The 144179-nt window shown below is 38.2% G+C and overlaps 1 protein-coding gene and 1 pseudogene across 1 annotated transcript; both read right to left on the bottom strand.

Annotated features, from left to right (window-relative positions):
- Window positions 1-24144: 24144 nt before the first annotated feature.
- Window positions 24145-26091, bottom strand: LOC138384313 (follitropin subunit beta). Its single transcript, XM_069469752.1, has 2 exons — window positions 25933-26091; window positions 24145-24375 (listed from the first exon to the last, which is right to left on the bottom strand). Exons 1-2 carry the CDS (start codon window positions 26089-26091, stop codon window positions 24145-24147), a joined length of 390 nt encoding a protein of 129 aa, XP_069325853.1.
- Window positions 26092-69100: 43009 nt separating this feature from the next.
- On the bottom strand, window positions 69101-133572 carry LOC138384914 (follitropin subunit beta-like; annotated as a pseudogene).
- Between the last annotated feature and the right edge of the window lie 10607 nt (window positions 133573-144179).

The raw sequence follows: 144179 nt of genomic DNA, 5'->3' as shown, positions 1-144179 counted from the left end.
CCCTGAAAAGGGAAATAAATCAGGTGAATCCTAAAATCACTTTGGTTTTCTGCCAGAGGAACAGGGGTGGGGATCCCAGGGTGAGCAAAATGATCCCAGTGATTTGAGGAGACAGAGATCACAGGGTGAAGAAGAGATGAGGCAGCTGGAATTTGCAGGGCAGAGTACAGGAGAGGAGAAAGTTATGGAGAGCAAGAACTACAGAGGTTCATGTATGGATTCCCTTGGACCTGATGCTGAATACAAATCCACACATTTGTACAGTAGAAACCAATGAGACTGGGGAAAGATAAATGGGTAGTTATTAGCTGAAAAATTCCTATTGTTCACATAGGACTGAAAGATGTTGAAATTCTGATCAGCCAGAGTAGAGAGTCCTCATTTAACATGTGGGGCATTTCTGTAGACACTCCAGAGAGGTCATGCTTGAGAGGTATGGCTAAACTAACTCTAACATAAAGGCTACTCTAGACCTTCCAAGCTGAAAAAGAAGCTTAGAAAAGATTCAAATTATTGTCAAGTAAATTAACTGCCTATCAGAACAATGTTCAACACTATTTATTTAAAGGGTGAAACAAAATCCAACACTCAAGAATGTACAGTTAACAATGCCTAACATCTAGTAAAAGACACTGAACCAGTAAAGAACTTTAAAACAGCTATTATTAATAATGCTTAAAGATATAATGGGAGACAGTAAAATAATGACAGAATTATAAACTATAAAAAAACTCAGCAGAAACATACAATGTCTATGCTACTAACTATATTAAAAATGAGGGCAAAATAATTTTTAATAGACAAACTGAGAAAATTGGTCAGTTAACAGTATAAAATATAAACAATGTTGAAGAAAAATGTTACCAGATGAAAATCTGTATATTTATAAAAGGAATGAAAAGTGTCAGAAGTGGTAAATAGGAGGGTAGAGATAAAAAATTGTTTAAAGTGCATTAAAAAAGAATTGACAGTTAAAGGCAAAATTATAACAATATATTGTGCTTATGATATATGTAAAAGTAAAATGTATAAAAACAAGGATAGCAGGGTGATATGGAAGTATATTATTGTAAGATTCTTATAAATAAAATAATATTATTTGAAAGTAGACTGTGATAAATTCAAGACGTATATTATAAACTCTAGCACAATCTCTAAAACACAAAGAGGTCTAGCCAGTAAATCCAATAATGGACATAAAATGAAAATCAAAATATATTCAGTAAATTCAGAAGAATGTCAATAGAGGGGAGTAAAAAACCCAGAAAAAAAATTAAAAGAGTAATCAGAAAATAATAGGAATGGAATAAACAAGAAAACACAACATATTGAAATTTGTGAAATGCAGCTAAAGTTGTGATCAGAGGGAAATTTTTAGCTTTTTATTAGAAAAGCAAGATGGTTTAAATTGATAATCTAAATTTCTACCTTAAAAAGTTAGAAAAAGAGCAAATTAAATCCAAAGTAAGTAGAAGGAATGAAATAATAAAAATAAGAATAGAAAACAATAAAATATAAAATGGAAAAACAATAGAGAAAAATCAATGGTACCAAAACTTAGGATTTTTTGGGAGGTGTGTATGGAAATAATAACAAAATTTATGGTCATCTGGTTATACTGATCAGGAAAAAGAAAGCTAGAAGACACAAACTGCAAATTACCAAATCTTCAAATATTGAAAGAACGAGATAATATCATGAGCAACTTTGAGCTCATAAAAATTAATAAATAGATATATTTTATATAAGTTATACCTCAGTAAAATTGATTTTAAAAAAAGAAAAAATGAGCAAGTAATTTTAATTGTTGTGTTTCTTGAGGTGTTTCTTTTTTTTTTTTTTTTTTTTTTTTTTTTTTGAGACAGAGTCTCACTCTGTTGCCCAGGCTAGAGTGAGTGCCGTGGCGTCAGCCTAGCTCACAGCAACCTCAAACTCCTGAGCTCAAGCGATCCTCCTGTCTCAGCCTCCCGAGTAGCTGGGACTACAGGCATGCACCACCATGCCCGGCTAATTTTTTCTATATATATTTTTAGCTGTCCATATAATTTCTTTCTATTTTTAGAGGTGGGGTCTCGCTCTTGCTCAGAGCTGGTCTCGAACTCCTGAGCTCAAACGATCCGCCCACCTCGGCCTCCCAGAGAGCTAGGATTACAGGCGTGAGCCACCGCGCCCGGCCTTGAGGTGTTTCTTATTTGAGTACTTATCACAGACCATGTCATTGTCATTTAATCTCATAATAAAATAGTGATATAACTTAGTAGTTTGGAGTGTATACACCAAGACTTCCTGTCTTTGAATTATTGTTCTGCCCATTAGAAAGTGCATGACTAGGGTAGTTACTAGGTTGGTGCAAAAGTAATTGTGGTTTTGGACCATGAATTTTATTTCATTATAACTAGACTCAAACATATCTTTACTAATCAAAATAGGAACCATTACAATCAACACATTTTTGCCTACAAGAAATAAATTTGTTTATCATGCAACATAAAAATCCATGCTTTGGGATGCGATGAACTGTTGGAAAGCATTTTCTGCATTCTGCTGGTTGGGTAAGTGTTTTCCCTGCAAAAAGTTGTCGAGATGCTTGAAGTGGTAGTAGGTTGGCAAGAGGTCAGGTGAGTATGGCTGATGAGGCAAAACTTCGTAGCCCAATGCATTCAACTTTTGAAGCGTTGGTCGTTTGTGTGAAGTGGTAGGGCATTGTCATGGAGAAGAATGGGGCCCTTTCTGTTGACCAATGCTGGCTGCATGTGTTACAGTTTTCAATGCATCTCACTGATTTGCTGAGCATACTTCTCAGATGGAATGGTTTCACTGGGATTCAGAAAGCTGTAGTGGATCAGACTAGCAGCAGACCACCAAGCAGTGACCATGACCTTTTTTTGGTGCAAGTTTGGCCTTGGGAAATGCTTCAGAGCTTCTTCTCAGTCCAACCACTGAGCTAGTCATCGCTGGTTGTCTTATAAAATCTACTTTTCCTCGAACATCACAATCTGATTGAGAAATCATTCGTTGTTGTTGCATACGAGAAGAGATTATACTTCAAAATGATGATTTGTTTTGATTTTTGTTCAGCTCACAAGGCATCCACTTATTGAGCTTTTTCACCTTTCCGATTTGCTTCAAATGTCAAATGATGTCAAACTTGAGTTCTTCAGCCACTTCTTGTGTAGTTGTGAGAGGATCAGCTTCCATGATTGCTCTCAATTTGTTGTTGTCAACTTCCGATGGTCAGCCACTGTGCTCCTCATCTTCAAGGCTTTGCAAAATGTCTTGAACCACCACTGCACTGTATGTTCATTAGCAGTTCCTGGGCCAAATGCATTGTTGATGTTGCAAGTTGTTGCCACTGCTTTATGACTCATTTTGAATTCGAATAAGAAAATTGCTGGAATTTGCTTTTGTCTAGCATAATTTCCATAGTCTAAAATAAATATAAAATAAACAGCAAGTAATAAGTCATTAGCAAAAATTAAAGTGAGAAATGCACATTAAAATGATGTATGAGATAACTATTTATTTAAGAATGTATTCCAATATCAAATGGCAAATTTCAACAATGCTAAAACCACAATTACTTTTTCAGCAACCTAATATTTAACCACTAGAGTGTAAACTGCATGTGGGCAGGGAATTTCTATTTTGTTTACCTAGTAGAGTTCCTGGAACATGGTAGGCATCCAGTAAGTATTTGTTGTTAAACTCCAGTTGAGAGATGGAGAAATTGTGGCAAAGAAGAGATTTAATGACTTTCAAAGATTGTCAGGAAGAAAGAAACTCAAGATTGAACCCAGGTTGGTCAGATTCCAAAACTATTGTCTTTCTCCTATTGATATGGCAGGCAAGTGAGACTCTTTAATAGGAGTAAACAAGCCTAAGAGATAACTATATATTCTCCCTTTAATTTCCTCATAAGAAATGAAAATTATGTATACTTCTTTTGATTATCAAATTAATCCTTGGAAATGTTGCCCCTCTCACTTTAAATAGAACTGTTATTGCAGAATGAAAAGAAAGCAAGGGTCCCTTTTCTTTTTTTCAATACTTCCATTAGATGCTGCTGCTGAAATTGTTCAGCGAGAGTTCAGAATGTAAGTACTCAGTGCATTGTGGTTTTTGCAAGACAAATAAAACCCAAGTTAAGAGTTTTGATTTTTTGAAATCATGGTGTTTTGACCCATATTAGATTAGACTCATCCAATGTAGGCTATCAAAACTGTAAGAGATTAAATGCTATTCAAATCAATTTTAAAATGTGAAACACATGCCCAATAGCTGGCTAGACATTTGTTTAAGGGATGAAATTGAAGAAATGAGATTAACCTCTATGTGCCAGACATTTTACTACAATTTATAATTTTAATCTTTACAACTGTGAAAACTTTAAACTTCACAAGTCCAAATCCCTTTCTAACCAAATAGTTGTATAATGTAATCGTGTAGAATTACTAGCCTACTAAATAATACATCTAGGATTTTATTTTTAAAATTATAAAACATAATCATTGATGTGTCTGGTGTGTTTAGATTTTTTCTTCTTTCTAATCAGGCAACTCAGTTGAAGCTTGACTCACCAGCAATAAATTGAAACACAAAAATATTCTTGAAAATATTTCTTCAGCTTTTAGTTTCTTCATGTTGGACATGTTTTCTTAAACCTCATTATGGAAAATTTCAGATATACAAAAATGAGAGCTAGTACAACAAATCCCTATGCAGCCACCAGTCAGCCCCAGTAAGCTTCAACTTGTGGTCAACATTGTTTCCTGTTATACCCGTGCATGTTCTCTCATACTCCCCAGTACTCATTTCATCTTTAAGAATTTTAGTATATATTTCTAAAAGATATGAAAACAATTTTTTAAAAAAATCAAATTCCCAATACCATTGTCAAACCTAGACAAAAATTATTAAATTAATATACATTTATATATGTAGACTATATCACACACTATATATGAAAATTCATTGAGATGGATGATAGACATAAATATTAAAATCATAAAAATTTTGGAAGAAACTATAGGAGAAAATGTTTGTAATCTTGAGCAAGATAACAATTTCTTAGGAAGGGCACAAAAAATACAAACCATGAAAGAAAAAAAATGATAACCCGGTCTTCGTAAACATTAAAAACAAACTTATTTTTCAAAAGACACTGTTAAGTATAGAAAGAGAGTGCCATAGTCAGGGAGAAAAAAAATTTGCAAAATTTATATCTGATAAAGGAATTACATCCGAATACAGAAAGAACTTTTACAACTCTATAATAAAACAACTCAATGAAGGAAACTGGGGTAAGATTTCAATAGACATTTCACCAAAGAAATTATACAAATGGCTAACAAGTATGCGAAAAACAGGCTGAACATCGTCAGTCATTGGGGCAATGCAATAAGATGCTACTACACACTGAGTAGAATGACAACAATTAAAAAGGCTGTAATAACAAGGGTTGGAGAGGATGAGAAACAACTGGAAGCATCATACCTTACTGCTTGTTAGGAATGCAAAATAGTATAGCTATTTTAGAAAACAGTTAAGCAGTTTCTTATCAATTTAATCACACTTCCCAGCAATTCTTCTCCTACATATTTATCCGCCCATATAAACTAATTTTAACTTAATCACCCTCTTTAAAGTTCCTATAGCCACTTACAGTCATATTCTGAGATAGTGGGGTATAAGGGCTTTAACACATAAATTTACAGAGGGCAGCACTATTCAGCCCATCCATATAGTTTTGTGCTTTTCCAGGGCCCTCTGCTATGCAGCTGCTGAGTATCTAAAGTACTACTTAAGTCCCTGAGAAATGAATCACAGAAGTAGTTTGGGAAAAATTTCATAAACTTAACGTTATTTAGAACATCGCAAGGACAATGAACAGGGATGAGAACGATGCACCAGTCTCTGTTCTCAAAACCTAACTTGAAGAGTCCCCTTCTGTACTTCTGTAGGTCTCATGCTCTCTGTACTGTGGGATTCCATGTGATAGTGGAATCCTTTCTGTTGTCTTCAAGCAGGAGATAGTCACAGCAGGGAATCTCTGAAGGTTTATCTTGATTTTCACCTGTTATTAAAAAGCTTCTGCACAGCCAAAGAAACAGTCACGAGAGTAAACAGACAACCTACAGAATGGGAAAAAATTTTCGCATACTACACATCAGATAAAGGACTGATAACAAGAATCTATTTAGAACTCAGGAAAATCAGTAAGAAAAAATCGAACAACACTATCAAAAAGTGGGCAAAGGACATGAATAGAAATTTTTCAAAAGAAGATATAAAAATGGCTAACAAACATACGAAAAAGTGTTCAACATCTCTAATCATCAGGGAAATGCAAATCAAAACCACAACGAGATATCACTTAACTCCAGTGAGAATGGCCTTTATCAAAAAGTTCCAAAACAATACATGTTGGCGTGGATGCGGAGAGACAGGAACACTCATACACTGCTGGTGGGACTGTAAACTAGTGCAACCCCTGCGGAAAGCAATGTGGAGATACCTTAAACAGATTCAAGTAGACCTACCATTCGATCCAGCAATCCCATTATTGGGCATCTACCCAGAGGAACAAAAGTCATTCTATAAAAAAGACACCTGTTATTTCTCTTCTTATAAGTAACACTTAGTATCTTAAGACGTGTGAGTTCTGGGTAGCCCTAAAAGAATTGTGGGGCCCCTGCATGCTGGGTGTCTAGCCCAACACTAAGTTGATTTTGGTACCTTTCATAGTACCAAGCTTAGTATTATGTCTGTGGTAGAGACTAAGCCATCTGCTTAATAAATATTTCAGAGACGAAGTTGAGCCTTTCAAAGATGTGAAGTACATGTCCCAGAACCCTCCTCACTACATGGTGCTCAGTGAGCATCTGTGCAGGTGGAGGACAAGGAGAAGCTCTAGAGGCAGTAGCAGGCAGGTGTGTGAGTAGACCTGATGTTCAAGCTGCTTCTGCATGAGCTTCCTAAGAATTGGGACATTGATTCTACAGACTGAGCTGGTTGGTGGAAGCTTCGATCCACATTGGTGCTTTAGGCTGGGATAGTTGGTAGCAACTTTCCTGACTTTTGCATTCCAACTGTTCCAAATTTGGTAGAGCTCTAATTCTCATGCTAAAACCCTTTGTATCTGGAATACAATGAGTGGCTTCAGCTTTCCCCTCTGAAGCCTGGTTGGTATATAAAGTCACACAACTGAGCAGAGTTAGAAACTGCACCAGAATTGCAGTCAGAGAAGGCTAGAGTTAGAAAACTCAGAGAGCTCTGTCTAAATTTCCTATTTTACAAATGAGAAAATAGTCTCGAAGTAATTTAGTGATTTGCATGCACTATTTCTGGCAGAATATTTTCTATAAAGCCTGGATGCCTGACTGAGTGGCAGTTTTTAAAAGTTCTGTCATACAGTCAGAGAAGTGCATGAGTTCCTTCTTCCTGTGCGATGTGTAGCAAATGAGGATGGAAGGCCATTTTATTAAGTGATCTGGAATAAGCTCTTAAGTATTTTTTCTTCTTTAAATCAAATTTGAAAATTTAACAAATACCATAGGAAATCTTTCAGGTCCTTAGCATGTTCACATAAAACCATATGTGGTAAAACAATCCCTATCTTGGAAGAAAACATCCTGCTTATTTTCACAAACTCCCTTTTAACTCCACAAATATTCATGACCACTGTTGCGGTATCTCTTTAGAGAATTACTCAAACATCTTTTTGTGGATTAATAAACATCTGGGGATGGTATTTGATTTTGATTCATTTTGTAGAAATGCTCAAAGGGTGGAACCAGTGCCTCTCAATTCTTATACTATGTGGCTTGTTGTCATCTGAATTTTCCAAATATTAAGGATTCTTCAATGTGACTCATTTGAGTCAAGTGCTTTTTTTTTTTTCCTTTGAATGATGGGATGCTGATTCAGGTCTATAATATATAATAAAATTAGAAATGCCATTATTTCATGTAGCCTACTTTTAAAAACCTGTTCTTTGACTTTTGGCTTATTAATCTACAAACTAATTTGATAATTAGACTTGATACAGAACTTTTATTTATATTTTAATTTTATTCTTATGAACAAAATAGCCTGAAGCACACTGATAAAAATAGCACGCTGGCTATCTAGGTCATAGCATTGCCTCTCTCGTTAACTGCCTAGGTAGCACGTGCTATATAACCCCTCTGGCTCTTGGTTTTAATCATTGTAATACGAGAGTTGTTGGACTATGTATTAGTCAGGTTAGTCTATGCCGTAGTAATGAAGATTCCCCATATTTCCAGACTTGAAACAATCAAAATTTATATTTTGCTTATACTATAAAACCCTCATGGGTCAACTGGGGTTTCTGTTCCCAAGTTATCATCATCCTCGCTCTGGGACACAGTCTAACAGAGAAGCCACTACCTGAAACACTGGTGGTTGCTGTAGCATAGGGGAAAAGAGCAGATGCCAAAGCCTTCATTGATTCTTAAAGCTTCTGCCCAGAAGTGATGCTTGTCACTTCCTTATATATTCTATTTATCAAAGTTAGTCTTATGGCCAAGTCTGACTTCAAGTAAAGGAAGCCAGATATTGGCAAAACTTAAATATGATCTACCCTGTAGATACTATCTACTTTGTAGATAACCTACAAAGGCTTTTTGATGTCTAGGAGTTTATGCTTCTCAAATGCATTGAGAGTCGTTATGACAAACATTTGCCTAGAGAGCAAACATGCACTCTGTAGCCAAGACTGATGATATCTTTTGGGAGATTTTTATTTAGATGATTGTAGATTCACATGCAGGTGTGGGGAATAATACAGAGAGATCTTGTGGAAACTTTGCCTCATTTCCCTAAATAGCATTTTGTAAAACTGTAGTGTAGTGATATCACAACCAGGATATTGACACTGATGCAATCCACCTATCTTATTCAGATTTCCACAGTTTCATTTGTGCTCATTTATATTTGTGTATGTGTGTTTAGTCCTATGCAATTTTATCAGATGTTTAGGTTCATGTAACCTCCACCACTGTTAAGGTACTGATCAGTCCTAACATCACAAGGACCCTTTGTGTCGCTCTTATATAACAGTACTCACCTCCCTCCTACTACTGTTACCCTTATGACTAATATGCTCTCAATTTCAAAAAATTTTGTCATTTTGAAAAATTCTATTTAAATATAATCATACAGTATATAATTATAGGGGATTGGCCTTTTTCACTCAGCACATTTTTCTTGAAATTCATCATGTTATTGAATATATCAATATTGTGTTCCTTTTTATTGCTATGTGACATTCATGGTATCTATGTCCTCAGTTTGTTTAATAATTGCCTGTTGAAGGACATCTGGGTTGTTTCTAGTTTTTGGCTACTGTGAATAAAGCAGCTATGAACATTTGTGTACAGGCTTTTGTGTAAAAATAAGTTTTCATTTCTCTGGGATAAATGCCCATGAGTACAATTGCTGGGTAATATGGTAACTGCAAGTTTAGTTTTATAAGAAACTGCCAAACTGTTTTCTAGAGTGACTCTACCATTTTATATTCCCACCAGCAATGTATGTATGATCTACCAAATGCCTACCGTGGCACCATTATTTTAAGAATCATTTGATTCATCAGCTCAGAGCCTAAAATGGTTCTGGCAGACACATCTATGTTTAGGCCCAGTAAACTGGTTATTTCCAAGAAGTTGCTACTAGGGCCTTTGAAATAACCATCATTTTAGGAATCATTTGTTTGAGCTGAATTTTGTAAGAGGTGAATTGTGTGGATTTTTGTGAGAGGTGAAAAATGCGGATCCTGTTTTAGTCTTCTATGAAGACTGAATTTAAAAATTATTTCACCATTGTTTCACCATTATTGTAAGAATGTAGTACATTTCACCATTTTTTTAAGAATCATTTGTTTCATCAGCTGAGAGCCTAAAATGATTTTGGAAGAGAAATCTATGCTTAGGCCCAGCTGACTGCATATTTCCAAGAAGTAGGTACCAGAACCTTTGAAATAACCATTATTTAGGAATTATTAGTTTGAGTTGATTTTTGTTAGAGGTGAGAAGTGGAGATTGTTGTGAGAGGTGAAAAGTGCGGATCCTGTTTCAGTCTTCTAGTGGTGCCATTGCAAGTAAATAAAGATTGGATTGTTACTTTCAGTTTGGTTTGCTGTCCTAATTGAAGACAATCAACACCTAATTGCTTGAATTTTTTTAAAGTTTTATACTATTACTATTCACATTTAATTTTATGGTTCACTTTGAGTTAAGTTTTGTATAACTATAAGGTTTACATGAAGATTCATTTATTTTTTCCTATGATTGTTTCACTACTCCAGTACCATTGGTTGAAAAGGCTCTTCCTCTGTTAAATTGCTTTTGCATCTTTGTGAAAAATTGGTTGAACATATTTGGTGGGTATGTTTCTGGGTTTTCAATTTTGTTCCATTGGTCTGTGTGCACATCCCTCTGCCAATAGCACACTGTCTTGAATACTGTAGCTGTATAGTAAATCTTAATATCAGGTAGAGTGATTCCATTCACTTTGTTCTTCTTTGTCAAGATTATTTTAGCTATTCTAAGGACTATACCTTTCCATATAAAATTTTAGAATAAGTTTGGCTCTGTCTACAAAAAATCTTGCTGGGATTTTGATAGGAATTGCATTAAACATATAGATCACTTTGATGGAGAATTGATAGCTTTACTATGTTAAATCTTCCAATCCATGAATAAAATATGTTTCTCCATCTGCTTAGGTTTTCTTTGATTTCTTTCATAAGCATTTTGTAACTTTTTTGCACACAAATGTGTGTGTGTGTGTGTGTGTGTGTTTTGTTAACCATATACCTAAATATTTCATTTTCTTTGGAGTGATTGTAAATTGTATTGTTTTAAAATTTTATATTCCACATGTTCATTGTTAGTGTTTAGAAATGCTGTTAGTTTTTGCGTGATCTTGTATCATCCATCCTCAATTGTCCTAGAGGTTTTTTTGTTGATTTCTTGAGATTTTTCTATGTAGAAAATTATGTCATCTGAGAACAGAGAATGTTTTATTTCTTTATTTCTAATCTGTATGTCTTTTTCTTTTTCTTGTCTCATTGCACTGGTTGGAACTTCTAATACTATGTTGAAAGAAGGTGGTGAGAGTGAATATCCTTGCCTTATTTTCTGGTCTTAGGGAAAAAGATTCAGATTTTACCATTAAATATGACATTAGCTATAGGTTTTTATAGATGGTTTTATTGAATTAAGGTAATTTCCCTCTATTCCTAAATTACTGAGTTTTATTTTTTTAGCACAAATAATTGTTATATTTTATCAAATGCTTTTTTCCTGCATCAATTGATATGATCATATTATTTTTATTTTCTAGTCTGTTAATATAATGGATTACATTGGTTTTGAATGTTGAGCCAACTTTGCTTGCCTGAATCCCACTTGGTCATGATACATAAATATTTTTATACATTGTTTGGAATTGATTTATTAATATTTATTAAAGATTTTTACTTCTAAGTTGATGAAAACTATTGGTCCATAGTTTTCTTTTTTCTTTCCTTTTTCTTTCTTTCTTTTTTTTTTTTAAATATCTTTGTCTGATTTTGTATATTAGCTTAGTAAAATGAGTTAGTGTGTGTTGCCTCTTATTCTTTTTTTTTTTTATTTCAGCATATTATGGGAGTACAAATGTTTGGGTTACATATATTTCCTTTGCCACACCCTAGTCAGAGCTTCAAGCGTGTCCATCCCCCAAATGGTACACGCTGCACCCATTAAGTGCAAATATACCCATCCCCTCAACTCCCCCACCTGTTTGACACCTGATTAATGTTACTACTATATGTATTCTAGAATAGATTGTATAAAATTGGTGTCAATTCTTCTCTAGATGTTTTGTAGAATTCTCCAGTGAAAGCATCTGTGCCTAAAGATTAATTTTTTGGGAGGTTTTAAGTTACAAATTCAATTTCTTTAATGGTTATATTAATATTACATATTTCTATTCATATTATATATTTCATCTTGACTGAGTTTTGGTAGTTTGTGGCTTTCAGGGAATTGGTCAATTTTTCTTATGTTATTGAATGTATGACCATAAACTTGTTTGTTGTGTTTCCTTATCTTTTTAATGTTTGCTTTGTCTGTAGTGATAACTTCTCCATAATTCTTAATATCAGTTATTTGTATCTTCTCTCTTTATTTTTTAAACCTTGTTAAAGATTATCAATTTATCATTTTTTTCAAGAATGAACTTTTTATTTCATTGATTTTTCTCTGTTATTTTCCTATGTTTAGCCTGATTATGTTGTTGAATTGAAAGTGATTTCTCGTAAATAGCATATAGTTGGGTCATTTTGAATTGTACTCTTGTGTGGAATGAAAGGGGGTAGTAGAGGAGTGGGGAGAACTCTTTTCCTGGCCACTTTTTGTTAATCATAAAACAACAAAAGGAGTTCCCAATCAACCTGGTGGTGTTGGGAGGAATTTTATTTTGTATGTTAAATTACCAGATTATAAATTCACTGAAGTTAAGGTCTGCCTTATACTTCTCTCAGTGTCTTTTACAGTCCATGATGCAGTTCTAATATATTGTAGTTTTTCAATAACTATTTGTAATTTTAAGGGGAAATGTTTATAATTGTGAATATTTTGTTATTTCTAGACCCAATAAGTATGGGTTTAAATGTCAATTTGTAATTGTCTTTGTACTTAATAGCAATCTTTATTATTATTAAATGGATGCTTCTATGTCATTTTGGCAAACTTTAAAATAGTTATCACCATCATTGCAGCATTGCTTATCCCACATTTTTTTCAGGGTGTCTATATGTTGGTTATAGTACCTTAAACTTGAGGATTTTTCAAATAACTTATAGAGTCTGTAAGTAAAGATCATACATTTTTAATGTGAAAAAGGGATCCTATTAAAACTAAATTTGACGTTCTGAAAGTAGATGAAACATTTATTTAAAAGACAGAAGATAGAAAAGAATCTAGAGATTTTGAAAGCAGAGCATAAGAGATTGGTTTTAAAAACATTGTTTTCAGCTACAAGTGGATTAGCTTGGTTTAACATCATTGAGTTCACTTCACTTGATTCCTGCTGGATTTGAGACATACTGGTTTGCTCTTCTGGCCTTACCTCACAAATTATATCTTGTCATATATAATTCCTTTCCCATAACAGTTTCAATTGTTCATTTGCTTGTCATGTTTCACAGAACTCTAAATCTTTCTTAATGTAGTTTTTAAGTTAGCCAAAATGCTCATCTCCCACCCTACCCTGGCAGCTATTCTATAATAAAATACTTGCTTATTATGATCAGTGGCTACATATTCCAGTTACTATGTTTCTTTCACAAATACATTTCCTTTGAATGATTTAGCTTTTGAATCTGCTGAAGTCATTTTTTAAGTTGGCCCTGTTCCTGGTAAATGGGATGAACACAGTCCATTCTCATGGGTTGTCATTGGAAAAAGGGAGAATAAGGGTCAGGTTATTATTGTTTAATAAGGAGCCCAGTTACTGAGCTGGCTAGAATGCTCAGATGAATAGCTGGGGAAAAAGAAAATGTATAATATTGCTGGGAACTCAAATAGAAGTTAACATCAAATATTTGAGGTGGATAGATATTTCTTTTTTTCCCTGTAGCTTTTATTATCTACATTACAAACCTAACATTTGGTTGTATTTTGTTTTCTACTATTTATTTCCTCTGGTTAAGCATTATTTTATTCACAATTATACATAAGCTTCTTTTGGGTCAGAAGGAAGTCTCATACTTTATCTGCTCTCTCTCCCATTCCTTCAGCTCTTCCATTTGATAAAATGATCTTATATTCCAGACTTTCTGGCAATTCTAATTTTAAATGTTTTACCATGTTGTCCCACAAACCATCAACATGTCCCACAATTTCAACACTGTAGTGCATAAACTAGATCCAAAGAACTGAATCTCATAATCGAAGTAATACTGCAATTCTTTAGTAAGATGAAATGTCTTAATATTTGCAAGGAATGTGATTTCTGTTATCATTTTAGAGTAAGGAATAGATATTTATACTGATATTAAAGGCAATGGTTAAAGCAATGTATTTCAGTTAAACTTTTGGTTCAGAAAATACATTCATCATACCCAGAGTGAATAGTAAATTACCCGGTTATATTATAGGATGTTAGAGGATAGAACATCTGTATTATATTTGGCACAGTTTCTACTGCTGCTAAAGCCTATGGGAGAGGCAAGAAGAAAGATAGTTTCACACATGGAATATTCAAATTTATATTATAATGCTCCATCTTACAAAATAATTTTCTATGTCTGCTAACTTTAAGTGTGGGAAATGAATCTATTAGAGTGGATATGACAAATTCTATTTTGTTGGTGCATTTTTGGAGAGATCTTTCAGATATGTAGGTGGAAACACATTTTAATGGTGTTTTTCTTGGGTGAGCGAGTGATGCTCTCTTAAGAAACAGTAAGCTATTAGAATGAAATGAAATCATCAAGATTATCTAGTATATTAATCTGTTTTTTTTAACTTTAGTAATGAAACCATTATTCAAACAAGGGAGAAGATGCTGAGGACCTAATGCGAGAAGTATTTTGGATTTAGGAATGCTTGAAGCTGATACCATGCTGGCTCTTCTTAATTATGTATACCACAAATTTCCTTATTTTCTTGGTTTTCTAGCTCTTGTAAATTGGAAAAAAAAAAATCCCTGAAAAATAAAGTAGCTTTATTTACAATAAAATAAAGTTGAAAGTGAAAAATCATTCAGTACCTTAGGGCTTATCTTGTCAAATTGCAATCAGAGTCTGTGATAGTTATTTTAATATTAAGCAAGTGTTTCTTGAGCATCTACTCTATGCAAGCACTGAAGTCTTAGGTTCTGAAGATGGAAATGCAAACAAGAAGTAGTTTCTATCCTCAAGAAGTGCTTATAGTCCAGAGGACTTAGCATCAGGAACAGCCATTAAGTTACCTGCTGAAAGCATCCTGAGATTTTAGTTTTTACTTCCACAAGTCTTTGTTTTGTAAGCTAGACAGCCCACAAACTGTCCTGATTCAGGCCCCATGTATCACGAGTCTAAGCAGTGGTGCCAGGGTATAGCTGGAGGCATAGTCCATGGAAAGCAGAGATTTGAGCTACAGATCTTGACTAGAAGAGCTAGGCCCACTTTTTTGGAAAGAGGATGAAAATTTCAACAGGTGGAATAGTTTTCTACTATTGCTATTATAAGTTATTTCAAACTTGGTGGTTTAAAACAAACTTAAATTTATTATCTTACCATTCTGTATCAGTCCCATACAGGTCTCACTGGGATAAAATCAAAGTATCAACTGGTTGTGTTTCTTCCTGGAAGCTTTAGAGGAGAATCAATTTCCTTTCCTCTTCCAACTTCTAGAGGTCACCCACATTTCTTGTTTCATGGCCCCCTTCCTCCATCTTCAAAGCCAGTAATGATGGGTCAAGCTCTTCTTACATTGCATCCCTTTCACCTCCTTCCATAGTCACATTTCCCTGTGATAAAACTCTTCTGCCTCCCTCATGCACTTTTAAGGACCCTTATAATAATGTTGGAGCCACTTGGATAATTCACGATAATCTCCCCATCTCAAGTCCTTGGCATTAATCACATCTATAAAGTCCGTTTTGCCATGTAAGGTTACGAATTCACAGATTTCAGGGTTCAGAGTATGGCTATCTTTAGGAATCATTATTCTGCCTACCATACAGCAGGTTACATGAGCTTAAAGGACCCCGATATTACCTGTGATTCATCAGAAGAAATGAAGTACCGTGGAGCCTTCACATTTAGCCATTCCAGCTATCGAGGCTGCTAATCTTATCACAACATGGAGGAAAATAATGTTACACTGGCAGTGATACGATCATTCCTGTTATAGACTGAATATTTGTGTCTTTCAAAACTCCTATCTTGAAGCTAGCTACAACACCCAATGTTGGAGAAAAGGCCTTTGTAGAAGTAATTAAGCTTAAATGAGGTCATAAGGATGAGGCCCTAAGCTGATAGTATTAATATCCTTATAAGAAGAGACTGGCGAGGCTTGCTCCACCCCTCCCTACCCCGCACTATCTCCCTGCCATGTGAGGACACCAACAGAAGGTGGCAAGCCAGGAAAAGATGCCTCATCAGGGACCAAGTCCACCTTCACCTTGATCTGGGGCTTCTACCCTTCAGAACAATGAAAAAATAAATTTCTAGTGTTTAAACCAACCAGCTTATGGCATTTTGTTATGAATGCCTGAGCTGAATAAGATAGTTCCCCAAATTGCTTTGTCTCTCTCTTCCTTTTTCACTCACTGGCCCATGTGCCTCCTTGAAGCTTCTGGCTATTTATCTTTGTCCCAACTTTTATTTAAGAAAATAAAAAGGACATAAAACATGCACAAGGCTAGATGAGAATGTAACATTTTGCCCAGAGGAAAATTAAATTCTAAGACAGCATTCTGAAGGTGCATATTAAATGAATTGGTGGGGAAAAATGTAATTTAGGAGAGGGTGAAATTGCATTTGAGCTGAGATGCAGTCATCTCACAGTGCTGTGTCTGTCCAGAGATCATCCCCGTTTTAGTTTCCTGCATGTGTCGTGTACTAGCATTCCCCACTACATTTCTTTTGGGACCATCAAGAATAGATAACTCAATGATCTGCAGGTCAGTGTATGAGTAGGGGAATCTTCCTACATTGGACTAAAGATAGGGTAAAAAATAAAAATCTTGAGTATAATGTTTCTTTTCAGTTTTGATCAATTGATTTCTCACAATGTATTAGGCAGTATAAGAAGATGTTAAAATGGAAATTTCATGATATCAAGTTGCAATGCATTTTAGATATCAAAGTGAATCTTGAGACAGATCATCATTTCGGAATTCTAGAGTAGGTGGCCAAAGAATACTTGGAGAACCTCACCTTCATTAAGGGATTAAAAAATGTGGGTGTTTGGAAGAAGATTTTTTGAAGAGGAATACTTTGGAGAAGCTTGTATAAAATTTCCACTGTATATCTTGTTGCTAAGGAGGCAGGGTAGAGAGGCATGTGCTCCTCATTTCAAGTTCAAGGGAGGGAGGCTTCTGTGGGACCAATCAGAGAGCTGCATAAACAGTCCTTGGAGTGGTTGGATGCAATGAAAGATATCCGACTCATACCTGAGAAAGCTAAAAGTCAAGAAGCCAGCTAAAGCTTCCTGTGATTTCAAAGTAGACAAGTGGATCTGGAAAGCAACTGTTCTCCCCTCCAATATTGGGCCAATGTTGCAAAAATTCTGGGGACTGAATGGGAAATCCACTTTAGGAATGTTCCTGACAGAGGCCTGAGGTATAGTGTTGGATAAAGAAGTTAAGGGCACCAGGAGAAGCCTGCCTACAGAGATGTACTGCCATGACAATGGAATTATGGTTGGAGGGTCCCAGCACAGGTGCCTCTGAAGAAAAGAGTCAGCTTCAAACAGTTACCATCATACAATCATCTTTTATACTCTTCCCCTTTTCTCACTCTGTATTCCAATCCAGAGGGGCCAGTGACCTAGGGACACAGAATAGAAATCCCAGATGGGAAGAGAGAGTCAAAGAATCATGCCCCCACTCCTGCAAAGGTGAAAAGCATTTAATATTAATTAGAGTTTGAAATTTTTGTTATTAGCTGTGACTGGAGGTTTTTGGTTACTGTAGTATTTGTGAAGTGATAATAAAAATTTTATTACCGAAGAGTAATTGATGCTATGTAGGCTGATAAATTTCCATCCCGTGGCAGGGGAAGGACAGTCACCTCTGAGCAAATTCAGAGGGACAGTGGGAGAACAAAATAGAGTTGCTTTTAGAGCTATACTCTCTGGGTTCTGTTCTGCTTGTTCAGCATGCTGATGACGGTAGCATATAATATTCATATGTTGGGGCCAATGTCCACAAATGGACTGAATTTAGATCAATGTACTCATCTTCAAAAGGATGAATCACTTTTTTTTTTTTTTTTTTTTTTTTAACAAATGCAGAACAACTACTTAGAGAGCTTTTCAAGGCCATTAAAATTGTTGGGTCCAGCCGGGCGTGGTGGCTCACGCCTGTAATCCTAGCACTCTGGGAGGCTAAGGCGGGTGGATCACTCGAGGTCAGGAGTTCAAGACTAGCCTGAGCAAGAGTGAGACCCCGTCTCTACTAAAAATAGAAAGAAATTATCTGGCCAACTAAAATATATATAGAAAAAATTAGCTGGGCATGATGGCGCATGCCTGTAGTCCCAGCCACCTGGGAGGCTGAGGCAGTAGGATCGCTTAAGCCCAGGAGTTTGAGGTTGCTGTGAGCTAGGCTGATGCCACGGCACTCACTCTAGCCCAGGCAACAAAGCGAGACTCTGTCTCAAAAAAAAAAAAAAAAAAAAAAATTGTTGGGTCTGACTTCAGATATTTATTTGATATGTGGCAATCAATCTGCTTGCCATATTCAACTTCTCTTTCTAGATTAAACCTTCTGTTGGTAGAACTTGGTGACATAATCAAACCTTTGTACAAGTGAGGTGGGCAAATGTAGACTAGTTAGGTCCCCAGGAAAAATAGAGAAAGGGTTTCGTGCACAGATAGAAATCTTTGTCACAGTCTAACCATCTGAGAACAAATATCAGTTTCATCTTTCTCCCTCCCTTAAAACCACATCCTACCTTCCCTTAGTCCAGTTCCAGGCCCTTGATTTTCGGATGATACACAATTTTCTCCACAATGTCTGGATATGCTCCTCATGGGCTGGCAACCTATGAACTAAAAAGACACCTTATTTTTCTTGTCCCTCTTCACCCAGTATTCTGGTGAAGTAAGAACACTTCCTCACAATAACACTGTTCATGATAACACTTCCATTCATAAAATGAAAGAATGGGAGACCGCTCACTAGATGAAGCAATGAGGAAACTTGGCTAGGCAAGCTTCATGAAAATCCTTTTTCCTCACCAGTGGAGGAAGTTTCTTAATTAGATGCTAATTCTTCTTTCTGGAAGAAACATTCTTCCCTTGTCCATTGTGCTTCCTGGCTCCTGGCTGTATCATCTGGAAGGTTCTTCTTTATTCATTATCCTCCATGACCACATTTGAATTAGGTATTAGAGAGTTGCCCTCCTTGGCATTGTACAGGTTAGTAGTCTACTTCTTGCTTGTCAATTTTGGAGGCCCAAAGGTTGTTTGAACAATCAAAGACATTTTAGTCTGGTCTTCTAATTTCTTTGGCAATCAGCTCCCTCAAATACTTCCATTCAGTTCCAAGTGTCTATAAACATGTCCAAAGTTTTTCCCTAAACATAATTATCAATCCTGATTTATTTTTTGCTTCCTTACACCTTCATGGTTCTACCATGATGCTATCTAAGATAAAAGGCTTGGGAGAGAAGACTACATCCTAAATCTGTTTTTGCCTCAGGACTGAGTTTTAATGAACTTTTGTTCTCCCAATTCATCTTATCTCTTACTATTTGGGATCAAGAAGCAATAGACTATACTATCAAGGCATCAACTTTCTCTGTTCCCTTTTATATCTGTTTGTAAACAAACCAGCTCTAAAATCTAGAAAGTAAAAGCCAACCCCATTAACATTGTGACTCTATAAACTGTTTCCTTAGAGCAAGGGCTGGCAAACTTTTTCTGTAAAGTTCCAGATTATAAATATTTTATTTATGTTGTGGACCATATAGTCTTTGTCACAACTACTGAATTCTGCTGTTATAGTGCAAAAGCAGACATAGGAAATATGTAAACAAATGAGAGTGATTATGTTCTAGCAGGCTTTGTTTAGATTTGGCCTTCAGTCCGTAATTTGCTGACCTCTGATTTGAAGCTAAAGACTCAATGGACATGTGATCAGCCATTACGTTTTCTCAGGTGAAAGTTAAACTCTGATGATCACTTTCTTTTCTCCTGTTGTGCAACTGTGAAGCTAATGTGATATATTATATTAATATATTAAGGTTTTTGTTAATGCAGCACTCCATTTCTAGTACCAGTATAGTGCTAGTTAAATAATGAGATTTTTTTAAGACAAACTCACAAATGTCAGTGACTTAACCCACTAGAAGTTTACTTTGTTGATGTATAAAGTCCACACAGTCTGCTATAAGGGGTTGGTGAGGTTGGGGCACACTGCTCCACACAGACATTCAGGGATCCAGGCTGACAATGGCTCTATGATCATCAACACAAAGCTTTTGAAGTCACCCTTGATGTTGACATCCAGCTGATGGAGGAAGATGGGTGATCACTTATCAGAGGATTTTATGGAAGGGGTGCAGATATGTACAGTACTTCTCACATTCCGTTGGCTGGGACATAGATACACCTGATTGCAGGGAAAGCTGGGAAATGTAGTCCAGCTTTATAGTCAGGAAGTCATACTCAACATATCTTGGTGAACAGACTGAATTCTCTGCCTCAATCACTAAATGCATATTAATGACTGAGGCTTTGCACACTAGCTGTGTGATTTTAGGCTAAACTCAGGGGCCATTTCACTTTTCTTACACTAGGCATACAATCAGGATTAAATGTACACTGCATAAAAAGATGCTTTGTCAGTTGTCAACTATCAAGCACTTAACATGCCTATGAGGATATAATAAACACCTGTATAGCCTTCTACTAGTTTTATGTATGTTACCATTATATATTTATGACTCAGGCTCTCTGCTTACTTTTCCCCAATTCCATTACTCTATCTTCTTGCTCACTATCATGAACTCAGTGTTCATCATTTTTAGGAACCAGCCTCACTTTTTTAGAATTCAAGAGCTGCTGACTTACTAAACCAATTTCCAATCACAGTCAGCCAAATCTCTGGTGGGGTCAATGGCATGGTATTCTGGTTAAAGCATTTTAGGAATGGAAAGCCCTCCCCAAATCCTTCCTCAACCCTCATAACTAGTCCCAAGGTTCAGTGACCTCCTGGGGATAGGGGAAGAGGTAAATTAAAGAGGTAATCATCAGTCAGACCTCAAAAAGCCTCATGTAGCAGCTAAGCATTGGGATTTTATTCTGAAAACAATGGGGAATCCCATTTATTAATAGTCATGGTCAAAGTTGTGGTTTAGAAGGATAATTCTTGTAGAGCTCTGAGGACTGCACAGAGCGAGGAGAGACCGTTGCCATAGTGCTGCGAAGAGATAATATGAACTTCAACTAAAACAGTAGCCCTTGAGGATGGCCCTTTTCATGGCATACACCTGGAAGGCTTACAAATTTTAATTCTTTCTATTTCAGAAAGGATTGCACTGCAGTTTGGCATGGGGGTGTCTTAAGCAGAGAATTCTGCTCTTTCCTAGAATTTTGACCTTGACCTTTTTAGCTAAGTGGAAAAGGGGGTCTCTCTCCATCAGGATTATAGTTCTGTTGGACTCCTAAACAGTTTACATGCATTATCTCTTTTAATCTTCATGGCCACCCTGTGGAATAGTTACCATTTTCACTTCATTTTAGAAATGAGGAAAATGAGGCCCAGAGTAGTTAAGTAGCTTGTCCAAGATTACTAGAAAGAGTCAGAGCTGGGTTGTTTTTAACTTAAGTCTGACTTTACCATCTTGCCACATTGTCTTTCTGGGGATAATGGAAAGGGATTATCTTATATTATTATTAAATATTATATATAATATTAAAGGATATTATTATATCCTTTCAAGGGATAATGGAAAACTAATATTGATTGAGAAATTATTATGTGACAAGTACTGTTCTAAGCCCTTTACATGTGTCATTCCATTTAATCATCAATACAACTCTCTGAAGTAGGAAATATTATTGTCTCCATTTTACTTTTGAGGAAATCAAAGTCCGGAGAATTTAAGTAACTTGTTCAAGATGACATGTTCAAGATGATTGAGACAACATAACTCTAAAGCCATTGCCCTGTACCATCTCTACTTGGAAGGCTTATTATTTTGATATCCAAAACTGTAGGAAGAAGGAAGAGGCTATGTTATAACTTAAAGAATACTATTAAACTTTTAAAATATAGCCCTAATTTCAATGTGTCAAGATATTATAGAGAACATAGCTATAAGCCACACCCAATTACCAGATTTGAATGGACACAGCTGATTATCAGTATTTATAGTTTTGTTTCAGTCCTTGCCAAAATGACTTCTTAGTATGGCAGAATAGTCAAAGGAGAGCTGGGCTAAGAGCTAGGAGGCCAAGGTTCTAATCTTGCTTCTTCTATGAACAACTTTTGTGAGTGCTATGGTGTGAATATTTATGTCCCTCCAAAATTCATGTTGAACCCTAATTGCATTGTGCTGGTATCAAGAAGTGGGGCCTTTAGGAAGTGATTAGGTCATGAAGATGAAGCCCTCATGAATGGGATTAGTGCCCTTATAAAAGAGGCTTCTCCTATTTCTACCATGTGAGGATGCAGTGAGAAAGCACCATTGCTGAAGCGAAGAGTAGGCTCTCACTAGATGCCAAATCTGCTGGTGCCTGATCTTGGACTTCCCAGCTCCAGAACTGTGAGCAATGAATTTCTGTTGTTTATAAATTACCCAGTCTAAGGTATTCTGTCATAGCAGCTAAAAAGAACGAAGAAAGTGATCTTGGGTGGATCATTTAACATCATTGGGCTTTAATTTTTCTATCTCAAAAATTCAAGAAATGAGCTATAGAACCTCCAATATCCCCACCCACTCTGGGATCTTCTCTGTGCTTCCGCCACCCCCCTTGCTATATCAGAAAGTGATTTCAAAAAAATGATAAGAAATTTACATGACAGAATACTTTTAGAAATGCAACAAGATTATTTTTAATATTTCCAAAGATGAGAATAGGCAATATTTGCAGAAACACTAGGAATTATATTTTAAGATTTTTTTTCTTCTAACATTATAAACATACATATAGGATATCTATTTAATTCAAATCTAAGATTCTGGTGGCTAGCATCTTTATTAAAAAATAAGATTTAAATAAATTAGTTAAACAATGTAAGTGTGAAATACGTGCATAACTAAGAGAGTTAACATCTTAATAAGAAATCAACTTATGAAATAGTTTTAACATATGCCATCTAGAAAGAAATCACAGGTTTAGGAGAACATAGATAGAACAAAGAGAAGACTGATATAGAGAAGATCCTAGAAAACAGCAGTTGTTTCCCCCCTCATGGCTAATTTTTTATAAAAGAGCTATTTCTTTATACACATGTATTTGTAGATGTTAAAAATATTTATGAAGGTATTGAAATTGCTTTCAAACCTACTTCCAAATGCCCACTCTCTCCAAAGGAGTGGATCCTTAGGGAAGGCAGGGTGAGATAGTTTCTTTCTTGATCCCCAAAAAGAATTTTGCAGGAACCTAATAGCATTTGATTGGTTTGTTTAAGTAGTGTATAGATTGGGGACAATTTCTACAGTCCCAAATTAAAATTTCTTACTTCTGCCCTTAATGGAAGGTCTTGGTAGTAATAGCTTGGAAATCCTGAGCTCCATTCCCTCCCATCTGCACCAAGCATTTCAGAGGGATACACCCTGTCTAAATACTCCATGTGCTGGAGGAGAGGTGAGGTGGGACTGATGCCACCACCTTCAAGGACTGGCGTTGCTGGGGGAAGCCTCATCTGCCAGCCTCAAACATACTTTTTCAGCATTTATTTTCTGATCTTATTTTCCTTAAAGGAAGTCATTGTCAACCTTCTCACTAAGTTTCAGAGTGCTAGGCATTGAGGCTACAATCATGAAGAAGATGCTGACCTTGCTCTGGAGGGCCCAAGGGTCTAGCAGAAGACTATGCTACATTTAGTTGTTTCACCCACTCCCATCATTATTCCTCCCTTTGCACTTACTTATCTCTCTCTCTAAGAGGAAGGAATTGCTCCAGAGGATTTCTAAGATTATGAAAGAAGATATCACCCACGAGTCTGTGAGTGAAGACTGAATAAAACTTAAGAAGCCAGACCTAAGAATAGGACTGAGTGGTGAGGGGGTCCTGGCTCCAGCACTCTCAATTCCCGGAGCTCCCCCTCTGCCAGTAGAGCAGGGATGAGTGGGGTCTGATGACCCCCTGGCCCAGTGGTTTGCACCCTGGGCACATTGCACACACACAGACTTTTTGGATATCTTTGTCCTTAGGGCAAGGGTAGGTGGCCTGAAATGTCCATTGTTCTTTATTTTTTTATTTCACTGAAGGAGCAGTAGCTGGGCCCCAGACCTCGCACGGTGCAGTCAGTGCTATCGCTGTCACACTTGCCACAGTGACATGCGGTGGCCACTGGGTATGTGTACAGGGAGTCTGTGTGGTGAGCACAGCCGGGCAGTCTCACTGTCTCGTATACCAGCTCCTTGAAGGTACATACTTTCTGGATGTTGGGCCTGGCTGGGTCCTTATACACCAGATCCTGAGAAGTTTAGGAAGGAGACAGTTAGGTTACAATATTCTAGAAGTTTCTATTTAGCTTAGTCAAAATGAGGCAGGAATTTAAAACTGCTTGATCTAACATTTACCCATTAAAACCCACATGAGCTCATAAATGACCGATCACACATTTCTTAATTGTTCTGGAAATCTTACAGAAAATGTAAGTCACTCTTTTTCCTACTCTCTAAAGCTATATCAAAATATTATTTTTCAAAATATAAAGGAACTTTGAATTTTGATGTAGAAAAATGATGAAAAGGGAACTATAATTCAGAATTTTAAGTTGAATTTTTGTGCTTAATTGGAAGCTGTGTTAATGACAACTTAAACCATAAACATGGAAGTTTAATTTCTCAGAAAAACTATTTCCAAATACATTTTCCTGGTGTATTTATAAAAAGTCAAAAATATGTAATCTTAAATGTCAATACTTAATTTAATATGTTTACAAAGATATTAAATTACATGTAAACAATATGTTTTTACAAAGGCTCATGTAAGATTTTAAATATTCCAATGCCTTTTAGGCAATTTCATCCCTTAAAAGCTGTATACTGTGCAGGATTCTTAGTTTCAAAGGATACGTAGTTTGCATATAGGAACTTTTAATCCAGGCAGAAATTATTTGTTCTAGTACTTTCCAGTGGAAAAATTATTTGCACTGAGGGGAGACATTGGGATTGTTGTTTAATTTATTTTAATATCATCCTACTGAGTCTATATCTCAATAAATTGTACAATAAGTGGAGTCTGATCAAACCCATTTACCATCAAATTAAGTATATTTCATTTAAAAAGTTGCTATTTTCAATTTTAGTTTATAGAATGGAATTCTGCATAGATACCTAGGTGCTATAGGGGAAAAAGAAAACAAAGTGAAAACTGCCTCTTCACTTGGATTAATGCAAAGAAGCTGTGCAAATGCAGACTAGCAACTTGCCTCTGTGTCTTGGTTTTCTCAGTGCTATAATGAAGGGAGTGGGTTTGCTGATTCATTTTCGTTCTAACAGTCTGCAAGAACTGATTGTGTTCTCAGCCTGTTTGCTGGCATTTGAATGCAGTCAAGCCAAGAAGACAATTTTAATAACGTGTTTTTGTGTTTCTGTGTGACTTGGAAACATATTTTGGTACTATCTCTGTGGCAAAGATATGGCCTCAATTACAGAAATTGCCTTTTTGAGAATATTGTTAATTCCTTGATGATTAAATATATGTATGTTTCCATGTTTATCTCTCTACATGTAAAAATATAACATAAAAATACGTTTTTGAGGAGGAGGGGGGAATGCAGAGTTGGCATATTACCAAATTGGCCAGATTAAATCTGAGACTTTCCTAAATTTACCCAAATCAAATCCAAGCCCATACGTCTAACTGATATCACAGTCATTAACACCAATCGTACTATAGACTACATTAGCTAAGGGACTCATGGCTGTTACTTAGGAAACATAAAATATTGATAAAGTGGAAATTAATGAAGCTTGCCTCATACAGACCCTCAACATCATCCCTTCTAGTGAAGGACAGAACTTACCCTGGTATAGCAGTAGCCCGCACACCAGGTGGTGTTGATGCTTAGGCAGAAACGGCACTCCTCTTTCTCCACTGCGATGGTGATGTTGGCCAGCTCACAGCTATTGCAGTAGATTACTTTCCAGCAACAGAAAAGGAAGCAAAACTGGACTGACTTCATCTTGGTCTAGGAAGCAAACAATTACGTCCATTTTAGAAACCAAGAAACCAAAAATTATGATCATTATGTAAGTTGACCAAACCAAACATAATTGGTCTACTCAATCTCCCTAATCACATTTTGCTTCAACAACTTTTTTCCTTCCTTTTTTGGTTACTTCTTTGTTTCTTAAGACAATATGCCTCTTCCTCCTTCTTCATTATTTTTTTTGTTAAAGTAGAAATACATTATAGATCAAAACTCCAATATAACGATTTAAGTAGAACAGTAAAGAGAGTATTACTGCTATCATAAAGTGATTACTCTGAAGCAAGTAATTATGATAATCATATTTGTTCTTTTATTATTTTTAAAGACTATTTTTGTTTAAAAAGAAAAAAATTCTATGCTACAAAATTATTGCTTCATTTTTAGCATCTCATAAGTATTGTTATTTGCTTTTGCCCATATTTGTTTAAAGTAAGACTATTTCAGAAGCCAGTCATATTGGTCTATAAAGTCAGTTACTTGCTAACAGTGATTATGATGTATTAACCATATTTAAGAAGCCAGATTGACAAAGATAATTTTCCTACACAACAGTAGTGCAAACCTCTAGATTTGTTCTCCAGGACCTGAAAAATCTGTAATTTCAAAAGTAGCTGTCACCACTTGGTAACTATAGATGACAAGACTCACCTGTGGTCGGCTGTCTTGCCTGGGGAAAGCTGTAGACTGAGTCAAGTCTCAGTTCACCTTTTATACAAAATCATGTGCAACTAACACCTAGTGGATTTGTCGAGTATTAATATGACCAATGCTAGCCTGAAGCTTGCTGTGAGTGAATCAGTGTTTAGATAGACGGGGAGATCAAGCCTTTCTAAAGTAGTCTAAACGCAGTAGATCAGAAAAAAATAATGTTACCAGAGATGATGATTTTGTACAAATTAAATTTGATATAGGAGTACACCCACTCCTTTACCTTGTCAAATTAAATATGACTCTAGATTTTTCTTTTGTATCTTCAACTCGGGAAATTCAGAATCCTTTCCAAGTATTGCTTTGGCCCTGCTGAGACGGTGCATCAAAAAGATATGGTTAATAAATTGCTCCAAGAGCATACTGAAAGCTGTGGGGGAAGGAAAAGAAAGGAGAGAATGCATTTTATGATCTGACTCTTATTTGAAGTATGAACTGTATCTGTCTTTACCTCCCACGTCCAGTTCTCCTAATGTCTATCCTTATTTTTTGATACTTTAGCAAGAACTTTCTACTTTACTTGTAATTCCCTAAATATGCTGCTGATTAATTATTCAGATTTTTGCATGTAATGTTCTTCCTGCCTGAAATGTCCTTGCCTGCTCCTTGTCTCCCCTAACATGACCCTGACCGCTGTTAAATTCCCCAACCTTCAACACTCAGGGTGTTTTACCTGTCAGAGTTTAGGATGGGAGGTGAGGGAGAAATTTAATCACTACCTTCTGTGATAATTTATATACCTCTGTTTTCTCTAGTAGACTATGAGCTCATTGGAGACTGGGATTGATTTGTTTTACAAATATTGATTAATTAAGCTGTGGTACTGGAACAAAAGGACAACGGCAGCAATATTTGGATATGATGTCAGAGATGTAACAGGAGTCAAATCACATAGGCACTTTTAGGCCAATGTAAGGCTTTGGTTTGTACTTTATGAGTGATGGGGCCCATTGCAGGATTTCGAGTGGAGCAGTGACATGATCTGATTTAGGTCTAAAAGGATCCCTCTGACTGCTGTGTTGCTAATGTAGGGGAACAAAGGTAGAAACAGGAGGACCTATTAGAATGCTACTGCAATAACCTGGGTGAGAAATGATGTTTGTCCAGACTCGTGTGGTAGCACTGGTGGTAATGAGACATGATCTGATTCTGGATGTACTTTGAAAGTAGAATCAATAAAACTTTCTGATGGACAGACGTTGAGTGTAGGAGAAAGAAGAGTCAAGGATGGCTCTAAAGATTCTGGTCTGAGTAACTGGAAGGATAAACTTGCTATCAACTGAAATGGGGTGGCTGTAGATGCAGTATATTTGGGAAAAAGATAAGGAGTTCATTTGAGCTTGAGGTGTCTATGATGCATTGAAGATATCATGAAGACTTCTCTTTTCCTTTTTCCAAAGAAGACTGAGAAGGGCCATTGAGGAAGGTAGGGAATGGAGAGGGGAATGTGGTATCCTGGATGCCAAGTAAAAAGAGTGTATCGGGGAGGGGCGAGTGATGACTTGGCCAAATGCTATTGACAGGTTAAGTAAGACGAGGACCAAAAATTGCACAAAACATATGGCAATGTAAAGATCACTAGTGTCCTTGGCTAGGGAAGTTCCTTTGGAAGAAAAACCTGATGGTGGGTGGGGAGGGGTGGTGGGTGCAGTTCTAGTGGGTGGGAGGGATTGTACATACAGGTGGTGGGTGCAGTTCTGGTGGGTGGGGAGGGGTGTTAGTAAAGGAATACGTGAGACTGGGTAGTTTATAAAGAAAGGAAGCTTATTTGGCTCACGGTTCTGCAGGCTGTACAAGAAGCATAGCACCAGGATGTGCTTCTGGTGAGGGCTTCGGGGAGTTTTCTATCAAGGTGGAAAATTAAGTGGTAGCAGGTGTGTCACATGGTGAGAGAAGGAGCAAGAGAGGGAGGAGGGAGCACTCATGCTCTTTTAAACAACCAGCTGTTACGTGAACTAATAGAGTGAGAACTCACTCATTACCATGGGGAGGGCACCAAGCCGTTCCAGAGGGATCTGCCCCTATGACCCAAATACCTAGTACTAGGCCCCACCTCCAACACTGGAAATCAAATTTTATTAATGACATGAGATTTGTAGGGGACAAATATCCAAACCATATCAGGAGGGCTAGTGGGTGCAGATACTGGTGGGGAGAAGTGGTGGGTGTAGATGCTGGTGCCTGGGCAGGGGTAGTGGGTGGGGAGGGGTGGTAATAAGCTCTGTAGCTGGCCTCTGATTAATTTCATTTTCCCAGTGAAGTAGGAAGTAAGGGCATCATCTAAGGATGAGGAAGGAGTTACTGAGGGTTTATGAAGAGAGGAAAAGATTTGCAACAGTTGTCTGAGACTGGGGAGGCTCAGTTAACAGTGAAGGGCCCACTTGAGGTTTATGGTACAAAAATTTAACATGAGCCCACTTAGCATGGATGTGCACTTTTCTTTTGCCTTATTTAAGAGCAGGGGTTTAGGCACATGGGTGACAAAAAGTTGGATTTATCTAAGATTTTCATTTTATCAAATATATTTGACAAAGACAAAACTTAGTATAGTACTAGACACTGTAAGTACTAAATCATAATATGGGACATTGTAAATACTAATTCAATATTTATGTAAGTGAATATCATAAATGTAGAAATATTCTGAAATCTGTCAGTAATTGGTAAGCAAGCATACTTTCCAAATTATAGAATTAAAAACCAAATTTTTTATGCATATTAAATGAAGGATACTAATGATTCCTGGAAAATTATAAATCATTTTAATTGTTATAACTATTGGTAATGCCTTGTATTATGAAACAAACTCTTTTCATGTTACCTGTGTGTATTCACAAAGTTTATTTGTGTGAATGTAAATGAATTTTGTTTTAATTAATATGTATGCAGTTGTATGAGTTTCTTACATATTAACTTTATTTATTTATTTTTTTGGTATTTATTTTTTATTTATTTTTTATTTCAGCTTATTATGGGGGTACAAAAGTTCAGGTTATATATATTGCCCATGCATCCCCCATCCCCCCAAGTCAGAGCTTCAAGCATGTCCATTCCCCAGACCGTGCGCATTGCACTCATTGTGTAGGTATACACCCATCCCCGCCCCCCGCCCCCCGCCCCCCACCTCTGTCCGATACCCAATTGGTGTTATTCCCAAATGGGCACTTATGATTTAACTAAACAAATTAAATGTATGTTCACAGATAATATTTTACAATAGCCTTTTAAAGGAGTTATATTTTTCCCCTTTGAAAGATGGAAAAAATGAGGATGAGTGCAACATGTAAGTAGCAATACTGACGTTCATACTCAGGTCTGTTTGGCTCCAAAGCCAGAGGGCTACTCATTGAGCCATGTGATCTCAGTGGTCTACAGTTCTCTTGAATCCCATTAATTGGAGGGGGGCCAAGACAGAAACTATCCCAAATTTGGGCAGATATTCTAAATGCTCATATTTATACTTCTATCGCACTTAGGTCAGAGATTTCCCCCAAATAGCAATATTCTCCTTGGCCTGTCAAGAGGCCCCAGACCTTTCTCTCAATTCCAGTCCTCTAATAGCTAGTTCATCTCTTTAGTGTATTTCCTAATTAATGACATTGCTCTCATTGGGGTTTTTAATACATTTTATTGATAAAAATTTAGAGATCTTTTTTATTCACCTTTGTATCCCCAACAGAAATAGAATTTCTAATACACGATAGACAGATGTACTTTTGTTGAACCCACTGAAAAAAAAAAAATCTCTCATTGTTTCTCACTATGCCGTGCTGGTCCATCGCCTGTTTGCTGTCAAATGCATTCCTTGTTCTTGCTGTGTTCTGCTCTCTGTTTTGTGGGGGAAAGGACCTCTGCAGGCCACCTTTCCCACTCTATTACATTAGCAGGCTCTTGCCTTTGTGAAGGGAGGTTAGAAAGTGAATGGAAGGAAGCGGTAGGATTATTTCTTTCCTTTACATTCTGCTTTCTTTCCTGTCAGTGACTTCATTTTCTCCCTGGCTGCAGGTCCCATAAGACAGCTCCTCTCTCTGTGGTCCCAGCTTTTGTGCCATAACTGCAGTTGTGGCTTGTGCTGGGTGTCTCATCTTCTGACCTCTGGAAACTATGTCCCTATGTCCCTGAAATGCTGTGGGTAAATGGGGCTTCCCCCTACTGTTACTGACTCTGATCGCCTTGTTTCCCCTGTCTGGCTTCTTGGCAATTGCAACCTTGAGTAACCAATTCCCTGGATTTTCTCTGTTTTAGGGGTGGTTTCTGCTTTCCTGAAACAAAACCCTCTTGTGTTTTAGTACAATAATATTAACTCAATATTTAACAACAAACTATTGAGCATTTTTCAGGGAAACCCTATGTCAAACTCACTTTTACTGGTTTAAAATACCTTCCAGTTCCCACAGTCACATGTATTTTTTGTCTTCCTCCTTCAAGGAAACAAGGTTCTATTCCCTCTTCCTGATATATATTTCTAATCTCCTTTTCCTCTAAGCTACTCCTAAAAGCATTTCAGGACTCTGTTTAGACATAACTTCTTCTAGGAGGCATTCACCCACTCTGCCTTACAGAGTCTCTCAGTCTGGTAGTTTCTGTTTTATGCTTCCTTGGTTCCTTCCCAGTACCTACTTCAGTGGTAACACTCATCAAATTCTATTTCAAATGCACAGTAGACTCTTGAGAATTCTGGTGGACCAATGTCCTCAACTGTTAGAGAATCCCTAGAATTTCTGTACATATACTCAAAGACTTATGTTGTTCTTTCATTTATAAAGAAATTTTTCCCAAAATTATTCTTTTATATGTGGATTTAAAAGAGTAAATTAAGCACCTGTGCTCATATTGTGACAAGCTACCTGCTCCTTCCATGGTCTGGTATCCTTTCCCTCCTTTTCTTTTGCTCATGCGGTATATGTTTTATAATGTAAAAATGTTGAGTATATTTTATTTTCTTTCTAATAGTTTTATTTATTCTTGTTTATTTTAATTATAAAATAATTAAATTAAAATGGACTTATCTACTTTAGTTAAATTATAAAGTAATAAATAATATGTATGATGTAATAGTTCCATAGAAAGTAACAAAATTTTATTAAGTTTTTACCCTATCAAATAACCCAACAATGACAGTACAGAGCTTCACTGTCCAGTAGAGTAGCCACCAACCACATGTAGCTATAACACTTGGAATCCAGCTAGTCCAAATTAAGATGTACTATAAGTGTAAAGTATACACTGGAATTCAAAGACAAAGTAAGAAAGCGTGTAAAATATCTCAATAATTTTTGTTTTGATTGTATTCGAAATGACAGTATTTTAGATATATTAGACTAAGTTAAATTTGTTATTAAGTTAAAATATCACCTATTCCTTTTTACTTTGGCCTTGCTTTAAAATGTGGTTACTAGGAAATTTGAAATCACATAAATGGCTCACAGTATATTTCTACTGGACAGCACTGGTAAGGAACTTGCCCGCTAATGAGTAAATTTGCAAATGTCACAAGACCTGCATACTGGTCTAATGTCTGGCCTGTGTGCATTATACATTGCCAGGCTAGGTCAACTTATATAGCTGTGAAAACTAATAAAATAAAAAGCCACTGGTTGCCAGTGCTTATTAATACGAAGACACAACAATGCATTTTATATTTTTCAGTGAAGGGGTGAGAGGGTCAGTCTTCATATCAGCAGGTAAACTTCTTGTTCTCATCCATTGAGGCAGTCAGATGGAACTGTATTTCATCTGATGAGCCACTGGAAAAACAAAACAAAATCAAATACTCATCTCTCCTGCATTTTCTTTTCCCAGAGCAAGATGAAGCAAAATGGCATAGAGTTCTCCTGATAGGAGCTCTTTTAAAAGCAGTAATGGCACTCAGAATATTCCATGATGGTGTTCCAGTAATAAGCCAGTACATTTGGTATCAGTCAACTGATAATGCATGAAGCTAAAAATATTTCCTAGGCTTTATAGCAATCGGATCTTTCATAGAGTAAGCATTCAGTAAATACTTATGGATTTGATTTTGTTTTGATGCCGGTTGGCAGGTTTCTAGAAACTAAGGCATAAAGCACTAAGAATAATATATACATCCAAGTACCTAACAATATATTGATGCTTTATGTAGGCTATTCCAAAAGGATAGTAATCTACTGATGGGCCAGCAGTTATACCCAGCACAAAATGCAGATGTGAGTTGTTTTACATCTTTTTGTTTTAGGAAAGTGCATCTTATATGTATGTACACACCAACATACTTATAGACACATATATAAAATACTGGGATAACAGTTTATGGTGCTTTCATCTTCTTTAAGTTCATGCATACCCTTTCAGGAAAGTATTATTGTCCTCATTTTAAAAACCCCAAGCATTTATTGAGCACTTGCTCGATACTAGTCATTGTGCTAAATATTTATAGGCATTATACCATTGAATGTTCTCAGCAGCCTTATGAAGTACATGTTATCATTATCTGTACATTACAAATGAAGAAATGAAGGTCAGAGAAGTGTATGAAGGTGACTCATGTCATAGTAAGTAGCAGAGATTCAACTCCAGACCTTGCAAGGGGACTCCAGTGTTCATGGTATTACTTCAGTCACATACTATTTGCTAGACACACTGACCCAGTGGATGAGAAGCACCCAGAAACTGAGAGCTGAAGGCATCATCACTATTCAACATCAACATGGTGTTTTTTTTCTTTTCTTTTTCTTTTTTTAAGATAGGGTCTCACTCTGTTCCCTAGCTTAGAGTTCAGTAGCATCATTATTGCTCACTGCAACCTCAGACTCCTGGGCTCACATGAGCCTCCTGCCTAAGTCTCCCAAGTAGCTGGCACTACAGGTGCATGCCACCATGCCTGGCTAATATTTTTATTTTTATTTTTATTTTTGTAGAGACAGGGTCTTGCTATTGCCCAGGCTGGTCTCAAACTCCTGCCTCAAACCATACTCCTGCTTTGGCCTCCCAAAGTGCTTGGATTACAGGCATGAACCATTGTGTCTGGCCAACATGGTGTTCTTTTTAAAAAATTTTTGTGTAAGTCCTATTTGATTCTTTCACCAGGAAAGAATGAACAACTGGGAAGATTGAAGAAACAGAATCTTAGGAAGAAGATGGAAGAAAAAGATAATGAAATTGTATAATGAATTATTAATCCAAGGAGGCATATTAGAAAGCTAGACACTAAAGAATGATTTCACTTTTATTGAATACATAAGCATTTTAAATGTGCCATTTAAATTCATTTATTCCTTGCACTCCTAAAATAAATACTATAATCATGTCCATTTTAGAGATGAGAAAACTGTGAGACAGACAGTTCAAGTGTCTTTAGTGAGGCCACATAGCTAGTAAATGGGGGATCTGAAGTTCAAACCCGAGCTGTCTGGTTCTAGCACCTGCACTTTTATCACTATGCCATTCTAGCACCCACTCTCATCAAAACTCAGCTCATTTTAGAATACATATATACACCCCCCATGTCGTCTATGGTGAATCTTAATTTCTTCACTCTGTGTGCATGTGTGTGTGCGTGCATCTGTGTGCAGAGGGAATTGTGCTAGATCTGTCTTCCCTTCTAGAAAAGAAAGGTCCTCAAACTAAAACCTGTCATTGTCAGCAAGCACATTATTTTGCTAATTCAGCCGTCACTCTAGCATATACTCTAGCAAATCACCAAATATTCCGTATACTCACCCACATTATCTGGCTTCCTTGTATTTAGATTGGGGTCATGTGACTACTTCTGGCCACTGGGCTATGAGCAGAAGCAAAATGTTTTATTTGTAGGCTGAGGCAGTAAAAACCTCTTGTAAGATCCTCCAGTGTTCTTATTCATTTCTGTGAGTATTGTAGGCATTTCATTTTCCAGGCAGTGCAGCTAAAAGTTGGTAGAGAGTCTGGCAGCATGTGTCCTTGAGAGATTGTGTAGAGCACAGTCTACTTTGACTCTTGTTAGATATGTAGCATGGGAAAGAAATTAACCTTTATTGTATTAAGTCATTGAGAATTTGAGGTTCTTTTGTTACTGTACCAGAACCCAACCTATTCTGAATAATAAGTCTTTAATAGATTACCTGGAGGGCATCTCAACAATGTGCTTGACTTTGAAAGTGGCTGGACTATATATATAGAGAGAGGAGATAAATACAGTGTACATGTATATGAATCCACAGGGAAGATATATATATCTTCAAAATCTAGAATCTGTCTGTCATGACAATTTTCCAAATTGTCCTTTGTTTTTCTAAGGCTTTTAGTCCCCACCACACCTTTGTCCGCTCTGTGCTCCGTCTGTTCCTCCAGCAGAGCAGGAACAAAACTGTAGCATCTGTACAAGCTGTCTTTAATGCGACTCTCTTTGCCTGGATTTATTATATTTCCTTCTTTGAACAGTTTAGAATTACTACATGTTTTCTAGATATTCCATCTTTCCACTGCTTTTCAACAAACAACTACAGAAGCAACAATAATGACAGCAAAATTAAACACTCCAGAAAATTATTTTTAAAAAGCAGCTAATTTATAGTGCTTTGCTCACCTTAAATGGCCATGGTAGCTTTCTTTGCAAAACAGGATTGCTAGAATCTAGAATTTTGCCCAAGGAGAAATAACTTCTGTTAAAAAGATCTAATTTTCTGCCTACTAATAGGAATTAAATTTAAAAAGAAGTTTGAGACACCACATTGATTGTATGAGCCTTCATAAATATTGGCAATTTCAATGGAATTTCCTTTTCTCTCTCTGATAGACCAATAACCCTCTCTGAATCACCTAATATTAGATCATATATTTTTGTTTCTGATTCCTTGCTCTCTTGACACATTTCATTAAGAAATCCAAAAGGAGAATGGAAATAATTTTGAATGAGAGACATAGATGTTTAAAGAAGACAAAAAATAATTTATAGCTTTAATTCTACTTTGGTTTGAGAGTTATTTATATCACATTTCAAAAATTGCTTTCACATTTATTATCTGAGTTTATTTTTGCTTGATCCTCAGAGCAGTCTTTTAAGATGGCAGGGCAGACATTACTCTCACAATAAGGCAGAGAACTAAACCACTCACTGAAGTGGCTATGGTTACATTGAGTCACAGAATTTTGACTCATAGCTCAACTTTTTATAAAAACGTACACTGTGCACCAACTGGGTGATGGGGCACTCTTATAACTTTGACTCAAACAGTACAAAAGCAATCCATGTAACCAAAATATTTGTACCCCTGTAATATTCTGAAATTAAAAAAAAAAACATGTACTTTAAAGCATTCTATTTTAGGTAGCTTCAGAATCTGTTTTTAGCAAAAAAAAAAAAAAAAAAGCAATTTTAGGAATACAATGTGACAGACTGCTAGTTGTCCTCTGATATTCATTCTTCCTCTGGGCCATAGGAATAGGATTTTTAGCTGGGCATATGACTTAACCGAACAAAGAGCAAATGCCCACTATCCTTGTAACCAGGAATGGCCATGCTTTGAGCAAAAAGATGTGAGTAGAATGCTGTGTGGCAGCTTTCAGGAACTTTAGAAGACAGGTAGTAAGCAATTTTTGCTCCCCCCCACCCCCCGCCCATCCTACTCCTTATAATGTGGCTATATCATTTTGGGTTAAGAGGGTGAGTTGGTAGGGCAATGACCTGGAAGGTACCTGAGTTTTCCTTGACTTTTCAGAGCTACCAGTCCAGCCTCAGACTGTATAACTTTAGAATTTTACATGAGAGGGAAAACAATCTCTATTTTGTTTAGGTCACTATTATTTTGGGTCTCTATTACTTTTAGCTGAATGAATCTAACTGATATATGTGGTCAAAGCCATTATCTCAGGACAGAGCTCTCATTCTTAAGTCAAATGTGTATGATAACTAGCCTTGATAGAGACTATGGATGGGCAGAAGATGCCTATGGTCCCTTGAGATGAACCTGAGATTGAATCCTGGAGACCTGTCTTGGAAACATCAAAACTGGGGAAACTGCCATTTTTTTAAACTTCAGATTTTCATTTTCTAAAATATGGAGATTTTAATTCATCTTTGGTGTAGAACTTTTTAGTTAGATGAACCTACCTACATGTGACATGAAGGATTTTCTGTCTCCGTTTCCTTCATTCTTTTTCCTTCCCGGCAGTGGTTGAAAAGTGGTCTTTGAGCACAGGACGTTGATGTGTGCTATTAGAGACAAGAAAGGAATATCTGGTGTGTAGATGCTCAGCTGTGAAGAATTTGGAAAACCCAAACTACAGCTATGGAGGAACCAGGAAGAAGGATATATACGGCTTTGATTTGGGAGAGAGCAGGGAAATTAGCAGGCCAGGAGTAGAAGCGTAGAACAGGGAAGCTGGAGAGAGATCAGGGAGAGAGAGGATATTCCAGTGCTCCTCTGAGGCTGACTCTGTGGATTAAAAGTGATCAGAAAAAGTGAAGAGATAATTCAGATGACTTTCTGTGAGTGCTGCTGAGAGCCTGACAAGATGCATGTTCCCAATACTGTATGGTATCCATCTAGTCTTATGTTTACCCAGTACTGAAGACCATAGGAAGGGGACTGCATAGAGCAAAACCTTTCTCATAGGATGGACATGTTTGTGGAGGTATGACTGGAGCATTGCTTAGAAAGAAAATAGCCTGTTGGTAAAATGAGAATTTTGGGGAAAATGTTTTTAAATACCTTGATTTAGACTATGCTGAGGAGGAAGAACTATTGCTTATTGTTGGAGAAAGATGTGTGTATTCTTGTTTGGGGTCTTGTGCCAGGAGATGAATGAATGGCTTTCTTTGGGGCTCAAGAGACACAGCATGGCACAGAGTTCAAGGAAGAGGGACATTCTTCCACCTCAGCAGGGAAGCCAACATCCTTCTCTTTCCCATCTGAGCAGTTTCAGCACCAGCATCCTTGGCAAGAACCTTGGCATTCATACAACCAGTACCACCTGCAGTGGGGACTGCTCTTGAGTAGCTCCACAAGTCCTGGAGAGTGAGAGCCAGAGCACAAGTAGAAAACATGACAGACACTTGGTAAAAAATGAAACTGGACAACTGGTTTATGAGTATGTGAGGCACCATTTGGTGGATCTCCCAAAGAGTTGGGGATATTTTGGACAGGGGGATTAGGATTCTTACTGAGACAGTGGGTAAGGGAAGGGGCTAAGGGTCATCAAAATCTGGGTGTAGGGTGAGTCATAGGTAACAGAATGAGGGTTCATCAAAACAGTGGACTTAAGGTTTTTCAGGTAAAGGGACGAGTCTGTGCCAAGGCCTAGAGAAAAGTGGGAGCACAGTGCCTTCTGAGAGCTTATAGTGTGAGGAGCTCTCTAGGGGCATGTGGGGATCGGCATGTTGACAACTGTGCAGCAGACACTGTGACTTTATATAGAAACCAACAAAAATGCCAGCTGGCCAACTTAATGGCTTACCTCTAAGCTTCTTTTTAGGGATCAGAATTCTGGGGAGAATTTGAAAGAGTTTTCATTTTTAAAATCAAAGAGAACCAGGCCTAAGTCGATAAAGAATCTTCTTATTTAGATTTTTAAAATATGAGATGGGGTTTTTATAGCCAAAGAATTAAAATTCTCCCTTTTGGCACCACAGTATTTTTATTCCGTTATCAGTCCTTTTTTCATTCTCAAATCAGCAAATTTCCTCTAATATACTAATAAAAGCAGTTTCAGTTAAGTACTTCTACTTCTGAACCATTTCTTTTGATACGACATTTCTGTAGACGCAACTATTTCACAAAGGGCAAACCTGAAAGAATGCATATTTTTTTTAAAAAAAAAAACATCACTTTTGTGTGAGCTGGTACATTTAAGAATAAAAAAAAATGGGTCATAGGGCTTTTGAAGTAGGTGGAAAGAGCATATATTATAGTCTTGTGTACCATTTTGGAAAATGACACGCAGCTTAATTTTAATACACTAAGTTGACCCTAGAAAGATTAAAGACATAAAAGCCCATTTTGATTTGTAACTTGAGTAGATAGGTCGTGAGGTAATTAAGAGTGTGGGCAGCATCAGAAACTGCCTGGTTTTTGTTCCTGCAACCCTCTGCCTGCCTCAGAAGCCTTCCAGATGTACAAAACAACCCCAACTTTTGCACAAATAGGTCTTTGAAAATTCTAATTGATTCCTGAGAATCTTTCCAATTCTATATATGGAGTGACTTGGATTTGATAAAAAATGGCTCTCACTAGAGACATAATAGTAATAGTAATCACTATCTCAAAGAGATGTCTGCACCCTCCATGTTCATTGCAGCATTATTCAAAATAGCCAAGATATGAGAACAACCTCAATGTTCATCACAGGATGAATGGGCAAAAAAAAAAAAAAATATGGCATGTGTATATAAAGGAATATTATGCAGCATTCAAAATAAAGGAAATTCTGCCATTGGCAACAACACGGGTGAAACCAGAAGACATTATATTAGGCAAAATGAACCAGACACAGAAAGACAAATACTGCATGATCTCACTTGTATGTGGAATCTTAAAAAAAGTCTAGGTCATAGAAAGAGAGAGTAAAAGGGTTACCAGAGGCCTTGGGGTGGGGGGATGTGTGGAAAATGGGGAGATGTTGGTGAAGGGGTGAAAACTTTCAGTTAGAAGGTGAGTTAGTTTCAAAAACCTAATGTTACAGCATGGTGACTATAGTTCATAATAATGTATGCTTGAAAATTGCTAAGAGAGTAGATTTTAAGTATTCTCACCACAAACAACAAAAGATAACTATGTGATGTGATGAATATGTCTAATCATTTCACAATGTATATTCACATTGTATGCCTTAAATTTAAAAATACAATTTTTATTTGTTAATTATGCCTCAATAAAGCAGGGATGATATGAAAATACTAAATAAAAAATAGTAATAGCAAATACTAGTTCTCTTGATAATTTTTACCTTTTCCTGGATTTTTCCATTTAACACTTTATGATGGGCTTTCATCCATGTCATTAAATGTTCTTAATAAAACTTGTTTTCAATTGTTGGATGAACTTTAGCTGATCTAACCACTTTCTTATGATTAGACAAGTTGTTTCCATTTATTTTCTTTCCACTATTACAAGGAATACTGCAAACATACATAATTCTTCATCAGTATCTCTGATTTTTTCCTTAGGTCAGGTTATTAGAGGCAGGATCACAGGATGATATCTATATCTATATTTATGTTCATATCTACATCTGCTATAGGGAGAGATATATACATATACATACATATATATACACACATACAAATTCTTTCAAGATTTTCAATGTAAATTGCCAGTAGTATATAGAAGGATTCTTGTTATCACAATTGCATTGAGTGCATATATGTATGTGTGCATGTGTGTATTTGCCAGTTTGCCAGTTAAAAAATTGTAATTTGTATTTTTTTACTTAACTACCAATGAACATTTTCTCATTTGCTTATCTGCATTTCTTTGGTGCATTGTTGGTTCACCTAATCTGCTCATTTTTAAAAATATGAATGAAAGAATTACATCTTTATTTTAATAAAGAATCTATAAATTTTAATGTAGCCCAATATAAGGAATTTTCTTCGTGATTTTCTTTTAATACTTCAATGCAAATGAGTTAAAATTCAATTCAACTAGACTACCATGTGCTAGGTTAAGATAAGTTAATACTTGGTACCTGCCCTTAGGAATCTTACAGTCTGTCAAGGTAGAGAAATACATGGATAATGAGCAATGATGCAGCATGATATGAGCTGTAGTATGTGCCTCTGCTATAAAATCACAGAGAAAGGAGCAACCCATTCCTAAGATCAGAACAGCCTTCTCAGAAGATGTTCACAGGTATTTTCTGATAGGTACATGGAAATATATGTTAAGGGAAGAAATCAAGAACATCTTAGAATAAGAGGAATATAAAAAAATGAAGCTGGAGGGTCTTCAAAGCCCAATTTCTTGATATCAAAATTTTGCCCAAGGTCAACCATGTGTTTCTTTAGAAAATGCTTAAAAGCTATGACTGTACTTTTTATTTCTCCTGGCACTTGACTATGCAAAGAACTCCATCAAGTAAATTAGAGAAGACAGACTCCACCTGTTCAGCCTGTAGTGCTCAGGTGCTCTCCGACCAGCTGCTGAGATGAGTCACTGAGCATTCCCTGGTGTTTTGTTGCCTGGAAATGGGAAAGGCGGCCATGGCTGTGGCATTTTGGAAGAATCCAATTAGCAGTTTAGTTGGAACCATCCCAAGGCTCACCTCCAGGTCATTTACATTCTTGACCTTTAAAGTACGTTGCAGTCTAAATTTCCAAGGTGAGGTGAGGGATGGGAAGCCCAATCCAAAGGACCTGATGGGTGACTCTGTTTTGATGGAGGTAGGTTGTTATCAAAGCTGCTGAGAACAGGAATCAAGGGCAGGTGTCCTAAAGGGCTCGTGACACAGTGAGATGTTGATGATGGTTTAGATGGGTGGGGGTGGTGACTAAGGGTGGGAAGAGGCAGGTTACACCCATGATTTGGAATCATTGAGAGGACATTAGGACCAACATAGAATGTATGAGGGGTGTTGGCATTAAATGTGATAAATCTACTTATGGACTTCAAGGATGGAGGATAGTTATTCCCTGTTATTTATTGAACAGTCAGAAAGCATGTACAGACCTAAGAAACCAGCTCCATTCATGCACTGTTTACGACCACCAGAGTTAAGCTTTATGAAGAAATCGTCTTAAAAATGTAAACTGATGCTTGAAATCAGAAATTCAAGTATCAACATCAAAGGCTGTTTTATTTCCTTTGTGCACTTGGAGTTTTGAGGTTTAAGACTTTAAAATTACAATTAAGACTTTTAGTTTCTTCCTAGGAGACTTACCTCACTGCAGGTGGCTGCCACCAGGTGAGAGATGGAACTAGATTTTGCCATCAGCTGCTCAGCCTTTCTGCTCTCTGACAGGTGCAGCTGAACACACAGCCGCTGCAGCCTAGATCCTCACTGTGCTTACCCATAAACGAAATACGATGGACAGCAAAAATGAGCCCTATTACTAAATCACAGATTCCTACTGCTGAGAGCACAGTTGCAAAACAAGAAAACCTCTAAGTGCTAAATGATCCATTACCTGTTCGAGATGATAACTCTGATTTTGTTCCCTGATAGCATTTTACTCTTGATTCAAAGTCTCTTTTCTGCAGAAACTTTCCCCACATTTGTACTATCTATATTTTGTTAGTTTCCCCTCACTTGTGTGCCATTAACTTAAATAAAGGTCCTTATTAAAAGAATTATCCTAGTTACACTGTTTTGAAGATTCTATAATTCCACTTTGGAATAAAGTGTGGTGTAAGTAATTAACGGTGCTCTCTCTAAATCAAGCTCTCACTCTTCCAGGCCTGGACTGACACTCTGCACATGAGAAACTCTGGTCCTTGGAAGAGGTCATGGGAAGAACACGCATAGCCAAGGCCGAGGGTGGGGACTTGAGCAATATTCTATGATTCTGGAAATCTGGAGCTTCTGGGCAGTGGACAGCTCCCCTCCCTCTCAGAAGAACATGGTTCATATGCTACTGTGCTTAGGAAGCAGCAGAGTCTAGGTTTAGGGCCCTCCTGACAGCCTTGAGGTCTGAGAGAAACTGTTGAAGGAGGAATAAAGAATTGAGCTTGTCAAAGGTAGAGGAGCCTTTTGAGACAATCTCTTCCAGGAGGACAAGTTCCTGGCAGGTGGGCCTCTCCTTGTTCAAGACCCATGGCTGATGTCTTAATTGATCATTGTCTTTGCCTGCCCTCATCCTCTGAGTCTCAGTACTTCCTCAGAGTCCTTCTGAGCCAGCATCCCAGACAATGACTCCTGTGGAACTCAGGTCCCCCTTTGGAAAAGGAATTGCTACCCAGCTGTTGAGATTATGGTTGCTAACAGCCTCCAGCTGTTAGATCCTTCAGGGTCTGTCTCAGCTTTTTCTGTGGACGGACCCTTTCTGATGCCTGAGCAGGGCTACAGTGTTAAAACACAGCCATTTCTGCTCAAAGCAGGTCACCTCTAAAGGACAATCTGTTCTCCAGATCTCCTAGATGAGCTAGTAGGGATAGCTTACTCTGCAAACTCCCATTTTCTTTCTTCATTTCCCTTTACAGGTATTACTCCTTAATAAACCTTTTGCATCCCTAACTCTGTATCATGTCTGCACTTAAAGAACCTCAACCAGCATAACTACTAATCACCTTAGCAGGAAAGTCACACCAACATTTATTGAACACTTACGTGCCAGGAATTATTCTAAGTAACCAATATGTGTTCTCTTTTCAAATTCTTGCACAACCATATGTGCCGGGTACTGTTCTTATCTTTATTTTAAAAGTGGAGAAACTGAGACACAGAGGACATAAATGACTTGTTCAAGGTCAAACAGTTAGGTGGAATCAAGATTTGAGTGTCAACGGTCTGACTTCAGGGCTCCTAATTGCTTTGCTGGGCTAGCTTCTTTGCTATTCCTAGGAAAGCTAAACCACTTTCCTCATCTCTTGCTATTACCATTTAAGCAGGGAGATTTGCCCCAGTGGTAAACTGTTAGTATATACGTGGGCGAAGATGAGTCCCTTCATTCTTTTTCTGGCATTTCTAGTCTGTAGTGTGTTGCCTGGCACATATTAGGAGCCAAAGAATGTTTTGTGGATGAATGAACAAAGGAGAATTGAACATCCTACCATCCAACTGAGATAAAGGAACATGGTAGAAAACTGATGGTTTACTGTATGTGGGGTGACGACTGTGTATGGGTAGGTGTGACATGGAAAGAAGGAATCTGTAGACTATAAAAATTATTTGTGACTTTTATAATGTTGAGCTCACTCTAGTTTCGATGTAGCATCAGTCCCCATTAGTCTGGCTGGTGTGCTGATGTAGGAGAGATTACAAAGCAATTAATTCTAATATGCCTGATCCTATGACCCAGTTGTATGAATCTATGTTCTTCTCTTACCAAATCAGAACAGTGTCCTTTAAAATTCAACTGGGATATTGAAAGTTAACACATATCTCTGAGACAAAAGTTGATTTTGTGTTTTAAAATGTAGTTTGTAGTCATAAAATTACCTTCTTTCTCATTCTTCTCATCCTTATTCTGAAATCCATGCCAGGTCAGCAACTCTAGAGGTACTTACTGGTTAAGATTCAGAAGTGCCTCTAGAGATCAACCCTAGTTGTCTGCTTAGGAAAGGGATTGCTAAGGTCCTGTTAGAGACATTAAGCCATGATGTACTCATAGTTTTCAAGCTTATAGATCTATGTGGTGTCATAAATGTGTCTTTGAAAATGCAACCCCTTTTGAGACCTGTAATGAGAGAGCAGGTATGAGTTACAGACCCTTTTCTGTGCTTCCTTGTTTTGCTTTCTCCACGGCTGTCTTAACACATTTTTTTGTCTCTCTTTTAGGGCTATAAATGCCCAGAGAGTAGGAACTATATCTTATTCACCATTGTTTCTCTAGCTGATTCCTAATCAACTTAAAATAAGGCACTCCTGTAAACTTTTGTTGAATAAATGAAAAAGAACAGCCTGAGGTAGCTGAAAGGGCTTGGGCTCTGGGAATTAAATCCACTTTTGTGTTTCATTAGCTATATGACCACAGGCAACTCCCTTCTCTGAGTCTCTAGACCATTTTAGGTTGATATGAAATAACATTCTTTTGTTATAAGGTTATATAAAGAGAGTTGATAGGGTAGATGTATTATGTGGCTTAGAATAGGAAATTAATATTCCTCCCATAGATCTTTGATAGAAATATTGTTTTAAAGCTTTAGCTTTCCTGTAATTGTATTCTTAATAGCTGAAGAAATGGTCTTCCCTTTTTAAGAGCATACAGGAGATCCATTCCGTCTGTGGCTTTCTGTTTTTCTTTCCATTGGTTTGTCAATTTCCATCACTGACATTGAAGCTTTTTGTGTTAAAGATTTTCTCCCTACAATGCAAATAACGGGAAATGCTGCAATCAAATCCAGTGGGAGCTTAACCAAAAAGGAGACTTTCTAATTTGAGATTTGACACCCATTTCAGTTGAGAGTAACGTTTGGTAAATATTTAAATGGATTACACTTCTTGAAAAGACTTCTATTGAATTTTAAGAGGAAAGATCAAAGCCCTCAAGTTTAAGTTTGATTCTACATATTTCCTACTTATAGTGGAATCCTCTGAATCTTTTTTACCTACAGGAAAGTTTTAATAAATCCTTGGTGAACCATTTCCACTAGAGAATTTGTCTTTATTACAGTGAGGAGACCGGATATTTGAATTCTCATGGTGGAATTCCAATTTCAGGACATCTAAATAATCTGTTTTCTAGAGCATGAATGATCAATTGTTTTTTATAAATAAAATGGTGATAATAACATTCGACTATTTCAATGCATTTGTCACCTGAGTTGATGGGCATGGGAAGATTTTGAAAAGCATCGTATAGAAGGTGTTACAGGAAAGAATGCTTTAACACACTTTACAATAAGATTTCACTTTGACTTTGATATAAGTCTTGAAGGAAGCAGTACCCTACCTTATATGTATACATAATTACACCACTGTAGAAAAAATACATTGTACAAATACATTGTACAAATTAAACATTGCAGAAAACATTTTGTATACAAGCCTACAATCTAACATATACATCATCCCCAATATTCAGAGACTAACATGTTATGAAAAATGTTGACATGTTGAGAAGATGAAAATATTAATAATTTAATCATTGCAAATGAATGTATTTAGAAACTATTTATCATGTCAAAATCAAACAAGTCATTCCTAAAGCTTCAAAACCACTGTGTAGCGGGTCTAATCCTTCTGTTAAATGATTAGACTGAACACGAATAGGGAGTAAGGATGGTTACATTTCTATTGACCCTGAAATGAATATCAAAGGACAGAGCAATATTAAATTCCAGACATAATAATCCACTGTAAAAAAATACCTGAATCCTGAGTAACTGTTTCTCCTTGTAATAAGCGATCACATTAAAGAGAATACGATGTGTCTGACAGATGTGAAAGCCACTAAGTCATCAAAGAAAACTCATCCCTTCCTCCAAACAGGTGAGTCAGTAGCATCAACATTTTCAAATGTCAGCTGCTGGATTCTTATTTAATTCTGTTTGGCACAAAAAGCATTAGTTCATTCATTCAAAGTGCCTTTTTTGAGTGCCTGCTGTATACTAGGAACCATGGCAGGCTTCAAGGGATGCCAAAGATAAATAACAGACGGGATTTTCCCTAAAGAGTCCACAGCCTAGTATAGCAGATGGATACACACTGAAATTAACTTCATATAGAAAAATTGCTAAGGGTGGTGTTGTGCTGGAAAGATGTGCAGAATGACTGGGATGGCATTCCTGTATGAGAGGGTGTCATGCGCAAAAGGAAGAGGCCACAGAGCTTTGGGCCAGCATATGGGCACAATGCTGAGTTACTAATGCTGAGGGACTTTGAAGGGCACTAAAGGGACATAAAGTTTAAAAGAGGTTAGAATCATATTATAGAGGTCTGAGCTTACTTTTTGTTTTATTGCCAATGGGAGCCATGCTAGGGGCTTGAGCCAAGGCTGGAAGTTCAATCTGAGAGGGGCCTTAGAAGGATTCTCTGTAGGGTACATTTTTAGGGCCTGAAGTTTGACACTGTTGACGACTCTCCTTCCTGAAACTTCCATGTCCTCATTCTCTTCTATTCTTCCTACTGCTTGGACCACACCTTCTCTATCTCTTTCTCAGACTTTTGCCCTCTGTCTCCCTCTGTCATTGGCTTATCTTATGCTACAAGCTCTCCTAGGGAGAGCTCATGCATGCGTATAAATGAAAGACTCTCCAATATTTAATTCCCAGCAAGCAGGCTATAACTGAACTGCAGAGAGGAATTCATATTTCCAAAAGCCTCTGAAAATCTCCCCCAGATGGATACGGCTGTGGGCTAAATTGCACCCCCCCTTATTCGTATGTTGAAATCCTAATCCCTACTGCCTCAGAATATGACTTCATTTGTAGAGAGATTCTTTAAAGAGGTAATTAAGTTAAAATGAGTTCATTAGGTGGCCCTAATCCAATATGACTGGTGTTATAAGAAGAGATTAGGACACGGACACACAAATAGAGAAGACCATGAGAAGACACAGGGAGAAGATGGCTAGCAACAGCCAAGCAGAGAGGCCTCAGAAAATCACTTTGGTCTTGGACTTCGAGCTTGCAGGATTGTGAAAAAATTAATTTATGTTGTTTAAGCTTCTCAGTCTGTGGCAGTTTGTTATGGCAGCCCTAGCAAACTAATGCAGATATTTCACCCTTAACATCTCTAAAATGAAACCCTACCATCACCTTCTTCCAAGGCACTGAAAATTAGGCACTTATAGAGGATAAAGTCCAAAGTTAGAGTACGAGGGCCAGTAGAACTTTCTCTAAAACATTCATCAGAACAGCCAGATGTGGAAAGGGTATTTTGATTCATCAGAAATAGTACTGGTTTGGAAGTCAGGAATAACGCCTGGTCAATGAATGAAAAGAATATATGGATAAGTATCTAGAAAAGAGAGTAAAGTTACCAAAATCCCATCACATTCATTTAAGTCTTTCCCAACTTTCTGCTATATAAACAATGTGTATTTTTTTCCTGGCAAACATGGAAAGTTACTATCTCGCTGTTCTTTAACCTGCTTTTTTTCACTTGTCAGTATGCTGTGAATATATTGCTTTTTCAGTATATACATTAAACTTATGAGCTTTGTTTCCAAGTCAGCATCATCTCTTGCTTGCATTACTACAGTAGCCTATTATCAAGTGTGCCTGTTTTTTTTTTTTACTTTCCTGCATAGCCTGTTCAGCAATCAGAGTACTATTAAAAAATGATGATAATATAGTAATATACTAGATCATCTTATTCCTTGCCTTAACCCCCCTTGCTCTACCTTCCCTCCATTGGCTGCTCATTGCATTTTGAACAAAGTTTATACTCCTTGCCATGACTGCAAAGCCCTCATGCCTGCCTCTCTGACCGCATCTCTCACCACCTTGCTTGCGATTCCCTAGTACCACTGGGCTGCTCTCGGTTCAGGTGATGTTGTAAGGCCTCAGGGACTTCGCATTTTCTGATTGCTCTTCATGAAGTACTCTTCTTATTCTTTGAATGTTGATTTTTATTATTCATGTCTCAGATCAAATGTGACCTCCTCCATGATGTTCCTCTTCCTTTTCACTTTATAAAAAACAACAGTTTCTGAGTCACTCTTCATTATATTCCTCTGTTTTATTCCTTCAGAGCATTTAACACTTACTGAAATGAACTTGTTTGATTTTTGTCTGCCTTGACTAGAATGTGTTCTCCATTAGGGCAGTGGCTTTGTAGGTCTTTAGCTTCTAGAAGAGTGCCTCGCCCTTAGCCGGTACTAACACTGCATCTTAATGAATAAATAAAACCCACTCTTCATTGTGGAGTTACTGATTACCTTTCTCATTTTTTCTATTTCTTAATAGGGAGATATTTCAAGTATGTAGAGAAGAAATGAGCATACTATAAAAAGTGCCTTCCTTCGTACCCATCAACTGACTTTATATTTCTTAATATTGTGTCATTTTTGTTTTTTATTCAGATCTTTTATTTTTCCTAAAGATTAAACATTATAGTTTTAGTTGACAGTCCCTATAAACCTCTTTTGATCCCATTTCCTCTCCTTCCTTCTCAGAGATAATCACTATCATGTAATAACTCTTTGATGCCAGGTGTACTTGTCAGGGTTCTCCAGAGAAACAGAACCCATAGGATAGATATGGATAAAGATATAGATACGTAAGAGGAGATTGACCGTGGGAATTGGGTCGCAGGATCATGGAAGCCGAGAAGTCTCACGATATGCCGTCTGCAAGCTGGAGAACCAGGAAGCTGGTGGCGTCATTCAGCCTGAGTTCAAAGGACCTGAGAACCAGGGGAGCTGCTGGTGTACAGCCCTGGAGTCTGAAGCCCTGGAATCCAGAGGTCTGATGATCAAGGGCAGAAGACGTTGGATGCCCCAGCTCAAGAAAAGAGGAGTGAATTCACACTTCCTCTGACTTTTGTTTTATTTGGGCCCTCAGAAGATTGGATGATGCCTGCCCACATCAGTGAGGGCACATCTTCAGTCTACTGATTCAAATGCTAATCTCTTCTGAAAACACCCTGGAAGACATACCCAGAAGTAAGGTTTTACCATCTATCTGGGCACCACTTAACCCAGTAAAGTTGACACATAAAGTTAACCATCACACCAGGGAAAGGGAATGTTTTTTTTTTAATAATTAACAATATAAGTAGCCTTCAACTCCTGAAGAGTTTGCAATTATGTGAAGCTTAAAACTTGTAGCAGAAGAGGAATTATATGCTGATTTAAGAGTTTCAGAGGTAAGTAGGCAAAAGTCTAAGCCTCTTTCCATGTCCCCCTTCTTCATTCCTTAGAACTGGCCTCATTCATAGTAATATCAGCTGGGTTGCCCTCCTTCAGATGCTCTCCAAGATAGAGTTGGGAAGTTACAAACTACTAGCATCCAACTAGCACTGACCACCTCACTTACTACAGCCAGGGGAAAGCAGAATGGGAGTCTAGACTTGTACGTTTGCTCCCTAGGTAGATTTGGGCACAGCATTTAACCTCTCTCAGCCTAGAAGATATTTTCCTTATCTCTTAAATGATAATGGTGAGTTTTGCCCTTTACATCTATTTAAAGTATTAATGCTTACAGGTGGTTCATTGCACGCTAACCTCCTTCCTTTATAGGTTGTGTACCTCTAATTGGATGCAACTGGGTATGAGTGCCCTATTTGGATTCTTAGAGCTTATAGAAGTGAATAATTGTCCCAACACCCTTGTGACTTATAAACTGCTCAGACAGGTTAATGCTAGACCATGCCTTTGCCAATGGTTATTTAACTCTTCATCTCCTTTCATTCTTTCCTGTTTGTTTCAGGGCAGCAATATACCCAGCTGCAAGCAAGGAATTATGGTTGGGTTGATCCAGTCTTGACAATGCTATTACTCTTTACCAGATACTAGATTTCCCTAGATTTTCCACCTTCCCTTGCAGCTAGGTCTAGCTCTATAATCTAGCTAGTTTGGACCAGTAAGACACAAAGTCTGATTGGCAAAGGTGTAAAGAAGCTTCTGAGAATGGGAAACCTGAGTCCTTCATGACCTCACTGAACAACAGAACCACCTTGCCACTGCTGACTCTAAACTTCTTCTTAAAAACTATAAGCCCATATTTATTGAAGCCAACTGTCTTTTTTTCTACTTGCAGCCAAAAGCATTCCTGCTTGAAATAAAGGCTTACAGATTGTTCTCCAGAGTGTCTATATTTTCTATTGATGCTTTAACAAAGTACCACAAACTTAGTGGCTCAAGCAACTCAAGCTTATTATCTTACAGTTCCAGAACTCTACAATTGGTCTCACAGGGCTAAAATCAAGGTTTTGGTAGGGCCGTATACTTTCTGTAGTCTCTAGAAGAATGTTTTCTTGCTTTTTCCTGCTTTCAGAGGCAACCCACATCCCTTGACTTGTGGCCCCTTCCTCCAGCTTCAAAGCCAGCAACATTACATCTCTCTGTGCCTTTCTTTTGTGGTCGCATCTTCCTCTGTCTGACTGACTGACTTTGGCCTTGCTCATCCACTTTTAAGGACTCTTGTGATTACATTTGTGCCATCTAGATGATCCAGGATAATCTCCCCATTTCAAGGCCGTCTGGTTAATAACCTAATTCCAACTGCAACCTTGATTCTCCTTTGCCATTGTAACATAACACAATCTCAGATTCCAAAGATAAAGATGTGGGCATCCTAGGGGTGCGGAGAAGCACTCTTCTGCCTGCCACAGTGCCCAGCATGACACTCTGCTAGGAAACAACCACTGCCGCAGGAACCATGGAACTGCTTCCTTGTGTGGTATTTGCAGTGTAGTGAAGGTAAAGAGGATCTGGTGTCCTAAGGCTTTAGTCTTGTTCTTGGCTCTGCCAGTAAATTGGGCCATCTATTTTCTAGCTGAGTTTCATTTTCTTCATCTCTTAAAGAACAAAACCGCCCTATACCACAAATTTTCAAATGTTTTTAGTAGCAAATCCCCTTCATTTAAATCTTTATTTTGAGATGGAGTCCTGCTCTGTCACCCAGGCTCGCATACAGTGAAGTGATCATAGCTCACTGCAGCTTTAAACTTCTGGGCTCAAGTGATCCTCCTGGCTCACCCTCCCAAGTAGCTGGGGCTATAGGTGCATGACATCACACCTGGCTAATTTTTCTATTTTTTGTAGAGACAGGATCTCGCTATGTTGGTCAGGCAGATCTCAAACCCCTGGTTTCAAGCAATCCTCCCACCTTGGCCTCCCAAAATGCTAGGATTAAAGCATGAGCCAGTGCATCTGGCTGTAAATTTCCTTCAACTAAAATAGAAAAATATTAAAGCCTTCATAGCTGACATGATAGTGTGGTTTATGTAAGAAGGGCCCAGTTCTTCATTCTTCCTCGTATCCATACCCTTTACCATTGTACTGGGTTGAATAGGGTACCCCCCAAATTCATGTCTATCTGGAACTTCCAAATGTAACCTTATTTGGAAATAGGGTTTGCAGATGCAGTTAGTTAAGATGAGGTCATAGTGGATTAACATGGGCTCTAATCCAATGACTGGTGTCCTTATAAGAAGAGAAAACAGAGATGTAGACACACAAGGAGAACAACAGGTGACAATAGAGGCAGGGATTGGAGTAATGGAACTCACTCCAGTTGCCTGGTTTGTGGTACTTATTACGGTAGTCCTAGGAAGCTAATTCAGCTATAAAACCCTGCAGTGCCTTTCCACTCTGATTCTGGACTCAGCCATGTGACTTTTCTTTGGCCAGTCGGGTATTGCAGAGGCTTGAAAAAAGTGCTGTGTGGTTGGCCTTGCCTTTGCTTTTGTGCCTTTTCTTTTCATTAAAAACATGCCCAGGCTAGCCTAGGGGAAGATAAGAGAACTAAGAGCAGAGCCAAGTTGTCTAGTCTTTCTCATCTAGGCCATTTTAGATAAGCCAACAACCATTCCTCTCTCAAACACATGGATGAGCCCAGGCAGGTCAACAGAATGACCTAGCCCAAAGCCAGTTGATTTCAGACCTGTGCTCAACAAATACCTATTTTTGTGTGTGCCACTGGGGCTTTGTGATCATTTGTTACTCAGCATCATTGTGGTATTAAGTCATTGATTGATACAGAGAGTAATGATAGGAGTGAAGTGACCAGGACCATGAGGCACCTCTATGGAACCCAGATTGCAAACCCCTGCACTAAATGGGTTTTGAGCTCTCCCCAGTCTTGACCTTTTTTCACTACCCAGGGTACTGTAATGTAGTTTGTATGATATACTCTTTCAAAGATCATAATTTTAGGAGTCCAGTTTTTTGGAGCCAGACTACTTAGACTAGAATCATGACTCCACCATTTACTACTGACTATAAACTGTGTACAAGTGATTCAGCCTCATTCAGCCTCAATTTACTCATCTCTAAAATGGGGGAAAATAATATTAAGTGACAGACCTATTGTGGCAACTAAAGAAGATGGTGAATCAGTTCTTAGCCTGGTTCCTTTCTACCCACGCCCCATGCCGAAGACTGAAGGGCACAGAGTTCTCTTAGCACAGTGATACATTGAAAGTGGCTTTTTAAAAAAATGTTCTTGACACATCATAGACATGCTGCAAAGCTCCATTTACTGACTGTAAAAGTTAAACATTTTGTAATGTATGTTAAATATATACATATTTATAATCATATGTGTGTGTATATTTACTTGTGTATGTGCATATATATTTACCAATTTTACAACAACCCTGTAATAAATAATATTTCCCAAGTTTTAAATAAAGAAATAGAGCTTCTGAGAAATACAGTGATTTGCTCAGAACCACACACTTTAAAATGCAAATCCAGCTCTGGGCAGGAGCTTTCCTCTACATGGTTTGCCTCTTGATCTTTAAATGAAGGATAATCTTGAGGTGGTAGCCCATGGATATCTTTGAAATAAAGCTGAAGATAATTTACCTTTTCTTTCTTGACCTGGGAATTCCACTCCCTTAAAGCCTGAGCAGTCAGGACTGCTGGAAAAAAGTTGAGGAAGAAGAGTGAGCTTTGGGAAGGCTGCCACTAGGTGGCAGTGACGCACACCCACAGCCGAGGTAATCGTGCTGGGAACCAGCCCCTGGGCTCGCGGTGGAGGGTAACCTTGGGCACCACCCTGCCTCCTATAAGCACCAAATCACACTGAAAGAGCAAGGCTCTCGTGTTTTGATGCAGAACGCTAATAACATAAGTGGATGAGAAACCTGAGAACTGAAAGTGCCACCTTAGCCTCAAGTCCCAAGCGTGAGACCGACTCACCGATTCCAAGGCTACTATTGCCCATCAACAACCAAGATTAACTGTTCTGGGACATCTGGGGAATCACTTTCCTGTGCTGACTTGTGAATCCTTTTTAATTTGAAATAAAAATGAGCCATGCAGAAAAGCAGGGGTTTTCACCATTTGGAAGTGTATTCTCCCTTTGAGAAGGTGTCCCCTGTTTCTCCTTCCTTCCCTTCCGTGAATGCCTTCAGACCTGTCATTCTTTGCCATGTTCCTGCTAGTACAGGAGTAGCTGAAGTCTGCACACTTTATGCAGAAATATGCACATATGGCATCTTGTCAAATGCCTTACCTTTCTCCTCTCCTTACCTCAAAGGTGCAGCTTTCATGTAATAACAGCTGAGGGAAGGCACAGGATGCTGGCTGAACCTTTCCAGCCACAGCCTGACTGCCTTATGCTTCACGTTTAAGGCAGACCCTCCTAAGTACAGGGCCTTAGCAACAAAATAGTTGGCCAACATTTGAGATTGTTTGGTTTGGTGAGTTTAAGTCAATGTAGCCCAGCGCTTCAGATTGTTATATGAACAGTAGTTTCTTTGGGGATGTTTTGTGTGTTACGGCAAAAGGAGTCCATTTCGAATACATTTAAGAAATGCTACGTTGACAGTAGCAGGTATTTTGTGTTGTTGCTTCTGGACTTCTCAAAACCGTCAACTTGTTCTTATGCCATGTCAATCTTTAAGAAGGAGATATAGTATGAGTGACCACAGAATTACTACCCCCGCATCCCCAGCTTTATGTTTTTCTCAGAATACTTAGTGGTACCTCCCAGGACACCAGAGTTTCCCTGAGAGTCATGTAGGAAATGATGGCCTAACTTATTGCTTGTCATATCCTTTTTCTATTGCTGTATAATGAACCACCCCAAACTTAGTGGCATAAAAGAATAACCATTATACTCAAGATTCTGTGTGTCAGGCATTGGAAAAGGGCACAGCAGGGACAAGTTGTCTCTGTTTCATGATGTCTGGATGCTCAGCTGGACATTCTGAGTGACTTGCTGGCAGGAATTGTCTGAAGCCTCTTTGACTCATATGTCTGGAAGGGCTGGGACCTCAGCTGGGGCTGCTGGCAGAACACTTGCACATGGTGGCTCCACGTGGCTGTTGGGTGGCTATTGGGTGTCTACAGCATCTGAGAGACCCAGGTAGAAGTTGTATCAGCTTTTATGATCTTGTCTTGGAGGTCACCTGGTGAACTTCTTCTGTAGTCACAAGCCCATCGAGATTCAAGGGGAAAGAACGTAAGTCTCACCTCTCAATGGCAAATTGTCAAGGTCACCTTGCGAGAAGTCCATGTGGGATGAAAGATGTAGCAATTTTTGGAAAATACAATCTGGCACACTTATCAACACTTTATCTTCAGAAAGCCACTGATGAGCAACTGGTAGGATGGCTGGGATGCATATTCTATAAATCAAGTATTCGCCTATATGTGGTTACGTTTTAAAGGATAGAATATGAGAGAATGTTAGTGCTAGAAGGAAGGTTATGGAGTCCGACTGTCCATAAAGTATAAACTTTCATTTATGAAAGGAGGCTGTTCAACCATGCCCTGAGGATATCAAAATATATAAAGTTTTTAAACTCATTTTTAAGGAGCTCACAGTCTATCAGGGGAGGCTGATTTATAAAGAAAATAAATATAAATGCAGAGCTAGCACTTTGGAGTTAGGCGAAGAACGTTTCAAAGACATGGTGAAGTATGAATTGGGATTTGAAGGATGAAAGTAGCTCAAGAGACAGCATAGAGCAGGGAAAGGCATTCCACTCTGCGGAGACCTGCGTGAGAGTGCGGGGGTGGGGGAATGAAACAGCACACTGTATTTTAGGAAATCCAAGTGATTTATGAATAAAGTGCAAGGTGGAGAGTCAAAAAAATGTGAACTGAAGATGGTTTGTTCATCATCATACTATGGAATTTGAATTTTATCCCGTAGCCTATAGAAAATCATGTAAGGATTTTGAACAGAGATGTGACAAGATCAGGTTTTAGTTTTATAATAGCAAGGTCCTCTACTCCAATGTGGAGGATAGACCACTGATTGGGGCGGTCAGAACAAGAGACAATGATTAGGAGATGAATGTCATAGTTCAGTGGAAAAATGACGAGCCCTTGAATTAGAAAGTTGGCAGTAGGGATGGAGTGGAGGGAAAGGATTTGAATGATATTTAAGATGATACATGAACTAATGTATGTAAAGCATTCAGAATGAGGCCTGGCACACAGAAACACTCAAAAAGCATAGCTACTGCTGTTGTTATTATTACCAGTTGTTTTTGTAGCAGTTGGGTTTTCTAAGTCCCTGGTTGTGTGGATGAGGAAAAGAGAGTGTCTAAGATGATGCCACATCTCTGATTTGGTAATTAGGAGCAGTGGGTACCACTTCCATCACAGATGATAAAGGAGAAGCTGGGTTGAAGAATCTATAATGAGTTCGGTTTTGGACATGTGGATTTTTAGGAGTCTCTGTAATCCCACAGAAATAAATTTTAGTAGTTTGTTGGAAATATGGGTCTGGAGCACAGGAGAAATGTCAGCGCTTGACCTAGGATTTGGTAATCGTTATTGAATGCCAGTGGCAGATGTAAGAAAGTACATTTCATTAACCAAATGTTTCGGGACATTTGTCTGATCCCTCATCTCTCCTTGCCGCAGAGGCACTTCATTTTCACAACATTCTTTTCAAAATATACTTTTTAACATACCTCTTAAAATATGCTAATATTATTTAGAAGGGATCTAGGCATAATTTTTAACCTTAATACACTTGAATGTGAAAAACCATAAACTGTTTTAATAGAATTCCCTTGCTCTTGTAACAGAGAAAAAAAACCCTAGGTTTTCTGTTTTATATTTTCATGATTTGTTTTGATTCCAGGTTCGGATGACTCTGGTTACATTACTTTGGGTTTAGAAAATTTTATTAAACTATTGCTTTTGCTTTGTCGATATAAATTGTGCTTTGCTAAAGAAATTCTATCCTAACTAATCAATGCAGCGTCGCTGGGACTGAGGCTAGGCATGGGTAGATTAGGTGGCAGCAAGCCTGAAAGCTTCCAAATTTCTCTTTGACCCAGGATGTCTGCAAGGCCTGCCACTGGGCCAGGCAGAAGAAAGAGAATTAATCTCTGCTTTGGGGTAAGGTCATGAGGCAGAATTGGCAAATATGTGACCTATATATTGCAGCTCCTCCCTTTCCTGTCTATGGCAGATACCACAGCTCCCAGAGGTGGTCTCCAGTGGCCTCCAGTGGCCACTCCAGTGGCCACCAATTGATTAGCAGGCATTTGTAATAAAACCAATATTCCTTTGGTGTATTGTATCAAAGGTAATATTTTCATAAGATTCCTATCAAATACTTGGAGGAATATTTTATTTTAATATTTATCCCTACTAACACATTAGTGAGACTTGTTTTTAAGGTTGTTAGATATCACCGATACAGACAATGAGAAAACAATCCAGAGCAGCACTTGCCCTCTCCTTCAGCCTATTCTCCCTGATTACGTTTGCCAGATGCTTGGAGGAAGACAAAATAAAATCAAGCAAATAAATTTTTCAGCAGACAAACCTGGAATGAACACTTCATCATAAGATTTTCCCAGAATCTTATAAGCTAGCTAAAAGACTAAAGCTAACAAGATAAGATAAAACTGATTAGAAAAAAATGTAAAGTTCTGCCAAAACTTTCGACAAACCAATAATACAAGCACAAGATAGAGATGGGGAGGGAGGCTCAACAGATGTTTCTGAGGGGAAGTACAGCTGATGGCTCAATTTCACAAACTGATGTCTTTAAAGACGCTGTGCAAATGGGGGCTACGTTGCCCAGTCTGTTGTAAATGAAAAATGTCCATACCAAACATTCTAGAAAATTCTTAGTTCAGTAAAATCCAACAGGTCTTTATTGTAGGACCTCTTAGAACCCTAAATATATTAATAACAATATATGCAGTGCAACGCTAGAAGAGGACCATTTTCCAAACTTACTTAATCATAACCCATTCTCCCTTCAGAGAAAATGTGTCACTCATACAGCAAACCCTTGGAAATGCTGATCTAGGTATTTTAGTTGACTCAAGTTTAATTTTAGCTAATGGTATGGTAGATTGGTATGGAAGACTGTGCTTGCTGCTCTCTCATCTCACCAAAAGTTTAATGTACAGATAAAGGAAGAAGGTAGTCCCACTATGTTTTACACTAATTAGGCTATTTATTTATCAAATACTGACATGATGCTTACACTATACCAGGCATACAACAACAGTGCTGTTAAGTAGCCCATTTTGTAATAGGACAAAAGTCACACAGCTAGCAAGTGGCAGAACCAGGATCCAAACCTGGACGGTTGGTCCTCAGAATCTGCACCTCTCCTGCCATAGTTAGAAAAGTGCTTACCATGTTAGGAGCCACCCTAGTGAAACCAAAGTGGTAACAAAATCACATATGATATAGCAGGAAATGCTAAGCAGAGAATGAGGACATGCCAATGGCAAACTATGTCTGTGGTTAGCCTAAAGTTTAATATCAAGTTGTCAGTGGGAATGATTTCAAACATCCCTAAGAGAACAACTGATTCTCACTGTGTTTAAAGGAACCCTAGAAATATTACTGGGGTGTGAATAAAAAAGAACAGCAGCTTCTGAGAGGTATGCTAGTGTGATTGCAATCTGCAAACGCCCAGGAATTCTTAGCATATTAACTAACAGCTAGCAGTTTGGCCTTTTTGTTTTTCAAACAGCTTTCTGTAGGGAAGCAAAGTCAACCTGAATTATATTCCATTTCTTTTAGCCAAGGAGGACAGGATGTGTTTTTCACACCAGATTTATTTTTTTTAACTGGCAATATCTTGTAGAAGTTTAAAAGTGTGTGTGCTCTTTGACTCTGTAAATCATTCTAAGAATTTAAGACAATTATAAAGATGTTCAAGAATATTCAGTGTATTTTTGACTGTAAAAAACATTTGGGGAAAAAAAGCCATTGTTCAACATTTGATTACAGAAATTATAGTACATTGATACAGAAAAATACTTTGTAGCCACCAAAAGTGATATGATAGAGGGATGGATGTGTGAGATGTCTATGACAAATGAAGAAAACTATGAGGTTACAAACAATATGAACATTTGGTCCTATTTTTCTTATATATATTGTATATAACATATATAAGGATATATATATAGATAATATAATTTAATATGGAAAAACATATTATAGAAAATTATATTTTACCAAAATTAAAAATATTTGCTTTTCAAAGTCTTCCATTAAGAAAATAAAAAAGGCAAGTCACAGACTGAGAGAAAATATTTGCAAAACATATATTTGAAAAAGGACATGTATTTAGAACATATAAGGAACTCTTACAACTTAATAAAAAGTGGGCAATGAATTTGAATATTTTTCCAAAGAATCACATTATAGCAAATAAAGGATCTTCATTATTAGTCAACAGAGCAATGCAATTTAAAATCACAATGAAAAACCACAGAATACCTACTTGGAATGGCTAAAGTTAAAAAGAAGACAAAGCTAAGTGTTGATAAGAAGGTGGCAAAACTGGAACACATCACTGATGGTAGGAATAAAAAATGGTACAGCCACTTTGGAAAACAGTTTGACAGTTTCTTAAAAAGTTAAGTATACATTTATATAAGCATCCACTTACCTATATATTTACCCAGGAGAAATGAAAGCATATGTCCACAAATATTCATAGCAGAATTATTCATAATAGCCCCAAACTGGAAACATCCCAGATGCTCATTCACCAGGGAATGGATGAACAAAATGTGGTATGTGTCTGTGTGTGTATGTATATACATATATTTATATAAAATGTGGCATATACAATGTGATAAACAAAGTGCCCCATACACACAAAAGCACACACACAATAGAATACTACCCAGCCATAAAAAGAATTAACTAGTGATGCACACAACATGGATGAATCTCAAGAACATCATGCTAAATGAAGGAATCCAGACAGAAAATACTACGTTTTGTATAATTCCATTTATATGAAGTTTCTAGGAAAGGCAAAGCTATGTTATAGAAAGTAGTAACTAGTTACTTTTATAGAAAGCAATAGTTATAGTGGTTGATTTGGCCAGATGGGAAAGGGGTCTGACTCAAAAGAGACAAAAGAGAACATTTTAGGGAGATGCAAGTGTGCTAAAAGTCTATTGTGGTGATGACTACATGCCTATATACATTTACCAGTATTCATGGAATTGTTCATTTGAAGTAGATGGATATCATGCTGTCTTCAGTAATTCTGTTTTGTTTTTGCTTTTGTATTTTTTTAAGGCTACTATCAGCTTTGGTGTCCCCTTTTCACGATGCCAGGACTGGTTTCCCCAATTGTACTCTTGCAGTACTCTAACCTATTCTCTATACAGTAACCAGAGAGGTATTTTTAAAACATAAATCAGTTTGTATCATTCTTTGCTTAAAAACTTCCAATGATTTTCCGTTGGCTTAAAAGAAAATCCAAACACTTTACTGTGACTTACAGCCCCTCCCTCTCTCTCTCTGACTCAGCTTCTCTTATCATACTGCTGTGATATCAGGCTACTAATTGTTTCTCAAGCACACCCAGATTATTTCTGCCTTAGGGCCTTTGCACTTGCTATTTCTTTTGCCCAAATTCTCTGACACCAGAGAGTCTTATATGTAGTCTTCTTTTCACTTACTTCGAACACCACCTTCTCATAAGACCTTCGATCAACAAACGACCCTGACTAACGATCTAAATAATCTTCACCCACAAAATCTGTCTCTGTTTTAGGTGTCTATTTCTGAATAACCAACCACCCCCCTCAATGAAGTGGCCTAAAATAATTTATTATTGTGGGTTTACTGGGCTCAGCTGGCTTATTCTTCTCCTCTTCATTGTGTAGGTAGCTGAATTCAGCTAGAGCTTCTTGGAGTAGGAATGTCCAAGATGGCCTCTTGTTTAGCAGGGCCTCTCTCCACGTGGCCTCTCTCATGCAGGAGTTTGGCTTGAGCTTCTTCACAGCATGGCAGCTGGATTCCAAGAGAGAGAAGGTTCTCCTAGGTCCTGATTGGGAAATCCTAGAATGTTACTTCTGCTATATTCTGTCGGTCAAAGTAAGTTACAATGCCTGCTCAGATTCAAGGAGAAGAAAATAACACTGCTTATTCAGAGGAGCTAGATGCATGTACAGGGATGTGAGAAATTATTTGCTGCCATATTTTCAAGCAATCTAGCATGGTCTCTATCACATTTTTCCCTGGCATTCATCACTAGATGATATTATGTTGTCCATTTTTGTGTTTAATGTTTGATTATCATCTTCTTTCACTAGATTGTAAACTCCATGAGAACTTAGTCTTTGTCTAACTTGTTCATCATTATATCCCTAGCACCCAAAACAATACTGGTACATATTTGGTGCTAATGGAGGATTACTCATTTCCCTTGAGTTTTGGATTGTCCTCCCCTAGAATAACTCCTTTGCTTTTCTCTACTTCTCATTTACTTCTCCCCATGAGAAATGAAATTTCTGATTGGTGTTATGCTAAAAAAAACTGATAATGTGCATCTCAGACCCTTCCTCTCCCCATCTCAGAGCTGGCATGTCTGCATTCCAGTCTGTCTTCTGCCATGTAGTAAATGGTCTCTGACCTTGTGGGTAAGACCTGGGGCTGACCAGCTGGGCCAGGACCAGATCATCATCCATTTACTTCAGGGAAGTGTTAAGACTTGGATGCAAATATAAAGTCAAATTTTTATCAATAGTAACATTGATGCTTGGATTTCTTTTTTTTCCTTTTTTTTTAATATGTGTAATATATTTATTACCCTTTTGTGGTTGTTGGTTTATATACATTTTCAATTTTTTAATTTTTCATTATTTTTTTTTATTTCAGAATATTGCCGGGGTACAAACTAAACTATCTATTTGACTCCTGCATTTATCTTTCCATTGGTTCTGATCATATAGGCGGAAGAGAGGAATATTATCTCTAAACCTCCACAGGCAGGTGTTTTATAAATGTTTGTTGATTGTACAAATGAATGAAATGATTATACAGCTGAATTCAGTCCACCTTCTGATTACTTCTGCAACCATCCTCTCATTTCTTAGTTTTCTTAGTTCCTCATGTTCCTCATTCAGGTTCCATCCCTGGGCTTCTTGGTCAGGATCCTAGAATGATGACCTGTTTAGAACGTGATTTCCCAGCTCTAATCTTTATACCTCTTGCTTTGCCTTAGAATGTGTAGTGATGGCAATGTACACTTTAATCTGGTCACCAAAGCACAAAGGTGGGCAACTTTCTTATACGGAAAAGGAAAGAGAGGGTTAGATCTCTTTTGAGTTACTGTGAACTTTAGTTTTGTTTGGGAGTGGGGTTGACTAGACATTTTCAAAAAAGGGCCAGATAAGAATTATTTCAGTCTGTGTGTACAACCTCAACTCTGTTATTGTTGCACAAAAGAATCTGTAAACAATAGGTAAACATATGGGCATGATTATGTTCCAATAAAACTGTATTTATAAAAACAGAAAGCAGGCCAGATTAGGTCTCTGGGCTATAGTTTGTTGGCCTCCGGGATATTAGGGATGAGAGTGGGGACACTGCCTAGTATAATGGACTGAAAATAGTCAGGTGACATGGTTTTCAGTCCTGGGTCTGCCAGTTTGGTTTAACGCAATAATCAAATCATTTATTGAGTATTTACTACAGGGATGGAAATAGTGAGCCCATGCTGCCACTTTCCCCTGCCTTACCTGTCAGCAGGCACTACTACTCAGTCATAGCACCTCTTTCCACAGAGTCCAGATGCACTCTTGGAATCCTTCTCAATGCAATATTGCAGGCAGCCACAATCCATGGTTTAGAGTTGTTGTAAGAGATAAAATAAATTTGTCACCCCTGACACACTATGAGTCAGTTACTGTGCAGGGATATTAGCATATTCAGATCAGTTAGACTTGGTACTTACTCTTCAGGGTCTCAGAAGCCAGTACCATTTTCCTAGGTCCAATCATTTAACTCCTCTGAAACATGTAAAATGGGAATGCAGGATCTTACTCTATCTTTCACACTGGACAAATATGTGGATCAATGAGGTACTGTGGGCAAAAACATTCTATAAATGGCAAAACACTGAGTAAATCTGTCTTTACATACTTTTAATACAAGTTTAATAAGTGAAAGTATCAAACAGATATCCCAATTTTGTTCTTTAAAAATTGGATGGTGTCCAGAATGAAGATAAAATCCTTGCAAACTTTCAAGGTTTATATGAAACCATTCAGCTACTGGGACATGAGAAAGTTAACCACCCATAGAAATGACTTTATTTTGAGAAATCAGGACAAAAATTTTACTGCTACTACACTGATGTGAGAATTGTGTTGGCTAAGGTGTCCTCTGTTCTCAAGTCTTACAGATGCCAGGTGTCAAATCCTTCTGAAATAGTTCCTAGAGGACAGAGATCTGAATACAGTAATAGTAGAAAACATTTTTAGTGGAGACAGCAGTGGGTGGGAGCCTTCAGGGGAAGTACTTTGAGAGATCTCAGGAGACTGTAATAATTTTTGCTTTCAAGTAACAGAAGCCAACTTGGTCTTACCTAAGGGAAATTTATTTCAAAGAAATAGGGTTGGCTCTTGCAACTCAAAGGCAATAATGGAGCCAAACCTTGGGAAGTGCTTGGAAGCAGAAACATGGAAAACCATGAAGCCTCTCTGGGTATGACTTTATTCTCTCTGTGTGTGATGATTTCATGCCTTGCTTACTCTCTCTTTATGTGGAGTGGTTCTCTCCATATAAAGTATGAAATTGGTCATGCTTCAGCTTCCAAATTTTTATGTTAGTGGCCTCAACTTGACTCATGGTTTCAATTACAAATGTCCAGGCATGAAACTGTATGCATCAGATGCCTACTTTGGTTCAATTAGATGTAATCAGTAGTGCAAAGAAATGTTAAAAATGCATTTCAGTGAGTTAGAGGCAGTGGTATTTCCCTGAGAAAATGAGTAGAGTCATTGACTTACATATGAGACAGATACTTTAAGAAGATGTCCACTTCAGGGTTCCAGCGAACAGATGCCTATCCTGCTTAATATTTTATGGTTATAGTATTTGGGTATAAGGCTTGGGTTAGGGCACCAAGGTGGTCCTGGGCATGTCACCTCCAAAAGTTTCATCTCAGAGATGTTGACCTTTTTTGTAACTCTCGTCCTCGGCCTGTGTTTTTACAGTCTGTCTCCTCCTGAGATTGGAGTAAAGATAGAGCAAGGGATTACAAGTCAAGGAATGTAGGTGGCCACTAGAAGCTGAAAAAGGCACGGAAACAGCTTCTCCCTTCAGAGCCTCCAGAAGGAACCAGCTCTGCTGATACCTTGGCTTTAGCCCACTGAAACTAATAAAACTGGAGATCACAAACTGAAAGTCAAAGAACAAATTCAATTAGTGTGTCTGTTTTGTTGGCCAGCATAGTATTTTGAGAAAGGAAAATAAAATGAGCCAACCTTTAAAAATTTACATATTTCACATAAAATCTAGATTCCTGGTTTCTCTGGGGAAAAACAACAACAACAACAACAACAAAAAAAAGCAAAACAAAACAAAACCAACCAACCAAGAACCCTCTTCCCATCCCAGAGATCTAGAAATATAGGATCTGCGTTTCTGTGTGGAATCTAAGTTCAGCTCTTCCCATAGCTGGGATTTGTGCTTGTTAACTGCAGTCTCCCTGCTCCCTATTGTGTTTCTAACTGAGTCTGAACTGTCAAGATTGCACTTTATTTTTCCTTAGTAGAAAAATATTCCTCTGTGCCCACCTCTGTAGATAGGCTGAGAGGGCTGCATATTTTAAGAAAAAGAATTGTGATAAATATACAGTACTAATGTAAGAAGTTAACAAAAGGGGATACCAGTGTGGGGTATATGGGGACTTTTTGCAACCTTTCTGTGAATCTTAAAACTATTCTAAAATAAAAAAAAGTTTATGAAGAAATGAAATTGAGCAGATTTCTTTATTAAAGTGGAGAATATTATGTTATAACTATGCAAAGTGTTTTTCTGTTGAAAGAAGATTTCTTAGTCTGTTTCACTCATTGCGTTACTCTCCGGGCCTCTCAAAGCATGAATTTCTGACCTCCAGATGTTACCATTTTACAGATAAAGATTCTGAGGCCCAGAGATGTCCAGTATTGTAACTTGCCCCGGGTCAGAGAGCTACTCAGGAAGGATCTGTGAATGGAGCCCAGACTTGCTAACTGACATCCAGCCAGTGCCCTCTTTTCTTTCCTGATGTCCTGGACTAGTAGAAATAGGGGGGTCATAATAAGGTAAATGTTCTGAGATGTGGGGAATCCCACTTACTTTCTAGAGTCCTCTATTAGAGGAGAGAAGCAGCACCAAATTCAGAGCAGCCTGCTTGCTTGCTTTTCACTCTTTTTTTTTTTTTTTTAAACTTAATTCATTTGTATTTCATGTCTGGTGTGCAGGGAAAACATGTGACATTTGGCTAAATACCAAATGCAGTTTGGATTTTATCACTCACATATTAGCAAACTCCAGGACACATAAGAACATTTCCTCTGAAAGCAGGAAGCTCGAGGTTTGGGAAGCTGGGAGCCAAGGCCTCATGAGTTCAGCAGAGAGGTTGTGACTGGACTCAGCTCCTTGCTCATGCTATTGGGTGGAAGCTGAGGCAGGCAGGCATTCTGTGTGGGCTCCCTCCTGCTGGGAGGTGGGGATTAAGGGATCAAGTGGATTTGGGAGGTTGTGACTGCTTCCAGAATACTGTGCATTTACAGCCTTGGGTCTAAAGCGCTTGTCGTGTGGCTGGCTCAGAGCTAGCCTGAAGGTCAAGGTCAGGCTGCTGGAAGACTAAATAGGCTCAGAAATGGGCTGGTGTCTGGCCTTCCTCTGGCCTTTCTCTGCAAGATGATTTCCATACTAACAGCTTTCTCTGGGATCTTGAAGTGATGAGGTTAACTGGGAGGTACAGCTTTGCTAACTTTTCCTGTAGTTGGAAACTCTGGAGGTGTGAGGGCTGGGAAGGGAAGGTAAAAAAAAAAAGTAATGGTGATGATAGCTACCATTTTATTGAGTGCTTCCTATGTGCTCATGTAATTTATGTACCAAATATGGAAGCAAAGTGTTTCTCTATACTTTAGTCTGTTTCATTCATCGTGTTACTCTTTGGGCATCTCTGAGCATGAATTCATGGCCCTGGCCCAGACAGATGAAATAATTCACTCAGGGTCTTCAGAGAGCTAGTCAGGAAGGAGTTGTGAATGAATCCGAGGCCTCCTTCTAGCCCAGTGCTCTCTATTTTTTCTTGTTGCTTAGGGGAATGATGGCAATAAAGAAGGAATAATAAACTTAATATTCTGGAATTAATGCTAGTGTCGGCAGTATAGTGTACTGGCTGTAGGCAGAGAGTCTAAAGCTGATTGCTTGAGTTTAAATCTCAACTGCACCGCTTAATAGCTGCATGACTTGTACAAGTTATTTAACCTCTCTGAACCTCTGTTTCTTTTTCTAAAAAATGAAGATAGGCCTACATGAGGATTAAATATCCACTTCCAAGAGCTATATGAGGATTAAATGAGTGAATAAATCAATAGTACCTTATAATAGCTACTGTATAAATCTTAGCTCTTACTGTGAGATAATTATACATGTTTTCCCTATTTTTATATGTCTTACGGGGACACAAACAGAAAGGTTACATAGCTTTCCTAATAGTACACAGAAAGGTGTCAAGTTGTGATCTTGATTCAAATCTCTGCTTTAAATCATCTACAATATTACCTCTTAGCCACTAGAGTTTTCTCAGGCTAGTATTCCTTGGCTACTTTTCTGGATGGCCCCTGGTGTGTAGACAAAGTTTCTGTGTTCATATTGGTAAAATACTGGTATTTCCATAGCTCTTAGATCTTTCACCTCCTTCTATTAAGATCTTACTTTGAATATTTTTTTGTTTTTTCTAGGTGAAAAGAAATTGAAGGAATGAACTATATTAAAATCTGAACTGTGGAAGCTTTCTGAATTCCATTGGCAGGCAGTAACACTGAGTGCAAAAAAAGAATGCTTATTTTGAAATGAGTGAAACACTATGCCTTAGTGGTTTCAAACTTCACTACATAAAAAAATAATTGAATTTTATGTAAAAGGGAGTGGTATTTGACCACAGGCTCAATATAAAGGCCAATAGTGCTGTGATGCAGGCATTTAGACATAGTCATCAGAGCCTACTATGTGTCAGGCACTGGAGCAGGTGCTTAGGGCATAAAGGTAAGACATTCTCTGCTTTCAAAGACCTCCCATTCAAATCTATTGCCTGCAGTTATTCGAAGTCTTGAGTCTGGGTCCATTCTCCCCTTTATGAAGTCCCATACTTTATATAAACCCTTAACACACAAAAGAATATTGATCAGGATTGTGGAAGAGCTTGTCTAGAAACTGGATTATTCAAAGAACAGTTGAATGAACTGCTAATCTTCAGGCTAGAAGTGAAAACACAGTTGCTTTCCTTACTGGAATGGTGTTCAGGCAGAAAAGAGATTAATCTTGTTTTGAATGTTTCCAGAAGACAAAACTGGATGGGAATTTCAGGGAAAAAGATTCTCAGTTTAGTTTGAATCAGTCCAATTCAATTATCTCACTAATGGTATCTACTAAGTGCCAAGGATTTACCCAGAAGTGAATGAAGCAGACAAAACTGCTGTATCCACAGAGCCACTACTTTGTTATTTTGATCACGAGAGCTGTAGCCTAGTTTTGGCATAAAAACATTGTGAAGAGTATAGATATATCCAATAGTTTGGTTACAGATAGCCATAGACAGATGAGCTAGTTTGGTTGGCAAAGTGTTTTCATGACATGGTGGTGGGGGAGTCCAAAGAGGGGCTAAAAATAAGGAATGAAGGGTTCCAATTCTGATCCCATCACAAACAGCCTATGTGACCTCGGGTCTCAGTGTTAACATCCAATCAATGGCAACATTGAACTGCTGGCCTTCAATCCTTTCTCCACTGCAATGACTCTATCTAACTTTTGTCCTTATATCTTTAGATAGCCAAAAAGTATAATCATATCTCTTCTTGAAGGACAGGGCAGATGATTCTTAGGAGAGGCCTACTGATTTAATATGTACTCAGTTTGAGAATTTCAAATTGGATAGAAAAAATGTCATTTGGAAAGAATAATCCTTGATATCCATGTGCTGGAAAATATATTAGCTCTAGCGCTTAACTAGATTTCAAAGGTTATAACGAAGACTTCCCGTTGAGGCTGAGCTGCAGGCAAAGAAGATATGCTAAGGGCTTTCTGAGAATAAATCAAATTTAATGTACACTGGGGGATGGAGAGCAATAGGCATAAAATAAGGAAATCATGACTTAAAGAAATGACAGAAAGTTTCATTGAAGCAAATTTTGGTGGTTGTATTTTAGGGGCAAAAATAATGAGGACACTAAAATCCAGCAAAATTCATATTGATAGTTCCAAATAAACAATGGACACAGGTTGCATTTACAGAAGCGTTTTAAAACAGATTTCTAATAATGTTCCCACCAGTATTATGAAAGTACACATGTAATTTTCACGTGAAAGTAGTTCAAGGATGTGGAAAAATCTAAAGTTGTGCCTCTGGTAAATAACATTTTTGATTTTTAAGTACATTTCAAAGTGAAGGTTAAAAAAAGTTAACATTTTTAAAAAGCAATTTAAGTCCTGAAGCATTTGTATGGTGTACCCTTTTCGAAAGAAATCATAGATTTGGGAGAACTTGTAGGCAGGTGATAAAACAGACGTGGAGAGAGCTCAGAAAATAGTCATTCCCCCTAGACTTCCAATTCTTTTTAAGAGAACTATTTCTCTGAAAAGTTAATTGCAAGTAAGTTAAATGTAGCCTGTTAAGTTGCCTGGAGTGCTGTCACATGGACTTCAAGGTTCCCCTCCCACCAGTGGAAGGAGACTCCCCACCAGATGGCAGAGCGACAGGTGATACATCTTACTGCCTGAGAGGGAGTTTTGCAGGAGCCTGGAAGTTCTTAATCAAATTTATTGAAGTAGTGAAAAATGTAGGGGCTAACAATTCACGAAAAGATATTCATGGGTTTTGCAATTGAATTTCCACAGACCCAAATTAACATCTCTCACCTGGGCTCTTCATTCAAATCTGAAATAGAAATTATTAAGATGTGGTATTTTGGGCTGCAAATCTTGAATGGTTGTACTGCCTCCTAGCTCACCACATTTTTTCATCCATGATCCCACCCTCATAGGTCAACAACAACTTCTCTGCCAGAAATACACAGGCAAGGTGGAACTGATGCCTCCACTTCCACGGATCAGCAACGAAGCGAGGGGCTTTGATTCAGTCACCCTTCCTTCCTGATTATCCCCTCACAAATTAAACAATGAGACATAGAGCTCCACGGAACTCAAGAAATACTGGCCCTGCTCTTGCAGGCCATCACATCTAACAGGACATTGTGTTCCATTTAGTTCTCTCACCCAATCATCTTGAGACCTCTTTCTCCTAAGTCTAGGGTTATCTCTGTAATCAAGGGGTTGCTCTAGAGGACCTCTAAGTCTATTAAAAATGGGAAACAACTTACAGTCCATGAATTCAGGTTGACTGAAACGTACAGAGCCCAGACCTAGGGATACAGGGCTGAGTGGTGACGAGGTCCTGGCCCCAGCACTGTCAATTCCCAGAGCTCCTCCTCTGCCAGTAGAGCAGGGATGAGTGGGTTCTGATGACCCCCTGGCCCAGTGGTTTGCACCCTGGGCACATTGCACACACACATACACAGACTTTTTGGATATCTTGGTCCTTCAGGACAATGGTACATGGCCCGCAATGTCCACTATTCTTTATTTTTTCATTTCACTGAAGGAGCAGTAGCTGGGCTCCAGGCCTCACATAGTGCAGTTGGTGCTATTCCTGTCACACTTGCCACAGTGACATTCGGTGGCCACTGGGTACGTGTACAGGGAGTCTGCATGGTGAGCACAGCCGGACAGTCTCACTGTCTTGTACACCAGCTCCTTGAAGGTACCTGCTTTCTGGATGTTGGGCCTGGCTGGGTCCTTATACACCAGATCCTGACAAGTTTAGGAAGGGGAGTGATAGGTTACAATATTCTTAAAGTTTTTGTTCGGTTTAGTCAAAATGAGACAGGGATTTAATAGGCCTTTCTCTAATATTTGTTCTCTGAAGACCAGCTTCTCGGATCTCTAAGTATAGGAGACTTGACCTCATAAAGGACCTCTACGTTTTACCACTTTTCTGAACTACACTGGGAAAGTTATAGAACATAAATCTGCCTCCTACCACCCTACCTTGATAATACCCATATATTTAGTATTTCTAAAACTCTATAAAAACTTTGAATTTTTGTGGCATAAAAGGATGTAAAGATAAAGTTATAAAGAAAATATGACCTTTAAAATTTTAAGATTTTTTTCTTGCACTTACTAACCTGAAGCTATATTATGACAGGTAAAAACATATAATGCTTGGAGTTAATTGCTCAGAAACATATTTCTAAACACTCTTTTCCATGTCTATTTAAAAGAGGAAGAAGAGTCATAAATTTAATTATTGACACTTTGCTTAAAATGTTTGGGAAGTCTCAGATTCAGGATATTCTAGTGCCTTTTGGGTTCTCCCTTGCCTCTGCCTTAAATTCTGTATTTGCAGGTTCCTCATCCAAAAGTAAATGGCACAGTTTCAAAACCAGAACATTTAATTGAGGCCAATTTTTTTTCACTCTGCTACTGTCCAATGAGAAAAATAATTGGCTTTAAGAGACAAAAGGGGCTGCTGGTTAATTCATTTCCCTAACTGGCCATTGGGTCTGTTTCCCACCAAAAGTATCATAAACTATGCAATAAGCTGAGTTTTATCGATCAAACTCATTTAATATCAAATAAAATATATTCATTAAAATGTAGCCACTTTCAATTCCGGTTTATAGTGCTCCTGCACAATCAGCCAGATGCTACAGAAAAATGGCAAAGAGAATATTCCCCAATTTAACTGATCTATTGTGAAGAAGCTGTGAGGATGCTGACACATGATTTAATGCCTCTACACCTTGGTGTTCTCATAAAGAGGGGAGTGGGTTTGCTGATTTGTTTTGGTTCCAATATCTACAGGGATTGATCGTTCTCAGGCTGCTTATTGGCATTTGCATTCAAGCAGGTCAAGAGAATGAATTTTATAATTGGCTGCTTCCATTTTTATTTGGCTTTCAAATGCATTTTGGTGTTATTCCTATTGCAGAAGTATGTGTCTTTTATTATTGCAATTGGCTTTTTGAGACTATTGACAACATTCCATGATTAAATATGGATATTTACCCATGCCCATGTTTATCTCTCAATAGGTAAAGCTGACATAGAAATGCTCTTTTGAAATGCAGAGTTGGCACATTACTGAATCATTCATTTACATCAATCTGGGCTGCCCCAAATTTGTTTTACTAAAATCAAGCCCAAACCCAAACATCTGAATGATATCATGGTAATTAACCTCAATCATGAGACAGACAGTGTTGGCTAAGGAACTCCTGGCTGTTATTTGGGAGAGACAAAATATTGATACAGTGAGACTTAATGAATGTCACGTTGTATAGACCCTCAGTACCTTCACTTCCAGTAAAGCAAAGTTCCCACCTGGGTGTAGCAGTAGCTTGCATACCAAGCAGTGTTGATGCTTCTATAGAAGTGACTCTCCTCTTTGTCTACTGCAATGATGATGTTAGTCAGCTCACAGTTATTGCTGCAGATTGCTTTTTAGCAACAGTAAGGGAAACAAAACTTCCTCCTGGGCTGGGAAGCAAAAAATTAGAAATCCAAAGCATTATAACTATTATAGATGTTGGCACAGTCAAATTGAACTGAAATTAACCTGTTTCCCAAATTCCACAATCACATTTAGCTTTAGCAAGTGCTTTTTGGCAAAAGAGAAATAAATTACAGGTCAGAGATTCCCATATAATTCTTTAAGTGGGGATATATATATATATATATATTTTTAAGGATTAACATGTCACAGGGAATTACCTTAAAATGAAAATGATTAGTATGGAGCATGCAAATGTTGTCATAAGTGACCCCTTCATTCTCAGTTTTAACGAACATTTTTATTTTACTAAAAGTAAATTTTGTACATGAGAATTTGTTTCTTGTTATTTAGGTCAACCTAAATATAGCCATGTGTGTGTGTGTGTGTGTGTGTGTGTATGTTTTGTTTGTATGTGATTACTAGAAGAATATTTTAAAGGCCAAGTTAATTGGCTTATAAAATTAGTTACTTGCTATTGTAGCTTGTGATATTAATATATGCATACATTTTATTTAAGAAAGCAAATTGGCATGCCTGGACTCCCTACAAAACAGTAGTGAAAAGCTCTTCACTGAGAGTCTCAATTTGATTTTTTACATCCTGTAAATCAGGATTTTCAAAAATAACCACTCCCATTTGATAACAATAAAAGCAGAGACCTGCAGTCTGCTGGCTTGGGCTAGAAATGCTCTGGACAGTGGCTAGTCTCAAGTTCACCACGTATGCAAAATCATGTGTACCTTTGTAGCTATTGTGAAATGTGTTGAGTCTTTGATTTGATTCTCAGCTTGACTGTTTTTGGTGTATAGGAATGCTACTGATTTGTGTACATTGATTTTATAGCCTGAGACTTTGCTGAATTTGTTTGTCAGTTGCAGGAGTCTCTTAGTGGAATCTTTGGGGTTTTCTAGATATAAGATCATATCATCAGCAAAGAGTGATAGCTTGGCCTCCTCTTTCCCCATTTGGATACCTTTGGTTTGCCTGTTTGCTCTGGCTAGGACTTCCAGCACTATGTTTGTTAGGTCTGGGTGGAGGGCAAACAGGTGGCAAGGCAGGTAGAGGAGTGGCTAAAGGTGGAGAGCAGGACCCAATCAGAATGCAGGAAAGAAACCACAATATCAGATATTTGTGACCAGAGACTTTTTCTTGGACAGAGCATGCACAGTTAGAAAGTCCTAGTGACCTTAACTGACCTGGGGCTCATTACTATCTAATTAGCATTATGGTTTTGAGCCAGGTGGGTTTTTTTTTTTTTTGTGAAGGATTCTGGGAAAACACATGTGTAGAGAGGAGACTATTATATTATCCCAACCTATTATGTAACCTGTTGTATAACCCCATCCTATCAATCACCCAAAGGTAGGAAATGGCAACCAATCCCACCCAGGAGAGGGGTGGGACAAACTAGTGAGCATATAAAAGACAATGAGTGTGTGCTAAGACTTCAGGGTCTTCTCTACTCATGGAGAATGGCCCATCTCTCCCTGTGAGACATACTTTTGTTTTGCAATAAATGCTGTGTGTGTGGGATTGCTTTGAATTTGTGGTCACTCTATTATTGGCTTGACTTGGTACCAGTACTCATCTCTGATACTGGGAACCAAAGACCAGGGCACATCAAGGCAGACCGACCTAACATGTTGAATAGAAGTGGTGACAGTGGGCATCCTTGTCTTATTCCAGTTCTGAGTTGGGAATGCTTTCAACTTTTCCCCATTCAGTATGATGTTGGCTGTGGGTTTGCAATATATATATATATGTTTTATAATTTTGAGGTATGTTCTATCTATGCCTATTTTGTTAAGAGTTTTTATCATAAAAAGGTGCTGAACTTTGTGGAATGCTTTTTCTGCATCTATTGAAATGATCACATAACCTTTGTTTTTGCTTCTGTTTATATGGTAAATCACATTTATGGATTTACGTATGTTGAACCATCCTTGTATCCCTGGGGTGAAGCCCACTTGGTCATAATGGATTATTTTTTTGATATGCTGCTGAATTTGGTTTGCTAGAATTTTATTTAACCAAGGACGTGAAAGATCTCTACAGAGAGAACTACAAATCACTTAGGAAGGAAATTGCAGATGATGTAAACAAATGGAAAAACATATCATGCTCATGGATCAGCAGAATCAACATTGTTAAAATGTCCATACTACCCAAAGTGATTTACAGATTTAATGCAATTCCCATCAAAATACCAATGTCATTTCTCACAGATCTAAAAAAAATAATTCTGTGCTTCATTTGGAACCTGAAAAGAGCCTGAATAGCCAAAGCAACCTTAAGCAAAAGGAACAAATCTGGAGGCATCGCTTTACCGGATTTCAAGCTATACTACAAGGCTACAGTAACCAAAACGGCATGGTACTGGCACAAAATTAGAGACATAGACCAATGGAACAGAACAGGGAACCCAGATATAAAACCAAAGAAGAGACTAAGTATATTTTTTAGGTGAATGGATGAATAACATATGGCCTGCTAACCCAAAGAGTGAGGCAGTATGGATTTTCTCAGAAACAATAGACAGGTAGGGAAGGGCTCAAGCCAGGGGAAGGTGAGGTTTCAGGGAAGGAAGCCACACAATCCAGATATAATATCAGAAATATCCCCACAATGTCAGTCCAAACTCCAGTAAAAGTTGGTACTAGGGTGTCCAACCAGGTGGATGAGCTCAACAGTACCCACATATGCCACATGACCCAGTGGAAAGATACAGATTTTTGGAACCTGTTAATATATTTGTTTGCTAGGGTGGCTATAACAAAGTACCACAAATAAGAATAGAAACAATAGAAATTTATTGTCTCACAGTTCTGGAGACTAGAAGTCTGAAATCGAGGTGTCAGCAGGGCTTGTTCCTTCTGAGGACGATGAGAAAAAATCTACTCCCTGCCTCTCTCCTAGCTTCTTGTGGTTTTCTGATCATCTTTGACATTCCTTGGTTTGTAGAAGTATCACCTCTATCCCTGTCTTCATCTTCACACGGCATTCTGCCTGTATGCATGTCTGTGTCCAAATCTTCCCCTTTTATAAGGATACCAGACATATTGGATTAAGGACCCACCCAACTCCAGTATGACCTCATCTCAACTTCACTAATTATGCTGCAACAACTGTATTACTAAATAAAGTCACATTTTGAGGTACTGGATGTTAGAACTTCAACATATGAATTTGAGTGGAGGGGGGCAAAAATTCAACTCATAACACTAATAGACCTGAACTTGAATCCTGTCTCTTTCTCTTACTGACTCTACATATTTTTATATTTAAAAATGGAATAATGCTTACCTGGCAAGGAAGTTGTAAAGATTAAATGAGACAATGTTCACAAAGCACTTAGCTGGAACCTGACATGTGATAAGCACTCAATACATGGTGGCTCTCACTGTTCTAAGCTAAATGCTCATTGATTGATTGAATATATTATACTCCTTCTGAATATAATTGAGAAATAAGTCCATTTTTTTATTTGATTCACTTGGCCATTGGAAATAGATCTGGCCTTTGCAAAGTATTTGCCAGTTTCTTTCTCAGATTGGTTTCTGGGGAGAAAGGAAAATAACTATTGAATCACAAGTACTTAAATAATTAAGCCAAAGGAATAGAAAGTTGATAATAAACAATTTCTGTGCATTACAATTATAGAGCAATATCTCATAGATAGTTAATCCTAGAGGCTTTATCGATTTAACTGAAACCTAATCAACTAACAACTCAGAAATACAGTTGGAAGCACTTCTCCAGAGAGCTACTCTAATTAGGAGCTGGCCCCTTTCTGAGCTGTGGAGCTGCCACCCTGTTTGTGTTTGGTCAAGTAATTTTTCAGCCCAATGGTCATCCCAGAGGACATCATTTCTCTTAATAAGACTCCCTCTGTTTCACTAGCCACAGAAAATTTAGCCCCAGCTTTGCTCCTCAAAATGGCCAGGCCTTTAACGTGACACTCCCTTCCCTTTGGATGTGAAGGGTACACATTAAGAAATTCAAAGAGTTTGAAAAGGATATCATCACTGCTTCCATGTGATCATGTTATAGCTTTCATTGCCTGGACCCCCTCTCACTAGTGTAACTATAATGGATTTTTATTTGTTTGTTCATTTATTTCTTCCATGATTTTCTGGATGGATCATCTTGCATGAGTGAAGGAATGCATTTTTCCCACCCCTGGTTTCCATATGGAGGGATTTTTTTCCCTAGGCACAGTTCTAGCCTCTTGAAATCTTTATGACTCCATCCTTGGGGCGATGGAGTGTTTCAACTGATTGTAAATTTGGAAAGAATCATAGGGTATGCTTGGCCTTGCTCTGCCCTTTTTTCTCGTAGGATACAGAGAAAATTCCTTTACTGTTCCTTCTCCTTCATAGGAAAAGACCAGCCTTTGCCTCAGTGAGTGTCTGACTCACTTTGGGGAGGAACTAGCAGGTCAAGATGGCTTATCACACCACGGGCTATGTCCCCCGACTTAGCCTTTATCAGTAATAGTGAGGATATATGGGATTACTTCTAATTTAATCTTGGTTCTGTTTTTCAAAATTTTTGGAACTCAGAAAGGGATGTGGAATGCAATTTTGGGGTGCCTTCTAGGAGACCAATGTTGGCCAGACTCTGAGAGTCATCAACAAAGTCAGTCACTTTAGCTAAGTGGAGATCTCCAGTCAGGAATGATTCCCGTGTATTTCCAGTGATAATTTTAGCCAGAGATTAGAGAATCTCTACTTAGAAAGGACAAGTCCAACAAAGCAGTTGAATATTAGATACCCCACACCCTTAGAGAAAGTGTGAAGAAGTAATATTTATTGAGCAGCCACTGAGTGCCAGGTTCTGTGGTGAAATTATTTACATAATTTCATTTGGTATGGAAGGATGTGGAAACTGGTCAAAAATTATAGAGTGCTACTTTGCCTTGTTGAGAAGGTTTGTGAGAAAAGAATGAAAAGCCAATTCTTTGCCATTAAACGTAGTCTCCTAAAGGGAATGATTACTCTGAATGGACCATCTTGATGCACAGAATCAAGGGTTTTCCTAGTTTCTTTCTTGGGGGAATGACTCTTCTAATACAAATCCTAGGTTTTGCCTAGTGGATAGTTTATGATTTAGAAATGGGAAGAGTGTTAAACATAATGAAGTCCTGGTACTGAATTCTTTTTAGAGAGGAGGAACGGATCCAGAGAAGTTAAGGGAATTGCCCAAGATCACACTGCCATCTAATAGGACAGCTGGGATGAAAAGTTCAGTCTCTGAGACCTCATCTGGTATTCATTCTGCTCTGCCCTGCTGTCTTCTCACGAGGTGGTTACTGCCAGCAGTCAACCACTTCCACCAACTATTTTTATCTGTCTTCTGGTGGATGAGAAAACAGTCAGAACCCAAGAGTAGCACTGTAAGGTAAGCCCTTGTCTTAGCAACTATTTATTTCTCAGTAGCTGATGCCATTCTTACCATTCTTAAGAATTAGCTTCTATTGTCTTTCCTTTGAGATTTCAGGCAGCACACAGCTACTTGATGGCAGCTATAACTTGTCTTTCTGACAAGACAGATAGTCTTTCAGCAGAATTATATTCTGTAGCATCGATCACCCTGACAGGATATATGATAATAATTGGGAGGCTCACCATGTGCCCCATTACACTTTTAAGTTGTTCATCGAGATTTATATTTTTCTTGTTACTCTGTCTTGTTGGCGATTTGTTAAAATTCTCTAATGGTGTAATCATTTCTTAAGTGCTTTGTCTCTGGTATATTTAAGGAAATTAGTCAATGTATGTAGCTGCTGACTTACTTGTTTTGGAATGATTCGAGAATCATTTGGGGAGTAAGGCCCAGATCAAATGCCACCTTCTTTGGGTGTTGAGAAGCTGTTCTTGATACCCCAGACTGGACTAGGTGCTCACCTTTGGGCTCCTGTGCCTGGCCTTTCCCTCTATCGGAGCCCACACTATTTCTTTATGAGCTTTTCGTCCTTATTAGAAGGTGGGTTCCTTTAAAATGCGATTTTTTGGAATCAGATGGACCTGGGTTCAAGTCCTAGCTTTGCCAGTTACCAGCAGTGCATTTTGGGGCAAGCTACTTAAACTGTCTAAATCTCAGCTAGCTCATCTGTAAAATGGGCATAACAATATCCTATTGCAGGGAAAATTTGAAGACTGAATAACGTGTTTCAATTACACAGTGTAGAATTGTACAAAGGAAAAATTCTATAAATGAGAACTAGCATTTATTTTTACTTTAGTTATTATTATCCCATGGCAAAGCACAATGCCTATCCCATGGTAGGCGCTAAAAAGAAATGCATGTTGCATAAACAAATGACTGTCAATGTTACTTAAACTCTTCTAGTGTGAAGTTATTTCCCACATTGTACCTGATATTACAGTTGTGTTTACTCACGTCAGTCTCTTTCCTCTTGGAGCTTCTATTCCAGAAAAGGAGATGCTGATTTCATCCTTTCCAGATGGAGAGGTGGATGTGAGATAAGTGAAAAAAGTTTAATGTATGTTTTTCTGGTCTCTACCCCAGCCTGTCCCCTGGCTCCAAAAGATACTTGATACCTGTTACAAAGTCAACACAACCACCTTTCATACATTTTAACAGTCAGAAGGCCCAGGTTACAACCGGCAGGGCTCAGAATAAGTGCCAGAGCCTGTTTCTGAGCCGTGTGGGTAGATAATCCCTTCTGACAACTGATTGGAGCAGGTCTGACATTCTCTGGTACACAGTGAAATGGCTGTGCTAGTTGTTAAAATAATGAAATACTTCTTTTCCAAGGTGAATAGTTCTGCTCTTATCTCCTTGAATGACCCCATGCATGGGTACCCTGGCCACCTTAGATCCTCTCCAGAACCTCTTGAACCTCTCCAAGATCCAGCAACTGAAGAGTTCATGCCTGGCAGGGCAAAGGGCCTCCGACACTGCACCCATTTTTCTTGCTTGGTGCCTGCTAGCCAGCTGCTACATATTTTGAATACCATTCCTTTGCAGGGGGAGCTGAGCTGTTCCCTGGGCCCCTTCTTCATCCTTTCATCCTACAGGTTCCTCCTCTCCCCAGCTGGCTGATGTTCTGTTTTGGTTCTGCTAGCTCCAAGTCTGGGACCTGGAACCACTCTTCCCTACCTTCCTTAACTCCCTGCAGTCCTCCTCTGTCTAGTCTATCCCTACTGCCCTCTGCACATCACACATCTGGTAATGTTTGAAGTCTTATCCCTTGAACAAAGCTTCTCTCAAACCCCAGGTTAAGGGTAGACCTTGGCCTTTAATTATGGGCCTCTCCCCTTAGGGTGGGTTTACCAGGCATCGGGTGTATATAGGATATGTCCTGTATTTAATGATTTTGTCAGGACGTTAAAATGTCTTGATGTCAGCTCCACCCCCCCCACCCCCCCGCCCCAGCAAAAGATAGAAAAATACAGCAATTAGGCAATACAAAATCTGGCAACCTTACCTTCCTATCATGAGGAACACAGTTTTGCCCTCATTTTCCTGCTGGTTTCTTTCTCTGGGCTGAGGTTTTTTCCTTTTGTTCTCTAAACATCCCTTAAAATGCTGTGTGTTATACAGGTTGGGGGGTGGGTCTGCACTAATTTTCTAATCATCAGAACACAACCAATAGTTACTGAATAAATGAACAGATGAATGAAAGAAAATAGTTTGTCCCATAGGACTCTTTCCCTTTAGGTCCCATTCAGAGTACAAAAGGGCTTTTGAGTCTGAAAAAATATAATAGTAGCTATAATGGAAGCTAAACCCTGTTCTGAGGAAGCCGTACTGCTTTTACACTGCCACCACTCCCTATATTTAATTACCTTTTGTTTTTCCCTTAGCAATTAGTAAAGTGCCAGTCTGTCTCAGACGTGCTAAGGAGAACTAAGACAAGATGTTTTTGTCCACACTTGAGCCAAAGTGGTAAAGGAACAGTGGCACACTTGGAGTGGGGCTGGGGGAGAGTGGAGATGGGAAGTAATTAATATTTATTGAGCAACCATCATGTCCTTTTTTAGATATGATCTCATTTTGTCCTCATAGTCACCCTGCAAAGTATACGCTAAAGAAAGAATCAGATTTAGCCAGGCTAGGTAACTTGCTCAAGTCCTAGAGTTAGTAAATGGCAGAACTTGGATTTAAACGGAGGTCTTTCCACACAATTATCCTCTGCCTCCCCTCGCTGCAGCAGCAGTGATCAAAGCCAGAAAACTAAAGGGGAAGATAACACTCTAAGACAGTGCCACACCCATTCATTCTCTATCTATTTCCCCTACTTTCTCTCCTTTCTGCCTGCCATTCATTTATTTAAATATTAATAATATTTACTGAGGATCCCCTTGTGCCAGGCATAGTTCTAGATTCTCAGGTTCCTGATGAGCTGGGTGAATAAGATAAACACAGTCCCTGACCTTGTACAGTTATATTCTAGGATAGATTATAGAGGTTGAAAAAGTAATTTCAAGCATGATGTAACTGTTAGTTATTTTGGAAACATATAAGGAGACAATGGGGGATGACAGTTGTTGGAGAGGTGGGGATCAGCAAAGGCCTCGTGGAGAAAGTAATATGTGGGTTGAAATGTGAGAGATAAGAATTTAGCTGTGCCAACAGTTGGAGAAGTGTTGTTTCAAGCAGAGGAAACTGCAAGAGGGCAAAGATATGATGCATTCAAGAAAGTATAATATGATTAGCTTGGCTTTCAAAGGAGAAAGCTCGAGGGTCCCGGATTTGTTTTATTAAGGAAGACGGCCTGTTACAACAGAGAGAGAGGTCATGAGTCCTAAGTGCTCAGGAAAGGACAGCACATGGAGAAATACTTGGATAGAGAAAGGGGCAGCCATGCAGGATGGTTTGATGACAAATGCTTGAAGGAGACAAAGACAGAAGTAAGGATAATGACATGAGCAAATGAAGGGCTGAGAAGGGACATTTAAGATTGAATCATTTGATAAAAGAAAATTGCCAACTGCAGTGGCAGCTCTGACTTTGCTGGTTTTGAAACTGCATTTGGAATGAGGAAACAGGAACATTGTAAAAAGCTACTCTGCAGTGGCAAAGAATATACTGAGTGGCAGTTGGAATTGTGATCAAATCCAATCTCCCCGGTTCTGCAATTATAAACTGTTTTCCAAAAGTGTAGGTAGGTAGGCTGATTAAAGCACATGCTCTAAAACAGCCAAATGCTTCCTCCAAATGTTTAAAATCCAAGCTAGGCCCTTCATTATGAAATACTTTCTGCATTAAATATTAATTGAAATAATTTCATTTTGCAGATTCAATATTTAAAATATCAATTCAGATGATGGATCATGAACTTTAAAGCTGGAAGAAACATTAAATGCATTTCTCCCTCTACTCCCTGCATTTACAGATGAGGGAGCTGGAATCCAGAAAGGATAAGCAAGTGGCCAGGATCACAAAGCCAGGTTATGACAGTTAAACTGGTATATTGCATTTTTCCAGTTAAAAAAAAAAAAATCAGATTGATACAGAACGTCAGGTCTAACTGAGCTGTCCACTGATGATATATAGAATTTTCCTGATAATGTGTCACTTGACAAATATTTATTTATTTTTCTGGATTTCACCTCTAATGAAATTTTCAGACCAAATTATTGTTGCTATTAAAAATCTGAATGACATTCTATTAAACTTGTGTGTGTGGAGGGGCAGGTTTGTGAACATGGCAAGTGGAATTAATTGTAGATAGTGGAATATCCCAGAATCTTGTGCTTCCCTTTGTGCCACGATAAAATGCTCCATAAGCTTCAAAATCATAAAGAAGTAGCATGCTTCTTCTCATTTTTATTCAACCCATACTAAGCACCTACTTTGACCTCAGTTGTATCCTGGGTACAAAGCGTTGGGGTGGCGGTGGGGTTAGGAGACACATTCCTGCCTCGGGAAATTTACCGTTTAGATAATGATTTTGGCAATGAGTAGACAAAAGCAGATGTCTGTATTGGAGGATCAAAGTGGCCAGTAAAATTGCTAGTAGAGCTGGAATTGATATTTCTGTAATGCAGGCTTGGGAGAAAAGTGAGGCAACAAACACTTGGTACCTAGAATGATTTCTCTCTTTGTCAAAGAGGAGGGAGTTGAAAAGTGGATAAATAAAGCCAGGTAAAAGGGTTCTGCTAGGCTCTGACTTAAAGTTAAGGGGGTTGGAGGAGCTAATCTGAGCTTTTCTTAACTTCAGATTTCAAGTTATTCCTTATCTCTGTACTAAAAAAAGACTGGACAATGAGAATAGTGCAATATATTAGCCATGCACACTAGAGATTATATGGACTGATGCCCAGAAACCCATTAGCAATGGCTACGTCAGTCCTTCTCCCTTCCCCTAGGCCTACTGGCACACATTGCTAATCAATCATGGCATTCCTTTTCCCTCTGAGACTCAGAATCTTTCTTGTGTTCCAGATAAACACTAATAAATATGATGAAACCGAGCTCCAATCCTTATGCTAAGCTGTATGGTCCAGAGCAAAGGGACATCAATAACACATGGAGTATCCTGAGTGTCCCAGTAGAAGAGATGACACGAGTTGGGCTTTGAAGGCCGTGCACAATTTGAGCAAGTGGACAGTAATCTTGGGAAAGAGGCACTAAAGTGTGGAAAGGGTAATGAGTGGGCGGTTTAGGGGAAACTGAAGATGCTCACCTACGTAGAGGAAAGGGTGTGTGCAAGGAGTGGGAGGAAATAGATTTGGACAACAAGAGTGATTCAAGTTGGGCCAAACATTCTGAAAATTTGTGGATAGGAAATAGGGCACCATTACAGGCTGGTGCAGAATTGTGATGTGGTATCAAGCTTCTTTGGAGAATAAGGCACTGGAGTTAGGGGAGCCAGCTAAGACAGATACTAAGGGAATGTAGATGTGAGGTGAGGTTGGCCTATTCTGGACATGATGGGCAAAGGCTGGAAGAAATGCAACTCATATTTTCATTCAACAAATACATATTGAACATCGTTTCTGTGCTGAGCACCCATCTGGCTGCTGGGATATAGCTGAAAGCAAGACAAACGTGATTACTCTTTACTGGTGTTTATACCACAGTTGGAGGATAGACAAGTAACATGTTGGTTTATTTCATGTAGCTGTTATCCCTATGATAAAAATAAAACTGCGTAAGATGGCAGAGAACTATGGAAGGGGAAGAAGAACCTTTGATTTAGCAGTCATGAGAGGCATCTAAGGGGATGACACTAGAGTCAATGCCTTAATGATGAGAAGGAGCTACCATGCAAAGATCTATGTATGAGCTTTGCAGAGGAAGGACCCAGTAAGTGGGAAAGCTCTGAGGCAGGAAAGAAAATGCTTGGCATACTAGAGGGAAGGAGGGAGCGAGAGAGGGAGAGAGAAGAGGATGAGTTACAGCCTAAGTGTGATAACCTAGGGGAGCAAATAAATAGCCAAGGGCCAGATCACATAGGGCCTTCTTTTTACACCAACACTTCTGAAATATTTTGCTCTCAGGACCCCTTTGCACTCTCAAAATTACTGAGAACCCCAAAGAGCTTTTATTTATGGGGGTTATGTCTATTGATATTTACCATACTAGACATTAAACTGACAATGTTTAAAAATATTTATTAATTTTAAACATATTTTTAATAAAAATAACTCCATTTTCCAATACCAAAAACAGTAAAAAAAAAAATGGCATTGTACATTTTTGCAAATCTTCTTAATGCCTGCCATGATAGAAGACAGCTGGATTCTCGTATCTTCTGCCTTTAGTTGATGCATTCATGGGAACATGAATGTGAAAAAGGTGAATGATGTCTTAGTGTTACTATGAAAATAGTTTGGAGCTCATGAATCTCCTGAAATGGTCTCAGGGAGACCCAGAGAACCGCTATTTTAGACTCTGCTAAGGGGGTTGGGTAGGGAAACCACTGGGGTAGGGGAAGGTTAAAACACGAGGAGTGACATAATCGGACATGTATTTTGAAAATTATTTTGGCTGGTGGACTGAGGAAAGATTGTAGGCAAGCAGTCATGGGAGGAGAAACAGGGAGAATGGGGAGGTGGCCTTACCATAGTCTAGGAGATACAGAGTGGCTTGGATGGCGGTGGCATAATGGAATGGGGGCAGATGTGTGCCCGGTGGAATATGAGGGACATTTCAAAGGAGAAATCAACGGTACCTACTTCTCGTTTATGTCCTATTTCTCTCTTCCCTTCCTTGTTTCTTTCTTCATTGTCATTCTGTGAACTGGGAGGCCAGGAGATAGTAAGGAAAGGAGTATTTTATTTTATTTTATTTTTTTTTTGAGACAGAGTCTCACTCTGTTGCCCAGGCTAGAGTGAGTGCCGTGGCATCAGCCTAGCTCACAGCAACCTCAAACTCCTGAGCTCAAGGGATCCTCCTGTCTCAGCCTCCCGAGTAGCTGGGACTACAGGCATGCACCACCATGCCCGGCTAATTTTTTTTTTCTATATATATTTTTAGCTGTCCATATAATTTCTTTCTATTTTTAGTAGAGATGGGGTCTCGCTCTTGCTCAGGCTGGTCTCGAACTCCTGAGCTCAAACGATCCGCCCACCTCGGCCTCCCAGAGTGCTAGGATTACAGGTGTGAGCCACCGCGCCCGGCCCGAAAGGAGTATTTTAAAAAGAAGAAAAGGCAGAGAATTAACTTACAGAACCAAAGTAGGATGTCTTTTCCTGAGTCAAACACTCCCTCTTTCTGTTGTTATTAAAAAGAATAAATAGGCCGGGCGCGGTGGCTCACGCCTGTAATCCTAGCACTCTGGGAGGCTGAGGCGGGTGGATCACTCAAGGTCAGGAGTTCGAGACCAGCCTGAGCAAGAGCGAGACCCCATCTCTACTAAAAATAGAAAGAAATTATATGGACAACTAAATATATATATATAGAAAAAAATTAGCCGGGCATGGTGGTGCATGCCTGTCGTCCCAGCTACTTGGGAGGCTGAGGCAGGAGGATCGCTTGAGCCCAGGAGTTTGAGGTTGCTGTGAGCTAGGCTGACGCCACGGCACTCACTCTAGCCTGGGCAACAAAGTGAGAGTCTGTCTCAAAAAAAAAAAAAAAAAAAAAAGAATAAATAAAGAATTAACATTAAAAAAAAAATCAGGTGATCCATTAGTCTACCACCTTAACACAATGAATATTTTATCTTTTTATATTAGCTATCGTATACATAGACATTTTTACAATACTGAAATCAATATATATTTTACTCTGTAGTGTTCTATTTTAACCTATAATGTATCTAATTTTCTGTATTTCTATGTAATTTTAGTTTTGAAGGCTCATTTTCTTGTATATTATTACTATGCCATAATTTATAAAACTCTCCCTAAGGATGAACATTTCCAGCATTTTCATTTTCTTCTCTTTTATATAATGCTGTTAGGATTCCAACAATTTTTGGTTTTGCTTCTGTTAAACTATTCTGTGTTTGGGAATAGATTCTTAGATGTGGAACAAGGGAGTCAAAAAGTATTGCTAACTTTTTGTGAGCTTTCAAACCTGGAGAAACTTCCCTCTAAGTGTTAAAGGCTGTCCACTTCTATGAGAAATAGATGAACAACTTCCAGGTGCTCAGGCCCAAAACCTTGAAGCCATTCTTGGGGTTCAAGGGTGAAGTATTTGTAGACGTTCTTTGTACTAACCACACAAGTTTTCTATAAATTTGAAATTACTTAAAAATCGAAAATAGAACCAAAATGATCTTCTCCAGGCAAAAAGTCAAGGTCAGAGCTAAGCACCAAGAGTACATAGAGAAACTTAGAACACAGAGGAGCTTGTCTCATTATTTTGCATTCCTACACCTAATCCATCAGCAAACCCTACCAGTTCAACTGTCAAAATATAATGAAAGTCTTCCACTTCTTACTGTCTGTATCACTGGCACCCTGGTCCAAGGCACCTTCTTTTGCCTGAATTATTTCTACAGTCTACCCACTGGTCTCCTTGCTTTAGTCCTTGCATCTATCCTCAACCCATAAGCCAGAGTGATTCTTTTAACATGTAAGTTAGATCATGCCATCCCTCTGCGTAAAATCCCTTAAAGCCTTACCTTCTTATTCAGATCAAAAGCCAAAGCTCTTAAAGTCACCTATAAATAGGGCGATCATATAATTTATTATCCGAAGGAGAACTATTTGTAGAGAGAAAGAGGATACTATTAATGATGATGTCCAGACAGCGGCCATAAATGCAAACTGTCCAGGGAAGCCAGGCTATGTGGTCACCCTTTCTCTGAAGTTCCATTGGCATTGGTCCTGTCCCCACCTTGATCTCATTGTTCCCACTCTCTCTTTTCATGCATCCTCCTGGACCACACAGACCTCTAACTGATTCTCTAACACACCAAACAGGATGTTCTTCCTCCAGATAGCTTCACAGCTCATTCTTTTACTTCCTGCAGGTAGTTTGTGCAAATGCCACCTCATTGGAGAGGCCTTTCCTGAACATTTTATGTAAATTGTATTCTCTCTTCCACCAACTCCCACACTTCCTAACCCTCTTCAATGTTTTATTTTTTTCCCTGGCACTTATCCTCTGATATTCTTGCTTATCCATGTATTGTTTTGTCTTGTCCTACTAGAATGAGTGTTCCATAGGGCAGGGAAATTTTTCTGTTCGTTATTGTATTCTCAGCACCAAAATAAAGGGCCTGGCACATGATAGCCACTCAGTAAGTATTTAATGATGAATTAATGAAAGAACAGAAGATGGACAGTGTTCAGCTGTTTGGTTGTAGCTATAGCCAGGAATGGAAAAGTCAATCCTCAGCTTCTTTTCCTAACTCTGCAGAGTCAGTGTTTATGTCCCGGGGTGGTAGCATCTTCAGCTTTTTCAAGTCTTCATGCTCTCTCCTAAATGTGCACCTTTTCCTGTGTTCCAAGAACTGCTAAGACTTGCTTTTCTCCTAAGTCCATCTAATTGGACAATCTGTATTTCTACCAGAGCCTTTTATTTATATATCTTGAAAGTATGCTATAGTAACAAACAAACATTTTTAAGTACTTCAAGTCAGGTTAAGAAGTATTTCCTAGGAGCTTTATGGAAGACAGCTTGACCTTACCTATCTCTCCATCTCATTCCCTATTATTCTACTTCATGTTTTTTATATTTATTGTACAGGAAAGGAGCTACTTAGACTTCTCTAGGAATGCCCTGGTTTTTCATGCCATGATGTCTTTCCAATGTTGTTTATTCTGTTTTGAATATTCTTGGCAAATTCTGGCAGCTCTTTAATTCTTTAAAGCTCAACTCAAGCAACTCCACCAAAAGCTTCCTTTGACTCATTTAAAGAGAGTTGATTCCTTTTTCCTTCATGTCACCACTGTGTTTCATTACATGTCTGACATACTCATCATACTCCATTGCAAATGTTTCCTAAAATATCTCTCCATTACCCAAGGTACTCTCTAAGGGCTAGAAATACATGCCATCCCCTTTGCTTAATAGTACCTGGCATATAGTAGGCAATAAAAGATCAGAAAAGAAATGAAATGTCAGGATGGCTTCAGGTTCTAGCAATAATAGAGATGTTTCAGCCTACCCTGAATTTTATTGATACCACTAAGTCTGATGTGTCTAAAATATGCCATGCCTCTTCAATACTGTTTGGTTGAGGAGGTGGCACAGAGCAAAGAAGTGTTTACCTTTATACAGTCTCTAATGTCATTATCATATAAAACCTTTGCCCTTATTGATCAGGCTGTTTTGTTAGATGATTTTCTTTTCTAAAGTGTCTTCATTTGCTGCTATTTCTCTGTCATGGCTGAGCAAATGATACTTCACTTTCTTCCATGATGAAGTATTTTTATCCCCTAATCTATGCAGAAATGGGGTAGTACATCTAAACCATAAGAAACTCAAAGTCTTAGCAAATATAACATGGTCTGTAACTTCCAGTATAAAAGGCAGTGAATTCTATATCCATAGTTGGTGGGGAAAAAAATTAAAAAGGCAGTGGAGCACTGTGGTCAAACAAGGGCTTTGCAGCCAGATAGAGCTAGCCTCAAGTCCCGGCTCTGTAATTTTCTTGCTGTGTGAATTAGGAAACTTCTGAGCTTCAGGTTCCACATCTATAAAACAGAATAATTCCAATCACATAAGGCAATTATGAGAACTTGGTACAGTGCCGAGCACATAGCCATTCAGTCCGTGGCTGTTCTCATTATTTTCAAGGAGCTTAAGTTTTAATGACAAGATGAAGGTCATACCTAAAATATTTAAAAAATAATCACAGCATTATGTAATGCAATGTGCCACCCTGAGAAAGTTTGTTTGTGGGTTTGCAACAAACAGAAAAACTTTCCTAAAGAGAAGGATTAATTTGAGGAGGACCACAAAGGATGAGTAGTAGGAATAGACAGAAATAGCTAGAGCATTCCAAGGAGCCAATGAATAATTTATGGAAGTTGGGTGAACAGTAATTCATTAAACATTTACTTGCCCAGTGTACAGAAAACAGAGTCTGTTGCTGCCGTTGTCATTTTCCTTGCAGAGGACATCTGAGGCCAGCGGGGAGCCAGGCTTGAAGATGGAAAACAAATGCAAAGTTACTGGGTTCACAGCCTTCTCTGATTCCCTAGGGGCTTCCCTGGAAGCTTCCAGATCCCAGAGCATCAGAGCTGTACACTCTTCCAGCTGTCAGGCCAGATAGAGAATGCCTGAAGCTAAGGAGCAGTGGGATTTCCCTTCAGCCTGGCCTGGTTAACACATGGAACTGGCCTGAGTAAATGCTCTTTGTGGTTAGCTACAGGAAGCCCCTGTGTCTTAGGGAAAAGCTGAGGCATTTTGAGACCATCCTTCAATTCCTGCTCGAAGACGGCAGAGACAAATTCATATACATGTGTGGAAAAATGCAGCATTTAAACTGCTCTCTGCAAAGTTGAAAATAAGGAAGGTATAAAAGCATATTTTAACACATCACAATGTTGTGACTCATGAGGTTTATTGAAACTCAGTGATTTCTGACCAAATGACAACAAATTCTAAACTTAAGGTTGAGTGGAGGTGCATGTTCTCAGATGTAAACAGTTATGTATTAACCTTTTGTGACCAACTTCCATGGCAGTCATTTTACTGCACCTCCTCTCTCAAAGGATACCAGTCATCTCCAGATTTGACATTAGTGATTTTTTTTCTGTTTTCAGCCTCCTTACTTGAGCTGCCTCATTTTCTCTCTCCTTTGAATTTCTCCTTTAGAAGATTATGATAATGCCTCTTAAAGCTGTTGGTTACTTTCCTTACCCAGTTGCTTGAAGGTAGGGAATATACCTTACTCATATTCCTAACCTGCCCACCACAGTAATTTTCATGTACAAATGTTTGAACCAAAGAATAGCTTTGGTCTTTACATATGAGTCAAGGACTTCAATGAGTTATGTTGCTTTGCCTTTCTAATTTATAGTCATCACAAATTTCTGATGGGCCTCTTTGCTAAGCATGAGCTGGTGCCTTTAATTTCTGTTATTGTCAGCATAGACTATTCTTATGATCACATGTTCATCCACGACTTTGGAAGGGCAATACTGGATATAGCAACTCTGAGCCATCTGGAATTACAGAACTGAATGAAAGTTTTGAAGCATCTGTGTACCAGGAGCCAGTAGAATTGCAATCTCACATTTATTCACTGAGTGACTTTAAGTAAGTCATTTATTTTCCTTGTTTTTGAAGTGAGCAAACAAAGCACAGGGAAATATTTGCCTGAAAGGTTTTTTGCAAGGATCAAATGAAGAAATATTTGTGAAAATGCCCTGTAACATATGAAGTGCTATATAAGTTCGTTTGACTATGATATTGCACAGGGCCCTATGTTGGACTATGTCTTAAACTGGAGAAAATTCAACAGATAAAATGCAGAAATATCAACCTGTTCAAAATATATTTTAACATGTGTCAAAATATATATTATTTCCATTAAATATAGCTTCACATTTGTAGGGAAATCATATTGTTAGTTCCAATTCACAATGTCAAAAACATATTCTGCAGATACATGAATGAATCCTACACCTGAAAGTGTTCTTTGATTATATATTTGAAAAACAATTAATCTTCAACAAAATTCTATACTGTACCTCCTTATGCCTTGTATTATTTCAATTTCATTGAGAGATTTCCAAAATGGAGGTATGGAAAGGGTGTGTATGTGTATATGTGTGTAGAATATGTCTTGCCATATTTCTTAAATATATGTAATATAAAGTACCCCCTTTTTCCACAGAGCATCTTGGGTCTAGAATTCCACACAACACATTTTAGAAAATGCTGCTGTAAAGGGTGGCCCAAACTTTTCTGTGACTCACATATTTAGCTGGAAGATAGGCCTAGAGGAACAGTAAATAAACCTGTCAGAGATATCGTATATTCTTGGGATGTGGCCAAGATGCTTCTTCAAGTTTCAACTTTATTTGTCAGGGCAAGTCATCACCATGGTACTCATTCCCCTCAGGCAAATGGGCAGCCTGAAAGGGAGGTCCAAATGGTTGAGCGAGGATGCAGAGGAGACTAGTTAGAAAGACTTACTAGACTTCTCAATGGTAATTCCAATGCAACCATAGAAATAAGCCCTGCCAACTACTCATGGCATCACTTCTCAATACTTGGACTCCTCCAACCAGACCTGAGAAGTCTTAAAAGAAGAATATAAGTTTATAGAATTCTACTTGGGCACACTTCTTTGTCATTCATTTTTACTGTAAGAACTTACAAGATATTTGGCTCAATTGAGGTCACAAGTCTTGGGTTCTAAAAGGGCAAGAGTAAAACTTGGGTTGGAGTGACTTTTGTCATACATTTGATAGGAAGGCCTCTCTGCAAAGACAGGCTGAGAATAGTAAAAATATTAGAAGAAAGGTCACAAACTGCCAGTTCACTGGCTGAATCTAATGCTCAGATACTATCTGTTTGGGCCACAGGGTATTTGAAAATTAAGTAACTATACCATAATTTAGATTTCTACTTTATCTTGAAGAATTCAAAAATTCAACAATATAGGACTACCTTTCTGTAACATTAATGAGGGCTGCATAGTACTTGCCCAGTTTATATGGGATGTGTACTTCTAATTTTCCATAGTCCTTACCTCTTCCTATTTTTGGACATGAGTAGCTTCACTCAATTATTTTTGTCTGCTTGGCCCTATAGCACTTTATAGTTGGTGTCCTCCGCATTGGAAGTATTGTTCTTTAGAGCCTAAACCTGTGGCCCTGGGGCCACGTGTGGCCTTCTGGATCCTTGATTGCAGCCTTTTGACTGAGTCCAAATTTTACCAAATAGATCCTTCTTTTTTTTTTTTTTAATTTCAAAGTATTATGGGGGTAGAAATGTTTTGGTTACATAGATAGATTTTATAATGCTTGAGTTAGGGTTAAAAGTGTACCCATTACCAAGATAGAGTGTTCATTGTACCCATTAGGTAAGTTTTTGCCCATCCCCTCCTTCCTCCTCCCCCCTGCATGATTTCCATTGAGATTTACTTCCTTCTATGGTGCATGTGTGATCATCAGTTAGTTCCAGTTTAATAATGAGTACATGTGGTGTTTGTTTGTCCATTCTTTAGTTATTTCACTTAGGATAATGGTCTCCAGTTCCATCCAAATTATTGTAAAAGGCATTAAGTCATCCTTCTTCATGGCTGAGTAATATTCCATGATATACATATACCATATTTTGTTAAACCACTCATGAATTGATGGGCATTTGGGTTGATTCCACATCTTTGCAATTGTGAGTTGTACTACTATAAACATTCAAGTGCAGGTATCTTTTTGATAAAATGACTTCTTTTCCTTTGGGTAAATACCCAGTAGTGGAATTGCTGGATCAAAGAGTAGGTTGACTTTTAGTTCTTTGAGGAAATCTCCATACTAGTTTCTATATAGGTTGTACTAATTTGCAGTCCTACTAACAGCATATAAGTGTTCTTTTCTCTCTGCATCCCTGCTGACATCTATTAATTTTGGACTTTTTAATAAAAGCCATTCTGACTGGGGTAAGGTGATATCTCATTGTGATTTTGATTTGCATTTCCCTGATGATTGGTGACTTTGAGCATTATGTTGTATGCTTATGGGCCATTGTCTATCTTTTGAGAAGTCTCTGTTCATGTCTTTTGCTCACTTTTTAATAGGATAGAACAAATCCTTTTAATAAAGGGATTTGTTCTGTGAAGTCTGGATTCAGTCAAGGGGCCGCACTTGGGGATCTGGAAGGCCACATGTGGCTTTGAGGCTGCAAGTTCCCCACTCCTTCATCTATCGACATGCAGTGAGCCCCGACTGCTAGATTTTAAGCCTAAGGAGGCAAAGGCTCTTTCTCTGTTATTTTCTCTTTTAGCTTATGTTAAGTACAGTGACTGTTATACAGTAGGCTCTCATTAAATGTTTGTTGAATGACAAAAGAGGTAGAGAAAATAAGATAGAATAAAAGAAAGGAAGAATTAAAGAAAGAAAGACAATGAACAATAGAAGGAAAGAACAAAAGAAAGAATGAAAGACAGAAGGAAAGAAAAAAGAAAAGGAAAAATAGAGGGAAGGAAGCATGGAGGAAGGGAGGAAGGAAGAAAGAAAAAGAAAAGAAAGAAAGAAAGAAGGGAAGGAAGGAAGAAAGGAAAGAAAGAAAAAGAAAAAAAGAAAGAAGGAAAGAGAAAGAAAGAGAAATAAAGAAAAAAGAGAAAGAAAGAAAAGAGAAAGAATGAAAAAGATACTGTGTGTCAGGGTCTGCTCTAGGTGTTGCAGATTCAAACATAACATATATTTTTGTTCCCTAGTCTTGAAAAGTTCACGGTGATTTTTATTTTCTCCACATTGTAGCTGCTGAGTTGGAGCTTCTCTGGTATTTATTTACCTACTAAAACAACATAGAAATTGCATGACAAAGGAACTCCCCTTTTATTGTTAAAAATATTGTTAGCTGATATGGGAATGGAGTCAGGCAATAAGAAGGAATACCCTGAAAGTCGGGCATAGTTCTGGCTTATTTGGGGGGTCTTTTGCATTCCTGAGAGCATATGTGGCTCCTTCTAAATTTCTGTATTTACATGAGGCTTAGAGCTCTTTAATAACACAAATAATATATAAAAATAAAAAAGGTATTTTTGAAGACTTATTTTGGTCCCCTATCTAACTTCTATCCATATAATCTACCACTCCTGGGCAATTATCATGAATTGTCATACAAAAATGTTTAAACTCCAATTTATTGAGACATGTATTTAGGAACCTATATAGATTTGCCCCTGAACTATTCCTGGCAATGCCATTTCTCTAGGGCAAGGTAAAAAATCAATTTCCAGTCCCCATGGGCTTGGCTATGCCTAAAAATACAACCACAGCAAAACACTCTGTAAACCAGTGGTTCCCAATTTTTTTGGCACCAAGGACCAGTTTCATGGAAGACATTTTTCCATGGACCAGGGTCGGGGTGGGGGGGATGGGTTTGGGATGATTCAAGTGCACTACATTTATTGTGCAGTCAAACCTCTTTGCTAATGATAATCTGTATTTGCAATCTCTCCCCAGTGCTAGCATCACTGCCTCAGCTCCTTCTCAGATCATCAGGCATTAGATTCTCATAAGGAGTGTGCAACCTAGATCCCTCACATGCGCAGTTTGCAGTAGGGTTTGTGATCTTATGAGAATCTAATGCCACCACTGATCTGACTGGAGGCGGAACTTAGGTGGTGATACAAGCCATGGGGAGCAGCTGTGAATACAGATGAAGCTTTGCTTGCTTGCCCTCTGCTCACCTCCTGCTGTGCAGCCTGGTTCCTAACAGACCATGGACTGGAACCTGTCTGCGGCCCGGAGGTTGGGGACCATAGCTGTAAACCACCTTGAGCTTTATGGAGTCTATAAAAATTAGAGAAGTGTCCAAGTGTCAACATAGAATACTTTAAGAGTGTTCCATTAGTGCTGCTTGACTAAGAAAAAGCACATTGGTGAGCAAGCCAGGAAGGCTGGCAAGATTATTTTCTATTAACACAGGTATTTGGTTACCTTCACACCCATCTGCTCAGCTGTTTGTCTTGTAGCTCCTTTCTTCATATTCCACAGTTATGCTTCTTGCTACTTGGTTCAAAAGATGTTTATATTGAACCTTTTGGAAAGCAAAACTGTAGATGCTTTATTGAAGAGCCAGATGACTGTGATGCTAGAACATCTGGCTGCCTTCACAGTCCTTTCAGGGTGTCGTATATTCACTTTTTGTGTTGAGAACTCAGATTGACTTTCCACCCTGAGGGTATAAGAAGGTCTCAACAATAATCATAAAACCATCTTAATAACATCAATGATAACAAAATGATAATACTTTTATTTCTATCCTTTAAATATGGAGTATGAAAACTCAGGTCTTTGAATATGGCTGAGTTTGAATTTTAAATTCTTCATTTACTAGCTGTGTGATATGGACATCTTTAAGCATTGTTTTTCTCATCTTTGAAATGGAAATCATTTTTTATAAAGATTATTTAGGATGATTCATTTAAACTTCTTAGCAACATGTCTGGCATATATAAAATATTAAATATTAGCTCTTGTAACAATTTTTTTAATGTGTGCTCATACAAAAAGAAATGTGTAAATACAATAATATGTTATATACATTTATGTGGGAATTTTGAAATGCTTATGCCATCAAATTATAAATAAGCCTATCTCTCAAAAAAGGTTTGTTATTAATAATTATCAATTCTGACTAAAATACTATTTTAAATACTTTCCTATGTATTTTAATTATTTTATAATTATAGATATTATCAAGCCTACAAGACAATATTCTAATATTAGCCTTAAATTGTTCTATATATTTTAAAGAAATTAATAGGGAGGGATGTCTGGTTTAAAAATGGCAGCATAGAAACAAGCTGGCTTCACTCTCCCACTACACACACAGAAAATCAAAAACAAATTTGCAGCACTGACATTATCACCAGCAATATCCCAGAACTCAAATATGTGGAAAAGATAGTTCCTGGGACCACAGACAAGTGAAAAAACTCTGAGCAGATGGTAAAAAAAATTGAACTTCTATATCTGTGATACCCCTTTTTCAAGTCTTGCCAGCACCAAGCACATGGAAAAATTTCCCCTGACTAATGGTTTGTACACTAGACAAAGTAAGATCTAGGTGGATAACCAGCTTCCCTACCATCTTGGACTTCCTGGCAGGAAACCTGTTTCTGCCTTGATGCCCAGGAAGCATTGGGAGTACCTGAAGAGAGAAACATCCCTGAGGAAAGCCAGAGACAAAGAGGAGAAGTAGGGCTATCATTCCCTGAACTGGAAACTCCTGCTCTGTAACTTGGTCAAAGGAGATACCAAATTAGTGGCTGTTCAGTAGCACCACACTATAGGAGGTTCATTCCACAGGTCCCTTGTGCATGAACCCCTAGCCAGCCTTCCCACACTGCTGGGGATAACCCCTTGGGAATCCCCCCAATTCAAGATGGGCAGTACTCTGATCATTTACTAGAATTGAGGCAAATCTGGACTTAAGGCACCATCTAGTGCCAAAAAGGAGGCATCAACCTAGCTGGAAAAAAAAGAAAGTAAATCAACAAATAAATTACAAAGACTCTCTAAGCAAACATATATAATAATAACCAAAATAAGTCAGACAGAGAAGGCTGGAATAAATAATCCTTCAGTGTAAAGAAATAGACATACCTCCACAAGAAACAACAGCAAACAGGGAACCATGACCTTTCCAAATGGAAAAAAAAAAGCAAAGAACCAGTAACTGACCATAATGAGATGGCAATATGTAAGCTCTCTGAAAAGAAAATCAAAATAGAAGTTTTAAGTAAGCTCAGTGATCTCCAAAATGACATAGAAAAGCAATTCAGAAATTTATGATAGAAATTTATCCAAGAGATTTAAATAATAAAAAAAGTCAAACAGAAATCTTGGAACTGAAAAAACATTTGCTGAACTAAATAATTCATTAGAGGCTCTCAACAGTAGAATGGATTGAGCAGATGAAAGAATCAGTGAGCTCAAAGGCAGGCTATTTGAAAATACACAATCAGAGGAGAAAAACAAAACAAAACAAAACAAAATAATAAAAAGGAGCAAAGACTGTCTACATGATATAGAAAATAACCTCAAAAGACCAGACCTAAGAATTATTGGAATTTAAGAGGGAGTTTAGCAAGAGCAAGGGGTAGAAAGCTTATTAAAATAAATAATAACAGAAGGCTTTCCAAAAATTGAGGGTGATGTAAATATCCAGGTACAGGACGGCAGAAAACACTAAATAGATTCAACTCAAATAAGACTACCCTAAAGCACATAATAAACTCTCAAAGGTCAGAGACAAAGAGAGGATCCTAAAAGCAGCAACAGAAAAGCAGCAACTAACATATAAAGGAACTCTAATTCATCTAGCAACAGACTTTTCAATGGAAACCATAGAGGCCAGGAGAGAGTGGTATGACATTTTCAGAGTGCCGAAAGAAATAAATTGCTATCCAAGATTACTGTATTTAGCAAAGCTATCCTTCAATTATGGAAGAGAAATAAAGTCTTTCCCAAACAAAAGCTGAGAAAATTCACCACATCAGACCTGGCTTACCAGAAATGCTAAAGGGAGTTCTTCAATCTGAAGAAAAAAAAAATACTAACAATACAAAAATAAAATATATGAAGGCATAAAACCCATTGGTAAAATTAAGTACATGGGCAGACCCAACATACTCTAATACTGTAATTGTGGTGTGCAATCTACTCATAACTCTATATGAAGCCCCAAAGACAAATCTGTCAAAGCCAATAATAGCTACAGCAACCTATTAAAAGATAGACAATATGAAAATATGTAAATTGAGAAAAGAAGAAGTCAAAATGTGGGGAGGGAATGAAGTTAAAGTGCAGTATATTTAAAATTTTTTCTTTGTTTCCATTCTTTTATTTGTGATCTAAGTTTTCATTTCTTTAAAATAAATTGTTATATTTTTGAGATTTTTTTTTGTAAGCCTCATGGTAACCACAATGCAAAAACCTATAATAACTTCATTAAAAATAAAAAGCAACAAATTAAATTATACTACCAGAGATAATATCTTAACCACAAAGGAAGATACGAAGAAATGAAGAAAGAGAGGAGCTACAAAACAACCAGAAAACAAGTGATACAATGGCAGTATTAAATCCTCACTTATAAATAATGACACCAAATGTAAATTGACTCAATTCTCCAGCTAAAAGACACAGAGTGGCTGAATGGATAAAGAAATGAGATCCAATTATATGCTGCCTACAAGAAATTCACTTTATCTGTAAAGACATACATAGACTGAAAGTGGAGAGATGGAAAAGATATAGCATGAAGCTAGAAACAAAAAAAAGAGCAGGAGTGAGTGGGAGTAGCTATACTTATATCAGATAAAATAGACTACAAGTCAAAGACTGTAAGAAAGGCAAAAGAAGGTTACCAAATGATGATTAGGGGATCAATTTAGCAAGAGGATATCCAATTATAAATATCTATGCTCACAACAGTGGAGCTCCCAAGTATATAAAGCAAACATTAATATATCTAAGTGGAGAGATAGACTACAGTACAATAATTGTAGGGGATGTCAACACCCCACTCTCAATAATGGACAGATCATTCATACATAAAATCAACAAAGAAACATTCACAGTTAAACTATATGCCAGACCAACTAGGCTTAATGGACATTTACAGAACATTTTCCCTAACTGCTGCAAAATACACATTCTTATCATCAGCATATGGAACTTTATCCAAAATAGACCATATCATAAGCCATAAAACAAGCCTCAATAAATTAAAAAAAAAATAGAAATCATATCAAGTATCTTTTGTGACTACAGTGGAATAAAACTAGAAATCAGTAACAAGAGAAACCATGGAAAATACAGAAATACATGGAAATTAAAGAACTCTGGAACAACTAATGGATCAATGAAGAAATTAAGAAGGTAATTAAAAAATTTCTTGAAACCAAATGAAAATGGAAATACAACATGCTCAAATCTATGGGATCCAAAAATAGCAGTACTTGGAGAGAAGCTTATAGCAATAAATAATAAATGCTCATAACAAAACAGTAGAAGGACTTCAAATAAACAATCTAACAATGCACCTCAAGGAATTAGAAAAGCAAGAAAAAACCAAACCCTAAGTTAGTAGAAAGAAAGAAATAATAAAGATCAGAGCAGAAATAAATAAAATTGAGATTAAAATATATATTAATATAATAGCAACAAAATAAAAAGTTGATATTTTGAAAAGAGAAACAAAATCAACAAACCTTTAGCTAGACTAAGAAAAAAAGAGAAAACCCAAATGAATAAAATCAGAAATGAAAAAGAAAACATAACAACTGAGACCTCAGAAATTCAAAGAATCATTATAAACTATTATGAACAACTATACACCAACAAATTGGAAAACCTAGCAGATGTAAATAAATTTTTGAACACATACAAGCTACCAAGATTAAACCATGAAGAAACAGAAAACCTCACCAAACCAATAATGAGTAATAAGATCTGAGCCGTAATAAAAAATCTGCAGTCAAAGAAAAGCCCAACACTTGATGGCTTTATTGCTGAACTCTACTAAATATTTAAAGAGAATTAATACTAATTCTACTCAAACTCTTCATGAAAATTGAAGAGGAGGGACTACTTCCAAACTCATTCTACAAAGCCAGCATTACCCTGATACCAAAGCCAGACAAAGACACAACAAAAAGAGAAAACTAGAGGTCATTATCACTGATGAACATAGATTTTAAAATCCTCAACAAAATACTAGCAAACTAAATTCAACAACACATTAAAAAGATCACTTACCATAATCAAGCAGGGTTTATCCCAGGGATGCAAGGATGGTTTAACATACACAAATCAATAATGTGATATATCACCTTAACAGAACCAAGAACAAAAACCATACAATCATTTCAACATATGCTGAAAAAGCATTCAATAAAATAAAATTCAACATCCCTTTATGACAAAACCCATGAACAAACTGGATGTAGAAAGAACATATCTCAAAATAATAAAGGCCAAGTATGACAAGCCCCCAGCTAATACTTTACTGAATTAGGAAAAATTGAAGACCTTTCCTCTAAGATATGGAACAGGATAAGGATACTAATGTTCACCAGTTATTCAACATAACACTGGAAGTCCTGGCCAGAGCAATTAGACAAGAGAAAGAAATACAGGACATACAAATTGAAAATCAAGAAATCAAATTAGCCTTGTTCAGAAATGATATGATCTTATACTTAGAAAAACCTAAAGACTCCACCAAAAGAACTGTTAGAACGGATAAACAAATGCAGTAAAATTACAGGACACAAAATCAACATACAAAACATAAGTAGCATTTATTTATGCCAACAATGAACAATCTGAAAAAGAAATCAAGAAAGCAGTTCCATTTACAGTAGCTGCAAAGAATATAAACTACTTAAGAATCAATTTATCCAAAGAAGCGAAAGATCTACATAAGGAAAACTATAAAAACACTGATAAAAGAAATTGAAGGGGACACAAAAAAATAGAAAGATATTCCATGCTCAAGGATTAAAAGAATTAATATTGTTAATCCCTATCAAAATATCAATGACATTCTTCACAGAATTCTAAAATTTATATGGAACCACAAAAGCCAAAGTAATCCTGAGCAAAAAGAACAAAGTTGGAGGCATCATACTACCTTACTTCAAAATATACTACAAAGCTATAGTAATCAAATCAGCACAGTACTGCCATAAAAACAGACACATAGACCAATGGAACAAAATAGAGAACTCAGATATAAATCCACACATTTACAGCCAACTCATTTTTATACAAAGTTTCCAAGAACATACTATGGGGAAAAGACAGTCTCTTCAATAAATGGCACTGGGAAAACTAGATAACCATATGAAAAAGAATGTAACTAGACCCATATCTCTCATTATATACAAAATCCAATCAAAGTGGATTAAAAACTGAAATCTAAGACCTGAAACTATGAAGCTACTAGAAGATAACTTTGGGGAAAGGCTCTAGGACATTGGTCTGGGCAAAAATTTTTTGTGTACGACCTCAAAAGTGCAGGCAATGAAAGCAAAAATAGACAAATGGGATTAAGTCAAGCTAAAAAGCTTCTGCACAGCAAAGGAAACAATCAACAAAGTGAAGATATAACCTACAGAATGAGAAAAAAATATTTACAGACTGTCCATCTGACAAGGGATTAATAACCAGACCACATAAGGAGCTTACATAACTCAGTAGCAAAAACAAAACAAAAAACAAAACAAAAAACAAAAACCCTAGGTATATGAAAAAATGCTCAACATCACTAATATCAGAGAAATGCAAATCAAAATCACAGTAAGCTATCTTCTCACCCCGGTTAAAATGGCTTTTACCAAAAAGACAGGGAATTACATGCTGGGGAGGATGTGGAGAAAGGGGGACTCTCATACATTGTTGGTGGGAATGTAAATTAGTACAGTCACTATGGAAAACAGTATGAATGTTCCTCAAAAGACTAGAAAGGGAATTACCCTACGATCCAGCAATTCCACTACTGGGTATAAATCCAAAAGAAAGGAAATCAATATATGGAAAAGGTATCTGCACTTCCATGTTTATTTCAGCACCATTCACAATAGCCAAGATATGGAATCAACCTAAGTGTCCATCAGTGGATGAATGGATAAAGAAAATGTGGTGTATGTGTGGAATATTATTCACCCATTAAAAGAATGAAATCCTGTCATTTGCAGCAACATGGATGGAATTGGAGGTCATTATGTTAAATAAAATAAGGCAAGCACAGAAAGACAAATATCACATGTTTTCACTCATATGTAGAAGCTAAAAAAGTAGACCACATGAAGACACAGAGTAGACTGATGGTTACCAGAGGCTGGGAAGGGTAGGGGGTAGAGGGGATGAAGAGAGGTTGATTAGTAGGTACAAATACACTGTTAGAAGAAATAAGATCTAGTAGTGTTTGATCAGTAGGTTGACTACAGTTTACAATAATCTATTGTGCATTTCAAAATAGTTAGAAGGCAACAATTTTAATGTTTCTAGCATAAAGGAAAGATAAATATTTAAGGTGATAGATATCCCAATTCTCCTGATTTGATCTTTAAATATTATATGAATGTATTTTAATATATTATCACAATACATGTATATCTATTATATATCAATAAAGAGGGAAATAATTTTTATGTGTTCCCAGATATTTACCATTTTTTATGCTTTTCATTTCTTCTTTAAAAACCTGAGATTTTATGTAGTATAATTACCTTTCAGCCTGAAGAAGTTCCTTTAGTATTTCTTGTAGTATGTATCTGCTGGTGAAAAACTCTGTTATGAGTTATCTGAATCTGACAGCTTTCTTCTATTCTATATTCTTTCTTTCTCTCTCTTCTCTTCTCTTTTTCTCCCTCCCTTCCTCCTTCCCTCTCTTCCTCTCTTCCTTCCTTCCTTTTTCTTTCTCTCTTTCTTTCTTTTCTTTCTTTTTTTCTTTCCCTTTCCTCCTTCCTGCCTCCCTTCCTTGCTTCTTCCTTTCCCTTTCTTTCTTTCTTCCTTTCTTCAGCATTTTAGAGGTATTATTTTACTGTCTTTAGACTTTAATGTTTTTTAAACATTTTATTTAATTGATGAATAAAATTATATACATTTATTTTGTACAACATGTTGTTTTGAAATATGTGTACATTGTTAAATAGCTAAAATGAGCTAATTAACATATACATTACTTCACATACTTATTTTTTGTGGTGAGAACACAAAATCTACTCCCTTAGCAATTTTGAAGAATACAATATATTGTTATTAACCATAGTCACCATGTTATACAACAGATCTCCTGAACTTGTCCCTATCTAACTGAAAGTTTGTATTCTTTGACCAACATCTCCTTCTCAAACCCTGATATCCACCATTCTACTCTATACTTCTGTGAGTTCAATTTTATTTTGGATTCCAAATATAAGTAAGATCACGTGGTATTTGTCTTTCTGTGCCTGGTTTGTTTCACTTAACATAGTATCCTTTGAGTTCATCCATGTTGTCATAAATGACAAGATTTCCTTCTGTTTAAAGAGTGAATAATATTCCATTGTGTATATCTACGACATTTTCTTTATGTATTCATCTGTTGATGGACACTTAAGTTGACTCCATATCTTGGCTATTGTGAATAGTGTTGCAATGAACATTGGAGTACAGATATCTCTTTGACGTACTGATTTTATTTCCTTTGGATATATATACAGCAGTGGGATTGCTGGATCCTCAGTTGTTTTGCTGAGAACTTGGCAGTCCTTTAAATTGTTGTTCCAGTAAATGTAATGTTATTTTTTTCTGGTTACTCTAAATATTTTCTCTTTATCTTTGGTTTTCATTAATTTGACTATGATATGTCTAAGGCAAGGTTTTCTTTGTATTTAACCTGCTTGGGTTTGATAAATTTTTGGAGTCTCTAAATTTATGTTTTTCACCAGAATTGAGAAATTTTTCAACCATTATATTTTTTTCAAAATCTTTTTCTGCCCAACTATCTCTTCTTATTCTGAGACTCCAATGAAACACATTTAGACTTTTTGATGTTGCACACAATGCCATGAAGTTTTGTTCTTTTTAACAAATCTTTTTTCTTTTTCTTTTTTCAGATTGCATAATTTCTATTGATCTATCTTTACATTCACTCACTTTCTTTTGTTAGCTCTATTCTGCTCGTAAGTCCACATAGTGACTTAAACATTTTTAAAAATATGTTGCATTTTTCAGTTCTAGAAATCCCACTTGATTCCTTTTTTATAGTTGCTATTTTTCTGCTGAAATTTGCAATCTCTTATTCATTGAAAACCTATTTTTCTTTATATCCTTAAGTATAGTAATAGCTGCTTTAAAAATCATTATCAACTAATTCCAATAATGCGTCATCTCTAGAATGGTTTCCATCAGCTATCTTTTCTATTGAGAATTGTCCTGGCTCATATTTTCCTGGTTGTTAGATGTCAAGCAACTTTGGATTGCATCCTGAATATTTTGAATGTTAGATTGTTGAAGCTCTGGCTGCATACCTCATATTTCTCTGAAGTATGGTGACTTTTTGTTTTGTTTTAGCAGGCAATTAACTTGGTCTCAATTCACAAACTCTATTTCTCTAGTTGGATGATATCCTTTGCACATATGGCTCAGAGGTCATCCAGATATATTTGACTGGAACTTATAAATAAAATTCTTGTCTCTGGATCTTGGATTCCCTCATCATGTTCTAGTATTTATGCTTCCCAAAACTCTCCCTTCTAATTCTTAAGGTCAGAAAGACTAAGGTTTTCTATTGGAGTATTAGTCACATGAGTGATACCCAATTCATCCTGAACTAGAGCTAAAAGCCATTAAAAAAATGGGAAACTCCCTCCATGCCTTTCTCTTTTTCCAAGTTTCAATTCCTCTACAGAATCTCTTCTACAGAATTTGCTCACCAAAGCCTTCATTAATTGTTTTGGGGTATTTTTTCTGTACTCTGTTGAAACTTTATAGTTGTTTACCAGAAGATCATTCCAGTTGGAACTTACCTGCTCATATCAGAAGTGGAACTTTTCCCCACATATTTTCATTCCCAGTAAATCATGATATTCCAAGTCTCCACTTACTGAATCAGTAATGTGCATTGGTTGTAGAGAAGAGCAGATAGACCCTAAAATATAAGAACCATTGAGCTATAAATTAGGCTATATTTCAGTCCATAGCAAGTCAATAATCTCGAAAGACTTAATTTTATTAACAGAATGAATAATTTTTAAAATTCCAAAAGATTCCCTTTATAATCAAAGTTTAAGCTAGAGATCTGAACAGAGTTTTCCAAAAGCCATAATGTAAAAAGATGCAGTATATGATGACAACAGCTTTTCTAAGACTATGAAGGGGAATAAAGTATTAATAAAAAAAAAAAAAAAAACAGGGCCGGGCGTGGTGGCTCATGCCTGTAATCCTAGCACTCTGGGAGGCCGAGGCGGGTGAATTTTTGAGCTCAGAAGTTCGAGACCAGCCTGAGCAAGAGCGAGACCCCGTCTCTACTAAAAATAGAAAGAAATTATATGGACAGCTAAAAATATATATATAGAAAAAATTAACCGGGCATGGTGGCACATGCCTGTAGTCCCAGCTACTCGGGAGGCTGAGGCAGGAGGATTGGTCGAGCCCAGGAGTTTGAGGTTGCTGTGAGCTACGCTGACGCCACAGCACTCTAGCCTGGGCAACAGAGAGAGACTCTGTCTCAAAAAAAAAAAAAAAAAAAAAAACAGGCAAAAGCAAGGCTCAGAGGGGATCATGTTAGGATCTTAAAACAACCTGGGACCTGTAAAATCCCCAAAGATAGGTGGAAGGAGAATTCAAATGTATCAAGATGGTGGTCTGCATCCCTGCCACATCCAAAATAGCACAGGAGCTGTGGAGCAGCCCTGGAGAAGGGGGGTGGGGTGTTTATGCACATGAGACTGAGCTGGTGTTCCCAGTGTGCCCAGCCTGGGCATGGTATGTAGGAAATTCATATGGCCTTTGTGCCCTAATGAAGAGGCATAAAATTGCTGTAAAGGACAAGTGGAATGAAGAAACCTGAGGTTAGAAGAAGAGGGAACAAGGGAACTCATGGGAGAATTCATGACCAGAGGCAATGGTAAAGCCCATGGTTATCAGCTGTGGACTCATACAATCCTTAAGGCTCAGTACAAGTCAGTCACACCGAATCAGGTATCAGTGAAGAATGACCAGAGACAAAACCAGACAAGCTATACATCAGTGGAGTCAGGGAGATTTAGGAGAGTAGCACTCAGATTAGAGGCTTCTCCCATCTTTATGAAATTATTAGAGCTATTTGCCTATGTTTTAATAGGGAGAAGGGAGGAAGAAAGGAAAATGGGAAAAAGCTAAAAAAAAAAAAAAAAAAAATTAAACCCCAAAGAGTTTTTTTTTTAAATGGGAAAGAACTTTTAAATGACAAGATCACATCTGCCCAACACCCGATCAATGTTATTCCTAAATGTGCTCTTAGGTGATAATCAGTGAAACCAATTTGATGGTGAGTACATGTGGTGCTTATTTTTCCATTCTTGGAATACTTCACTTAGTAGAATGGTTTCCAACTCTTTCCAGGAAAACACAAGCGGTGCTATATCACCATTGTTTCTTATAGCTGGGTATATACATACATAATGAGTGTGATGCACACTGTCTAGGGGATGGACATGTTTGAAGCTCTGACTCGAGGGGAGGGGGGGCAAGGGCAATATACATAACCTAAACTTTTGTACTCCCACAATATGCTGAAATAAGAATAAAAAAAAAGAAGATATAAAAAAATGACAAGATCAATTACCAGTTTTTAATTCTATTTATGTCCTTGAAAGATTGGACTAGATATACTAGGAGCTCAGCATCGACTTGTTAATTTGACTTGCAAACCGATCAATTGAGAAGGTTTGTACCTTCTTCTCTGCCCTCCTCATTACACTGACCCAACAATTCTGATGTTCAAATACATCGTGCAGATTTACCAGTTCAAAAATAAAAAGATATATTTTAAAGGATGTCCTTTGAAGCATACTTTGTAATTGGCATTTGCTAAAATTTCTGAAAAAATATCAGTCAGGATCTGAATAAATATATACATAAAGATTCATGATATACAGCCATTTAAAAATGAAGTAAATTTATGAGTGTTGATATAATAAGATCTCTATATAGAAAAGGCAAAGTAGTAGGATTGATGTCTGTAGATATGTACGTGCATAAAGCTGTATACACAAAATGTGTCTGGGGATAAAGGTGAGAGGAGATTTTATGTTGTTTCTTTTTTAACCAGGATATGCATTGATTTTATAATGAAAAAGTAAAATTCATGTCTCAAGTCTCTTTCTCAATGTTCCAAAGGAAAGGAAAATAATTGTGAAAATTGAGTCTTTAATATAGCCTTTTTTTTTTTTTTTACAATATCTCCCTCTCACCTTTACTACATTTTACCTATAAAGTCATTTTTGTAGAACCATTTGGGAAAACTAATCTGAAGAGTAAAAAAGAAAAGCTTTTAATCCTACTATAACATAGATGTCAGTGTTTTATTCCATATCTAGAATTTTCTGTTTCAAAGGCTGGGATGAGGGGTGATTTCAGCAAAAAAGATATACTTTATTATTTATCTATTTTTAAGGATGAAGGCCTATAATCTTCTCTGTTACAAAAACCCAAAGCAAAGAAATGACAAAATGATTTGGTGAAGGACATCATCCTGAGAAGATAAATAGACTCTAAAATTGTTTTGGCTTGAAAAATCAATTCAGTTGTCTATGGGCTCCATGGGAGGAAAACTACCTTTGCTGAGAAAAATATTATTTTTGCCTCTGAAAAGACCACACCAATATCAGGGGAGGAAAAAAAGCTTTTTTTGAAGTGATGACACTTCCCTCCAATGAAGAAGAATGCACATTTACAGATAAACAGGGGACATGTACTTATTTTTCTCAGCATTGTTCTCCCAACTACAGTCGGGCATTACTCACTTAAGTATATGGGATAGAGAGACAAAAGGCTGTGCCATCCTGTGAGGGCAGCAGAGTGATATGCTAATGTATACAAACAAAAACTTTGAAGGTGAAAGAAGAATAGGAGGGAAATGTGGTTAAAGAAGGATCCACCAAGCAAATTATCTTCTGGGTTAAGAGCCAGCAGCCTGCTGCAGCTTTCTTCTCTGTGTTGGGTGACCTGTGGGAAGAACAACTACTATAGATTTTCTGTTAGAAGCAGACAGAAGCATGAATAGCCTTCCAGCAACTTCTGGGAAAAGACTAGGCAGAGATATCTGACTTGTCATAAACATTCTGATTGGAGGCAGTTGATTTCTTAGGGCAAAGAGTGTCAGAATAGGATTTGGAGGAATCAAAGCCTAGTTCAAATGGTCCAGTAGAAAAGAATGGATTGTTTGAGCTCTACAATCAGTGGAGGGTTGGATGGGCAAGGTAGGAAGGGGATTAGCACCTATAAGCATCTCCTATTGGCAAGTGCTCCCATTTTTTCATTTAATCTTAAGAATATCATGTGAGGTAGGTATAGCCATCACCTTTTCCTTTTTATAGATGAGGGGACAGAGAGCCAGCTTTTGACCCACCTTTATTCCAAAGCGCATACCCTCTGCACCGCACCAGGACATCTCTCTGTTACATTGGAGCACCTTAAGGAAGCTCAAGGCCAGCTCATCTTTACCACTTACCATCTTTACTCTTTACCGTTTTAAGAGTCTCTCCCCTCCTCTTCTGCCTCTATTCTCCATTAACCAAGTACTCCAACTCCAGCGTTTAAAACTAATTTATTTTTATCCGCACGCATAACAACCCTAAGAGGTAGCTCTTGTTTTTCTCCATTTTATAGTTAAAGGAGACTTACAGGTCAATGTAATGGCAAAAAATGATGTTTGGTGTTACTCACTGAACGAAATCACTCTGGAATTGGCATTTTGGTTTGAGCTGGTCTTGGAGCAAGGACTAGAACCCCCGCGTGAGGACTGCTGTGCAGTAATTTTAACATCCACTAGATGGCACTGTAAAAGATGCTTTGAAAAGTGTGGCGGCTTCCCTGGGGAGAACTTTGTTTCCTATTCGGCAAATGTGTTACCCTCTCGGGAGACCTGGGGCCCAGTTCTGAGTAGCTGCCATCCTGGCTTTTGCACAGACTGTTCTGATGCAAACTTTCATTTATCATTGTCGGGAAGGGGATCATAAATGATTTATCACTAATGACTCATCATTAATGAAAATTACCAATGATTAATCTTTAAAACCTCTCCTTTTTGGGAAATTTGCTCCCCCATGGAGTTTCTATACCTCATGAAAAGTACCAAGCTGTCCTGAATACTATCCCTTGTCAACCCACGGGGCAAATCCCGGACCTGGATTCATTTTGGAAATTTGGGAATTGTCTCAAAGACAATAATGGGGAATATCCATCCACTTTAAATTTAAGTAAGGAAGAGGGGTGATCCATGAGCTCTTCTCTCTAGAGATATGCCCTTTGTCAAGGGGTCAGATTAACTGTAGCTCAAACTTCCAAGTTTGACACTCAGGGCTCAATTAAAACTGTTGCTGCAGCTGTATGTAATCAGTGATGACTATTTAGCTGGTTCTCAGTCATGTGTAAAGTTGATTGGTGCTGTTTGTTTATTTTCTATTTTCTATGATATGATCTTACAAATAAAATCAGCTTTTTGGATGTACAGTAGCTTATACCCATAACTCCAGCACTTTGGGAGGCCAAGGCAAGAGGATCACTTGAGTCCAGGAGTTCAAGACCAGCCTGGGCAACCCAGTGAGACCCATCTCTACAAAAAAATGATAAAAATTAGCCAGATGTTGTGGCACATGCCTGTGGTTCCAGCTACTCAGGAGGCTGAGGCAGGAGGATCACCTGAGCCCAGGAATTTGAGGCTGCAGTGAGCTAAGATTGTGCAACTGTACTCCAACCTGGGTGACAGAGTAAGACTCTACCTCTAAAAAATAAAATAAAATAAAATAAAATAACCTTTCTCACCTTGGAGACTTTGCCTGGAATGCTCATGTTTTCCCTGTTTTCTTAGATGAAGGAACAGAATATGCAAATTTCTATGCCCTGTTCAGTTTCAGCTTGTCACATCTTTCTATACCCCCGTATTAGGTTAAGACCCATTGTCATATTCTCCCACAATACTCTGTCTTCTATCTTCAAAGCATCTCTATACACCATTTAATTATCTGGAATGTTTAAAACATGTTTGTTTTTCCTAGTAGATCCAAAGGCCCATTGGAGTAATAACCCTTTCTATCTTATGTACCACTGATTCCTTAGAGCCTGGCATACACCTTACATATAGTCAATGGTAAATAAATATGTACTGACATAGAAATGAGTATGTGCTTTAGCCTTTTATATTCAGCTGTCTGGGGGAATAAATATCACTTGAAGAGGTTTATGATATATTTAGCTTTGAAAAATAGAAAGGGGCCTCACAGGGTCAAGAAGGGATGTACATTTTCCTGGTAAAGAGATAGGGAAATTTCCTCTTAGATTGTATGTTGAGACCCTAAAGAAAAATGCTTATCTTTGTGTTATTTGAACAGAGCACCAAATAAATGATTATTTGTTGGAGCTATTATAATGCATTTTTGACTCTTGGGTTCTTGATTACAACAATAGTTAAGCAAATGCTTTATGATTTTTTTAACTACAGTTTTGATATGATAAACTTATTTGCTCTTATTCCATAGAACATGTTTTATTCTTTTGTTTTTAATTAATATATTGTTTGTGATTTCTACAATTGAGATCAAAAGGAAAGAATTTTGCAATGATGTAATAGAGTATTAGAATTCTAGTTAGGGAAGTAGCCTGGTTATGTGATCTTATTTAAGCCTCCTGTTGTCTCTGAGCTTCAGATTCTTCATCTGTGAAATGAGGAGTTGGGTTCACATGAGGAATGTGGCAGGCAGCATCTGACGTGGGCCTCACTCATCCCCACTCCTGGAATTCACACCTTTACGTAATCTTCTTGCCTTGAAAGTAGGCTGAATCCAGTGGCTTACTTCTAACCAATAGAACATGGCAAAGGTGATAAGATGCCACCTTCACAGACAGGTTACAAAAAATTGTGACTTCCATTCTGCTAGAGCACCCTCTATACCTCTATCTCCCTAGTTTTGGTAAAGCAAGTTATCATACTGGAGAAGCCCACCCTGCCAGGGACTCTGGCAGACAACAGGTAGTGAAGAACTAAGGGCCTCAGAGCCAGAGCCCTGAGTAACTGAATCCTGCCAAAACCAATAAGCGAACTTGGAGGCAGATCCTTCCCAGTAAAGTCTTCAGATGAGACTCTGTCCTCCCTGGCACCTTGATTGCAGCCTTGTGAGAGACCCTGAAGCATAGTATCCAGTCGAGTCATGCCTGGATTCTTGATGCACAGAAACTGAGATAAGGTGTGCTGTTTTGAGTTCCTAGGTTTTGGAGGAATTGGTTATGCATTAATTGGTAAATAATACAAGTGGTTTCACACTAATTGGTGACCGTATGCATGGGTGACCACCTATATAGACTCCCTGTTCAGAGATATCTCCCCTCTCCTCACCTCACCTATCCAGGTACAAACATGTATAACACCTGGAGTACCTATTATACTGCTTTCTTTAAGGTTAATAAAATGAACATGTCTGATATGATATGCAGCAATAGGGCAGCAGAGTAATAATGACAGGTGGGATCAGAACAGTTAATTATTGATGAATTTATGATCAGATCTGTTCAATTCTCTTGAGCCTCAATTTCTTATTAGTAAAATGAGGAGGCTGGAGAACAGCAGGGTTCTCAGAGTGTGGTCCTAGACCAGCATCATCAGTGTCATCTGGGAACTTAGAAACATCAGTCTCAAGTCTCCCCATGGACTTGTTGAATCAGAAACTCTGGGGACAGGGCCCACCATCTGGCATTTTCACAATCCCTCCAGGTGATTCTGATGCATGCGAAAGCTTAACTACTGGGCTAGAAGTTCTCAGAGACCCCTGACAGTGGTACCAAGCAATGATGACAGCAATAACAAGAAATGGTTATTGACCATATTCTAGGAATTGTAGAAGGACCTTATATTCATTATCTCATTTAATCATCACAATATTCTGTGAAGCAGATGCTTGTGATCCTCATTTCTAGTAAGAATTCTAATGTGCTTCTTAAAGACAAGGGCAATGCTTCATTCATCTTTAAACTCTGTAAACCTTGCACAAGTCTCATAGTTTCTATGTATATGTGTGTGTATGTACGTGTGTGTGTTTTAGTAGGTTGATACTCAGTAACTTTGAAAAAGAATAAATGAATGAATTAACAAATTAATTTAAAATAATAGGAAGACATGGTTGAAGTCATAGGTGTCAAAGGCTCTCTAGAAGTTACCTGGATGGAAGTCTATGGCAAATTGGATATTCTTATTGTCTCTTAAATCAATGTTAGGAAGGTACCACCCAGTCTGCTTACCTCTGAGGCTAGACTTGATATCCGGGTAGACAACCTCTTGATTCCCAGTAACTTCAATTTATAGTCTTCAGCTATGGGAGAATCTAATATGACATTTATTCATTCATTTATTCATAGGACCCTGGGAGAAAAGTTATTTTACAGAAATAAATTTATGTCTTGAGGGAAAGAGCAAAGATTTGAAAGGGTATTTAAACAGAGTGTGTCCTGTGCCTTCCAGAAACTAGAGAGGGAGAACCCAAAGCAGTTAATAGCTACTGTTCCTTATTCCTTGGAACTTTTAAGAAATAATTTTAGCAGGGAAATAGGGGTGTGTCTCCATATCTTTTCTAGACCTGGTTTCTTTGTCACCTAATGGAAAAACCAGGATCTTTAATGCTGTCAAACATCTTAATAAACAAGTATACCATTAGAATTTACTGTAATGGTAATTTCTGAGCTCAGCAACATCTTGCACATTATTCAGAATTATTGTAATGCCACCCCTGGGTGTGTGCATACATGTGTGTGTCTGTGAACACACCCCTTTCTTTCCTTTTTCCTCCTTTCCTCTGAATCAGTGCTAAACACTGTTCCAATTTCATTGCACACCATTTCCCATAATTATCCTGTAAGAAAGGTGGAGTTACTATTGTGATTTTTCAGATAAGAAAACTGTGGCATAGTGAAGTTAAAAGTGTCTTACTCTAGGGCTCAGTGGCAAGTTGGGATTCAAACTCAGGCAGTCTGACCCCAAATCTAAAGATTTTAATTATTATTTTGAGTACTAATCTGACTAGATCAGAATTTAGGACTCTGGATGAGCTCTAATTCCTAGCATTAATAGATGAAATCATTGCCTCAGTATAGGTTAGAAATCCATGAACTTATGTGTGACTCTCACTCTTCTTGTTTCCATGCAGCAGAAGTTACAGATTTGCTCCCAAAATACAATGGTGGTATGAAGATAGGTTACCAGGTATGGTCATATTGAAAAAAAGAAAAACAAAAAAATGGGAGGCAAAAAGGAGTCACCAGTCCCAAGCAAATTAGAAATCCAGCAAGGCCAGAAACTCCACCAGGTTTTAAGGCTTGGGAATAAGCTTCTGTGACTTGAGGCTTTATTCTGGACCCCAAGGCTCCCCGTCTGAGTCATCCTTTCATAAAGGGTAGCATGTATTTGCAGCAGAGTGGGTTTATTAGCCTGTTTCCTCCTTGTAGATTTTGGGGAGTCCAATAGCCTTCTTTCATTTCATCCTCTATCTTTTTCAGTCTAAGCTGGAAGTGTTTCTGCCAGTTATAACATTCTCAAGAGTTTTATGGGTCTTCTGTGAATATTTTGGGGATTCACTTCACTAGGTGAGAGTCTCTTCCATAAATCTTTCCTGGATAGTCCCATCTTTATGCCTGGCTTCTGCTTAGATGGCTGAGGAGATCTGTGAGTCACATGACTAGTCTCTCCCAGGACACCACTGTGTGACTGAAATTCTGAGCTTTTGATTCTTTTGAGGCACCAGCAAAAGGTTGTCCAGCCACACCCTATGCTTTCTCTCCAGAGCAGTCTTTCCTGAGAATGAACTACTAATTTTAGCATCTTTTTGCAACCTGGATAGAATAGTAATTTCCCAAGTCATCTAGTTCCACTTTCTTTTTCCTTAGTAATTCTTCCACCAACCTATCTCTTTCCTCTTGCATTTCATTATAAGAGCAGGACAAAACCACTCTGTAACTTCAATGATTTGCTTGTAATGCTTCTCAGCTAAATATCCAAGTTCATTGCTGACAAGCTCTGCTTTCTACATAACTGTTAAGACACAAATCCAGTAAGCTTTCTGGTACTATAAAGCTAGGTTCCCTTTTCCTACAGTGTCTACTGGTTTTCATTTCCTTCTGAGTCTTTCACCAGGAGTGCCTCTAATGTCCATGTTTCTATCAACAGTCTTTTTTTTAATGAAGATTTAGATATTGTATAAGGTAATTTAGGTTTTCTCTACTATGCTCTTCACTGCCTTCGGTATCCCCACTAGTATAGTCATTAACATCCATATTTCTAGTAACAGTGTGTTCAAAGCAATCTAGGCATTTTCTGTTATGTTCCTTATAATTCTAGCCTCTGCCCATTGCCCAATTCCAAAGCCATTTCCAACATTTAGTTATTTGTTACTCTGCTTCTAGATACCTCAATCTCTATCAGTCAGAGTTAAACTGGAGAAATAAAACCAATAGGAGATATATTTTAAAAGTTTTATTGTAAGGGATTGGTTTATGTGATTGTGGGGGCTATGTAGGCAATTGCAAAATCCCCTGGGTAGTCTGTCAAGAACTGCAGGCTGGAACTCTTGGGCACTGGCTACAGATGAAACTGGTGTCCACAGATGGAATTTTTACTTCTGGGAAACCTCAGCTCTGTTCCCGAGGTCTTTTAGCTGGTTAAATCAGGCCTACCCAGATTATCTGGGAAAGCTGCCCTTTTTGAAAACCAACTGATTATGGACTTTATTTATTTATTTATTTATTTTGAGACAGGGTCTCACTCTGTTACCCCTGCTAGAATGCTGTGGCATCATCATAACTCACCTTAACCTCAAATCTCTGGGCTCAAGTGATTCTCCTGCCTCAGCCTCCTGAGCAGATGGGACTACAGGCACATGCCACCACACTACAGCTGGCTTTTTTTTATATTTTTTGTAGAGATGGGGTCTCACTTTTGCTCTGGCTGGTCTTGAATTCCAAACCTCAAGCAATCCTCCTGCCTCGGCCTCCCACAGTGCTAGGATTACAGGCATGAGCCACTGCGCCCAGCCTTGATTATGCACTTTAATCACATCTCCCAAGAAATCTTCACAGTAACACCAAGTGAATAACTGGGGAAGGTGATGTAGTCAAAATGACACATAAAACTGACCATAACAAGATAGTACCCAATTTTCCCATTTGTAATTGTCCCTTGTTAACAATGTTTCTCTTAGAGTCTTGATGAGGAAGAACAAATAGCTAGACCAAAAGCAAGTTACTAATATTTCTTCAGTCCCCTATTCATGATATCATCAAAAATCTCACCATTAACATTGAACAACATGCTAAATGAAAATATACTTAAAGTGATTAGAAAGTAACATAAAATAATGTGTATTTAATGATTAAATTATATGGAAGAGATTAGAAAATAATGTGTATTTAATGATTAAATTGTATGGAAGAGTTGATAGGAAGGATTAAGTATGGGTTAAATTAAGAAGGAAAGGCTTAACTGGGAAGGCAGACTATGAGCTGAACAGGTTTTGGTTATAGGTACGGAGAAGATAATATTACATATCAAGCAAGGGAACAGCTTGGAGGTAGAAACAAAATGGCATGCAGAAGAAACACTGAGAAGACTTCTCTCTCTCCCATGAATTATTTTTAGGACAATTGAGATTGAGTGTACATACGCATATTATGCGTATTATTAAAACCTGTGCCACAGAACTTATATTTAGAGTAATATGTTATAAGGAGTCATATGATGAAAGCATTCTACGAGGTGGGCAGGATGAGTTGGAAGGCACAGGGGTTGTCCTTATTGGCATGATGGGTCAGGAACCAAGATGAATGGAATAGAGAGAAGAATGTGTAGAGCAGATAAAAGTGACATTTTGAAGCAAGAAACCAAGGGCATGTGATGGAGTGAACACTGGAGATGAAGAATTGGCATGAGTAAATATTTATGTCAAGAGTTTTGTATTGACTATTTATGTTGAATTGGGATTTTATATCAGTAGTCCACAAATTTTGCTGTATTCCATACTAGCCTCCTGCTTCTGCAGCGGGTTAGTAAAAAAGATACATGACCAAGGAGGCAAGAGAAAGGACAGTAAGACTATTATTAGCAGAAGCTTCTGGTTGAAGTTCCAGTGCAAAACTAGGAAGCTAGGGTGAACCAAATGGAGCATTTTATAAGACATCAGAGGCAGCCTATATATAACTTAGATCTGAAGCAAGTCAAACAGCTTTCTATGTTTATCAAGTTCAGCCTGGATAGCAGATCTTCCACTGATGGTGTAAAAAACTAATTCAAGGTGTACCCAGTGCCGGGAGGAAAATGCTGGTGTCTCCATGCATGAGTGAGGAGAGAGTACTCACAGAGAAGGGAAAGAAAGGTTGCACAGAGCAGCCCTGAGTCTTTACCCTTCTGGTTCAGTAGAATAGAGGGAAAAGAAATTGTAGCCACAAAATCAGGGAATGTTATTCCATTTGAAACTCCACTCCTAGAAATGTGGCCAACTCAGTATATTCAAACATAACCAGTCCTACTCTTTAGCAGATGAAGTTTCTTGTTTTTTTGTTTTTTTTTTTCCTGGTTTCTCATTTTTAGGGATGAGTGAGGGACAGGGGTGCCATGACAATCTTCCTTTCCACTAGAGCACCGTCACGGTAAGGATGGTTAATTGGCAGGATAATGGCACCATTGATTCAGAAAGGGAACAGAGGAGGGGTTTTGCTCTGGGATGAGGGGCTGGTGTATTACACAATGCTCAGGCACAAGATGATGTAGCACATCAGATGATGTATAAGTGAGTGGACAGGGTTTAAAAGAACATGAGAGCTATTAACTGCCTTTTGGTCCAATGGGTCAACAGGAAAAAGTGGCTAATAGAACACAAAGAATGTGGTTGGCTGCCATGGACTGAATGTTTGTATTCTCCACCCCCCAAATACATATGCAGAAGTCCTAATCCCCAGTGTGACGGCATTTGGAGGTGAGGCCTTTGGAAGATAATTAGGTTATGGAGGGGGCATGAATGGGATTAGTGAGCTCATAAGAGGAGACATGAGAGAAAACTACAGACCAGTATCCCTTATGAATATAGATGCAAAAATCCTTAATAAAATACTAAAATACTAGCAAACTGAATTCAACAGCACCTTGATCTTGGACTTTTTAGCTTTCAACTGTGAGGAATAAATTTCAGTTGTTTAAGCCACCCAGTCTGTGGCATTTTGCTGATTTTTAGCCTGGACTCTATGGAGAGAATAGCCTGAAGACATCTATGGCTTTAGACCAGAGTCAACCCTGGTGACTTAGCAAGTGGGACACAGGGAAAATAAATACTCTGACCTCCCTCTTCTTTCACCCTCCTGTTGATGTCTCCATTGGCTAAACCTAATAGGGAGCCATAGGACAAAAATGCCTGTTCATGAAGTTCACATGAGGCGTGCTACCTGGGTGCAGACTGGGCTGGGGAAGGGTGGAGGGAGGGATCTGAGGAGTAACCAAAAGATCCCAACACAGGCTAGACTGTGAACTCAGTAGAGAGCAAGGTAATGCTGGATTTAAGGGAGGAAATGACTCTCAGCTTGTAAGAAATGCAGGGCTAATGGTAAAGATTTGAGATACAAGTTATAGAATGCTTAATCTGGAAAAAAAAAGAGACAGAATTTTTTATTAGACATTTATTGTGTACCAAGCACAGTACTAGGCCTTTTCTTATGTTACCCCACCTTATGTTCTTCACAATAACTCTGTAAAAAAAAAAAAAAATACTAGCATTCTGAGAGATTTGCTACTTCAGGGATCTCAAAGTGGCAGTTCAAGGGCTGAGTTTTTTTGGGGGGGGCTACATAATGCTTTAAAAACAGAAAGATTTCTCATAAAAATCCAGATTTCTGGTTCCTCTGGAAGAAAGTATGGCAGCAGTGAGCTCGCATTACTGCAAGCTAGAATAAAATGGTAACTTTCATCTTTGGACTGGATATGAGCTTTGCCATAATCTCCACCACTCCCTATTGTACTGTTGTATTATATCTTCCAGATTAATTCATTTACATTACCTGCCAAATATTTTAGTTTGCAACCTTGATCTACTACCTCTTATTTTATAGACGAATGAATTTGTCATGGAGAATTTGTATGACTTATTCAAAATTTCACAGCTGTGTAATACCAAAGCTGGCCCTAGAATTTAGGTCTTAGGCCTATGGATCACATTATCTGTTAAACCTAACTAAGAGGGGATTACTATAAATTTTACAGTAATCAAGGCAGTGTGGTACTGACATAAAACAAACACATATGCCATCAGAACAAAATAGAGTCTAAAAATATACCCACATATATATGGTCAACTGATTTTCAATAAACATTCCAAGGTATTTCAATGAGGAAAGGAAAATCTTTTCCACAAATAGTGTTTGAATAACTGGGCTAAACACATGGAAAAAAGAAACAACGTCTATCCCTTCTCTCATTGCACACATAAATTAATTCAAGATGGATCATGAGCCTAAAATTAGAAGCTAAAACTATAAAGCTTCTGGAAGAAAACACAGGAGCATTATTATCTTTTTGACCTTGGACAAAGCAAAGATTTCTAGGAGAGAACATAAAAAACACTAACCATAAAATAAAACAAGTATCCTAAAGAATAGATGCACTTTTTATGTGAGACAATGTAGAGAGTGTCTAGGGTGCTTAGTGTTGGGGTGTAAGAAAGTAGAGGCATTTAAGCAGAAGGAACAAGAGAAGAATAAAAGGCATTGAAAGAAATAATTGTAAGTGGTTAGGATATTCTGAATCTTTCCAAAGGCTCTACTATCAGCCTATTTAAGTTAGGTCTATAAAGTTTATTTGGAAACTTTCTAAAAGCCTCCCCTCTTAGTAGACTTTAGTAAACTAATGATTCCAACTGCTGAAGCTATTTCTTTTTGAAATTTTGAGCCCTCTCACAGGCTTTGTTTAATTTTCTATGACAGCTCTGAAGGTTACAATTTTTTCTTCCTAGTCTGAGTCACACTGAGGTTTCTGGCCTTGGCCATCAAATTCTGTTAAGGCAATAGCTCCACACAGCGTTGGTTTAAAACAACCCTATGTTTATGACGTCGTGGACCCTGGACTCAGAAACACCTGTAGTCCTTTCACCTGATTGGATCAACATGTAAGGTACAAGAAAGGTGAACACAAAGTTGAGGAAGGTTCTTGTTCATTTGCCTTCACCGCTTGGACACCAGGGCTCTTCAGCAGCATAAGCAAACATTTGGTTTCATTACAGTGAAAAGTTTCCTCTCTTTCTCCCTAAAATATTCATGTTAACAAATGATCTTATTTTGGGTCCCTTTGCAGCAGGCATTTATTGTTCTATGTCATATGCAGAGTTAAGAGTAGAGCTCTTCTTTTTGGATTATGCTGCTTTGCTTCTCAAAACATATATTAATGAAAACTTCTTTATTCTTTGTTCTCCTGTTGCTTCCATAATATGCTGGTATTTTTCAGTGGAACAAATCTACCACTTATCAGGCATCTTCTGTTTTCTTGTTCTGACCCTAAATTTGTTCGCACTCTCCTCTGCTCTTTAGATGTTATCTTTTCTATGTCTTATGTGCCCTGAAGATTAATAGACATCTGAATTTGGGCAGCAAGAGGATGACCACCATCTAATCTCCTTTTCAAATTCATTTCCTTTTTGAATTACTTCTTTTAAGATGGAAACTTACCTTAGTCCCCTGAAGGAACTGGAACAGCCAAATGGGAGTACAACTTCCAGGGTAAAAACACGTAGAAACACAGAATAGCAGGCTTGGCAAGTGTTCTCCACACAGCCTCACGCACAACTCACATAGCATCTTCCCAACATAGTTCTCAGCTGTGTTCATGTAAAATATGTCTTCTGATGAATTTCAAAGGGTGCAAAACCAGGCTGTGTGCTGTCAACCTTGTCATGTTGTAGGGTAGGTTGAAGAAAACATGAGCTCTATAAGCAAAGACTATGGATTCAACACAGTGGCATTTAGATAACAGAACTTTCTCGGAGGCAGGCTTTGTGTCTGTTGAGGCTTGTGTCTTCTATTTCAGCCTTTCTGTAGAGCTGCTATTACTGTTGTCATTTGAGGTCTCAGAACTGTTTAGGATGTGATGGAAGATGCAGAGGACAAGTAGGAAGAGCTTGTGTAGTGAGTTTGCAAACAAAAAGAGACCAACCATCAAATAAAGCTGCTACCCGCCCTCAGAACTTCTCCAGGTTTTATCCTCCCTCGTCAGAATCTGGTTTTCCTGAGACATATTTTGTTGTTCCCTAGTTTTGGTAAGGTGATGCATTGCTTCTTTTTTAAAAATAATTTTTACATGTCAAGTACAAAGAGCAAATCACAGACCATTTGGAAAACATAATGATTAATAAGCAAAAAATATTATCAATGGATTTTCAGCAAGTTCCAGATTGTGTAATGCCATGCACTTTAGACACATTTTGTCATTTTTGTTTTGACAACTACTGTGAGGTTTGATATTACCTTTGTTTTATGGATGGGGCTAGAAAAATTAAATAATGTGAATACAGTCTGCCAATGGTCAAGTGCAGGGCTGGCATTGAAAGCAGGTCTGTCGGACACTGGAGCACACGCTGTTACTGCTTTGGCTGGGCCTCCTCATGGAGGAGGTGAATATCCTGACCTGAGCTGAGTTCTATGCTGAGGAATAAGGACAGCTAGAGGAAGCTTACCATCTAGGAGTTGCAGCAAGCATACATTTAACTTTTCCTGAGCAGAGGATAATAACATGATGACAGTAAAGTTCTGAAAGGTGAATTTGCCACCATTATGCAGAGGAGGGGTGACTCGTTGTAGGGACCCTGGCTGGGAGGATATCGTAATCCAGGTGGGACTCCACCAGCATCTCAGCTAAGCATCTTATCACTTTATGCAGTTTTCACTTTTTGTTTAGAGGTCACTGCAATTTTCATAAGGATAATATTGCTGTGAGACATGCCATTTTGGATTTGCTTTGGTTCCAATTTCTTTTTTTTCCTAATATGTTTTCTGGCCTTGGGGTGACTGCAGGCGAAATACGGTCCCTTGGCCACTCTTTTCTTTTAATCCCCTGATCCCAGGCATCCTTTAAGCCTACTGAGTTCACTAATTAGAACACAGGAGATTCCTTTTTTGCACAGACTGAGGCCCCAAGTCCTCAGCCTGCTAAGCCCTGTGCAGCTGGGGACAGAGGTGTTTGGGGAGAGGTAAAGAGGCTTGTTTCTATGCTGGCTGAGACCTCGTATTTATCTTGCCTTGGAAATTGTAAAACAGAGCTTGGTTTCTTTCACTGAGGGGCTGGGTCTCCAGGAGCCTCTCTGCCATTCCCAGGTACTCTTTCTGGCATAGCTGTGCAGGATCAACCAGATGTTTCTGGGGTCTCAGGGCCGCAGCACACTGGCAGTATCACCTCCTTGTTTCTCTCCTCCCCAGGCTGTACCTTGGGAGCTCCACTTCCCTGCAGAGAATGGTGGTTCTTATGTCAGCTGTCAGCCTGAAGCTATGCTTCTTCTGTCTGATTCCATCGGTGCTCATTATTTACTGTTCAGTTTAGCTGAGTATTATGTGGAAACTTGGAAATGTTGCAGAGCATCAGCCAAGCCTTAAAATATCTAGGAGTTGCAGATTCCATACAGCTGTTTCCCAGCCTTACATTGGTTAGAGCCCACCAGCATGAATATCCGCATCTCAGAGGAAACTTCAATATTAAGTTGAAAATGTCTTACAAGTTTGATAAAGTCTGAAGGTCAAGTCAGACTGTACACCCCCTCTTTGCTCTCCTTATGGCCTTCCATTTCTACCAACATAACTGCTAATGTTTTATTAAGGTGCAACTAGATATAGTAGGGTTAGGGTCAGAGAAATTTGAAGAGGAAAACAGTACCCCTTTGCAGAACAATTTGGGAAAGCGAAGTACAGCCATTATTTTTTCCTGCCATTGGCGTTTATGAGCTGAGGAAACTTGTACGTCTCTGTTCTTTGCAAGTAACTTCTCCTTCTCCTTCATGGATGAGTTACCTTCCCACATCACTGCCCTCTGGCATCATTACAGGGCCCCCACAAATGTGAGAACATTGCTCTAATTTATCAAATGCTGGAGACTGAAAAAAAATCTGTATTTGGCAATTCTTTGCCTGGTACTTTAAGAACTAAGACAGTGGGGGTTAGCTCCCTCTGGAGGTGATCACTTGCAAATGTTGAGCAATGGGGTAAGCCTGTGATTGGAAGTTACCCAAATTGGGGCCTCTGAAGGCAGAATCTTCATCCCCGACTCCTCTGGGAGATCCCATGGTGATGTCAGATGGGCATAAATTCAGAAAATGAGTCAGCAGGGAGAAGGAAATGTAAGGCCAAAAGAAATGTAAGGTGCTGTGCAGTCAGCCGGTTGCAACATGTAAGGGAAAAAAGAATACCACTCATTCCCCATCAGATTCTAAGGTCAGGTTTTCCCTCCTCTGTCAATGCTGCCACGTGTGAAATTTACCCAAGGGGTAGGACTTAAGTGGAAGCTTTTGGGAAACCTTTAGTTTCATTAAGTCTTCAGGATGATGGACTTTCACCCTTGGGTCTAGGGCTTAATTACAATATATGCTTATTCTGCCATAATGGTCTAGATGTGGAAAGGGAGACACAGGCAGATGAGCACTTTAATAGATAAGACTTTCCAACTTGGAAAAAGGAAGCTTTATTTCTTTGTCACTAAAAGGAGAGGTTCAAATTCCCAACACATTCAGTTCAATCTACCGGAGCAATTGCATGACAGCACTATTCCTTGACTAATTCTCCTCCCTAATTTCCATCATCACTCCAAGTCTACTGTCTTCAAAATATACATTCAAAAATATACATTTTTGAAAAGACCAAGTAAGTAAGAATAGTAAATGGAGGTAGAATTTTTGAAAAGAAAACACTGAGGATATGGCCCAAGCACTGGAAAATGAACAAAGTAATCAAGTGACTTACCTATCATGTGAGCACTTGGGTCTTGGTGTCACTGTATGTTGTCCTAATGGAAGTTTCCCTGGTTATTTGCTTTAAAATATGATTTGACTTCTTATCAGTAGAAGGAAGTTCAGTAGGGTTGGGTTATAGATGAAAGGTCCCTGCCCCAGGTGGCCCCTTTGGTCTGCACCTGGCCTCCAAGAGACCCAATCCAAAGTCATGTTATAGTCACTTCCCTGGTGACTGACCCTGGCATTGGCCTCCAACAGGGATAGCAAGTAGGTTCCATTGTATTTTTTGGTCTAATTGGGAGTGGCTGCCTGGTATGGTATTGGGAGAAGAATTCTGAAGCTGTGTGGTAGGCTAAGAGAGAATGAATTCCATAGTTGATATGGAATGCCTGCCACAGGCACAGGTCAGGGTAGTGAAAGGATAGATGGCCATTAGTTACTGTGCTGGAACATCCTGTCCCTCTTTGAAGTGACCTCTGGTACATGCTATGCCTCACTTCATATCCAGATTCTTTTTTTTCTTTTCTTTTTTCTTTTTTTTTTTTGTGACAGGGTCTCGCTCTTTTGCCCTGGATAGAGTGCCGTGGCGTCAGCCTAGCTCACAGCAACGTCAAACTCCTGGGCTTAAGCAATCCTTCTGCCTCAGCCTCCCAAGTAGCTGGTACTACAGGCATGTGCCATCATGCCCAGCTAATTTTTTTTCTATATATATTTTTAGCTGTCCAAAGCATTTCTTTCTATTTTTAGTAGAGACGGGGTCTCGCTCTTGCTCAGGCTGGTCTCAAACTCCTGGGCTCAAACTATCTGCCCACCTTGGCCTCCTAGAGTGCTAGGATTAGAGGCGTGAGCCACCACGCCCAGCCATATCCAGATTCTTGATTCCATTTGTGCCCTGAACTTACTAGAAACTCCCCCCAGAGTGGTATTAACAGCCATCACCTGTATAGTGTTTATTGTGTATCAGGCACTTCCCCACAACCCTGTGAGGTTCTTTTTTCTTATCTGCATTTTAAAAGTGAGGAAACTGAGGCACAGAAAGCTTAAGGGACGTTCCCAAGATCACAATTAGTAAATGGAAGACTCAATTTAAAGCCAAGCAGTCTGGATCTAGAGTCACTGGATGTAACCACTAGTCTATACTGCCTCTCTAGTTAGTGCCATAGGTATTCTAATCTCTCCAAGGACCCCATTACCTCTCACACACCAGCCTCTGCTTCTCCCCATCCCTCCTCCTTTTCCTTCCTCCCTCTCTTTTCTTTTTAGAAAGAAGCAAAAAGATACAGACTGTTAGACATCTCAATAATTGATTTTTTTTTCCTATTAGAATTCCATTAACACTACTTTCTAAGGCTAATGTTGTTTTAGTACTAAAGTACATAATAATGGGTTTATAAATTATGTGAGGGTGAAAGAGGAAATGTTCTAGGAAGGATGGATTCAGAACCCTGGGTAGAGAGAGGGGAAGAAAGAAGAGTAAGATGAAATAGCATCCAGGTAACATAATTGGGGGAAATAGTGGAATATTAACATTTTTAGCATTGGAAATTTTAGGTCATAAAATTAATTGAGCAATCAAGTCTTTTGTGTCTACTGTGTATCAGGCACAGAGCTGAGCCACCAGAGATAAAAAGGTGATTAAGGCACAGTCCCTTTGTCTAAGCACTTTGCATATATGACAGGGAAATAAATATGTGGACAAACCAAACTTTATGATTTAGACTCCTGGTCCTGGCCCACTCTTCCTCTGGGACCTTTGGATTTGGAACTGCACTGAAGGTGGCTTAGTCCCTTTTAGGATCTCCTTGGCATCTGTCTGCCTGGAAAGAGCATATATTTGGATCTGTTCTCTGGGCCATGAATAGGTTCACTGGGGTAGGCCCTACCCCTGTGGAGTAGGCTGAGTTTTCCAGCTCTGTCCATGACTGGGTGTGTAAGGTGACTTCTTGAGTACACTATTAATAAAACACATGTTCCAATCCAACTTTAAATAGTAATGACTCCGATGCTTTGGTCACCATATGTATACCTATTCCTCACTTTCAGTTTTATTTGAACTCACGGAGGATTATTCCTTGGACATCCTCAAGCCCCAACAGTTCACATAATGCTCCTGAGGTTTTAGAGAACCTCAGCAGTTCCTCAACTCCTCCATTATTATAAATGGGATGAAGAGATTGATCCAATCCTGGCCCATAAATATCCTCACTGCCAAGGAGAAGGGATTAATATCTCTGATTCAGGGATTGGCAATCACTATCAGGATTACCAGGAATGCATCTAGAATGTTTTGTAAAACTTAAAAAAAAATAACCTCTAGTGTGTGTCTCATGGTTTTTAATGGCTTGTCAACACCTTGGAAACTGAGGTTCTAGCTGACAAAGCTCTGATGGTGAGTTTGCACTGAATTAGGTAACACCAGAGAGTGAATACGGGGACACTTTTCATGGAGGAAGGGAGGGCTGTTGTGGCATTTCTCACTGACCTGTCTTCTCTTTGCAAGCTCATTTGCCATTCAAAAGACATTTTGGGCATCATGCCCTCTGGAAAGTCCTTCATGCTTCCTCTTTGTTATTCTACAGCACTCTGGGATATAGTGCTTATGACACAGTGCCATCACCATGTGTTTTCTTGTCTATGTTACCAGAGAGTTAACTCCCAGAGAGCAGGAATTCTGAAATATTCACCTTTGTGTTAGCTTGCAAGATATAATTTTGGATGGGAAGAAAGGAAGGGTTCAAATATGTTAATTGAATTTGAAGCAGGATGGATGGGGTATCCAAAGAAGATCAGAGCAGAGGAGTTAACCAGAACTTTCAAAAGTAGACTTCCAAAGACAGAAGATAGAATGTATGGGCATGTGTGAGCGAAGGAATCAAAATCTAATTCATTTTGTTTCTCAGTTTAGGATCTGGCATTTGGCATGTTGAGTATAAAATTGCAGAATGAGAAGAGTGGCCAGTAGGAACAGTAACCGCTTGTAAGAACAAGACCCTAAGTGGTTATTAACTAATCTAATCTGAGCAGTGTTTTTAGCAGTAATGAAGCCAGGTGACAAAACATACCAAGCAAGAACCTTGAAGAATGCTAGGTGCAGTTTTGGACAGGGGCACATGGCTGTGGGATGCTGGAGGCTTGAAAAAGCTTTGGTGGGGGAGTGGATAACAGACTGTAGATAAAAGATGAAAATCTTAGATTTCTTAGCATTAAAGAAACAGGACTGGGTAGTAATTCGGTAATGACTCCAAGTTATACGAAGATTGATTTTGTAGGGTTGCAGTTTGAATCCATAATGCGCACATGGCCCGATACATTACACATAATTCTCAATATTCACCCTTGTGAGAGTTTAAGTAAGTATTTTCACAGTTAATTTAATAATATATACACATTATTGGCTAAGCCAATGAAGGGAATGAAAAGACATGGTATAGGGAATTGGATTTTGTGTGGAATAGTTAAAAATGACTAGTAGGCTTGGTTGATTAGGGAAAGAACACAATTTAGCTCAGTCCTGGGCCAACTGTGACCTAGGCAGGTAAATGTTTGATGTTAGTGCTAAGAAGTACTGGGTGATTATGAGGACTTTAGGGGAAAAAAAAATCACCCAAAATGAAAATGGGAAAAAAAATGGAGAATGAAAAATGAAAAATTATGAAAATGAAAAAAATAAAACCCCACCCAGAAGGTTGTATCATAAACACATTATAGAGATTAATGTTTTTAATGGCCATCAATAGCTGCTTATGATAGCATAGGTACCACAGGTTTGTTAAGCCTTCATATCTTGAGAGTGATTTTCCTCACACCAAACAGTAATGTCAACAACTCCAAACTCCAGTTATTAGGAAGTTGAGGTCTCATTCCCTGTTTTGTTCACTTATGGCCTTGAATAGCCATCGTTTCTTTGGGTGTCCATTGTGATAGCCTTTCTTCACCCCCCACCAATCCCCCCTCATCACTATCTTGGCCTGCTCCCACATAGCCAGGATTTATTGAGTGTACACAATGTATAGGCCTATGCTTAGCATTTATTCTTATATTGTACTATTTCGTTTTCATATAATACTATTGTTAAAACAATTTATAGGAAAGTGAAACTCAGGGAGGCTAAGATTTTACTCAAGGAGACAAAATTACCAAGGAGCTTCTGAGCTGGGTTCAAACCTAAATCTATTTGACTTGGTAATTTGCATTCCTAAACCCCAAGTTGTACAACCCCTATACTTGACCCCAAGCCAGCACTTAGCTTAGTCAGTTTATCTGACTGTTCCCCTCTCTATCATAACTAGTTCCTGGGTTCCCAGAGAACCTTCGACTTGTTATTCTGCAGAGCTCACTAGCTCACAGAAAATATTGTTTATTGAGAGAATGAAGATATGAATGAATGAGACATGCCATCTTCTATATTGGGGCATAGGATTGCATGTCAAGGATCTGGAAAAGCAAACATCTAAAAATCCCCCAAACTTATTGTTATATCTTCAATCCCAGCATGATATCTACCATGTAGTCCACTCCATGATTTTTGCTGGCACAAATCTCCATGCTGTTGTGAATAATGTTTTCTGATATATTTGGTGCAAAAATGTCTCCATGATGTGCACTTAGAAACGTCTGAGCTGATTTCTTCAAGTTTACTAAGTAATGACAAATTGGTTTTTTTAAAAGGCTTTGTACAGATTTATGCTTCCATCATCAGTGAGAGAAATGAGAATTCCCGTTACTCAGAGTCTAAGTTTGGGTTCCCCTAAGAACAGATCCAGAGACAAAGATTTGGAGTTACAAGTAGTTTTTTGGGAGGATGGACCCAGAAATCACTGTGGACTGTGATATTGAGAAAAAGAAGAGAGGAAAGTCAATAAAAGTTATAGGAAAATTATATGAATAATTAATCTTACACATGGGAAATTGGGGCTCATTCACACTGGGGATCCTTTGTGAAAAATGGCATATCCTATTCCTTGTTGGATGTGAGTTGCTCCTGTAAGCCAGTGCGTGAACTGATGTAGGCAGGAGACCTCTGGGGAGAGATGGCCAGGCACTGATACTGTCTGCTACACTAAACTTCCTGGCCAACGCTTGACATTATCAGAACTTTTATGTCTTGCCAATCTATTGGGGGGAAAATGATATCTCAATGTGGTTTTAATTTTCATTTCTCTGATTACTAACAAAGTTAACATCTCTGGATACATTTGTTGGGTATTCATGTTTCATGTAAAATGCCTATTCTTGTCTTTTGTCCACTTTTGATTAAGTTCTTTTTGGCTTTTTCTTATTTATCTGTAGGAGTTCTTTATATATTCTGGATATGTGGCAGAGACTGGCTAAGCATTAATCAAACCTATTTTACTTCTCTTCTGGGCACACAAATAGACTATTTCCAACTTCTTTTGCAGTTAGGTAAGGTTGTGTGACTAACTTCTGATACTGGAATGTGAGAAGAAGTGAGGCACGCCAAGTTTCAGGCCTGTCCAAGAAAAGCCTCCCCTGAGATCTGCTACCCTTTCTCTACTCCCATCTGCTAGTTAGCGACTGTTGATTAGAGAGATCTTAGAAGCCAAGTATTAAAGATAGTAGAGCTTTCTGCAACCTGGAGTCCTGAATTACTGAGTTAAGGGAAACTTTCTCAAGCGCAGACTGGAATTTACACAAGCAAATTAATTGCTTTTGTGTTATGCTACCAATATTTCAAAATTTATCAGTTAAAGTATTAGCAATCTCTTAACAGAGGATACTGATATTTTATAAATTACATGATGTACAAATATCTTGGATTGAAACTTGTGGCTTATGTGTGTGGCAAACATGGCCTTATTAATACTACACCTAAGAATTCATCTTCTCTACACAGTCAGGGACAGAACTAGAAAACTACAGGCCTAGTCCACAGGGCCAGGGCCTACTCCAATAAACCTGTTCGTATACCAGAGAGCAGGTCAGAATGCATGCTCTTTCCAGGCAGATAGATGCCAAGAAGATCCTATTACAAAAGGGGCTAAGCTACATATAATGCATTCCAAATTGAAAAGTCACTCCTCCTCTCAGAAGAAGAGTGGGTAGGGGACAGGGAGAAGCCAGGACTGGGAATTTAACTCTGATGTGGTCCCTCTATTTGGAACATGAAACATGGAAAGGAGGGCCCCCTCCACAAGAACCAAGGACCTTGCAGGACTGCCAGGCTGCAGGGCACCACTGTGATTGTGGAGATTATGCTTGGCCACAGTGCTAGTGGGAGGTTAATCCCCAAAAGGGAGAGAAAATTCTCTGATGGGCTGCAATGCAGGGCTGGATTTTTGAAACGTAGAAGAAGAGGCCTGAATGATTGGAAAAGGTCTTGTTTAGTGAGCACTACAGTGAAGAGAGTTACCTAAAAATACTAAATATCTTTATATTAATGAAATTTTAGGGGAATCTGACACTATGTCATGATTTTAGTTTAGTCGAGTCCTCCACTAAATAATTACTCCTGGGGTTCTCTGAAGCATTTAAGGATCAACATGGAAAGGAAAATAAAAACCTATCATTTTTGAGAGCAGGATATTATTAAACTACGGTCATTAATGACAGTAGTAGTTAAGTGTATGGACTTTGAAGTCCTGTATAACTGAATTCAAATTCCAGTTGTGTCACTTTCTAGTTATGTGACCTTGGAAAAGTTATATAACTTCTCTCAGCCTGTTTCTACATCTATGAAATGAGAATAACGTACTACATACATCATACAATTTGTGGCCAGGATCAAACGAGGTTTAAAAAGGGCAATGTGCTTAGCACAGTATCTTATATAGACATGGTAGGAACTCAATAAATGGTGGCAACTATTATTATCAGTCCCATATCAGCTCAAATGAGATAATATATGTGAAAAATACTTTGTGAACTGAAGTAATCTAGCTCAGTGCTCCTGGAATACTGTGCTTCTACCTCTATGAAAGCGCTGGTCACTTCCTCACAGTGTAGCTGTCAGGTTGACCTTGTCTTATCAGCCTGTGGGGCCTGGGATGCTGACGCAGACTGTGATTCAAGGGAAAAGATAAGATCTAAGCAGGACTATGCTGTGGGGCAGGGACCACAAGAATCATTGAGGACATCTGAAGAAGAGGAGGAGAGAAGGGTGAAAATAAACACTAGAACCAATGAGGCTACATACGTGATTCCAATCCAGAATGATGTGGAATGGACCAAGAGGAGCCTGGAGGGATTTTTGAGCCATCTATATAAAGAGCTTGGAGCCCTAATTTTTGCAATGTGACAGAAAGGGAACTCAGTTGAAAGGGAGCCCAGTTGAACACTGTTACACACCTTTGTCTACTTGTTTTTCTCTAACATCACCTACTCTTATATAGATGTCCAGTATCCAGCCCAGGTCTTGAGTTGGGGATATCTTTATAAATACTACTTTTTACTCTATCTTCAGCATCCAGCCCAGTAACAAGGAAATGGTGAGTCATCAGTACCTGCTAATTGAATCCATTAATTTAAACATATAAGAGGTGTTGTGTTCACCTTGTTTCCTCACTCTCCTAGAGCAGCCCTGAATTGCCAGAGCATAGGCAACAGAGAAAAGCAAAGAACCATAGGGATCTATCATTTCAGCGGTCAAATGACCCAGGGTTAAATGCAGGGCATGGTAAGAAAAAGAGCTATTCTAAATAGAATTGGCTGCCATACAAGAGTGAGCTGCAGGTGCAGAGAAGGGAGTGGAGATATGGTGGGCACCAAGCAGAAGCTCCATGGCCACCTGAGGGCGATGCGGTATAGAGATGCCTGCACTGGCTGGACCATCATTGCCCCACAGGGCTAAATCAGAACCACCTGTGAATGGGATTCTTTTAAATACACATCATTGCTTGGCCTTTGTCTCAAAAATTCTGATTTGGCAGATCTGAATTTAGATGCAGGAATCTGTTAGTCTTAATTAACATACCTTAAGAGCACCCATTAAAGTGCAAAGTTTGATGCATTTTGACAAATGTACCATATACCTACCATAATCAAGATATAGAACATTTGTATAACTCTAAAGACTTTCTTGGAAACTTTGTAGTCAATGGTCCCACTCCCATGTCTAGGCCACCACTGACTGATATGATTTTTGTCAATATAAATTAGTTTTGCCTGCTCTAGAATTTTATATATGTAATTTATAGTATGAGCTCTTTGTATTTGGTGTCTTACCTTCGGCATAATGTTTCTGAGATTCGTCTGTTTTTCCAGGTGTATAAGTAGTCTATTCTTTTTATTTATGTGTAATATTCTGTTGTCTGCATATTTCACTATTTGTTTATCCATTCACTCATTGATGGGTGTATGGGTTGTTTTTAATTTTGGGCTATTATGAACAGAGCTGCTATGAACATTTATATACAAGTCTTTGTGTGGACCTTTTCAATTCACTTGGGTGAATACCTAGGAGTGGAATCTTTTAATAATCTGGCAAGTGTCTATTTAGCTTTATAAGAAACTGCCAAATTGTTTTCCAAAGTAGTTGTACCAGTTTACAATTCCCCTACAAGCAATGTGTGGCAATTCCCAATGCTTCATATTTTTGCCAATACTTAACATTGTTAGTCTTTTTAAATTTTAACCATTCAATTAAGTGTGTAGTGGAAGCTCACTATAGTTTTAATTTTTGTTCTTCTTATGACTAAAGATGTTGAAGATATTTTTGTGTGCTTATTGGCCATTTGTACATCTTCTTTTGTGATGTGTCTGTTCAATATTTTGCCCGTTTTTTATTGAGTTGTATTTTTGTTACTGAGTTTTAAAAGTTCTTTATATATTCCGGGTACAAATCCTTTCTCAGATATATGTATTATTATTTTATCCCAGTCAGTGTCTTGCCTTTTAAATTTTCTTATTAGTTTCTGTTATGAATAAATTATGTCCCCCTACCCCCAAATTCATATGTTGAAGCCCTAACTTTCAGGATCTCAGAATGTGACTGAATTTGGAGATGGGCCCTTTAAAAGTGATTAAATTAAAATGAGGCCATTAAGGTGGGCCTTAATTCCATCTAATTGGTGTCCTTATGAAAAAAGGACATTTGAACACACAAGGAGACACTGGGATACATGTGCACAGAGGAAAAACCAAGTGAGGACATATCAAGAAGGTGTCTATCTGCAAGCCAAAGAGAGAGGCCTCAGGAGAAACCAAATCTGCCAACACCTTGTTCTTGGCCTTTTAGCCTCCAGAACCATAACAAAATGAATTTCTGTTGTTTACATCACCCAGTCTAAGGTATTTTTTTTATGGAAGCCCTAAAACACTAGTATGGTGTCTTTCAAGGAGAAAGTATTTTAAATTTTGATGAAATTCATCACTTTTTCTATTTACCATACATGTGTTGGTCAGTTTCTTGGATCTTTGATCTTTTCCGTTGATCTATACCTAGGTGTCTATTTTTAATGAACTCTATAGATTTTTCTAATATGTAGCCAAGTTTTGAAACCCCTGGAAAGTATGATCTCTAAGAAATCTAACTATTTAACTCTGTGAGCATTCTTTCAACAAGTTACTACTTCTATGAATAAATACTAGGAAGGCAGAAACTAATAAAATATTAATAGATCCAAGAATCTTAGAGTACTTAACCTTTCTCTTAGCACCTGAAGTCACCCAGAACAGGTATGGATTAAAAGAGATTCTCATGAAAAGGAATGTTGCCTGATTGTTGCAAGTCAAAATGGGAGTGCTCTTTCTCAGAAGCAGCTGTTAAATGGCATTAGAATTCATTCATAAGCATCTGTTAAATTGTGTTATATCAATACAAGCTAAAATGAATATTACTTAGACATAGAAAGATTTTCTTCCATTTAATGTAAGAGGAGGAACAAAAAGTGTCCTGGGGGTGGAGTTAGTGAACAGGGGACGCACAATAAATCCTAACACAGTACTTACCACAGAGTACATCATTAAAGGGTATGGTGTCGCTGGTTCCTGGAATAGTACCAACACGTATTTGATGTTGGCTGGTTGAATGAATATGCTAAGGAAACAGAAAAAAAAAGAGTTTAGAAATTTGTAACAGAATCAAGTTGGTGAAGCATCTGTTCAGTAACACAAATCTATAGAGGGTAGCAATTTATTAATAATAACATAGTTAAGAGCAAAATCGTTATGGTCAGAAAATTCTAGGTTCAAATCCTGACACTATTTATTAACAATGACCTTGGGAAAGGTATTTAGCTTCTCTAAGCATTACTTTATTTTACTGTAAACATTGGGATAAAAAACATAGCATTGTTGTGAACATTAAGTATGCTAAGAATTACTCATTTGTCTCTGTTTACAGCTGTAATTTCCACACTCTACAAGTAAGGGCTGTATCTTGTTCATGACCTTATTTTAGAGCACAGAAAAATGTTACAGATTAATCCCATAAATATTTGATGAATGAGTGACAACATATAAAATACTTCATATTGTGTTTGCACATAATAAGCCCATAGTCATGGTTATTTTGAGTTTCTTTTCATCTCAGGAAGTATAATATTGTTACAGTCAGCTAATTCTTCATTGATAACAGCAGCTATCTGTTATAAAAACAAACAACCCAATTAGGACTGGTGTACTTAATGTAGGTACAATTTGTTAACAGTCCACCCCTTGATGGATATTGATAGAGTCAGACTCTGTGTCATATGCAATTTCATGCTGATATTAGAAATGACCAATTAGTGATTCAGATGACATTTCTCTCAACAGGACACATTTCCATGGATGGCTGAACACATGAATGCATTCGAAATAGAATTAGCACCACATCTTGGTTGTCTCCATTATGAAATGTGAATGAAGGCAGACGTAAGTCTCTTCCCTAATGTATGTATGGCTCTGGTTTCCATGGTCCTTAAAAAAATTTAGAGCAAGCAGCCCATTCCAAAAAGCTAATTAGAAAATGGGCTGCTTGTGATTAATAGTTGTTGGATTCTGAGGAACAGGTGCTTGGACACTCTTGGCTCTAGCTTTATAATTATTTATTAGCTATTAAATAATCAGGCCAGAGGTAAAGCTCAGAGGCTTTGTAAAGCCATGTTACCCTTACCTGAGGGGACACACACAAAAAGAATTAGTGTGTGTTTCTTTGACAAAGTAGTATAAACATTTTCAGGGAAATCAAAATATTAGCATTCCACTCATTTCTTAAGTTAAACATTTGAGGATCTGCAATCCAAGGGGGGGCAAAATGTCAAACTCCATTTTTCCAGCAATTCACGGTATAGCATCTGCTGACACGTGCAGTGTGTGGGGAGTGGGGCTGCCCCGCTGGTTGGTGATGTCACGGCAGATGCAGAAGGCTGGCTGCACACATGCTGTCGTTTGAGGGCTGACGTAGGAACTCAGTGGCAATCTCAACCTGCCCCTCCTCTTCTCACCTAATCTTCTCGGACTGGCTCAAGCAACAGAAATTCCCATCTTTACGTACACTTGACTTTAAGTTATTGAAATCTTCTATTAGAATACAAATATGTTAAATGAGGAACTATTTTTTATTAGCAATTGATTTTTTAGTCACTGATAATACCATTGTAGGGTTTTTTTTTTTTTTTTTTTTTTTTTATCTTTAAAGTAAAGGCATGAGCTTTGGAATTAGAAAGATCTGAGTTCAGAACCCAACTTTGCTACTTTCCAACTTGGCACATCATCCAGAGGTTCACATTTTACACTGACAAGAATGCCGAAATTGAGCTATTCCTGAGAGAGGAAGCTTAAGTCTTTACTAAGTGATCAAATATGCTCTTCCTTATTGATTCCAAATGCTATCCATGCCTCATACCAGGGAATGTACATTTTGGAAGTCTTGAAAAATTTGAAACAAGATTAACTTCAGCAGCTTCTGAAGAATTACCTTCATGAAATTCTGTTTTCATGTTATCTGTTGGTTTTTATAGAAAGTTACTACATACTAAAGCTAGCTGTTAAATTGGCTTGGGAAAATACTGTCTTCTCTGTCACTTCCTGTCTCCTATAAGATGAAACCACATTAAAAAAAAAAATGTCTTTCAGAATCCAGTACAAAAAACACTTTGTTTTTTCCAAGCAACTGGTATGCTTACTTTTTCCTGATGTTGAAAAATATGTATTTTGCTTTTCATTTGGCTACCAGGGATTTTAGAGTCACTGTTAAAGATAAATTCTATAGATTATGTAGCCCTTTATGACCAAGAAATTTGTTTCATTTGGTCTTAACATTTCTTCTCTTATTTTTATTTTTTTTACCTCATTCCAATTATTTGTTTCTATTTATACTTATTGTATTTTATGAATTCCAGTTGTAAACTGATTTAAATTCTTTATACAAATGAGGCAGGAATCAATATATAACTACAATAACAAATATAGTAAATGGATTCTATTTTATCTGGTGTATTACAATTTTAAAAAAAGAAATCTTCTAACACTTATAGGAAGTGGTAGGTAGGTGGGGAGGACTGTCAAACAAGATGTATCAATTGTCTGTTGCAACATAACAAACCACTCCAGTTCAAGTAGCAACCATTATATTAATATTATTTCCCATGAGTCTGCACATTAGCCAAGCAGTTCTGCAGGCAGCTGGTTAGTCTAGTGAGTCCTCCCTCATGTGTCTGGCAGTTGTCAGGCTGAGTGGGCTAATGGGCCTCACCTGGGACAACTTGTTTCTGCTTCATTCACTCTCGCATCCTCCGTGATACTAGCTTGGACTTCTTCACAGGTGGTCTCAGTGCAGCAAAAGCAAATAGGTGACATTGAGCAAGCACTTTTCTTTCTTCTGCTTGTAACATTTTCTAATGTCCCTTGACCAAAGCAAATTACATAGCCAAGGTCATATTTAAAGGGTAAAGAAGTAGATTCCACTTCTTTATGGGAAGAATGGCCACATTTCAAAAAGACATGAACACAGAGATAAAAATAATTTGTAGCCAATTGCAATCCACCCCAAGAAGTCATGATTAAATAAAGACTAAAAGATCTTCAATAGAAAACAAATAGTAATCAGTTATCAGGTTTACTAAGTACCTACTGTGTACAAGGTAGTATTTGTAAAGCATTTGGTTTAGAGGAAGGAGGTTGTTTTAACTACAGAATTTGAGAGTCAGTGACAGCATTTACCATGACATTGTCTGGGCAGGATTCCATGTTTCTGCTTTATAAATTCATCAACTCCAGTTCTCCCTTCTCTGTTTCAAGATAGGTCTTGGCATTTGGGCAACTGAGAGCTGCTAGAAGATTAAGTAGTTGGAGTAACAGACTGTGAAATTTTCAGGATACTATAGATGAAAGAAATCTGTTATGATTTCAGGAAGTTGCAGCTATGGAGTCTAGTCCATTTATGTGTTACTATAAAGGAATACCTGAGGCTGGGTAATTAGTTTATAAAGAAAAGAGGTTTATTTGGCATATGGTTCTGTACACTCTGTAAGAAGCATGGCACCACCATCTGCTTCTGTTGAGGGCTTTAGGTTACTTCCACTCACAGTGGAAAATGAAGGGGAGCTGACATGTGCAGAGATCACATGGTGAGAGAAGCAGCAAGCGAGAGGAGACATGTGCCAGGCTCTTTTTAACAACCCGCTCTCTTGGGAACTCCTAGAGCAAGAACTCACTCATTACCGAGAATTCACTCATTACTGGGAGGACAGCACCAAGCCATTCATGAGGGATCCACTGCCACGACCCAAACACCTCCCATTGACCTTACCTCCAACACCGAAGATCAAATTTTTACATGAGGTTTGGGCGAGTCAAATATTCAAACTATAACATGTGATTTTGCTTGGTGGACGATTAAAGGATCTGCCAGTATAGGGGTGTGGGAAATTAAAATTAACCATAAACAGTCTATTGTCTTTTCTCCTTTTGTGTGTTAAAGAGTCATAGGATCTCAGAATTGGAAAGAGTGTTAAAAGGTTCTAGAGTTATGTCCAGTTGCCTCGTTTGGTTTCTGACTAAAATGTGAACACCTGCTTCTTCTAAGTGGGCAGCAAGCCAGTTCTGGTTCCTGACTCACCTGTATCCCCCTGGCTTTGAAATTGTCTGTACCAACGTTGCTTCCAGACCATTTCTGGTGTTCTCACTCTCACTGAATGGGGTGGGCCTGGGAGTTCTGCTGATGAATTCTTAAAGAACAAGGGGAAGGAAGGGGAAAAGGATAATCTATCCCTTTATTATTGGGTCAGTCAAGGAGAACTTCCAGTTCAAATCCAACATTTACTGAGCACTTACTCTGTGCCAGAAACTATGCCAGATGATTACACATATCTTTGCATTTAATTCTACGTGAACTCTGACCAACATCAAGTGGAAATTCCAGAGCCTAAGCTTGTCATTCTCAGACTTCCGTACAAGCAAAAAATACATTAAAAAATAAGCTGCACCCAGCACTTTACATTTTAAAGTAATTAAAAATACAACCTTTTTCTCTTCAGATACTTTGGATTCCTTCTGTTGGGGTGATGTGGAGAGGTCTTGCATTGTATCCTAGGGTGAAGAGAAAAGATGAAAGTAAGGCATAAACTGTGATAACTGTGAATTGGGCTTCTTTAGGCTGCATTCAATATGCATGAACAAAATCTTAACTAGGCTGTTCATTCAGACACAGAAACCTTGATGGATGAATATTCAAAATTCATTGAAGAGTTCCATACTCTCTTTCAAAGATAAGTGCCAAGTCCTTTCCTTAATTATAGTCTGAACAAAATAAGATATGTAGAAGAGAATGCATTTTGAATTTCTATTCACTCTCATCCCTTCTTCTAATTACACAAAGCATCTTTTTTATAGGAAATCTAGAGACAATTTTCTGCTTGAGAATGAGGCCAGACTTTCTTTTGCAAGTCAATAGCACAGTCCTTATGTTATTAGGTAGAGACAAAATGACATTGTGTAACAATGCATTCCTTTACTCCATGCCTGAGAAGTTCCGAGTCTCATATCACCTTCAAAAACTTAATATGGAGCTACGTTCATTTGGAGGGACTTCATGACTTAGAGAGAGAGGGGTGAAATGGTGGCACTGGGGATAAGCATGGACCAGAAAATAAGGAGAGACCTCATAAGGGTTGACAAATATAAGAAATTGCTCTAGAAAAAAGTCCTCCAGTAAACCGTTGATCAACTGATAGGGTGAAAGATCAATGGCTGTCTAGTTCCTGTATCCTTCCCTTGCTGCTCTGGTAGGGGATACTCTTAAATAGGAGACCAAGTTTCTGGGATTCGTGGAACAAAGAGAGGGGCACATGAACCAAACATTAGAGAATCTTGATTAGAGCACCTATAGCAAGTAAGAAAGAGATATAAAAAAAAATTAAACAACCTGACACAGAAAACCAAAGGGCAAACATATAAAGAAATAGATCCCTGGGAAGGGGCAAGGAATATGAAAAGAGTTGTAGCAAATTAAGGTTACTATCTGTCCTAGGCACCAGGGTATGTCTGTGCATGATTAGGATCACTGCTCCATGGAGTGGGGAGGGAGGAGGGATGCTTAGCTGATGCAAGTCACCTTTAACATTTATCAAGCAGATAATGGTAAGCAAAAAGGGAAAACACAGACAGTAGACTGGGAAGTGAAGCCAAGAATCCAGAAGGGTAATCTAGTAGGTCATAAGTGGGCAGTGAAGTAGGTGAAAAACAAACAGGAAAAATGATGTGAGTTTCCAAACAGGGCAAGTAGAGAGAGTGTGGGGGAGGACCTATTAAAGGCCAGTGTGGGAAAGAGGTTCACTGCAATAGCTAACAGTTACTGAGTACTTAGTGCATATTAGGTTCTGTCAAAAGCAATTTACATTCAGTTATTCCTCGTGAATCTGCCTGAGACGGATACAATTATGGACCACCATTTATAGGCCAGGAAACTCAGGTGTAGTGAGGATAAGTAGCCTGCCCAAGATCACGTGGCTAGCTAAGAGGAACACTTAAATAAACATGTAAGCAAGTTTTAGGACTTTATTAATTGCTTTATAAGGAGTTATAATATCCCAGATATCTATTTTGTTCAGTAGGTTTTATCAATGTTTGTGAGAATGTTTGTGAGACAGAGTTATCACATTAGGGGACCAATAGGGAGGAATGAGTTGGGAGTAGTGAGGCCAGGGTTTAGGGAACCAATGTGGTGGTGAAATGCCTACCTCTTCTTCCTGAAAGGATCATCTGCTCAAGTCTCTATGTCTAAAGGGAATTAGGGTGTTCATGGTGTCCTTAGGGGTTGGTCAGCATCCATGGATTCCAATCAAGGAAGTTGGATTCCTTGAGCAGTTTCAGTGCAAGGCGAGGCAGCCCATTTGGGTTAATGCAGAGCCTAAGCTAATCAGCTGTGCAAAGGCACAAATCCACCCTTATAGGTAGAAAACAGGTAGAGATTCAGGGACACAGCCTGGTAAGAGGTGGCCAGCTGAAAGCAAAACACCTACATTTTAAAATCAGACTTGGTTTTGGATTCCAGCCCTACTTATTATTAGCAAACTACTTAACTACTTGGAGCTTCAGTTCCTACATCTCTAAAATGGTCATAAAATGCTGATGTTTCAGATTTGTCATGAATATTTTTAAAAAGATAATGTGTGTAAAGCAGTTAATTTCTGATGCACAGAAGAGGCTCAGTAGGGTAGTTATTATATTATTCTTACTATATGATGATGATAATGTTGATCACTGTGATTTAGAGCTTCATGAAAAGCATTCTATAAACGAGAAATAGAAATGAGATGGTATTGGGAAGTGTATACATAAATCTAGCTGTTCTGCTGGAGTACCTGTGGAGGGGTTTAATAGTGAGGTCAGCCTGGAAGGCAGCTCAGTGTTCAAACAGTGGTATCTGCACACTCAGCTCAGGGAAGCAGATGAATTCTAGCCTTACATTCACCTGCATCATGGGTAGTAGAGAATCTCCCATGATAATACTGGTCCGGTTCTCATTTGTTCAGAAATGGAGAGGCATTGGCTGCAGGCAATAGGCTTCAGTACCCACAATTGGCCAGGGCAGGGCCAGGAGCAGGCAGGGACTAAAAGCCTTGCTCACTCACGTTTCCTGCTGTACAGCAGGCCTTCCACTAAAGAATATGTTGGCATTTAATAAATAATGACAAACAGTATCTCAGGTAGCATCACTTGTGTGGCATTTTTAAATAACTCAAAGGACTTGCTGAAGGTGGTATACTGGTCTGAGACAATTGCTTGCAGCAGGCTTGTATATCTTATCACTTCTTTGGTTCACAAACAAAGAGTTCTTCTTGAGGATGGATGACATTGGTTAACATTGCTGTAAAAAGGCACAGATAGTTACCAGAGGGATAGAGTGGAAAAAGAGGAGAGAAATGATTTATATGATGAACCCAGTAAAAATTCATATAATAAATAATAAAAGTAGAAATAATAGTACCAAATATTATTTTTCAATGCTAAGAAACCCATGATTGTGCTTATTTTAAAGGTAGCTGATAGTGAAGAAATTATAGACATCAATTTCATAAATAGTAAAAGGGAAAAATCTATCTTAGTAAATATGGTATCTAATATTTTCTGAGTACTAACTAGGTTCCAGGCACTGTGCTAAGTGCCTTACCTGGATCATCTTATTTAGTTATCACAACTGTGAGTAACTACTAGTTTTTATCTTATTTTACAGATGAAGAAGTAGAGGCTTGAAATGTGTATTAGTTAAGATAGTATTAAATACTATAACAGATAAACCAACCCTGAAATGTTAATGATTTCTTCCAACAGAAGTTTATTTATCATTCTTGTAAGATTTAATGTCGGGGAAAGTTTTGGGTGGGTGCAGTGATGGTGGGGAGGTGAACCACGTAGTCATACAGGGATCTGAGAGATGTTCCACCATCTTCAACACACAGATGTTGTGGAGACCCTGGGCATCAATACCCAGCCTGGAGATGGGTGAGTAGAGCACACAGAATTATGTGGGTGATTTTTATGGGCCAGGACATGGAGTGGCATTTATCAAATCTACCCACATTCTCTTAGCCAGCACTCATTCACATGGCCCTTTCTAGATTTAAAGAAGTCTTGAAAATGCAGTCCCTGGCTGTGCAGCTTCTTCCCAACAACCAGCTCTACCCTATGGAAAAAGAATAAATCTTTGATGGACAGCAGCCATTCCTGCCACAAAATAGTTAAGTAGATTGTGAAAGGTCACATAATTAGCAAGTGACAGGATCAGAATCTACGTTCTTAGTATTCTGTCTTCACTAGAGGGCGAAGTGTTGATACAGGCAGAAGCAGGTGGATTTGTTTGTTTTGCTTTTTTTTTAAGTTGCCTTTATTCTCAGCTACAACTTGAGGAGCTCAGAGAGAAATGCTATGCCTTGCTGCCTCCTTCTTAAGAAGACAAAATTGCCTGGATGATGCATTGTTTTTTTCAGTGACTCACTCAAGATTGCTTTCATTCAGCAAATTGCATCATATCATGAAATAGAGTGACATCTTGAAGTCAGAGCTTGGTACTTCTTGAGGTGACCCATGAGAAATTGAAAATGAGCTTCATTTTCTGAGGAAGTTGAGAAAACAATTTAAAAAACAACACCCCAAAGTTAAATGAAATTTTTATTAAAGTGTACCCTATTTAGTCATTCCCTCCCTGGTTACTTGTGATTCAATGAATTCTATACAGATCGTTCTTCAGACTGATTCACATGACTTGCTCTGAGTGAATTTTTCACATAGTACTTTGGCAAATGTGATGTTAGGAATAATGATATTAGTTGAAAATAATAAGCATTCATACCAGAATCTTGCCTAATTCTTCTGATGCATTGCCCCATTTAATCATTTATCAACCATGGTAAATGCTATCACTTAAAAAATACTTTGTGAGATGGGTACTATTATCATTGGCATTATGCAGGTAAAGAAATCAAGGTCCATCATTGTTAAATAACTTGCCCAAGGTCACAAATTAAGAGGTAAAGCCAGGATATGACCCAGGTGGTATGACCTAAAGCCTACACTATCAGTTACACTCCTCACTCAGGGGCCCACCTGCTGTTGGTGGACGATATACAAAAAGCAAGGTGGAGACATGGGGGAATTGAAAAACCTAACATTTATGGAGTGCCTAGTGGGTTCTTGGCATTTATAAATGTAAACAGCTGCCAGGTGTTCTCCATGGGCTCATAGTCTAACTCTGTTTCAACCCTATTTCCAAAGATTTGCAAAGTTTAGACCTTCACAAGTTTCCACGAGAAATTAAATCACCCTGTAAACTTATTTGTCTGGAGAAAGTAGTTATACTGCACTTGAAAAGCACACATTTGGAAGCTCCCAGATCTACCCTGCCACCCGACCTCCCACCTTGTGTCTCTTATGTATCAGCATTGGGCCTTTCTTTGTTTGAACTCTGGACACCACAATTTTATCTAGAGTCATCTCAGGATAGCAGTCTTCTTTCTATAATACAACGTAATTCTATCTATTACTAGTTGCTATAAAGGTAAGACTTTTTTTCCTTTTTTTTTTACTAATCCTAACATGTATGTTATCTCATTCAATTCTTACAATTCCCTAAGGGTAAGAATTATTATCTCCATTTTGTAGACAAGGGAACTGAAATTCAGTGAGGTTAAAAACTTGCTTCTAATCACATAGCTCATTAAGTGACCAAATGGTGGCTTGAACCCCCATCTCTTTGACTTCAAATTCAGGACTCTTTTCATTACACCATACCTTACCTTAAATATTTGAATCTAGGTTGTGACTTGACCTGAGAGCAAGACAAACATAACCTAAGGGCCAGTCTTGGTTAGGACTGAATCAGAGTCTCTAGAACTAAGCCAGGGTCAGTCAAGGGTAAAAACAAGTCAAGGGACGGAGAGGACACATTTGCCTCAACTAAGAAAGTTTGGGAGTCAGAAAAGGGTCAGTACTAGAGAGTTGTGGTAAGGTCGGGGGAATCTTAGGAAAGGAGTTGGACAGAAATATCAAATGAGGTCAGCCATGAGAACCTGGACCCAAAGCAGATCTGACTAGGCCTAGCAGATTGAGTTATGAACCTAAGAGTCATCCCACAGTGGTGAGATGGTTGTGAATTTTCTCAGAGGCCAGATGTGATACTGCCAAACAGGGATGAGGTCAATGAAATTCCCTTCTCTGTTCTTTACCCTTTGGATATTTTCCTCAAGTTCATGGATTTTTTTTCCCAGCTTAGTTTTTCCCTTCCTTACCAATGATTCTTTCCTCATTTTATACCATCTTATAATGCTAGACCTTTATAATCATACCATAATCATATTATGCATATATATGCTACCTCCAATTCCAATCAGGATTTCCTCTTCACCATTCCAACAAAACTTCTCTTGTCAGGATCAACCAGAACCTCTACATTGACAGATCCAGAATCAATTCTCCATCTTCATTGTACTTGATCTCCAAGTGATAACTGCCATAACTGATTGTTCCTTTCTTGAAACACTTGAACGCTTTCTTCTTTTGGCTTCTAGAACTTTATTCTCTCCTGATTCTTCTCCTACCACTCTGACATCTTCTTGATTTCTTTACCGTTTCCTCCTCCTTTCTGTGACTTCTAAATGTACCATCCTCTGAGATGTCTTCTCTCCTCTAATTAGACCAGGTGCTTAGTGATTCCATGTCTTCTTCTGGCTTTGAATCCTATTATACAAACAAATAATTTACTGATTTACATTGGCAGCCTTGAACTCTTCCCTGAGTTCTAGTCTCAAAGCCAATTTCCTCCTTGATATTCCCACTGGGATGTCTACCAGGAGTATCAAGACTAAATGTCTCAAATCCTACCAATTTTCCCCTACTCCTTCCTTCTTGTTTCTTAAGTTGAAAACTGTGGAGTCACCCACCCATGACTTCTGCATTTCCTTGACACCCCAAATCTAAACTCTTGGCAAATCCTTTCCCCCTGACCTCAAATACATGCAGACTCTGACCACTTTTTCACCATCTCCAGTATTGCCAGTGTTGTCTAAGCCAAAACTACTTCACCTGGGTTTTTAGAGAACTTCCTAAGTGATATACTTCTTTTCATAATTTGTCCTCCCCATCCCCCCAAGTCTTGATATAGAGCCAGAATCGTCATTTTAAAACAAAAACTAAATCATGTCTCTCCTCTGTCCAAAACCCTCTAATAGCTTCTTCCATCAAGGTAAAAGCCAAGTCTTTATAGTGGCTACATGGTCTGACAGTCCTGAGTATCTGTTGTCTCTCTGTGCTTACCTCATCCTCTTCCGCCTCATTTCCTCTACTCTTGCCACACTGACCTCCTTGTCATTCCTCAAACACCAGGCATGCTGCACTTCAGGGCTTTTCACATGCAGTCCTGAAATGCTCTTCACACAGTAATCTACATGCCTAGCTCTCATTCTTCTAAACAATTAAATAAATGAAATGAAATTCCATTTTAATAAATGAAATAAAAATGGGCTGAATATACTTCACAAAAAAATGGAAATGACAGATGTCTCAATGAACTTGAGGAAAAGTTAAGGTGATCCAATCTAAAGAACGGAGAGGAAAATGATTTTTAAAATATCTAACATATATGTAATTGCAGTCCCAGGAATAGAGGAGAGAAAAGAATAGTGCATAAAAAATATTTGAAGAAATAGTCACTGAAAATAGTGAAAAACAAGCACACACACTTGACGGACATTACAGTAAGATGCCCACTGGCCAATCCTGCTAGTATTATAGAAGGGTTTTATGTGGGGGCAGGGATGATCAACAGAGGACTGAGTCAATCCTGAGGACCCCAGCCTGGAGGGAGGCTAAAGGGTCCCTAACGCTGGCACTGGAGGGTGGAAACTGTATTTGATGGGCAGTGCCATGGAGGCAGAATTATCCAGAAGCACAGACTTCCAGGGCTAGGAATCAGGAGCAAAAGGATTGTAGTAGGAAGTTTAAGATGCTGAGCAAGAGAAAAGAGCATAGAGTAACTCTTCCAAAGAAATGGAGGCATGTGAGGTGTACTGTGGAATGAATTTTAGAGACACCTAAGCAAGACTGTTGCTGGTCTTTTATGAAGGGACAGGGAGGCGCTTGCTGTCCTACTCCCTTCAATTGGTGTCCTTGAGCTTCTTCCATTTTCCTCAGGACTCTGGAAGCTGGGGTGAAACCCTGTCCTTTCCTTCAGCCAGCCAAGAGGTGCCCTCCCTCTACTCAGCTGACAAGGGGTGCCCTGCCCTCTACTTTAGACAGACAAGGCGTGACTGCTTTCTTGTTTGCATTTTGCTGGTGTGAATTCCAGCCTCCCATGCCTCCCCTGTCTTGTCTTATTTTCACATAGATCTCTCTGAGTGACCCAGCTGGGTCTGGTATCTCTACTGTTTATAAAGCTTGTGTGTGCATTGTCACAGCTAAGCCTTCAATCACCTTCTGTGAAAACAAAGTTGTTTTCTGTGTTTGGAGCTGAACTGGCTTTGCCATGCCACTCTGGATGTGGTCATAAGTTGTTGTTTTGTCCATATTCTGACCCATATTCCTGCTCACTCTACTCCTCGACCCCTCAACCCTCCTTCGCTCACAGCTTGCTGTCCATGATAAGTAATTGTGCTCAGGAGCCAAGACTGTCACTCTCTTTCCTATCTTCTTTTACTTGCTTTTGGTTTTCTCCAGGTCAGAAAACATGAAAATGCTGTTCTGCTGGGGAAGTGAAAGTGGTTTAACTCTTTTGTAGCTTACCTTGTGATCTGACAGAAGTCTAAACAGTTAAAGTTATTTGTTAAGGTGCTTTGAAACTGATAATTAAGAATGGAGATCGGATTGATGCTTTGGAGCTTAATTATTCCAAAATAATCGTTACATGAGAAAAATGAGGAAATATGAAATTTACTTTTAAAATATATGATTCTCCTAAATGCTGAGGAAAAAAAAAGAAATAATAGCTTGTACACTGAGGGACCATGACCCAATACCATACCCAATTCTGTTTCTCTCAGCCTAACCAACAATTCCCCTCAGGGCCTCTCTGTAAGAACCCTGGGATGTTCATGAGTTATAAGCCTGGTCTGGGCACCAAGTAGTGTGTGTTGCTATTTATTAGTCCAGTTTCAGCCCCTCTGGGTTCCGGGGAGACAATGGGCCACATTGCCCTTTCATTAGATGTCTCATGTTTCTGGAAAGGTATAGGGTAGATCAACTCAAGATTATCCTCATCTTTGTTTTACTTCTGTTCTTATAGCTACCCTCTTCTTGTTCCTGCCTCTCCTCCCAGTTATCGACATTGTTTTTCCAACCAGAAGTTAAGTTTCCCTAAGGATATGATTCTAGGCCAGGAGAAAGAGCTGTTTTGTTGCCCTAAGGAAGCAACAGAAAAATCAGACTATAGTTACATCAGCCTATTGAGAGGAAAATGTTCCTTAAGACTTCCTGAG

Source organism: Eulemur rufifrons, chromosome 6 (genome assembly GCF_041146395.1).
Source record: "Eulemur rufifrons isolate Redbay chromosome 6, OSU_ERuf_1, whole genome shotgun sequence".
Lineage (NCBI taxonomy): Eukaryota > Metazoa > Chordata > Mammalia > Primates > Lemuridae > Eulemur > Eulemur rufifrons.
This window is presented reverse-complemented; position numbering and strand designations above follow the sequence as displayed.

What these genes read in the sequence shown, in the direction of transcription:
- LOC138384313 (XM_069469752.1), bottom strand. Translation starts at nt 26,091, where the DNA reads ATGAAGTCAGTCCAGTTTTGCTTCCTTTTCTGTTGCTGGAAAGTAATC. An exon ending in CGGGCTACTGCTATACCAGG is followed by an intron (nt 24,376 to 25,932) that starts GTAAGTTCTGTC and finishes TAAACTTCTCAG; the next exon opens with GATCTGGTGTATAAGGACCC.